The sequence below is a fragment of the Neodiprion fabricii genome, chromosome 6 (assembly GCF_021155785.1).
Source record: "Neodiprion fabricii isolate iyNeoFabr1 chromosome 6, iyNeoFabr1.1, whole genome shotgun sequence".
NCBI classification, from domain to species: domain Eukaryota; kingdom Metazoa; phylum Arthropoda; class Insecta; order Hymenoptera; family Diprionidae; genus Neodiprion; species Neodiprion fabricii.
In genome coordinates, this window is record NC_060244.1 from 21,355,992 (window position 1) to 21,469,463 (window position 113,472).

Below are 113,472 nucleotides of genomic sequence, written 5' to 3' on the forward strand. Positions count from 1 at the left end.
CGGGTCGACAACGTCAAGTGATCATATTGTGCTGGAGGTTATCGGTTGGTTATCCGTTGCGACTTCTGTGTGCGCGATCGGAAACCGCATCACCGATACCGTGTAGCAGTGTTGATTGTTTTCCTAACCTGGTTATAACCCAGGAGAAGTGTGCTTGCGCATCAGGGGGTGACATTGGACGAGCATATCATCGTTCGAGATTCTCGAAGTACAAGCATTTCGAGAAGAAGAATCCCGATTACGGATATTCGGGACGTGAATCGAGTACTCGAGTGCGGTGCGGTTTTAAATGTAATTTGGATAATCTTGGTCGAATATTTGTTTAACAAGTAACCGTGAGGAAATCAACTCTGCGATCCGAAATTTTTGCAGGAATCGGAACTTGGACGTGGCAGCGGGCGATCTCAATTTGAAAATCAGGTGATCAACCACGATAGACAGTGATCGGCAGTGCACCATGCCGAAGATACGCGTCGATTCGAGGGTGCCGCAGTACACGCTGTGGTAGCAAACAGTTTAGTGCTGGGGCTTCCGGGCGCCGTGGTGGTATTTTTACCCTGAAAGTGTGGCCGGGCGGTGGCGGGGGTGGTGGAGGGCGTGGAGGACAGTGCAGAAGGAGAGCGAGGACGACGAGGTTACAGGGGGAACAAAGTCGTAGGGATGTGTGGTCATTGGAGGAGAGGGCTGCGAACTGCTAATATTACCTTGGCGAGGAGCACGAAACCGTGCCCACCCCAAAGGACTCCGGGGGTTCGGTAGCTCACCACTGGCAATTCCTCGACGCCCGCGGGCAATGTGCCCACCCGTCGGGGACACACCGTAAGTAAAAGTCCCGTCTCACTCTTCTTTAACGCGAGCCTTTTTCCTTTTCTCCCTCTCTCTCTCTCTCTCGCTTTCTCTTTTTCTTTTCGTTTTTGTTTCCCCCCGTTTGCGTTTCCCTCGAGGAATCACTCCGGCTTTTAAAACTTGGCTTCCGATGCGAGAGACCGAAGGGCAACGTAGTGCAACCGTGCAGCTATTGCTCAGGGTATTCTAGTCGACGAGGAATCCCTCTGTCCTGTCATTGTCACCCTCCTCCCTTTGTTCGATGCTGAGTCAAGCGTTCCACAGTCTTCGTTGTTGACCCACCCTCTCCTCTTGTGTTCAAACTTCGCCACGTGAACTTCGTCGTTCAAGTTTACGGTGGGATTAATAAGTAATAATCGAAATGGTCACAAAACGAAATTGAATCGGTTGGAATAAGCGTTTCCAGGAACAAGAATACGATATCACTCGTCGTGCTGGTTGAGGAATGTTCACCGAAGGATAATGGAGGTTATGACCATTGTGTCGCGTTTAACGGGCAAGGTGGTCTCCTTTACGGAAGTGTACCTAAACTTCGCAGCTGTATGGCGGAGAGAAGTTGTTCGTTTAAAACGATTCCGTTATCTAGCTTCGTTGAGCACAAAAGATCCAAGCGCCCTTTTCCGCCTTACTTACTGTATATTCTAGCTAAACAGCCTCAACCTTTGCATCTAGTTACCAACGACCTTACTTTGCCCCTAAAGTAATTCATTATTTATGAAAAACATGTCGAGTCTCTCTCGAGCCAAGGAGACCTCGAGGCTGCGCAGCTAATCGAGAGTCAAATGGAGGCCGTTTTGTTTCAACCTTCAAATGAATGTTGTTTGTTTTTGCCATCTATTTGCATTCCCCAACGATAATAAAACTATCTCCAACCCCGATGAAGGATCCACGTCCGACAAGAAACTGTCAAAGCAAGGCCATCGAGTCACTTCATCGATTCCATTGGGGCGGGTAGTTTTTCGTCAATTGAAAGTTTGCGGCGTGCACGTTGAGAGGATAAACGTGAGTCGCTCAGCATGTGATATTTGTCATCGGTCGCAGGGACTCAGACATGATTATTTTCTCATTTGACCCTTTCACGGTCGAACGTGGGCACACGACCTCTTCGTTTTATCTTTTTACCTCTCACCGTCAGCCACTTTTCTACCACGGCAATTTGTCGAAAGTCTCGTACAGTGGCCAAGCCCAAAACCCGCGCTGTTGAATCAGATCGATCAGCGGGAAAGAGGCAAATGAATCTCCTTCTTTTTCTATCTGTACTTGAAAGTATCGAAGGAGCTTTTAATTGGACCCTCAGGGGAAAATAACGGAGCATGTTCATTTCTTTGGCGCAGTTACGTTTCAGCCGGAGGGGGAGAGATACGAACAAGTGGAAAAATGGGCCGGAGGCTGGGGCTGAATTCGGCAGAGTCGTAAGAAACTTAAAAAGGAACCAGGGCGTTAAAGCTTTTTCCCTACTCTGCGGGAGCGTTTTTTGTCGGTGTAAAAATATTGACTGCTCGAAATTCGTTAGTCTAAGAAGGAGCCAAAGAATTGCATCCCTCTTCCACCCACTGAGTCTTGAATTAATTTCTGTCAATGGTATTGTTCTCATTCGTAGCAGAAGCGTGACACGTTCTCTACTCGAAAAGATGAACCGAGGCCGTTAGGGCGCAGGTGCAGGCGATTGTTCCAGGGCGAACAAACTGCCGCTGCATTGTTTGTAAACAAAGTTCGCTGACCCCGAGAACTCGGCGATTGTGTAGGTGTCACGGAAATGCGCAGAGGTGCGGCACCGTGGTTGTTATCGCGGCTGCTGGGATATAGTGGATGCAAAATAGCAAGAAAGGTGGGTGGTGGATGCGCAGTCACCCGTTTTGCATTCAGCCGAGCCAGGGGCCGCTGAATATCCTTCGTTAAAAATACGAGCTTCGGCTTGACGCAAATTAAACCAGTCGCATACGACCAACGGGTTTGTGCGATAACTGTTCGGGATCCTGTACGTCGGAATAGACCCTGATTATGACACTTGATGTAAGGTATCCCAAAGGAAACCCGCGATACTTGGACATCTGCATTTCGATCAATAGAGTGAATTTAATGAGGTTCTTCTATCTAGTAACCTCGGTTATTTTTCAATCCACCTTTTCAATACCCCAGCCGGTGATCAAAGGCGAGCAATTATTCTCATCGGTGAAAAAGATAACTCGTATGCCAGCTATTAAAGTCGATGAGTTCCGAGCCCGTTAATCAAAGTTGGGGAATTTTATCCTCGATAAACAGCCATTCCCTTCATCCATTTACGATCAAAAGTTAAGAATTGCCGTAGAGCTGAAAACAGCGCGAAGTTAACTCGTCCCCATTATGCTCAGCAGGGCTCAGTTTAATATCGTACAATACGACGACGTATGACTTATTTATTATGGTTATGTCTTCCTTGTTTGTTCCGAGCATTTGAAGTATCGCGTCGAAAGACTGGGGACATCAAATTGTCGTCTCTGTTTAACGACTGATCCGGTTGATTATACGAGTGAGAGTGAAGCCCGCGGAGACGGATTCATGTGTGGAGGTAAAAAAATCCTACGGGTGAGACAGTGTTCGAAAAAATTTCATCCGAGCACTGATCAGGACCGATCTGCACCTGCAAGCTTCAGTAGCGCATTTCATGACTCTGACGAAACTGTATTAAACTCATCTTGTTCATATCTCGGACCCTCGGAAAAAGCCCTGGATTTAGTGCTGTTGGCCAAACTATACGTGTAGTTCCACATCTGATAAAATGTCCTCTATTGTTAGAACTTGTTTTACTTCTTGCCCCGTCTATTCAGCGTAGGGAACTGTCCAAACCATTGAACGTTACCGACATGAACGTAGCTTAGAGAAGCTAATTATCGGGAGCTTGCTGATGAGTAGAAGGGGTTGGTCAAGTTACGATGTCAACTGGGGTAGATCGCTGCCTTTGTGCTTTTGATCTTTGACCGACCCCGATTCTTGCGACACTAACATGCGTCTGGCAGCAGGGTTCATCGTCTTCGCTGTGTAATACATACTTGTTTATTCTTCCCTTCACAATTCGCTGCAGATGTTGTTTTGGTATATATGTTTTTGAATATTCATGCATTTCTGCACCGTGCAGAGTCGGTCTCGTGTCTGGGAACATCAATAATTCATAATCCGCACACATGATCTGATTTATTCTTAATCCATTTGCAAATCGTGCCCACCTACTAACGTGATAATGAAATATTTCACCAGACAATAAAAGTCCTCTCATCCATTCAACCGAAAGTCTACAGGCAAATAATTGTCAGCGATATCTTTGTCCCCTCGTTTATGTGACCTCGTGACGAATGGCCAAGCACTCTCAGTATCGCAATTCAATTTGTACTGATATCAAAAATTGATTAAATATAGTACGGTCTGTATTGTTTAAGTGAATATTACTTACGTTGGTAATACCTACGTAAAAATTTTATGACCCAATTATTTGCTCAGGTTGAAGTTTCCACATTTAAAAATTCTGTGAATATTTTTCCATGAGCCGAAAGGAGGATCGAATAAAGGTCGATACCGAAAAGTAGGTTGAAAATAATTTCCCATTATCTTCTGACAAGGGGTTTCTATTGTCGGTTTTACGACGGTGAACTTTCTGTCCGGGTGTCGCCTGCCTGGCGCGTAGCAATTGGACCAAACGAGCTTAAATAATAGAATGCGTCCCTAGAATTCGTGGGGCGGTGGCGTGGCAAACAGAAACGTTAAAGGGTGGGACCTCGAAGCGCAGGAAATTCCAAGACATCGAGTGAAATAAAAATGAAAACGTCGGCTGGAGCCAGAAGCGTTCCGTTACGGAAACACGTCGTTACGTCACGCGTTCGAGTTTCGAAGGGTATGTAATATGTATGTATAGCCTTGCGCAAGCGGCCTCCCGATCTCAAGAGTAGAATTGTCAAACTTTACCGTTCTTTGGCTCGTTAAGTAGACAGGGACATTTTTTCGCCGAATGACATGCTCAAGCAGACGTAACGAGCACATTGGATGTTAGAAAATTATGCGACACGACATTGGTACGGTAAATTACAAATTCAGCAAATGATTATCCCTTCGGTCGAGTAAACGAGAAAAAAGTTTATAACTGAGGGGACGATCGACTTTGAAACTACTTGTAATTAATGAATCATCACAATTGCTCTCCTCCATTGCAGCCTGTGTGATTTTTTTTTTTTTTTTTGTTTTTTTTCAAACAACAACTATACAGTATTCTTCTGATTCTAATTATTCCGTCAACTTTGAAGGCAAGAAAGTTGATATTCGAAAGACTGAGGGATCCCTTTACACGTGAATAAAGCACGTTTTATAAATTGAGACTGGATAACGATACTTATACCTATACGGAAAATCGCAGCGGTTAGACCGTGGGCGTTGGAAATCTAACGTTGGTAAATTCGCGAGGATAGAATTTGCCGGGCAATGTGATAGTACGAGCCGCAGCGACGCTGACTTCTGCTTACCCAGATAAGCGTTTGATTTTTCTGTTATTCACCAATTTTTCGCATTATTCCGATGTGATCGCAATGCGAATATCTCAGGGGCAAATACCGGGAACGAGCAAAGTGAATACCTTGATCTATAAAGGCGTTCGTTGTCTCAAAGTATTTCGGTCCTACAATCAAGCAGCTTATACCGCATCGATTCACCTCTCGGATTTCGTTTCAGAAGCTCAAAGCTAAGGTTCAAGGAAAAAGCTGAATAGTCTATTTGTGTACGGTAAAATATAATTCACCCCTAGTGATCCGGTTACACTTTATACCCTGCAGGTTGAACGCGTCGCTGTGTATATTCAGAGTCAACAAGTCTCGAGCTGTATAATTGGAAATGAAACACGGAGCAGGGGTAGAATTTTCCCGGTAGTCGTAATCTCCGTCCTTTTCGACGTTATTAAATCCGTGCTGCCCGTGTCACAATTTCATTGACACCGATGATTATTAATTTCTGTTGAAATTCAATTGTCCGGTGGACGGGATCGATACCAGGCACGTATCGGTCGGACTCGCGCGCTTCGCGTAAACGGCACGTACCCTGTTCTCAGTGCCCGGACCATGTCGACAAACGTCACTCATCTCAACTCCGTGCAAGCTCTTATCGGACCGGCGCAACACCAGATGCCATACACGTCGTTCCGGCTTCAACGCGGCGTACGCTTGCCGTTTTATAACCGCCTTAGGGAAGTGCAGCCCGGCACTTTCACCTTCGGGAAAAGTCTTTGTGTGTCAATGTGCAGCAAATACGGTAATTCGCAGCACAGCGCGCCTCGCGTTCGAGTAAGTTGCCGCGGTTTATGCAGCTTTTTTCCGGCGAGTTTTCAGCTTCGGGGTGAAGTACAGAGCGGATATACAGAAGGAACGTGAGCTTCGAAACGCTGCGTATTCCCCGGACGAAACCACGTCCCTCTCGAATTGATGATGCGATTTCCCTTGATCAGGGAATTTCCTGCCCTTCAATACGAGCACCGGCAACACTTTATTTCGCCGGAGGATCCAAACCGCATTGCGCCAGAGGTATGGGCACGCTTGCGAACGGATTCAAACGGCAACCCCAATCAAAACTATGCTCCGACGCTTCCGAGCCCGGAAACGTACAGCTCGTGCCAAAACGCAAGGCTGTTCAACTGGGTCACCAATACTGTATTCACGGCCGCAACCTGAACCGTCCACTAATTAATCTCACATCCGGAATTGTAACGTTTCTTCAAACCTCCGAGGCGCCGGTACAATTATTTGGCAAGAGCTATGAAAATTCGCACAACTGAAGTGAACCCGGTAAGGTCGCATAATTCTATAATTCATTATCTAACCAATCCATCGCCAATTTTCATACACAATAAATCAGTACATATTCAATAATATTACGCGGTAAGGACCGTATTTCAACTGGTATTTGAGGATTGATTGGAGAGGCGAAGGCATTATGAGAATTCCCCCCCAACTTGATATCGACGCGAGAACAGAATTTCGGCAGCTTTATATACCTAACGTGAAATTATTGCTCTCTGATACATTTTGTTCGAAATATGTATATATACGCGATGAACTGGTACATACCGTTTCAATCACTCGACCCGGGCTGTAATTGCTTGTTAAAAATATCCGCAGCACGGGTCAAACCAAAGGAGTTAATACGGGTGCAATCTATACCGGAGAAAATATATATTTCACGATTTATTGTGAATCATAAGAATATATTATAGCATATATAGGACGGAGTTATTTCCAGTGGTGTTTCGAGTTAAGTCTGGTGGCAGTGGTGGCCGCGTCCTGCGGCGAGAAGAGGCAATTTGGCGCGAGGGTTCTTCTCAACAAGGAAACACTTTCGAGTCACTATAATTCATCCAGGACTTGGGACTATGACACTCAATGAAGCGTCGTTGAATTCGCTGTCAGTTTCTTCCCGTTTCTCCACCGCGAAGAAAAAAATCTTACACAGTTTTGAAAAGATAGAAAAAATGTTCAGCCCTACCTTGCTGTTACGAACCGGGTAAAATCGATAGTTCGTCAATTAAACGTCTCCTATCTCGATAAAAAAAAATTTGATTTTTGTCCCGATTGCGAGTAATTGATTCGCGTTCACATAGTAACGCGAATGAGACTTTTGGCTTCAGAAGTTTGGAACACGCGGAGTCCTTGCACCGTGTAGATTTGCATCGACTTAAATTAGGTACGCCTATCCGAGCTAACGTAAGTTGTTCCGTATAATAGTAATAACAACAGAGTTGGAAATCATTAATCATTCTGATTGCTGCGGTAGAGATATATCACACACGTGCTGCGTAAAATCTCAACAGTCCGACACTTTAAACGCAAATCGTTTTTTATACCTGCGGTAGAACTTGACGAGCCATAAATCCTGAACGTTTAGAAAAGCAATTTAAAAGTTTAACAGCCCCGCTATACTCAGCAAGCGTGGAAAAATTAACTTTCACCTAGTTTTTGATTTATACCGAAGGTTTGACCGGCCATGCGTTACGCCTGACCGGTTTATTTGGCTTCTGTTTTATTCATTCCATTTGCAACATTGTTTGCCAACCCTTCCAGGTTGAACATTGGTTTCAATGAGTTTCTCCCTGCGGCCGGATAGCAACCGTCAGTACATGATAACACGAAAACACTGTCCCCGTTGGTGCACTTTGCACCCGCATACTTTGATCTTTGGTATCACGGCGGCGACGGACTCGAATTGGTGAGCGAACGAGGGAGTCGGGTTCGTTTACTTTTCTTTTTTAATTTCATTGAAAGGATGCTCGCCTGAACGGGTAGATATGTACCACCGCTTCGCCCCTGCGGGAAATAATGCAGGAACGGAAAAGTTGCCGAATTCGTAGGAAACTTTGCCTTCCAAGGAACTTAAAACGTGACATCGATCGGCCAACATTTCGTGTTCTGAAATTACTTGGAAAAGGGCATTGTCCTTCTCTACGTCAGGCTCGAAAGCTTGAGTACATCTGCTCGTGCCAAAGAGTGTTCCGTCTCCAACTGCCTCCGTAAACCTTCGAACGATCTACCCCGCCAAAACACAATTTCGAAAATCAATCAAAATCCCATTGCACATTTCTTTCGTCAGTGTGTCAAATGAATGTTGGTAAATCCGTGCACTGTCCTTGGGTCGCTTAGACGACGTAAACACTCTCTGGGTCGCACAGAGACTAGTGTTTCTTTTGGCCTTTATTACTGAAACCTACCCCGCCATTACGCCATTAATGGGATCAGATGGAAGATTATGAACCGCCCCGAAAGTGCGCAATGCATATTAATATTCGCGTAGGCCAGCTAGTTACCAACGCAGCCGAGCTTTACCGCCCCCACTTCTTGGTTACCCCAGCTTTTACCCCGTTCATCTTTTTTGGAATCTTCCCTCTCTCTCTCTCTCTCTCTCTCTCTCTGTCAGAGAGAGGAGGCATCCGCCACCCTCAACCGCTGCTCGGTGAGAGTTTAATCACTGAACCAACCCCCGTAATAACGGGAGGAGTGCGTTCTGCGAACCGCCCCTTGGTTTCGGGCGCCAAGAGCCAGGATCCCGCGACCCTGATCGCCGTCCTCACCCCTCGTCCGCCGCAGGATGCGGACTGGATACATGGATACAGAGGAATAACCACCCCTCAGGAAACGGAACGGAGGTGGGAAGTATCAATGTAAATTTGGTCGTCTCTGCAGGCTCCGGAGATGAGTTTTGAGGTCGAACAAAAGACACTCTGAGCTCGGAAAATCCCACCTTCACCTCTTCCGATTCGAGGACAATCTCGCATGCGTTGGCAGCGTCACGGTACAGACAGACCTCCTCCTCTAGCGGTTCAGTTTTCGCAATCCTTGGTCGGCAAATTACAATCTCCCATTGTGGTCGCCACCCGCCCACTAACCATAGAATCCCCCGCTCCTAGGATCGTTTAAGTCAACCTATGACGGCTGAATGCCCTCCGGTCAACATCTCGGGTTCGTTACGCCCGATGCTTAATAGTTTTCGGAGAACCAAGTCTTTCGCTTGTCATATGTTTCCGTAAATTATTTCGTTCGCGAGTTTTTCGCCCTTGGCTGATGCGTATTTATATCACTTGACCATTAATATCGTTTCGGGTTCGCGCAGGGGTAAAATTGAAAATATTACAGACACCGTTCTCAGAGATGCTTCCTTTTCTTCCGCGATACGGTGCGGCGTTATCCGGGCACTTTGCGATTTCATTGTTCAACTTGTCAGGAACACGGCAGCCTTGAAAGAGGAATAAGTTTGAAATTCGTAATTAACAGCCTCTGGGGGATCCTCTCTCAGAGAACCGTTAGCTTTCCGAACATTTTCTCAGTGGCGAATGGGTTATTTCCGATTCTCTGTACATCGGTGTAATCGCGATTACAAATCGCACGGATAAAACGGTACCATTTTGTAACCCCTTTCGATCATTGGCGTCTCAAAGATGGATGAGCATCCGAAGTTTAATTACCGATGGAACGGCGGTCCCTCTGGCGTTTATCCTCCGACCTCGTGTGCAGTTTAGCCACAAATGGCGTCCTTCGAATCCCATCGAGATGAACAGGTATGGAATTATTTATCGCATCACTTAGTCGGTCTCAGGCTACTTCAGTTTCTATATAGACTTATTGACCAACTTCCGATACGCACATTGTTGACCCCGAAATTATTATGCTCCCGGATTGCTTCTGCTTGAATCTGTACAAGTAGTTGAAATAAAAACATCACTATCCAGTTCCTTACTTTTTCGGTTGACGAAATGCTTAGCAACCCCCGCGACTTTACAATACAGATTTCTCCGATTTCCTAAAGATGCTACGAGCGCTCTCGACGCACTTGAGATGCACGGGTATTGTAATATCCAACACAAAGCTTTGCATAGGTATATATTGATGAAGAAGCGGTATCAATTTATTTACTTTCCCTTGGTTCTTTTATATTTTTTGCCGCACGAGAGGACGAGTTTCGTCATATCTGGGATCTCAGAGTGATTTGTCTCAATTTTTCGCTAGGTTGAATGGGAAAAAAATTCGAATGATTATATTTGAATTTTCATGGGGACAGTTGTAGCTTGCTATTTTCATTCCGAGATTGAGTTGACTGTATTTTCATATCTCAACCGCCTCTACGGAAAAATACTCCGGCTATGACGAGTCCCAATTTCCTTGTAAATGTTTTCTCTGTTTAAATTTTTCTCGTTTCGAATAATATGAAAACTTTCCCGAGTACGTGTATAAGGTGTATTGTATATAGCTTCAAAATTTTCTCTGAAAGTCGTCGAAACTTCGAATTGCGAATAGCTTCAGCACCGGGGCTGAGAAACCCTCCGTGATTTTGAATAAAGTGAGGTATGCGAATTACCGGAATGACCCTAGCGAAGCGTGACAGCGTGCGGCAGAAATTCTGACGCCCAGTGCCGCCACGTCGTTACAACGACATCCAATTACCTTGAAGCTGCAAATGACGGCCAGGAATTGTCATTGCAATATAAATACTCCAGAAGGATGATTAAATTCGTTCACTATAAGCAACCGATAACAATAATTACGATGCCAAGTTATTCTGGCCCCAAATAAACACGTGATACGTTTAAGTATAAACAAACAGAAGCGGTTAGTGCTAAAACCAATTTCCGACCAAAATAAGCTAACTGAAAAACTTATGAGCCCTTTTTTTTAGAACACTCGCCGATTAATATTATAGACGACATAAACGCAGTCTTTTTTAATGCAATTTTGTAATTAAACAAACTGGTCAAGTAGTTGCGCATACGGTTTGACGTTTCTTGATTATTTTGGCAAAATTGGATCAACTTCACAGACCACTTACATATCGCATTGTGCAGAAAAGAGGAGAAATGTTTGCTAATCACAGAGCTTAGGGTGACCGAGCAGCTAGTAAACAGCTCAGCAAAAACATTCCAAATCAAGTATCTCGTATTTTCTGAGTTCTTGGAAATTTGTAGCCATAATTGAGGATAACGACATTCCCGCCATGTCTCTTTGTTCTGACAGAAATTTCGTTACCTCTGCATCCACTCCAGGGTTAAAGCCAGTAAGAACCATAGATTTCCCTCTCTCCTAGTTTAAATCTCACCCATAAAGGCATTTCGTCAAATTTCAGTGCAGGTAGTAAGCAAAAAAATACAGACAAAGAGCACATCACGCGTATTTAAAACCTCACCGTGACATATAACATTCATTTCATAAGTGAAAGAAAAAAAAAATACATACGTAGTAATTATAGACAATTAGAGACATAATTATTTTCAACCAGCGTATGGCCATCGCGTATATTTTTACACACGAAACAAATCGTTCAGGAAGCTTGGCAGAGTCTCACGCTAGGTAGATACGAGAACAAATAATCCTTTTCCACTGGTTTATGGACCGACTAAACTTCGATTGGAGTAAAAATTTGAAGGGGGAGACGTAGGCCACGCTTCGTCGAACCTCGTAAAATATATTGACAAGCGTTTAACAGATGTCGGGTGGTGTTCTCGTCAGCGATACATCAAGAGCGTTAATCGAACACTTGACAAGCCTGTTTCCCCACTAACCAACCCTTTACCTATCCTTGTATTTTATCCGGAGTATCCAGTTTCTAACTTATAGTGACGCGGGGACGACGCTCAGCTACTCTAAGGGTTTGAGCAATTTCACTCAACGCCACTCGCAGATTTACAAACCGGTAACAATGACGCTGAAAATTCGATACTGCAAACTTACGCAGGGTTCTCAGCTCCAGACACTCGTCGACTTTTTTCTCTTCAGACGAAGTTCTCGTGCAACGTATAATCGAGTTGTTTACCAAGTAACCCAACTATCCACGAATGGTTAAATAACGTACCGTCGACCGTTAGTTAGGGTAGAAATGCTGTCAATCGATTACCAGCGACACATTTTTCCATTCGATTCAGAACTGAACAGGAGTTGAGAATCAGATTCGCAAATCATTTCATTAAATCAAAATTTGTCACTACGGAAATAGAACAGAAATTCTAGGTGTTTTCGCTGCCTATATCCGTAATGTCTCAAACACACGTTAAAGCGACTTGCAGTTTTATGATCACGCTAAAAGTTGGATAAATCGATGGCTATTTTGTGATAAAAGTTGGCGCTTAGGTAGCCCGGACGTCTGGAAGAGTATTTATGTTCGACATATCCTTAGACCGGTAACAGCTGTAACAACGGCAGTTCCGAATGAAATATCTTAAAAGTTTAATGACGCAACTTTTTTTCAACCCGAGCTCAAGAACTGCGCTGCAGAATACCTTCGGTCTGCACCGCATATTCCGTGTAAAACTTTACAACGGTTTCGTTGTTCTTGCGTGGATGAATTTTTTATGCAGTTGAAACGAACGAGCAAAATTATGCAGCCGAGGAATATTTCCCGAGGCAAATTTGTTACACCTTTAATGTTTTTCTCAGAGCAGGCAAATTTCAAGTTATGTATAGAATTCCTCAATTTTTACATAAGCAGACACACTTACATTTGGGTAACTTATACACGTTACATCTCGCGATTAGAGAATAAACTAGTTTAGTCTTCTCCGAATACGCCACCGCTCCAAGTTGCAGTTTTCTCGTATCCCCTGGCAATATGATATATGTATATATATACACCTATGCATAAGTAAACTCTCAGGACCCAGGCATAATGGCATCTGTCAAATCACGGTGTGCTCTGGACCTGACAGCCCCACAAGACTCGAGGCATCGCAAAATATTTATAAACTTGGCGAAAACCACTTTCGTGTTTTGTCCAAATTGTTGGTGCTGCGTCGGCTGAAGTACGGAATCTTTTGGTTGCTTGAAAATTTAACTCGTGCCTCCGGATTATTCCTCCTCGAATGAATTCTCACTCACGCTGATTTCCGCAAGAAGGCATCAATTTTCCCAAGTGTATTTTAACTGCGAAATGGCGGGAATGAAGTGTGTCAACGAATTGCATCGTACAGCCAGCTCAAAGCAAAACCGAATTAATAAATCAACAATATTTTAGTTATTAACGACAAGACACGTGGAATCCTGCGAAGTGTTACCGGGGTTATAATTGCGAAGGATGCTGGAGTTGAAATTTAACAGGAGATACATTTCCCCTTCGGATGAGTCCTGAAATTTCATTGAGCTTATTGAGGGTGTAATTAAAAGTCAAATTTCATATTCCAAATAAAAAAATCCGAGATTATTCGCTGACGCGCATCCATTTTCCGTCAGATCAGCAGTACCAAAGCGATATAATTTTCACCTCTAGAAATAAAAAGTCCAAAGCCGATTTGACACCATGCTCTATCTTCCACTTCGTCGAGCTGTGAAAGATCTGATATACCACAACGATACGATACAAAGTCGCAAGTCACCCAGTCTAAAGACTTATCACAACTGCACGGCGATAAATTCTGTCGAGACAGATCAGTCGTTCAAAAATACGCTGGTATACATGCCGCTTGCCAGACTTTCGCTGATCGAGTGAGTGAGATCCGCGGTTTTGAGGTGAATAAGAATAATAAGAAGGAAAACCGCACGAGGAAAATGATGTTAAGAAAAGAAAAAATGTAAAAAAAGAAAAAAAAACAACAACATGAAAGGTACGGCATCTTCGATCCTCGGGTTTTATAGACAGTTATAGGACGTCTGGAAAGCTTAAGATAAACCGCGGTGCGACAAGATGTCTCCAGCCTCCGTACTCTTCTCACCCTGCGCCACCACCCCTGTACATATGTATACAATACAAGCGAATACCTGTATCTTAGATATGGCTTGTACACTATGGAGGCTATGTACCAGCGCTAAGCGTGTTTCCCTGAAGCTGACAGATTAGCTTACCGTATTTCCTAGGTGAAGGTACGACGACACCTTCGGTTCCAATACTGGCTGTGCAGGGCGGCGCGGTTTACACAGAGATAGGATCTCACACATCGACGTGCAGCTAACGCTCTTTCGGAAAACCGGGTTACGGTTCAACGCCAATAATTGCACTTTATATTTAGATTGGTGAGTGCTCGACGTGATGTCGTGAAGAAGCAATTCTGACGTGGCCGTGTAAATCGTTTCCTAACACCGTGCACAAGGTGTTAAACTGTGAAACAAGTTTGCAATGAAATTATTCCAACCTGGATCGATAAATTGGATTTGACTCGCTCTGACCACCTTGACTTTAACCATCTTGAACCTACCGAATGGCAGAGTCTGCAACAAGGCAGACGAAGATGCGGCGCATTCTGAAATTTTCTTGACACTTTCGCTGCTTGTAGTTAATTGCGAGCCGGTCTCCCTTGTTGGGATTTAAGGAAAATTAAAATGAGTAGCCGGCGTTAGGATCGACTCGCTCTTTCACTTGCCCGTAAAGGAAACGGAAGCAATGAAAACGCAAAGATATCATCCCTTCGTTTCGTGCCGAGATCGACGGTCGGCTGACGCCGCGATCTTTCAATGTCATTTCCTATACGAAAGTCGTTAAACGGTCTGAGAGATCATCCTAAGAAGAGTTTCCCTCCCAACGAAATCATGCCAGTGACTTCTTTTTATCGCCGTCGTAATTGCAGGGTGTTAAGGTTTACAGTTCTCCATTGCGCTTTCCGCGATACGGTTTGCCGGTTTTTACGATTCTTCCTTCGCAGCATATCTTCTCCTACGGTTGAAAAATAAAACAGAGACCGGAGAGAATGCATGGAACGAAAGACACGTACGTCAGCAGTGTAAAGAGATGACGATGGCGCGCAATTAACTACTGCACACATATCCACATCTTCGCCGCATATCTTGAAATACCCACAAAATTACTTCGTTCCCCTCTATTTTTCACGATTTATTCACCGAAGAAGCATCGCGGTTTTCGTCGCTGCCGTTTCGGAATGTCGTGAACTCCGCAGTAACACGAGAAACATATATTACGTGCAATTGCGAAGATTGGAAGCGGAAAGTTTACCAACACCATCACCGTTCCAGCGGTGAATCTTAAGATTTATTTTCGTTGAAATTAATCAAGATCAACGTAGCGTGATTTCGAGAAAGACTCGAAGCGTCGGAAGATGGCTGCTTCAAGCTCGCACGTCTCTATCCGATGGATGTTCGTAATCCACCCTTCGGTCGTTCGGCTTCGGTGCGGGATTGGGTTCGGCGAGTATTGCCGGCTGGGAAAACGATACAAATTGAATCGGGTCGCGGAGGAAATTATCATTTCCATCCGGTTATTGGTTTGGCGGAAGCTGGGGGTAACTTGATCACGAGGATCCATCCGGATTGCGGTGCAGATGCAGTGGAGTCCCGCTCCGCAGTGCCTCGAAAAGCTGCAACTATCGCCCCGAGTAACGCGTCGATATCTCGCGATTACTCTGTGATCCCTTGGAATTAATTGAATTTAATAAAAAGTAACCGGACCAGCTAATCACGTCGTACGATCCCCGAGCTTTGCCCCCGGAGCTACTCGCGGATTTTCTCACCCCTGCAGCTCGGCTTCGTCGGGCAATTTAACTGGACTCCGATTGAACGCTAACCACCGTTGGGCAAGCCAGGCTTCGGAAGGTTCCGTGAAAAGACAAGGGTCTGACAGCGACCTGCACTGTACGTACAAACGTGAACGTATATATTTTAAATCAACTCGAGAAATCCCGCCCCTGAAGACCCGCCGGATGTTTGGTCATCAAACACGCGCTCCCCTTGGACACTGAATTTCTTCCACGATTTGGAACGCCAGCTTCCAGCTGTATGTATACCTTCTGTACATCGGTTGTCAAGGATAAGTGTGACTGTGTAACACAGATTGACGAAAATCATCTTGGCTCGTGATTATTGAATTGTTTCGAGATAAAACGTTAATCAAATAGAGACTGTGTGGCGAACTCCGAACATTGGTATCTCGCAAGATTCCTTGCGCAGATATATGTACAGGATTTTACTCTCTCGCATGGTCGATTCGGTGCTTCTCGGTAAAAACAAAAAAAAAAATAAAAAAAATTAGATCCAAAAGTTTGTCGAACTTTACTTTTAGAATGAAGAAAAAAATGTAAGAAAAATAAAATATCGAGGGAAAGAAACGAGCAACCAAACCACGTTCAACTGGCTCGGCGCATCTCTATCGTCGATAACCTTTCCCAATTGGCATCTTGGCGTAACAGCTATCCGTCCTGACAAATAAAAATAAATCAAGGGTGTCGGGGCGAGCCAATGAAAAAGTTGGACTGCAGCCAAACAGCTTTCATCCCCCGAGTTTGCCCCTTTTCTTTTTATACTCGAAACCTCCCCGCGTCCCGCGTTCTCACCGCACTCGCGTTAAATAATTCCAATTTTTATTGCGTCGTCAGTTGCAGGCATACCAGGCGGTAAAAAGAGTCCCCGGCAATAACCGGGAAGGGAGGAGCTTCCCTCGATTCTTCAATAACTTTGACAAGAGCAAGCAGGAAACTCAATTTCACACTAGGTATATAACACGCTTACCGCCAATGAGAAGGATAAACTTTTCACCGACGTGGGAAAGAGAAATAGTACGAGCGGCTTTTTAAAAATCAGTCGAGGAAATTACGTTTCAAGAATATCATCCTCACCTCGCGTTTCGACGTCATAGGCTTCCCGACGAAGTGGGGAAAAGCGGAGTGGCGCCACGTATCAGTGTTCGAATTGGCCCGAGAGTTGGTACGACTGCACAGTGTAGGCATCCTAGGAAGCCACTCGGCTCGTGAATATTAGAAAAGGCGCTTCCACACTAAACAGCACAAAGCCCGGACAAGCTTGGACACAAAGTGTACGGGGAGATCTGAGCGCACAACGACTCTACATTATGCAGCTAACCTACATCCTGGCTTCCGCCTGGCGCCCCTCCGAAGGTGAGAGAGCCCTGCAAGCTCTCCGGATGCTCGACGAAACATCGAGTTATGCTTGACCAAACTTCACCGCAGCGACATACCGGATCTTGGCACGCTTATGATTAAGGGTTGAGCGTCTGCAAGCTACGGTTGGCTTTAGATCTTGCCCGTATATCTTACATCGAGTTCGCACACGGCTATGTACAAGCGTTTATGGTATATATATACATATATATATATATGTATATACACACAATATACATAATATATTTACATATATATATAGAATATACGTGTATATATATATATATGCATATAGTCGAGACTCACGCAGGCCTATATCCATCAAATCATCCTCCCTCGGCTTCCTCAAGAGGGTTCCAGTCGTTCGGGGAAAAGACATTTCTCAACAAATCAGAATCCAGCTATACCTACAACCTACACCCAACCCAAGCGGTACGATAAAACTTTTGGTTAAATTGAACCGGCGATCGGTAAACGACTCGAAGAAAAAGTTGAAAGTGCTTTTAACATTTCTCACAAATTTATATCCCCCCTGACAAGTCAGGCACTTAAATATCGACGAATAATGAGGCGAAAAACACAATTAACCATCCGACGACCGTTGTCATTTTTTAATTCGATCGATCCGCATTCAGTGAGCAATTAGCGAATGGCAATTAGAGCGTTCGCGGAGGACCGGGGGTATCATGGAATACTGGGATTTAAATTGCAGGCATTTACGTTCTTTTTTTAATCTATAAATGGACGGATAGCCACACTGGATTGCACAAGATTAAAATGATTGCTGAATATATCTAGTGGCGGTTATTTTATACCTATCACCGATTCATTTCATTTAATCAGCAAACCTTTCGATACACAACACTTTCTCGATAAAAACCGATGAGAAATTAACACTCGGTGCCGCCAGCAATGGTTTTCAGCAATTTGTACTCCAGGTAACTGTTCTCCATGTTCTCGTCTTCATCGCGTATGAGAAACAGCAGAGTAGATAATTTTTACAGCTATTTGAAGTTAGGTATACGTGCCACGTGGATCTGGAGTGGAATTGGATCTTGAATCTTGTTTATTCTTCACTCCACACGATATATTTGCGGCTTTTTATAAATTGCTTCAACGCTATTGCGTCGATAACTGCAACGCGGAGTTACGGCTGAAAATAAGTGAATAGAGATTGAAAAGGACTTGTCCCTTGGTCAGTAACGGTGTGAGAGATTCGAGGTGAAACGAACTAATATCAGGACGTACACTTCACTGTACTGTCGGTGAACTACGGAAACACAATTACAGAGTTACCTTTTCAAGCTCGCGCCAATAAGGTATTAATGTTGTATTGTGTGCTTGTTGGAAAGCCACAATTCCATTACCAACTTTTTCCCGAAACATGCTCATCGTTCAATTTGATTGACTAAGACGCAAATTTAGAGTCCAAATTTAATCAGGCGTGAAATCGCTAGACGCGAATTAATTATATGAATGCAACTATCGTTTGAAAGGTTTTATTGCATTTTGAAGGAGCTGAGACATCCGTCTTTCATTTCGAGACAGTCAACGATCACTAGAACTTTTGATGGTGTCCTCGGCATGCAGTTGAATTGATCGACTGTCAAAGATCGATTTTAAGTATATTTTAAAGGTACATGTTGAAAAATAATCACATAAATGGGAGAAAAGTGATTTACAGTCTATGACCTGTAATACAATCAATTATGCAAACAACCGTACGTCTATTCCATGGTAAAAGTTACATCGTAGTATTTTAAATAAGCTCCTTTATTTGGACTTTTCGACTACCGAAGAATCTCGTTCGTAAATAATCCTGCTATTGTCGTTTTAGTTGTACACGAATCAGCGTTTCAACGACCCGATTACCTGTGTTCATGAACCAAACAGATTATAATGTATTGAAAAATCATGTTCAAAAAATTCAAATAACGAAGGTGTGCATATTGGCTTCAAAGGGTTAAACGGTCGACAAATTCTTCCCTGCGGCAAGTTTCACCCCGTTGCTGATTGTGAGAGACCGGAAGAGGGGGGGATATAGAGATGCGGTCGGTTTTATTTTCGCGAGATTTCGTGTAGAGGAATTGATAACTCCTTGCGAAATCCTGTGAAGATAAGTATGCACTGCCGGGTAGATGAGCTTGCGGCAGTTGGCTGAGAGCAAGTATAAGGGCACGCAACGAATCCCGCCTACCTGGCGTGCTGGTGCTCAAGAAGGCATCTTTGACGAGGTAAGAGCTACAAAAGACGCGGCAGAGGCAGACGTCGGGTATTTGGGGAAGGCTTCAACCCCACGCCACCAGCCCTGCCTACCCTTAATCGTTTGAACCCCGCTTCAAACAACCGCCACCAGGATCGATATCAAGACGTCCTTCGAGCCTTCTCTTTCACCGGCAAAAGGGGAGGATCCTTTCCCAGTCTCCCGACATTTGATTCTCTTTAAAAACTTGCAGCTTATCCTGTCATCGGCAGGGGATCCAAAATTAATCGAATCATTTTATAGAGTCAAAATTGCCCGATGAAATCAGTAACAATTTGCCGTGTCACGTCATGGGTCAAGTTCGCTGACGGTTCAATTAAGCTTAGTTCGTTAAACGGAAAAGTCAGCGGTGCATATTGCGTGCAGTGAAATGCAACTCGAATGGCAGCTACAAATTTAGTTACCGGTAATACTTGTTCGACTGACCAAACAATTAGATAACGACAATGTCTGACCAGCTGAAGACACATTCTCGTCCACTTGAATCTTTTTCAAATTGCACATGAGCAACGAAATATAACGATACTCGAATCGTCAATCCCAACTCTTTTTGCTAACCCCGTTTTCAACGCTAACTATTTTTCCGATTTTTTCACGAAAAGTGAGACCGCGCCGGTTGATCGTTCAAAACAATTTCATCCGTGAAGAGAAAATATATTCAGGGGCGCAGGAGCTTAGGCGTAGCAGAGTTTAGTGGCCGTGTAGATACAAGAGATCGGGGTTAATTACTCGAAGAGAATCAGAGACGGGGATAAATTGAGAGAGGTATAAAGACCGGGTTGGCCGACACAAAGAGAACGGGTGTAACGCGTATAACGGATTGTTCGGAACATCGTATCATTTGGGAGGGCAGTCCGGGAGGAAATAACATGCGAGGGGATGAAAGAGTAAAACTTGACTCGACCGAGCTCCGGGCACCCGCGCGAGCTTAACGACCGAAAGCGCAGGGGTTCGACTCGCTCCTTCTCTGCGTTTACTTAATTAAAACCAGCCCACGCTCTTTTCTTCGCGTTTCCTTTTCCCCAGCCACGGGCCACATCTCTTTCTCTCAGCTGCTCCCGACGCGAACGTTCCCATAGAGCTGACCTGGGCAGAACCCGAAACGGTTCGGACGCCGGAAAATAAGCGCGGGATCGTCCGACCCGCGGGGTAGGTTCCTCCAGTTCTTTTCACGCGCTCGTAATCCCTGGGGGGGAGGAAAAAAAAATTGGTGTGCAATGTCGAGCCGAGCCGCCATCGCCTATCTCGTCGCTGTATCGTCAGGCGAGACGACTACCTATAGGCTGCACCCTTTTCCCGAGCACGTCTCTCCGAGGGGGATGGCCATGAGCTTACTTTGACAGATGGAAGAAATATACGCTTTCGCTCACGGTGTAATTAGTTTCTGGAAGGCGAAAAAGAAAAAATAAAAAAAAGACAAATATCGTTCATCGTGTAGCTAGGATGTACCGAATGACTTCTGGACGGTAGATTCTTGGTCAGAATATAAGTATCGTTGGAGAAGTACCTGTATTCGAGTATGGGATGGCTGAAAAGGTGGTGAAAATTTGCGAATCTATACATCTGAATGGTCGATTGTGTTAATTCGAAAGGGGATACTTTTTATATTTAACCGCTTTCCATCGTTGCCTCATCCCTGCATCTTCGTACATTGAATACACCGCGTAGACTTTCCTATCATCCCCGTCTTCGTTTCCAATTCCCCGCCAAGTTCTATCGCGTGCGTGATGATCGAAATTCTCGGTCCCGTCTCGAAGTCGGGAAAGTTTAGCGAAGCTCTTATTGTTCGCGTATCCACGCGGAGAGGCCTTTCATCGGCTCGTCGGCATTATGTCGGCAGGTATACAGATGGCGAGTTAATCCTCGCAAACAGTAGGCATAAAGCGATTAATGCTGCGATCCCGTAATAGTGGTGAGCATAAGCTGTTTATTGATCGAATTCAGAGACAATCGATGATGTAATACTATATAGCTGGCACCTGATAGCTGCGAACTGATTCTGGGTTAACAACGAGGTCTGACCGGGTGACTGGAGGCCAAAGCTACGCGGCTGAAGTGGCGTTTAATTCCGTTAATATTGATCGGACAAATAATGCGGGTAGAGCGATGGCCCGCCAAAATGATGCTGACTGATTCCCGCCGCCAAATAACGTATGCGCTTTATTTATTTATTCGTTTTTGTTTTTTGTGAAATTTCGGTTACAGAGGCATAAAAATCTGCTTTCCCTGAGCCCCGGGCTATCAAAACATTTGACCGGCTAATTTGATCCGAATTATGAACCACGCACAAAGCTCTGCGGCAGTCTCATTTGTGGTTCCAATTTCACACACGACGTATTTTACATATTATACTCCATCGGATCAATGTTCACTACGATTTTCCAACCTTTATATATCGCAGCCCATCCATGCATGGTGAATTCTGACTCGCAGTCGAATATATTTTCGGAGTTTTATTATTTCTGAGAGAATTCGAGCTGGCCCCTCTCCGCCATTGGAGGAGACGAAACTTTTCAAAACTTTCTCTCGCGTAATCCGTGGCTTTTATATGTATACGTAAGTAGTACTGGTGTAGCGACTTTCCGCAGATTTCTGGAGCTCGGACCCGTTGAGAGAGAAAAAGAGCGAAAGAGGGGTTTTGGAAAAAGAAGCAAAACGCAGAGAGGAGAAAAGCAAAAGAAAAACCCGGCGAACTTCGGTCCTTTTCGGTATTGTGTTTCGTCCTGGAAACGAGGCGGACCCTGAACTCAGTAGCGGAATCTCTCGTTTAATTATCTGGCACGTCGAATGAAGCGGTGATTAACAATGGCGTTGACGGGTTCGTATGTCCGGCCCGCAGTGCCCTATTATCATCACGTCACCCAATTCAATTCCTACTTCGAAAGATTGTTCCGCCAGTGCCCGGCTGTTCGCCGTTAATTTCAATCGAGTACCGAACCATTGGCCTAGATCGACCATCGCGAGAGCCAATTTAATAATAATAAAAAGATGCGACGACGGTCTTTCGTCAAGCGTGTCACCATCGGAACTCGACAATTACCCCACGTGGCAATAGTAAACTATTACCACTGATATATGAATAAGGAGAAACCAGATTCGATAACGTTGCGATTATTTTATTTCACAGGAGAAATCAGTTGGACGAATCTCGATTTAAGTTTTCTGTAAAATACTTTTAGTTCGCTGTTTATTAATAGCTGATAATTTTTACATAGAAATTATTGATCAAAATATACTAGGTATTTATAGTGTCAATAGAAAAAATTGTTTATGAAACTGTTGCGGGGCCGAGATTTTGACGAAAAGTGAAGATATATGACAATTTTCGTGAATTCTATTTCTCACCGACGAAAATGTTTTCCATTCTTCAGATTTGATAATTATTAAATTGTGACCAACGCGGCGACGTCTCGAAGTATTTCAATATTTAACAGTTACAATCAAGCCATTCTGCTGAAAATTGTAATTCACAACAGAAAACCCGGTAACCGGTAAGCGATAACTTATTTGCTAGCGAATCTAATGAAAAGTAATTTTCTCATTGAAACCTAATCTATGTTCAGCCAATTGATCGATGTTAAAGACGATAGATCGCTGTGCAGGATTCAATTTCATTTCACAAGCATTTGTTTTCAGTTCCGAAAAAATTGTGACTTATGCATGCAGAGCAACACACAGCATTCGCGCGATTATAACAAGCCACAGAAGTGGGTATGAATGTTTCTTAGGTATTTTGGTCGTTAATTGTTTTCGACGAGAAGTCACCGGGGGTTGGAACGAGGACGAGGATGAGGGCGAGTTCTCGTCGCAGTGTACGTGGCGTATCTTAATCGCGGTCTTACGCGTTCTGTTCAAAGGTCCGTGGGGCAACGAAAAGGGGGAGTGAAGTTGTGGTAAGCCTTTGTAATTAGGTCGTGGGCTAAACATTCACCTCGCAGGTAATATCCCTCTTCCACCTCCGTAGCAAACCGCCAACATTTCATCCTGTAGTTAGAAATAGGTACATGTATAACTAATAACCGTACGGCCGTCGGTTTGAAACGTCAATTAAAATCGAAAGTCCTCCGTTTACGACGTCGATAGACGGTTGATTTCACAGTATTTAGTTGAGAGTGCAGGCGGCTTCGAATTTTCGATACATTTCGAGGTTTCGACGAACGGTTTATATACAGGAACAGCGGAAGCTGATCGTAGGGAGGATTGAAGAAGCGTCTTTACTTCCGGCTATTTATCTAAAAAGGTTTTTTGAAAAAACCAAGAGAAACAAGAAGACCAGCAAAGGGAGGGAAAAGAAGGGTGAAAGGGAAGGCAAACATTTCGACCTTCTCGAGAATAAAAAAACCGGTTGAATTCTGCGTTCACTATTCCAAGCGCAGGGCATCGAGACGAGTTGTGTTGAAGAAGTGATTTTATTTGGAGGAAGCGTCGAGGTTTATTCTTTTTTTTTTTTTTTTTCTTATACTCTCTTTCCCCGTAGCGACGGTACATACAGAGGGCGTCAGGAAAACAGTTCACTACGGGAAAATTTATACGAGGTAATAAATTCTTGGAAGCACGGCAACGTGGTCCTGCAGCAAAGGATGCGTGGAAATATCTTGCCTATATTACGGGTATATGGTAGGAAATTTTATCGATTCACGTTACATACTGGTAAGATGAAATTTTGTATTCCGTTGGTGATATGTCCGGAAATGAGAGATGAGAAATTCCCAATTCTCAATTCCATGTGAGTTACACACGCGCGGAGGCACCGAGCGTGACGTAATAAGCGTCGAGTATACATAAGCCCCGGCTTTATAAAAAGTGAATGCAAATCAGATTGAGATCAACACAAATAAATGCTATTTCTATAAACATACTACAGGCTTGATAAAAGGCGGAAAGCTTCTTTTTACCCCTCGGAGACTCGCTCGACCGTGTAAAATTCATTCACGCGATGGAAATACTTAATTTATGGAAGGCTTCTCGGCGTAAAAGCTTGCAAGGGTTCAATCTGAGAGGAAGAAGAAGAAAAAGAAAAAATACGCAGCGGCAAAAAAGTTTCATGTAATTACCTCTCTAGCGACGAGGTATAGTACTCGTTTAGTCCCTTCAGACTTTGATACTGCGGTAAATGGTACTCGTCAAAATGTATCACCTAAGATGCATGGTAAAGAATTTGTTATGGATGGAGGGATATTTTCAACACGGTGGTAATATTGAATATCAATTACTCTGCACAGGTGGATGCAAATTGTACGAAAGTTACCGCGTTACGTTATCGAAGGGACTCCGCACCCGTGGAGCTTTTTTGGCAAGCCATTGTCGTGAAAATTAATTTTAATCAGCACCTGCAGAAATTGATATTATCAAAGGGATGTGAAAATAGTCGCCGCACGATTTTGTAATTGGTTTAGTTTTTGCATTACAAAAAGCGTTGGGGAAGATACCTGTTTAATTGAGAAATTTTGCTCAACATCAAAGAACAAAGAAAAATTGTACGAACGGTGATGAACTTTAGTGTCGCGTCGTCGAGATATAAAAATTTCTATAAAACGAAACCTATGAAGTGAAATTTTGATCAAAGATTGAAATGATTAAGGCTGAAAGCGTTGCCCCAAAGAGGGTTGAAATTAGGTTACAGTCCCAAATGTCATATCTCAGAATAAGAGCTAATTAATCAGGGACGGGAATCCATTCGAGCATTCGCATCGCAAGCTCTGCAGCCGGGAACGAGGCATAGACGAAAACTGAAAGGACTAGGCGGAGTTAGCGGGATTATCGGGGCCGAGAATGAGGAGGACGGAAAACTCCCGCGGGCTCTTGAAGCTTTTTGTAAGAGAATATAGAAGCTCGGGCGGTGCCTGAATGTGGATGTATCTGTGTGGTCGGACTCCGGTGCAGCGCACCTCGCGATGTATGTACACAAGTCGAAAAATGAAACTACACGTAAAGATGCGGCGATGGTATGCGTCATGTGCCATACCAAACCACGCTGAAATATTCACTGTGTATACGTTTCAAGTTTACACTTCTCGCTGGTTATATTGTTTATATTATACCAACGTGGATTAATTGGGTTAACGCGCCTCTCTGGCGACTTTATTCAACCGAACATAATACCATTTTTTCAGGAAAAAATTTCTCGTCAAATTTACGTACGGAACTGGTTGAGAAAAGTTTACGATGACTTGTGTTTCTTCGGTTTTTTCTCCCGTGATCGCTAATTCCGATATTATTTATTCATGGTTAAACTGGGTGAGTTGACTGAGTGCGTTTTATCGGTATGCAATCGCATATCCTCCCATTATATTTTAATTAACGTTCTGTTATGGAGATTGATTTTTTTTTTTACCGATTGATAACACGAGGCAAATTTAACTACTGAACGTGAAACTGACAACGATACTAAAAATTTTAACGTAGTCGATAAGCCTGGAAATTTCCTGTCGCACACGATGTCAATTAGACAATCGTGACGATTCGTTATTCGAATTACCAGTAATTCTATTTCCAAATTTCAGACGACATTGGAACAATCAAATTACTCGGAGTAAATGTGAAAATATATAGTGAGTCTAATCGTGTGATTTACAGTTTTTGACACCCATCTTCAGTGAAATGAAAACAAATTCACTGAAATATGCAAAGCCCCTGAAAACTCTGGTGTTTCGTTTTAGTGGTCAGAGACAATTGCAACCATTTGGCCAATCGAATACTGTAACTGTAAGTTGGATCGATGGTACATCACCGTACAACGTCTTTGATCTAATTGTAGGACTGAAACATAAAAGGTTGCGCGATTTTGCCACACCCATGTAAATTGCCAGGTTATATCGGACCAAGGTTAACGGCTTTTCGTTCATCGAACGATTTGACGAGCATGTCCTGCAAGCCTGGCGTGCCTTGTACCCTGGCCGGCGAAAACGCCTGCCGACCCTGCAGACTACGTTATGGGTATATAGGTACATTATCCATGTAAGGAGGGTATACCGTGTCCTCTTAATAGGTACTCCGCAAGAGTTATACCACTGCGGCAACCCGAGCCGGCATTCCCGCCTCGGTAAAACCGTTAGCTATTTTCCCGGTGTAATTTTGAAACCCTCAACATCACCGCACCGCAGAATGTCGTCTCCGAAGCAGCGACAAGGCGAAATATTCGTAAAACTATGCATGGCCCGGGGCATTCGGGTCAGCAACGCCGCACGAACGCCAACAAGGAGTTATCCAGGTTCATCTTTACGCTATTCCTATTTCATCCCTATAGCCTCGGGGTTGAACCCGGCTTGATGACCTTGTCAGGAACGCGATTTATAGTCAAACGGGGATACCTCTCGAGTCGGGATACCTCTCGACGTTTTAAACACGAGTGGATAGATTTATACTAGACATTGTACAACGCGTCACGGCTTTTACTGGGAGTAAACGGATCACTGATGGAATAAACACGGTAAGGTTCTCAGTTTTTCGAAGGTGTGTCTGAGCTGATTCTCGATAAAACAATCTTGTCTTCCGGATTGTCTGCAGCCGTCGAATTAGGGCGAAAAGATTTCCCCGCTTCTCAGACGTCGGCACAGCGAATGACAATAAGTTGAAGAACTCGCTCATCGGTGAGCATCACTGAAAACGTGGAGCAACGCGTGATTTTTAGCTACGACGAAGGCTTCTGATTTCTAAGTAAATTTTGTTCATACCTATTCCGAGAATTCCAAACCCATTCATCGAAGCAGAATTACTCTTTCAACTCTTTGAGTAAATTTTAAACTATCATAACTCGTCAGGATCGTCGCTATGTACGTACGTTCGTAAAATCCGCAGGAATGAAAATAGGTGAAATCCTCGACGTTGGAACGGAAATGTGCAGTTGGAGAGAAAGCTGGCTAACTTGGCAAGGAATGTGCAAAATTTGAGGGATGATAAATATGAGCCCGTTCTTGCGGCTCGCCTCACAAAGCCGGAAAGTCCCTTGACGAAGCGTTGCGGGTGGTACTAGATGCAGTGCGTCTAGCACGCCGTTCAACTTCCGTCCATTTTTTGTCCCACCCCCTGAGCCGCGCTCGAAACAATCTACGAAAAATATTCCATACCCTTCCTCGCATCCCCTGAGCCTCATTTTTCTTCCGTCGTTCATCCCTCGGCTGATCCCGGCATTCGGCAAGACGACGTAACCGAGGAAGGAGAAGCTTCAAGAATGTCTTTCACGCAGCGCGAGGGGCTTGCAAGTGAAGCTCGTTCGTCTTTGATCGAGAGTCTTACGTCTTACGTTCGCAGAGTTCAAACGGCGCAAAACAAACTTTTCGCACGTCGTGATTTTTATGTTTCGCCTCGTTGGAACGGCGCGAGGTAACAACGTTTTCGAGCTTATAAACTCCGGGAGCGTTTTGCCTTAGACTCGAGCTACTTGATATTTGCCCTGCAGTTGCAAGACGCCGCTGGGTGCACTTGAGATCACTAATTCCTCGTTAGCTACTCTAGAGAGAAACTTGCGGCCGGTTCTAAATTTAACAGCCTGCCGTTGGCAGTTAACTAGCTGATTAAGTTCGGTGGCAGACAGCATGTATTAAAGCCAGTGGGTCACTTGGCTGTTGAATATTTACTTTCATGCCTTACCGTCAGGGCTTGTCTCGGCTTCATTATATCGTCAGTGATTTTATTATTCGACCAAACGCGAGGCTTAGTCTACATTGATTTCACCAAAGCTGACTCTCCGAGCCGATCGATCAGTCTCCGAATAGAATCCATCAGGATTAATCACTGACGAACTCGTTAAAATTTTATCTCAATTTTGAAGGAGACGATTCAAATGAACCGAACCATTGTCGTTTATGTTCCTCTGTCAAGCGTTGAAAGCAATTACCGGGTCTGGCACCAGTCAACAGAAAATTGATTTACCGACTAATTTCACTGATTTCTTCAAAACGGAGTTAAATAATTATTAATGTCACAACCACGCGTGCTCGCTAAATACGAATCGGTTATAAGTATACCATTGGAAAAAATCAGTGTATATGCATTGAAAATCAGTGAAAATCAGTAAATCGTCAATGCATATGTTCGGGTATACTTTCTCGTGACCGGGAATCAGTGAATTTTCACTGATTAAAATTTAAAGAATGACGAGGAAAAAGTTTGCGTCTTATCTTTCGCCGATGAAATTGTCAGGATGGAGTGTGGAGGCCATCGAGTAATTGGCAATAGTAAACTAAGATGATTCAATTAGAAATTTTCGCCAAGCTTTCCGAGAAGCCGGCACTTGGTATAACTCGGTTCTTCGCACCCTTAAGACGACTGAATTGACCCATTGATAGAGTTAACTAGTTTGTGAACGCCAGGCCAGACTTCCTCGTCTCTCACCGTACCGTGTGGTTCTCGCTTAACTCCGCTACCCGCTTCAGGTTCTCCCAGTTCATGGCTCACCTCTGATTCGTCTCATTCACTTTACCAAATCCTGCGCGATGCAGGGCAGCCTATAATTGCAGGCTGTGCTCATTTTCCAAAGGAACTCGCGTCCGTCATGAAAAGATTTCTCAAGTTTCAGCCGCCAGCTTCAGGGGTTTAAACCTTACGAGGTTATCCGCTCGACGCCTTGGCTGTAGAGAAATTATATCGACCGCTGGAAGGATATCAATTGAGCGAAAATGATAATTATTATTTACTATAATATTATTTCAATCCTGATTAACGATTATTTGCATACGGTAGATTATCGACGAGACACGAGAGAAATCTCTCCGATAAATTGTTACTTCTGTACGAGAACATGTATGTTACCACAGCATATTCGTATAAATCGATTATTGAAATACTTTGAGAACTCATTCACGTAGCCGTTAATAATAAAAAAAGGTCACATTTTTCCTGCTAACATTGCCGAAATATACCTACTGATTTACGTATATCATTGACATCAGACAGGTGTCCTGATTTACCAGTCGACAAAATTTTATTTGTCCAGATTTATCCGAACATGTTTGTACGCTTCAATTCCGCGCACGTTTTGGTCCGAAACTTTATTAAGCAACCAGAGAGCCGCGCTGGTGGGAAACCAACCGCAAAGAGTATTAACGTACGATACGCGATAACTATTTAGCGAAAACTCTGTTGTCAGTGATAAGAGAGAAAAGATAAAATCGAAATAATGTGATCTTGTACGAGATATACAGCCTATTCCATGTATATAGTCAATACGGCCTATTGTCACCTCGGAACGCTCATCAGCTGTCACCGTCAGGTATAGTCCATTCTGCCTTCTTATTGGCGTATATACCGAGTTATTCTCTTCCCACTCGTCCGGCAAGGCTTCGCAACGAAGCAAGTTGCGAGCCTCGTGCAAAGTCACATCAGCGAATGGAGTTTAGTGCCGTAATATCGTAAACCACCTTCGAAACACGAGAAGAATATCCTGTTAAACTTCATAATTTCTACTTTGTTCTTTGTTAATTTGCTAAGCTCGATTTTGAGGAATTTTATTATTGCAAATTTATTGGGCGAGTGGGCAATCAATCCGCTTTTAATCTGCGATCCAGCAATCCTTCGCGTCAAGGCTTGAAAATTACGGAACATATCGCATTTAACCCACAGATTATTACATCGTCCATTTGAATTTTATTTACTCCGATGCCACGTCCCTTTTCAAATGAGGAAACATTAAAATTAAACTCTTCTCTGCACTGGACCGCGTATCATTTGCGAGTAGCTCGAGTTTCGTCGTCTATCCTAGAATAACCGATTTCACAACCGTGCACAACACCGCATTTGCGAAAATAATATTTTCCGAACAGCACGGCGCCACGTCGCCATTCTCGAGTGGAAAAAAAACGAGGTCTTTTATACGGCGTAGAGCCCGCGAGGAGGTGAATAAAATTATTCGCGAAAAAAGCTCAGTTGTAATAGAAGAGCGGCGTGGGCGGTGTGCATGAGTGCGAACGGAATTGTCAGCGGCGCATAAATATCTTTGTTCGAATTCTTCGGCGATGGCAAAGTGAGTCAACACGGACCGCCGTGTCCGAGCCATTCAATTATCGTCCCCAGCTTCGAAACCCGCGTATAGCCGATGCGTGACCAGCCAGGATTCTCCCAGTCTTCCAGCGCTGTTTCGGCGGCTCGACGGTTAGCGGCACTCTGTTCGTAATTGCGTTGAATCAATGCGATCCGCTAGGAGCTGCATCCTTGTATAATGGTATCGAATTAATTCTCAATGCCCGTAAAATTTGAATCCAAATTAGCTTGTTTTCCCCGTCTATTTACATCCTCGAATAACTCTCTATTCCCAAAGGATCTCTACACAGTTGTTTGACGCAATGACTGGAAAATTGCACGGACAGATTGGGTCACTTTTAGTGGCTAGAACATATGCCAGTCACGATTTTTTTCCACTAAAATTTCCTGGAATTCATTCATGTGCGTACGGAATTCTGTGAGACTAGCAAGCGCTTATCGGCGGACGCGGTTGAAATTCCGAAGTTCTGAAAACGCCTAATTCCGAATTATTTGGTAGCGAAACTTGAAGTAATAAAATCAAACTTCTACGGAACAACAAAGCTTCGAATGGTCGGAAACCCGACGGCTCAAAGTTCTAAAAATTCAAGTTACGATAGAGTAAAATTCCATAAATTAAATTATACTCACACGGCGTAGTTTAGTCAACGAGCGGGTGTGAAAATTCGGAAAAAACAAAAATTCAGAATTACCAAGATTCTGAACGTAAAAATATCGAAATTCAGAAACCATGAAAGATCCAATTGGTGCAATTTCACCAAGCCAGAAGTTTACAGAACTGAAAAGGTTCGGTTATTCGGAATTTCGATGTTTAAAATTTTTAAATCTTCTCATATTCCCTTGACTTGCCGCAGTTACGCCCTTTCAGTATTTTGTCCTTTCGGAATTCTTCCTTTTTGAAACTTTGAGCGTCGGGTTTCGGACCATTCGAAACTTTCATGTTTCGTCAAAGTTTTATTTCTTTACTTTATGCTTCACCGGAAAAAAATCGGAATTCGGTGCTTTCGGAACTTTTCAAATCCGCCAATTCAACCCCGCTCCTGCTTATCGCGGCTGCCAATTGAGGAAGCGTTGCCGCGGCCGGGAACTCGGCAGCTGATTAAAGGTATTTCAGAACGCAGATGCTTGGTTCCGTACTGCAGATTTTGAAATTACAGAGTTGTTGCAAAACGCTGGCACAACTATTATTCCGCGGTTCTATTATAAGCCGGGACAAAGTTGTTACGCGTTCGTATTACTGTATCGTGGCTGCAGATCTGAGCAGATGCATGACCAGCTGAATCCCCGTGTTTTACGGCCGTTTACGTGGCCGGTTGAAGGAGATTATTTAGAGATTAATTCCGAACTTGCAGATGCTGAATGGCGGCGTCGCTGGTCATGGAATTCGTTATTTATTGCCCCGAGTTTCGGCAATTTATAACAGACTACGAACAAGGCACGAGAAGTAAGTCGCTGCATGTATGACGGATTGCGATGTTATTTGTTTTCTCGAGAAAGTGATGAAAAATAAGGAAACGCGAGGCTTCTGACTTGTGGTTGGGAAGAATTCTGGTTCTTCCTGATGCTAAAAAACAATTTCTATCCACAATGAAGCTTTTTCGATCGTAACTGCATCTAAATGGATATTATGTATACATATATTGTAACTTTGAGTTACTAGAAAATAAATTCGTTCTCCGATGACAAAATAAATGCAGCGAAACAAAGGAAAGAATCAGAACAGAATAAAATATATTTAACAACGTTCAGAAAGTTTGAGTATATTTTTTCTGATTTCCATTTTTCAATACAGTTCGATGATTAAGTTGCAAATAATGTGAGCTTGTAATAATATTTAACATCGAATAATAGAAAGAGAGAGAGATCGTTGTGAGCAGTGAAATATTTTAATTACGTATCGAGGAGCGGTTCCATCTATCTATTATTAAACAATGCGCAGCGAGAAAGAAAGGCAGCAGGCGGTTGAACTGCAGGCATCGTTATCGGTACCTGCGAGTCCGTATTTTCTTTTAATGAGCGAGAAACGAGAGAAGAAAAACTTGGCGCCGATGCGACGCGACGAAGGACGGCGACGATCTTACGCCCCGTTAATATTTCCTCTTATTTTAAAAAGTTGCAGTACGACGATATCGGTTCGCCGGTGTGACCAAAGCCCTCGAGGCTGGCTCCGTCTTCGTCCAAGAGACGATTGGATCCTTTTTTTTTTTTGTTGACATTTTCATTTATTCATCTTCTCATTTTCATTCAGATGCACATGATGGCACACCGAGTTAATTTTGAAAGAATTTACCACGCATCTATCGTATTGGTTTGTTTATTGCATTTTTTTTTGATAGCGCTTATTTTTTAACATACTTATTATACTCTCGCAATAAACTTTCTCATTGAATTGATTCGTATGATATTGATCGTGGATGCTTTCGGTAATTAATTTTCCCTACTGTTCGATAAATTCCCATAAAATTCAATGAACCTATATCTGGCCATGTTCCCGCTATTTCCATCGCCATACATAAATAAATGAATAAGTAAGTGAATGATAATAACAAAATAACTTGAATTAATTTAACAAGTCTCCCTCCCCCTCGCAGCGCCGCTTCCACCCTGCGTTGGGTCCATCGTTCCAACTGGAAGCTGTAATCGTATTCAATAAGATGCAAAAACAGCGCATCGAATCGGAGCTAAAGACATGAATTTCGCATTCAGGTTTTCCTTGTTCATTCGGCACGAGCCCAATTGACCGAGAGAAATAATCATTCTTACTGCAGCAGGATCGATGCCGGGAACAAAGATAAGGAACGATTGAAAAGCACTGATTCTCCGCATGCCAAATTTCCACCGTTGTAAACACCACGGAAACCGTACCGATCCCGCGATTATACGGCCAAACTTCTCGTACGTATACATATACGAGCATTAAATTCCATAAAATTTGATGCCCTGCGGAAAGCAGAAGCGGACACACAACGCGGGTTCGCGGTCGGAGTTTCGCCGACAAGATAGCGCGCCTCAAGATCTGCGATATTTGCAACTCGATTGCGATTTTACGGGCGTCGTTCACCCGCGACGACCTGTTTCGAATCCCGTTTTCTCCGTCGGGGTTGACGCTCGGCGATCGGCGATTCCGATTCGGGGTGTGAGGCAAATTCGAGCGGCGAACCTTTCGGGCAGCTATTAGCGGATAGGCGGTGGGTGGGTGCTAATAAAGTCGGCCGCACCCCTTGCGCCGTGCTGCAGAGCCGTTGAGCTATAACTGGTAAGAGAGAAATGAAATTGCTGGGTAAATTGTGGTTTCATGGCAGACGGTGCCGCGACGTCAGCGGCTGTCGGCTTCTAATCCGGGTAATTAGAAAGTTAGCAGCCTTCAAGGAGCTTTGGAGCGGGAGTTCCCGGGGAGAGCCGGAGAATGTTGGACTTGGAACGGGTCTCTCCGGGTCTTTTGCGGAATTTTTGTTTCATCATTCCGCGGACCCGACGCGACGCCTCCGGACAAAGCCGCGATGGAGAAGAATGCCTACCTACCGCGCTGTTATAACTCCGACTCAGCGTATTACCTTCCAACTAAACCTCCGGTACAGCGGGGGAACAGAACCATGCTGGAATAATTAGCACCGGCTCTTAATTTCAGAGCAGACGTTCCGCAGACTCGGTGGTCGGATCCGCTTCATCATCCCCCGACGCAACGTGAGGTGACCGTTGTTCGTTACCGAGGCTCAAGGTTCCTTTTCGTCTTTTATTTCGACCCTGTTCTTTTTCCTCAAATTCCTACGGGAGCTGCAGCTAGGCTGATAATTTCGCGCAGAGTTAGTTCTTTGATCTTGAAACATCGGTAATCGCACCTGTGTTTTCAACCTTTGAACGAGAGTGGAGACGACGTGGATGCTTCGGCTAATTGCTTCCGGAGTAAATAAAGGCTGAAATTTGATCTTTGACGGAGCTGTGAAAGGTGGAAATAGACAAAGCTAATCATCGCCTCTCGCGATCGCGGATCACCAACGTTTAAACACTTCCTGCCTGATCTTCACACTCGTGCGTCTGTCAAAGAATACATTTTTACCGGAACTGCACCATTTGCAAATTGGTTAAAGAATTGCTTTTTATACGTATCTTCAACAATGTAATAGAGAATAAAATTAGGGAGCAAATTTTTGACTGAAAAACGTTGAAACGGATCTCGAGATGTTCCGTTTGCGTGTACTTATTTGTGTATTGATCGCCAGCGATAGACGCATGGCGAGGCGCGTCCCGCTGTGTGAATTTACGTTTTGAATTTGGAGGGCGAAAAAATGCATGACGAAGAATGCAAATGAAAGCGTTCCACTTAGTGTTAAGAGCGACAGCAAGGAGCGCACCACCCCTCGCTTTTCAGGGAGCGAGCATTTCTCCTTTTTTTCCTGTATTTTTTTTTCTTCTTTTTCTTCTTCTTCTTCTTCATCTTCGTCTTTTGCCTCTTTCCGTTTCTCTCTTTTTTTCTCATCGTTGCCTACGTACGAATAATCGTCGTGACTCGTGTATAAATAAATAATAATTAATCTGCCTTAGGCTTTTAAATTAAACGATTTACGCCCGCATTTCAACCTTCGTATAATACAGCCGTTCACTCCTGGGATTTAACGGATTACCGATATCCATGCCGTATATATATATATATAAGTTCTCGGCTGCAATAACGAGGATTGTTCCCTTCTGCGTTGGTGATTTTCGCACTATCACGCCGCACTGCATATAGTATGACTAACGTAATTTCATAGAGATTTTGTAACACGACACTTGAACGGCCAGTTTGGTAAGTAGAACGAATCATAAAGGGTTTGTGAGATATTTTTTTTCCGTCGAAATACTCATGAATTGTTAATTGAGGATCAAGTAAGCCGTATCATCTCGTTAGCGCGAGGGTTGTATCGCTAGCTGTATGCTAAATGGGATCGAGTATAGGTACCGTCATATCCGAAGAGATAACCAACGCTAACGAAACATAATTCAAGCCTTTGTCGTAACGATCCTTGAGTTCGCCGTTTACGTGAAATGATAAGGTAAACTTATTTAGATTTTTTTTTTCTTTTCTTGCCGTGGAAAAAAAGGGGAGAAACCTCATTTCCATTTCACGTGGCAGCGGGGGCCTAACTCGCCGGTTCAAATCATTAAGGATACCCCACTTGGTCGCAGCTTCAGCCCGGAACTTGAATTTCATGGTCGTTAACCAATCCGATTAATTTACAAAACTCGAGTCTCAACGGTAACGAAGAATCGTTAAACGTTACTTTGATCCAAGACATCCGATGACCTGTCGAGAACAGATCTATCGATATGAAAAATTATTTTTCCACCTTCGGTGTTCCTTCGTCACCGACCGATTCGCTGATAAATAACAACCCTCAGTGACGCCTCACGTGGGCTATTTTCGTCCTCTCGAGCGGAGAAAAAAACGGGGAAAAGTGGCCCGATCTATTACGGAGAAAGTCACGTTCCGCCAGCTTCTTATACACAAACAACCCCGAGCCCACCTTCGGCTTCCGCTGGGCGCTTCCATATTCTATCCATACATTATCTACTTATCTCAAACGACACGAACACGAGCAATATTTTCTCGGACCATCAGTTACGTTCTCCTCGCACTATCTCGTCACTTGTTATTACCCCCAATAGAATACCGACACTTCTACTTTTCGTCACACGGAGAGTGAAGGACGGTACCTAAAACCGGGATGAAACCGCAGGGAAAAATTGTCTCATCCGCGACAAGTTACAGTGTAGGAAAGACGGGAACGAATATTGATACGGTATTCGCACCTTATTTTTTCACATATACATATATTTGTGCATTTCACTACGTTCATTGTCCGTTCGTCCACGTCGAACCGAGTGAGATACATTCAAGGAGAGAAAAGACCGTGTACAAAATGGGTCATGAACTGACGGATTTTTTTTGTTTTTTTTTTTCGTTCTCCTCTATGGGATCTACACAATCGCTGCTGGTGAACGAAAGCCTCGCACCCAGATATCTGCTGCAGAGGTTATACCTACATCGCGTCGCTATTCATGTGTGAAAATTTTTTTGCAACTATGCAACGATGAACGCGAGACGATCCCTGCAGAGCAAGTTTTGAATCGTAGAATCAATGCCGCGACGTTGACTGCACGGAGGAAGTTGAAAGTAATGAGGATGAACTTTTTTCACACTTTGCCCGCAAGTGGGTGTGCAGTTTACGTCGAATGTACGGTAATTACTTAATACATCGACTGCAACGAAATGTGACGTCGTTAATAGATATAATGTGAAAACTCCAGAACGCGATAATTTGTTCTGGTCAATTATAACTGCGACAGATAAAATGGCAGTGCATCATCGACTAATCGTGTGTAAAATCGCGCGCGATTAATCCAATTGAAAATTGTGAAAGGCGTACATAGTCGTGACGCGCGATTAAATTATTATGAGAGGGCGTTGGTAATAGTCGGGACACGGTCGTGAATTAAATTTTCGTTAAATAAAATTTAACGTTTCACTTTATTACAGCAAGCTTTTAACGATGACAATTTCCCAAAGTATATATATATATATATGTATGTATTATTGTATACGCTGTAGAAACTTCGACGAGGATGAAATGTGTCAATTAATTACAACCATTCATTAAGTCCCATCTTCGCGTCTTTTAATCCTGCCATTCCAAGGTTCGTTACATTGCTTCAATTTATAAAGCACAAAACTGGCGTTTAACCGTTTATATGGGCTAAGAATTAGGCCCGCACGTAAGAAGACTAAATTTAAAGTGTGTAAAAAACGCGAAATTAAGTAATTGACAGAAGCTTAAAACAGTCTCAAGCACACCAATGAAAGTTTCGTAAAATGCGTACTTAATGTATCCTTAATCATTTTGTTTTTTTTTTCCAATTCCCTACACTTTTCTCACGTCATCCCTTTACCGGCGCTTAAGCTTGGCCGAATAATCTTTTCGGCAGTAAAAATTTTCCAGCAACTCCTGCTGCTTGTCCCTTGAACATCACGGTGTAAATATTCAACCTGCACACGTTCCGGTCTTGGAGGCAGTAAATTAAAAAGCACTCTGTCCCATCTGCCACGATCCCAGTCCAACCCCGGGCCTCCTCCCAGCCACTAGACCGTCCTCAGGTGTTAGATGTATCACGACGCTTCCGAAACTCGTTGTAGCTTTAAGTCCGGTGCACGAAAACACTCCAAGGTACATGCACGTGGTTGAAAATCGAGCTCAAGACCGGCCCGTAAAGGAAAGGCGAAAAATCTAATCTGAGCTTTGGCCGCAGTCTGGTACTTGGTAAAAGACTATCGCAAAATCGGAGTGCTTCAGGTTTGGGTGGCCTGCGATCTCGGCGACAACGACGCCATAGGTATACAAATCCAGCGCTCGGAGTGATTGCTGGAATCACTGTGGGAACGTTGACCAGCAGCCAGACGCAGTGCAGAAAACCGCAACGCGATTTAACCAGCTGATGTCCGCGAAGTGCCGATTGGCCTAATCCCAGCAGGTCGTTGAGCGTCCGACCGTGCCATGGCTTGGGCCAACATTGATACCGCATAATCCAAATATAGGTGAAATTAACCGAGGTGCGAAAAGCCCGCTCTCGTCACGTACCGGTTGAAAACCTCGTGGTAATCGCTATTCGTTGTGTGGTTCGGGTAAACCGTGTTGCAGGTTAACTCTGCGTCAAAGACATGCGACGAGGCTGTTGCCCGGAGTTTACCACACGATGATCCGACGTCTATCGAACCTTGATTTTTGCGAGAACTCTTAGCCAAAGTTCCTAAAAATTTGGCAGCCGTGACACGCGAAAGGAGAATACAGGGTGTTGGTGGCTCTCGGCTGATGTAATCAATCATGCAAATTGATCGTAATTTTCGTATCCAGGTGACGTTTTAAGCGCGAGAGAAATTGACTGGAGGTAAGTGGCGATGGTCATTACACTGGTAGTAGCTACCCGCCGAATTTGGCACTTCCATCACCTTACACAAAGTGTAGTAACGTCAATTGATGATCTCGTGGCACTTTCTTCACGTCGCCGTTACGCTTCGGCCTACATATATCGATCCGTCCACGAGATCCTCGAGGCTCGCTGGGCATCTGGACCGTGCATTTGTTCTTCAGTTCGCGATTAAAGCCGAATCGATGATAAAAAAAATTGCAGAACCGAGCCGCAGCTGCCATGTTAAAGTTAGTTAGACTCGTTTGACAAAACGATCGATTCTCATCCAGGACTGAATTGCCTTTCACTTACAGTCGTACGATTTTCGTCGGGCGCACTCTCCGAGCTTCTGGTTTTCTGCATTCTAAATTCCCCTTTTATTTCGTTCGTTCCATTTCCATTTGCGGACTATTTTCCTCTTCCGTCCCCTGCACGATCCTTCCTCCACGAAACCGCGGATCGCGGTTTTTTGCGCTCGCAGTGTGCGCCCAGCTGTCACCTAAATTCGAGGGATCGTTTTCAGCTTAGATTATAGCAAATCTCGTATTCATAGACAAAAAGTTTGCGAACCGCACACGCTTAGGTACGCACGATGAGCACGAAACTCGAGCCTTATCGGAGGTAACCCTCCTGTGGTATGAAAAAGTAATCGATTACACAACGTTTTTTTCGCCAAATCAAATGCGAAAATAATTACACGGATCCCGTGAGGCTACCGTAAATTTCAATGTGAGTACACCGAGATAAAAATATTTTTCCACAATGTGACAGCGATTTGTTGCTCTGGGTTTATTATTTCTTTTCCTCTCATTTCGCTCTCCCCCCCCCCCCCCCCCCCCCTCTTCCCATGTGCTTCGCTCCGTTCTGCCGATTTGCAGCCTGTCAAATGATAATCTTTACATCTAAATACGCCTCTGCGCCGTTGAACGCCACTGGACAACCGATAAAACAATTCTATTGGTTAACGTGCTTTGATACATGCATTGAAATGATTATTCAATAATTTTTTGCTCATTGAACAAATCGAACTTCCCGCAGGAAAACGATGATGGAATAATTGAAAATACGATTCAATCTGTACTCAGGCAATAATTTACTTCATCCGTTTGTTTGTCCATACACCCAAGTCTTCGAGCACAAGTTTTAGAGAGTTTCAGTTTGAATTTAAAACGATGTGTAAAATAGTTATCTGTCGATGAAGTAAAATTTTAATCACTCTTCAAATGAATTCCAACTCAAAAAGGTATTATTATTATCTGAAAACAGTAAAAATCTAATAATTAAAGAAATGACAGGTTATGTCTGAATTGCGATTATTCTAGTTGTGAAATTTAGCCGATGAAGTGTGGAATTTGTGTCTCATCTTCCTTATCGATTGGCTTGAAAGAAAGAAAAAGGAAATAGAAAAACCACTTTCGGTCCCATTATTACGAATGCATCGATGCGTAGGTACTCGTTGGGATTTGCAAATTGAATCTTTTACGTATCGCGAGCCGATACGCTGGGGAAATATTTTTTTTCATCCTCTTTTCTCTCCTTCGTCGCTGTACGGTTGAGAAGCTGCGACTCGAAAAGCGCGCATACCGCTCGCGTGCAGGAAATGTGCATGTGTGAGAAGCCTGCTTTAAAAGTGCGTGGGTATCGAGTGCTGGAAGGATGCGTATAGTGACACAGATTCTGCAATAATTCTTCACCGAGAGTGTAAAATCGCGTCGGCAGGTTCCGCTCTGCTGGCACTTCGGCTGACGATGAGTCGAAAAACGTGTTTCCTACTCACGGTGAGACGCTTCTTTTTTTACCTTCGTTTTTTCTTCTTACTTTATTTGCTCTCATTTTCCCATAAAACATATCGAATACCGGAAATCTTTCCGAGTGAAATGTTTGACGAGGTGACGCTGTTGAAAGTTCCTCTTTTATTCCGGTTGTTCAAATAAAAATCCAATGTACCGCGGGGCACGAAGTTTTCTCTCAAAATTGACAATGTTACCTCTGAGTGCTAGCTCGTAGTATATAAAATCAATTTCAACCTGTTCCGCATTTCATTTTTATTCAATGCTTCCACGATTCGCAGGATTTTTAATCGCGGATTTTCAACAGCATTTACTCTGATAATCAGATGCATGTGAAGCAGGTTATGGGAAGACCTGCTTGCGCGATAATTTTTTTTTCACTACAGGTGTATAAAATGCTCAGCAAGAGAGGGAAGAATTATTCTTGTAATCCTGCAACTGTCGAATTTTTTCAACTTTATATCTCAATTGCTCGTTTAATCCGTTGCGATTGACACTCCAATTATTAAATGGAAGGCAGACAAGGCAAGGGAAAGTAATGAAAGAAAAGTATATAGAAAGTGCTTCAATGTCCGTTGTTGATATTTGAGTGTATTCAAATCCCCTCGGGCGTCTTCGTCGATTTTGTATAATATTTCTTGTCCATCTGGCATCGAAATATAAGTTGAAGTTGAAGTTGTGTAACAAACTTCGATTGTGTCGCGAAACTGCGACGAAACAGCACAATTGTGTCGCTGGACGTATTCTTTCTTACTCTTTTCCAATTCGTATTCGTATTTTATTTCGTACTGTTTGTTGTTTTTTATGTATATTTCTTTTTTACTTCACTATTCACCACCGTGGTTCATCCCAGGGAAAATGTGTGTGGGCGGAAGTTGAGTAAGTAAGTTCGCCAGTGGTTGAGGGTCAAAGTTCGCAGATCCCCACGGCAATGGGGTGACAAAGGAGACACGCGGGGCGGCAAATGACAGAAAAGAGTGAAACCGTTCCTGGAAATCGTATACTGTAATTTCTTACTTTCCTTTTTTTTTTTTTATTTCTTCTTCTCGCTCATACTTTCCCGATACCTGCGAGGATTCGATATATTTCCAGCAGGCAAGGGATATTATCGCGGACCGCGAAAGCGAGCTTTCATTCGTAAATCAGGGAGAGCAATGGCACTTTTCGGGAACATTTTTCTCCCCGAAATCGCAGATCGGCGATTCCGAAGGACAATTTCCACCGCAGCAAAGCCGGCTTGCTAGTTCGACGAAGGGGCGGCCAAGTTTTTGGTATTCAAGCTCTGAATTGAGTCGAGACGTGAGGGTCCTGCCGAGGCAACTTCGGGCCATCTCTCTTCGCCCTTCGCCGACGATCACTGCCCTACAAATTGCCACCAATCCCCATATCTGCCGGTGCTAGCTTCGATTCGTATTTCACCGTCTCACTCGATCTTCTCTCTACTTGAACTAGCGTCGAGCAATCGCTAATTTCGAAAGACCAGGAGGTACCTTCGCTCGCTCAGACCTCGTCTATATCTTAATCACGTTCCTGCCGAGACGTGTCTTCATTCCGGCTCCAACCGGATCTCGCGACTTTTACGCCCTACCAAAAGGAAAACGGTTCGACCTGCAATCGACGGACCAAGTATTGCGTGCACACCTACGTACCAGGCCGTAAATATTGGTCAGCCATAATTCGCGATCACCGCTGCACGACGATATCGCTAAAAGTCCGATAAGTATTAGATCAGCATTTTGGTAGCCGTATTTACTACTCCAGCAACGAGGTGATCCTTCTTCGTTCCGAGGTGGATTAAAAGGACGGCCATATATCGACCGACCGACAATTAATACCGCAATTCGATGGCATATATCTTCTTGCCTGATTTCAACGGAACGGCCGCCTCGGAGAAATATCATTTCAGGGTCTCCGCGCGAGCTTGCGGCTAGTGAACCGAAAATTTAGTCCAGTATTTATCGTCACAGATAAAACCACGTGGGTGAAAGATAATTGAAAGAAATGAAAAGGTTTCATGAGAAGAAAAGTGCTCGTACACCGCACGGCGGTATTTATTTAATGATAAATTGTAAGCTTTATTACAGAGAACCACAAACTATTTCGCGTCGTGTTCAAAGAGGGACTCAGTTTGCAAGTTCTAGTTTGGTGGAATGGGGTGAAAATTGAACTATTTTGATCATGGTCAGCAAGAACAATACAAGTCTAGCGATCCCGCGCTGTTTAACTTTCAACCACAAATATGTGACCCTTTCGTGGATGCTGGGCGGGCGAAAGCTCGATATATCTCTCTCTCTCCCTCCCTCCCTCTCTCTCTCTCTCTCTCTGTTCGTGCCACTTTTCGACGACGTCTAAGAAATCTGTTATCGCTGAATAGGCGGCTCGGAAGAAAAATTTTCATCAAAATCTCTCACAGTCTCATATCTAGGATGCGACGATGATAAAATATTTTCGAGTCAGTCAGCGAGAACCGGATATCACCGAGCTTTTTGGTCCGGGGAAACAAAGGGGAAACTGGCTGATACTTTTGTCCTCGACATTTCTCTCTTCTTCTTCTTCTTCTTCTTCGTCTTTCTCTTTGTCTTATCGTGGAAAATGAAATCCTGCTGACAGTGTGTCCGATTCGTCTCACTGGCTAATCTCAAAGAACTTTTGCCGCCATATGTCAAGTGCTTCTCGGTTTGGTCCCTCAGACACACACACTCGCACAATATAAAGTATATTGCTAATACGATCCCTTCTTCGCGGAAAATCCTTGGGAAACCAGGCCGAGGATATGATTCAGGAAGCAATGTCTCGATGGTTTCAAAACGCTTTAGGAATTTCATCAGCCAAGTTTTTTATTACTGCGAATGGGGATGAAAGAAAGGCGCTCCTCCTCACTCGAATCGGGTTTTTATCTCGAAAAAAATTGAACGTACCTACTTTTTTCCATACGTCCAACTCGCTGACTTTTTTCTTCGTCTATTTCTATTCCGGATATAAGGAGATGGCGAAAATTCATCTCATCGTGTAATTGAAATCCCGCAAAGTTACAGGGCCCAGTGAAAAATGCTAACGATTTCAGGGGAGGCTAAATAATCCAAAAGACAATTTTCGTCCTTTATGCTGAATGCAGTTTTAAAATGAAACGAAGCAAGTAATTTACAGGCGTTGCAAAGAGGAAGAATATTTCTCTCGTGAAACAGAGTTTCAACCGCATTTTGAATCTAGCGGGTGAGTATAATAATCGGTGAGAGAAAAAAAATTGAAGAGATAGAGCTGCAGGTGATGCTCGTTGTTGAAGAGATATTGCAGCTAAACTGACACGAACGACTTTTCCATTATATGATTTTAATAAAGGCGCGCGGTGTGGCGAAGCTTTTAATTACACAGTCTTACTCCGATTCCCTCGCAATTTCGAGATGTAACTCAAGTTTCAGAAGAAGCAGAAGAAGAAGCAAAAGCCAACAGGCGTTCAGCTATATAATGCACCAACCCAACCACGAACTGCAGGCAGCAGCAGCAGCAGCAGCAGCAGCGGTGCAGTGCACACAGTTGTAGCTTGCACTCCGCCCGTTCAAAGTTTCCAGGGAATTAAATCAAGTGCTGCAGCAGCAAGCAAACCTCTTCAGGCTCACAGTTGATTGAGAAAAAAGCCAATGCTTGGCAGGGTTTCAACCCGTTCGCCGCCGCGTCACCTGCGATATTCCGGGCTGTGTTTTGCACAATTCCTCATTTCCCTTACTTCTCTCCTTCTCTGTCTTGTTCTATCTCTTTTTAAAGTTTCCCGACTCCTTGAGCGAAAATAATAGCGAACCTCAATCTTCTCGCTGTTTGACTGAACGCAACAACGATCGTTGCCAAAGCTCAAGCCCTAAAACGAAAAAGCTCGCATTGTTTAACTTTGGGCAGTGGATATAAGTGCATATCGGTAATCAGACGGTGGCTAAACGACAAGCTGCCTAGCTGTAGCGAACCTCCCCACAGTAATTACGGAAAATTGAATACCGCTTATGAAAACAATCGCGCAGGTACCTCGTTCGCTGGATTCTCCGAATGACGGAATCATCGCTATTTTGCTGGCAGATTCTTTGTATGCTTTGCCAGGCTTTATTAGTTCCATTGAAACATCTCGGCATGCACGAGAAAACGATTCTGCGCCATTTGCCTCGTTCCTCACAACGCGAATAAAGAAATTCGTGGAAATGTTAAATGGAGTATAAGCTCCCAAAAAAAAAGTTGTTTGCATTTCGCAAAATTTTTCGTCACTTATCAAATACGTGAACGAATTTTACTTACGTGTTATAACATACCGCCGTTTGTGAGAGAATAAACGTGTTCGGTGTCACAACTCGCAATGTCCAGATCTTTATTTGAATATAATAAATACATAAAGTTTACAACGTGGTAACAATACGAGGGGACATATGAAGCCTCGGAGAACGGATATCCGGTTTCATAATCCGTGGTAAAAAACGATCGGTAAATCAAACCCACGTACTACAAAGATAAAAGCGACTCGGCCTCCGTGCATCGCGATTTCATATATTTAAAAGGTATATTAGGTTTATACGTAAAAGCGCATCACCGCAAAGGGCCGAGAAAACAAAAACGCTTGCCGCAGTTAATATTTGCCGGATAAACACTGTAGTTTGGCATTAATAAATATACCCAGATTCTGCAGTCGTATTATATGTGTATATATATATATATATATATATATATATATATATATATATATATATATATATATATATATATATATATATATATATATATATATATATATTACCCTCTTTTCGAATATAACCATCTAACCAAAACTGCAGAAACTCGCGTTACACAGATGGAAACTCTACCCAATGCTAGTTTGCGTAATAAAACGAGTTTACGTTTGTATTTTTATACAGCTTTAGGAAATCTAGTACCGCATATAACCAATTCGCATCAGAATCCAGTCCCGCCTTTTCGTCGCCGTCATTAAAGTCGCCAGTGCAGCTCTATGCAGCATATTTGAACACCGCAATTCTTTCACCGCCTCAGCGAACTCGAAAATTCCATACGGTTTCGCAGTGAACCATTTTTCTATTGGCTAAGATTTTCGTTCATTTTTTAATAATATCATATGTAATTCAGTACGAATAGGCAAAAGTATTCAAGGATTTGTGCAAAATCGTTCCGGCATATGAGATTCAAGAACTCTCGGAAGGAAGTTTTTCACAAATTTTGCCCAAACACCGTTTATTTTCAGGTTAACTTTTCCCTCCGCACAGCTGCGGTCGCGAGCCAAGAGAAGAAACTTTCGGAGAACGTCGTACGTGATTTCTACGCTCGCCAAATACCGTAACCAACTAACAAAGTTTTCACTCCTTTTGGTCTTCCCGACACCTCATACCCGCCAACGTCCATACACATGGTGTACATACCCAAGACACGGTGGTAAAAAGTCTTCTCCGCAAAACGTATCGTTCCCATGTGGGTGGTCCGTATAATCACCTGCAACGAGATGCGCGAAGCCTGTAGAAGCGTTCGAGAATAAAGCTGCCCTCAAGGTTTGCTGAAATGGTCTCAGTGAACATGAAACGAAGCTTCGATCCAGCAACAAGATAGAAAAAAAAGCAAAAACGCAACACGTCTCTCGAACGATGCCGAGCATGTTTAATCAAGGAATCTTGATATCTGTTTTGTTTCTCCTGTTTTACTCCTGCAGTTCTGTCCTGCAGTATTCGGGTAATTGATGAAGCCTGTTGGCGGTATTTATCCTTCTGTGTACATACACACTGCAAACAAGACAAGTTGGTACGCCGTAGGCTCTGGTCGGTTGGCCAACAAAGAGATTGCAGGGCCAGGACACCGAGAGGGATCAAGTTCTAGGCACGTGTGTACACAACTGTGTGGTATCGACACGGCGAATCTATGGCTGCTAAATGCCCAGAGAAATAACTTCGTGATTTATCGTCCTCCCGGCATGCCTCGTCGCCAGTTATCCGATAGGAAACCTAGGCTTCCGCCGGGCCTAACGATCTATACTGCATTATGTATTACTGCGACATCGTACGAACAAATGGCGAATCGATGTACAAGCACCTACTTTACGTACGTAGAGTCACCCTGAATTTGGTCATTCGTTTGCAGAGATGTCGAAGAAATCGAAAAAAATTATTAGAGAGTGTATAGAATTTGTTGTAGGAAAAATTTTGACGGATTACATTAGCGATAATCAAAGAATGAGAACGAAATCCAAAAGTCGAAATTAAGGCTACGAACCTCCGTTTGATAATTTTCAAGTTTTTGGAATGATATATTCATTCCGATTCGAATAAAATCGACTTCGTTACGCTCCGACAGGGTGTATAATAAATAAATGAAGGTGTAGGTACCGATGTTTTGTTGAAACCGTTTTAAGTCCATTATTTCAGTAATGTCACGGCTGTCAGACGCCGTCGTTATTCGGTGACCACGCGGTATTATCCGAAATGTATATGCGCTTTTCTATCTGCTTCAGAATTGCCTCGCCATCGAGCACGGTCAGAAATAAGAATAGTATTCGAATATCGGTAACGTTTCTCATCGAGTTATCGTCGAATGTAATAGAGAATTATATTAATTTCGGTGAAAATTTTCTCATTCGATTGCAGTGGGTACTACAAATATAGTTATAATTTATATGTATAAATATAGTTATAACTTTTGACACTGATACTGTTTCTCTGTAACGAAATGTAAGTCACATATTACTACATTTCTATTCTTTTCCTTTTCTCTTTCAATCGGTTTCATTAATAAATTGTTTCAGTTCTAATGAGCCCCCCTCCCCCCCCCCCCCCATTAGGGTTGAAACGTCAATTCATAAATAATTTCTCTCATTGATCGTTGATTTCGAAAAACATTTCTACATACATTTCACACGTTCGAGAAAAAATCCTCTTCAGAGTATAATTATAGATTTATATTCGCAGTGGCAAGACATGATTGAAATCCTCGATTGGAACTAAGAATCAAAGAGGGAGGGACAAAAGTTAGGTAAAACACAGGCCGCGAATGGACGTAGGAAAATTCCCGAGTTTGTTAAACGAGGCAGGGGACAACGATAAAGCGGCTTTGATGCAAAAATGTTGGCACGGGGTGGTATACAGTCTCTGCTGAGAGTGCGTTACAGGGGAACGAGATAAAAGGTCCGAGAATGTGAAATCCGAAAATGAAAACTCCGAGTTTTACGGTCAAACTTTTCCCCTGCTTTCAGAGCTTCGGGGGTAGAAGGAATGAGGACGTGTTTTGCCGTGGCGAATACGCGACACGCTTCGAACCCAAACAGCGCGAGAATCTTTCATTAAAATACCAGGGCAAAGAATGTATTCCATGCATACGCAAGCGTATTCTGTTTAGCCTACCTCTTCGCTCTTCGTTTTATAAAATCTCGTTGTATTTCAGGCCCCCGAAGCTTCCGCTTATTCCTGCTTATTCTCTGATCACCGAAGCCGATCTAACTCGAATAACGCCGGCGCCGTTTGGCGAGTAAACTTATCCCGAATATTTAATTCCTTCCCACCTCGTTCGGACTCCATCCGGATCGACTCCAGTGCACGGAGAGAAAAAACTTAGAATTTTTACAGGGATTTCTGGAAAGTATTACCGTGCTTTCCAATAAACGTGATGAGAACGCCAGCGTTAGAAAAATTATAAGAAGGTTTCAAAATTATTCTTCGACATACAGGATCAATATTGTTTGCATTGACCAGAGAAAAATATTCATGCACACAAAAAATTTTACCGTGCTATAGCATGATTGTTTTTCTCTGCGCGGAGAAATTTTTACCGTGCTGTAGCACGGCGCATAGCGTTTTCTTGTACTTCTATGCATTGATACTTGTATTCTTATGTACGACGCTTCTATTGAAGTAATATAAATAATCCGAATAATTGCAGATATATGTTTGTTTCTCTTATCATTTTGGAAAATGCGTTCCTTTACCCTCTTTTTCTATTCGATATATATCATAATTATCGTTCGTGAGAACTAAACTCCAGTCGTGCGTCGGAGCTGACACGCAAACTTTTTTTTTTTTAACCCAAGAAATGAAACGTTAATTTTTCAGCATAGTCAATAAAACTCAGTCACTTGGATCAGAGGAAAATATAATTAGTGACATATGTCGATAACGACAAAAATATACCTAGCTTAGATGGGTAAAAAATATATAATTAACAAAAAGAGACATATTAATTAGCTGAAATAAGCAAAAGTTTTATTACCTGAGACAACCGATGGTATGGTTAGCACGATCACGTAAGTCCATACACTGACAAAAAATGGATCGAGTCCAACATGATATGCGCTTTAATATTCGTGGCTTCGATCATTTTGTATTGATGAATGAAAAACATTCTAAATATTTTGAATCGACATCCCTTTGTGCTTTGAATTATTACAGTGAATATCCTTTTCGACTGAACATTCTATAGTTCCCATTGTCAGTGCATTTGTTAAAAAAATTGGTTTTGTTGCCCTGAAACAGAAAATAATACGATTGGTCAAACGAATGTTTCTGTATATTTCAGATTTATTTCATAAATACTTACGCCAAGATTCTTCACCATCACTACACACTCCGCGATTTTTACCCCCGTGAATTGGCCACCGGCTTGGAAACGCCGCACTTTCTCTCAGAACGAAAAACTATCAAGCCGATGCGCAACAGGCGCGGTCAAATTGAAGCTTGAAAACTCAGTTGTTGGTAAAAAAAAATTGATCGAAGAACTGCAGACTTAACACACCGAAAGTTCTTTACTTTTTCATACACCGTTTACGAAATCGCTAAGTAAAAAGCGCGATCGTTCGATTCGCATTATCAGGGTGGCGACAATTTTACTAAAGTATAATTCCTCGACTTTTCCCTCACTTTTCCCGTAAAAAAATTCCGAATTCCTTGACATTTTCCCACGAAACTTGAGTATTATTGAGCAGTTTTTACGACCTCACAGCTCCAGAGGTTGTGCACCTTGAATATATTAATTTGGATCTAAAAAACACGTAGCATTGCTTCGTATGAGACGAATGATTGGAAATTGAACGCTTCCATTTCCGATGGTCGGTTTGACTGAATTTATGAAGCATAGTTCAAGATTGATAACGATTTTTATGAAAAAAAAAGTACGTTTCTCCATTTGGTCGATCATATCTCCCTGACTTTTCCCGGTTTTAAAATTCTCTCACCACGCTGCTCGATCACTAGATCACTGGATCACTCGATTCAACTGGCTCACTCGAATCGAAACTCAGATCACTCGGGTCACCGGATCATCCATTTTTGGGCCACTGGACCACTCGATCACTCGATTAGTCCCGGAGGCAGCGTAAAAAATTTGCGGGTCATTTCCACAAGCTTCATCTTTTTTAAGTTAAATGTGTAACACATAATATTAATGCTGTAAGTCTAACGCTCGTGTAACCCACCATCGCGGGGGCACGTTGGAAGACGTTCGTGCTACTCTATTGTATGTAACACGGATAACTCGGACAAAAAAAATGAAGCTCGTGAAAATTATGCAACGAAATTTGACGTTACCTCCCGGACTAATCACTCGATCACTCGATCACTGGGATCACCTTGGACACCTTAACCACTGGATGGAGTCGATTACCGGATCCCACCGATCCCTCGACCACTGGATCGTTGGATCATTTGCAGGATGGCGCCGATTGTGCTCAAATAAAATTCCCTGACTTTTCCCGTAAAAAAATTCAGAACTCCCTGACGTTTTCCCAGGAAACTTGAATATTGTTGAGCAGCTTTTACGATCTCACAGCTCCGGAAGTTGTACAATATACATCTTGAATATATTAATTTGGATCTAAAAAACGCAAATAATATCGCTTCGTCTCACACGAATAATTAGAAATTGTACAATTCTATTTCTGGCACTTAGCTTGGCTGAATTTACAAAGCACGGCCAAAGTTTGAAAACAATTCATAGAAAAGTGCGTTCTTTCCAATGATTCGTCATGAATCCTTGACTTTTCCCGATAGACAAAATTCTCCGACTACTTCCGGTTTTCCCGGTTTGTCGCCACCCTGATTAATAATAATCGCGCAAAAGGCGCGTCCGATTCCCGTGATTAATTTACACGCGCAAAAGGGCGCGACCGATTTACCTGTTAAAATACCTTAAATATCTAGAACTTGTCGCAAAATTCTGCAGAAACCCAATCCGCATCCGCGTCTTTTCGAATCCGACACGTCGCGATGCGGATTGTTCTTCCGAGATGCGGGTCAAGTCCGGGAGGGAGGTTGGAGGGCATGCATTACCTATATTGTGTGGCGTGACGGTCGGCGTTCCTCTTCGACGCGACGTCTTCGAGCTCAGCATCTCTCCCCATCTAGCGTACCACGGAACGCGATAGATGGTCCAGAGATGCGTTTCGCCCATTCGGACGATCACAGAAATCAATCGAATGGAATAACGATCGGTAATGACTAAATAATTGAATTGAATAACGATTGAAAAATGGCTGCAGAGTGACAAGAAATGGAAAATTCAATTTCGTTTATATTCAAATGCTTTCAAATACTCGAGAGACTCGAATACGGAGTCTTTTGGGAAAATTTCTGTGATCGTTTGACGCTGTGGATTACAAAAGTTAGTAACATCACGGTACATCGCGACCTTCCTACCCTCGCCTGTTTCCCAACGAAGCCACCCAACGGAAAAGAGAGATTCACACACACACACACGCACAAACCTCGCGACGGATCCCACAACGTTCGCCTACCTACCCGGTTACCTATATTCGATCTAAACGATTCTCCATTCTTTCCAACACACGTCATTCTTCGTCATTCGCGCCGTGGTCACTGACTTACATTTTCGTTGTTTACCTGTTGGGAGCAAAATGTTTTTGTATCGTAGTCTGCCTACTCGGAACACAGTATCGCGGTTCTTTCCCGCCAGCCCTAATATCGTATGCATCATTTTAGCAAATGTTGGCAGACTTTCGGTACATCAACCTTTTGTAAAAGTGATTAAAAACATCCTGTATGCCAATTAGCATTTTTCTAAGCGAACTAAAAAAAAAGCATTTGATCGATACTTGTTGAATGTTAAAATATTGAAAATAACGTATAATATAATTTGGAATTTGATTACGTTACGTTATGCCAGACTTTAGAATTTCATTGATATAACAATAATGTGAATATATGAATACTTTCAAACCTCAGGTGAACCCACCGCTTAAAGGACATCGTCGGTAAATTCAAACGTAGATTATTACATCAGTTGCGAAACACAATTCGATCTCGCAAGTGCCGAATAAGCGATGGTTACCTGTCGCGATGCTCATTCCACTTTCAGCAACGTGTGAAATTTCTAACTTCAAGTAAGCTACGGTTAATTAAATTGAGAAGCGAAAATTATTCGACCAAAAGTCAGGCACGTTGCGATCGCGAATGAGCCTATCCATGCAGCTAAGAAATCCAAGATTTGTGTAACAATTGTTACCGCCACGCCACGTGACAGGGGAATACCAGGGAAATACCCGTAACCTAAATACGTGCAAACTCACCGACGTTGCCGAGTAATGGAGAAGTTGCTCGGATGTCTCTGCTTAAATCTGGAAAAGCAAAAAAGGAGGCCCGAATTAATTTTTATGTATAAAGCTGCATTGTCAGTTCTCCAATTAATTATCACCGTTGTTTACAGATTACGCAAGGGTTAAAATTATGCTTCAAATGTGCCACCTTGAACAATCAAACGGTTATTAAAATGAGTATTCTTACCTCCTTTAGGTTGCTCCACACTTGAAATGTAGTAGTTCGCGTAGCATCTCACAATCAGGTCGAATGGTGAAGCGTCGCACTTTTTACACTGCGATAAGAATATAACAGAATATTACTCATTGGACATACTTGGATCAGATTTCATGTCCCTATAAACTGCGTGTGTCAAAATAATAATTATTTTTTTTTTCATAATATTTCAGTGGTTTCCGATGTGTTAATAAATGAACTCCATAAATGAATGATAGAAAGCTAATTAAATAGACACAAGTATCGAATATATATGAGTAAGGCCTGTGAACAGCTACCACTATTTACGACCAAAAGCGACTATGTAATCAAGAATCATATTTATTACGTACCTTCCGGTTTTATTCACTGTAGGGGATGGTCTAGTTTGCACCTCGTCTCCTGAGATCAATCAATCGAGCCGACTCTTTCGGATCGTTGCTAAATTCGGTCAATCACGCTGAAATGTAGTCCGTCCCTGTAGTCAGATAAGAGATAACATTTTGTTAGTATTCCATGTTCCAAATAAATTCACGCTCTATTGAAAATTAGCGATCATTTTTACAAAACATAATCAAAGACCGAACACCGATAAAGTTTAACCGAAAGACAAACCTCCGAAGTGACGAACATGTAACGACACAGCTACACATGCGTGAATAATAACACACTTCCGTATTCGGTTACCGAACGGATAATTAATGCTTATACAAAAAGAATGCCGCCTAAATGAACCACTCACTGATGAACGCGTTACAATTGCATTACGAACTCATTGTCAAACGAAGCTCGCCTTCCGCAAGGCTCGTTTTTTCAGAATATCAGAAAGAAAACCGTAACGGAATATTATCGGAGTATTTTCTTGTCTGAAAACGGCAAGCTTCGGAAAGCTAAAATCTAAGAATCTGCAGTGTGATAATTAAACTCGATTCCACTTTTTGCGTCGTAGTTGCTTGCCTAAAAGGACTGATTGTGAGTTGAATTCGTCAACGATGCAGCTACGCACTCACCGAAGGTCGGCCGCACAAACAAATAACAAACAAACGACACGCGACGCGGAGAGTCGAGAATCGAATTCGCAAGGACCTGAAGTTGCACGGTAGAACGAAAAAAAAGGCCGGATTAATTTAGCAAATCGGCTTTTCATTTCTCAAATTAATTGTTACCGTTGTCTAGTTTAATATTCACGCATTGCACGCGGTAACAAAAGTTCGGCGTCAAATGTACGACATCGAATTATCAATCAATAATTAAAGTGAGTATCGTTACCTGGAATCTGGGCTGCTCCACACTTTTACATGTAGTAGTTCTCGAAGCATCTCAGGTTTACAGTTGCACAAAACAATGAAAACTCGGGACACGAAATTCACCTTCAATTACATAATACAACGTAACAGAAATCGTTGAGCTTACATACTTGGCCCGTTTTTGTACAGTCACGTAGTACGAGAATAATTTTCGGTACCTAGATGTGTCCGAAGCCAGCTTCCGTCGCACACTGATAGTACAGCACCGATTGTCGTTCAACATTTCGAGCGTGTTTACATCGCTGCGTCCTTCGAGACTCGCGTCAATGTTATGATCCGCATCAATGGATCGTAAACTTTCGTAGCGTACGCACAAATTTGTTTTGGTTTCAGTGAGGTGGTTGCGGGTTGTATTTAAACGATTTAAAGTAACCTGCATGCCTAGAAATCGAATCTTTTCTTTTCTTCTTATTTGATAATTCCGTCACCGCCGACTGGGCACCCACTCGAGCTCTTCGTTTGTTTTTCGCAGGCTGGCCAACCAGTCTTTAGTTTTAAACTGAGAAAGACCGTAAAATGATTCGCAAATCGCAAATTCCCAGAAAATGTTCACAGTTATGTTACCTTTTTGTCCAATTTTTTTGGAATTCGATACACGCATTTTTGGGCTAGATCGATCGACTTTTTTCCGCGTTTTGCGCAACATACAGAGAGTATAAATGTAGCCCAAAAATGCTTGTATCGAATTCCAAAAAATTGAACAAAAAGGTAACATAACTGTCAACATTTTCTGAAAATTTGCGATTTTTTAGCTGATAATTACGGCAGCGGTAAAAAAACGATTAAAAATCCCGAAAAACCAATGCTTTTCTTGTGGGAAAAAGTAAGGCTTCCTAGCGGTGGGTAAATATGGAGGGAAAAATTTAAAAAAATTCAGACATTTTTTTTGAATTATTACGAACCAATTTGGGGGGTAAGACCATTAAATTTTGATTTTGCCCTTCTTAAGGACATGACAAGTCTAATATATATCATAATTGTCGTTCGTAAGGAACAAACTCCAGTCGTGTGTCGGAGCTGTCACACACTTTTTTTTTCCTTTTAACATGGCTTAGCATGGCAACATTGTATCGACGGTCACCACCCGCCTCAAAGCATTTTCTAAGAGAGCACGGTAAAATTTCTCCGCTGTCTTCAATTTATTTCCGATGAGACCATAAATTTCTCTGCGGTCGCAAATGAAAAATTTGAAAGCTCGAATTTGTAATGTGCTGCATTTGAAAAATTCGCTATTACATTTAAAATTCAATGATTCTGAGAGATATTTTTTTTTAAATGCGTAGTATATTTTTTGTGAGTGCAGATGAAAAATTACAAGGTCCACATTTTTACGGTGCTGCATCAGAAAAATGCGTCGTCACATTTTAAATTTTGTGCTGCCAAAATACATAGTTTCTAAGCAAGGTAGTAATTTTTTTCATAAAAACCCATAATTTTTGTAACTCGCATCAACAAAAACTGCATTAGGTGTCTTTTACATCACGATTATAGTAACAGCAGGATAATTTTTCTCAGATTTGTCTCTCCGTGTGGCGAAACTGAGAACAAGGTTCAGTGGAGATGAGTTTTGAAAGGTGGCTACATCCATAATGGAAATACTCCAAACGTTACCGTTGTTTCGCATAAAAAGCTATACGGGGATGACTTTCTTCGAGAAACTGGCAGCGAAATGTTGAAAAACAGTGAAACATTCTCTCTCGAATGAAGATGGATTCCATTTACTAAACGAACGAGAATGGTCCTAATTCCGTAGGCTCAAGGCGGCCCCCCTCACCTTAATTAACGAATAATAGACCTCGGTGCGACGGTAATAGCCGTATCTCGTGGTAACGGTGTAGCAGCTCCCCTGTAGCGCGATTTCATCGACACCGATACCTTGCCAGTCGCCTATCCATCACTCCGGGTGCGCGATAAGCCGGAATTCTCACCGCCAGGGGAAAAGCGAGCATCCCCCGGTAACCGGGGTAACGATATCGAGTTACCCCGGGCAAGTTGAAGTTGAGCGGGACGCGTACACACACCCGTTTCAACACAGTGATATTGAAATGCAGTTTGCTCGGCTTGGAGGCCTTCGCCACTTGGCACCCGCCACGCCGTACGGATCAGCCGAGCTGCGCTTCGGGGCGCATAATTATACCAAATGTTCCGCGAATTGTTGGCGAAATTGCTGTAATCGCATTCGTGTAAGCTGATCGGGTTCGAGTGCTCCAGAATTGAAACTACGGCCCGGATATCTTACCTAGTTTTTCAGCCCACCCCCCGTGGGGGTGAAGAATTATGGTATAAGTACTGCGATTACGGAGGATACAAATGTAATGTAGAGTTTTCGGTTCGTTGATAAGGGATTGTGCAGGTGAGGGGCGTCGAAAAAAAATTTCTCCTCCATGATTTTCGACGATACAACGACAAATGTAGCTGATGAAACTTGATGAAACTTTGCAAGCTCGTTTCCAGGTAAATCTGAATTCGAAACTCGTTCTGAGCTAGTTTAAGAAGCTCTCCTCGATCCCTTAAGTATACATCCGGTGTATACTTGAAACTTTTACACCTACACGGCTTTCGAAGGAGGTTAATAAATTTCCTGAAACTATCACAGTAGCCCAACGATGCGTGGTTTCAAATATCCGCTTCGTCGTTTTCATATTCGTAATTGAAAAAAAAGAAAAAAAATATTACGTTTATTCTAGTTGCTTGTCGTTTAATAATTTTCGGCATTGAAGGCACGAACATTATTCTAGAAGTTTATATCTCATCAATTACATCGCGCGGGCCAAGCTTACTTGAATTTTTTTACTTCGGTACGATTTTCTACAACGTTTCGGGGCTAGGTACGAGTAGAAATGGGTCAATGCAGTGTTGAAAATCAGGGTAAAACAATTACTGGGGCACGAGGAATAAATCACGCCTAGTATTTCCACCCCTCGTCAATGTCAGTCTGTAAAAAAATAATATCATAAGGTCATTCCCCCACTTTTTCATCATCAAGTATAATACATAGCATCGTTGTCAACCCTCCGATGAAAACTTCAGAGGCAGCAAAATAAAATTGAAAACTCAACCAAAAACAAAAAAAAAAAAAAACGCGATAAATAAGCGGCTAATCTGAATACGCGCGAGATCGCGTACGACAAAAACGGCGAGGCTCGTTATACGTATTACATACAATCCTAAAGCTCACGTGACGATTCATCCTCCATATTTACGATGGCAGCAAAATATTTATAACATTTGACAAAGAGAGCGCTTCGTTAATTTTTTTTATCACATTTTATTCGGTTTCCTCATTATGGCTCATGATTTTAAAAGCTACCACAAAGTAATTGGGACTATTCTGAAATTACTGCATCGAAAGATTTAATCCGGTGATAATCGACTGCTGCATACGTTAATTATTAAAATCGGATTGACATAAACCCAGGATGATTACCAGAGTTGATTCGGAGCTCTTTGATCAAAATAATGAAATCTGTGTACGTGTATAAATAAGTTCGGTGTGAAATTGCAAATCTCGTTTTCAGCGCGACGCGTCCGCTGTCGGTGAATAATGTTCGCAAAGGTTGGTATAATAAGCTTGAAAATTGGTCGGGATTATACTTTCTCCACACAGTATAACGTAAAAATATATTACGTATACCGTATGAGAATGAAAGGCGAAGGTGTGGCAGATTGAAGATTTGTAAACATGAAACGTGATATGATATACTTGAAGGGTTGAAAAAAGGTGAAAAGGGAGAATTAGTGAAAAAAAAACTTCCCCTGCCCCCCCCCCCCCCCCCCCCCCTGCGATTTGCATAGGACAGAAGTGACTACCTGAGCATCCAGGCTGTGGACCGTTGCAAAAACGAAGCGTGTCAAAACCGTTATAATTAACTCGACCCAAAGCTAAGCCCCTTGATTTATATGCATACAGGTTAGGTAATCCTTCCCTTCGTGTCCTCTTTGCCTCCCCGCCCACCCCTCCCCCTCTTTTGCCGGTAATACGTTACTGTGTGTATACAGCTTGCATGCCTGTGACGATTCGGGCTGGCTGGGCCGAGGTTATTTACGGTACTGTAAGGGCTGCACCCGAATATCTCGTCGCACGACTCGCGACACCCGTTATCTTAATGAATGACGTCACGCTCAATTTGAGATAACTCACGGTATAATTGGATCTGACGGCGAGGCGCTCTGTAGCCCCTTTCGCATTTTCTGCTCGATATTTTTAATAGCCTTTTCCGATTGCGGATATTCAAGCCCGAATTTTCCCGCCTCGTGGGGCGATTAAATCGTAATAGGAGAAGCGCAAACACCGACCTCAAGCTTTCGGTTCCAAGAACTCGATATCCGCAAAGTTCACCTCAAAGAATATCAAAAATTGTATAACAGAATCAGGAGATTTCCACATTCTTCCATACAACAGACCGCAAGCGTCGTGTATTCTTGTACAATTTTCAATTACACAGCCATGATCGTAAAACGATAAGGTACCTACGTATAAAGTGGCTCTTGAGATGCTATACCAACCCCCTAACATCCCTATATATGCCAGCATAATAAAGTGCAAGTTTGATGCTGCATCCGAGAATTCCCTCTTATCGTTACTTCAGAGACGTATAAAAAGCCCGACGCTTCGTATACACGTAACTTATGATATACACCTATACGCAGGAGTTTCACGTCGACGTACAAGTACGAAAGTACGTATATGAATCTACGTTCGAGGACCAGATAGGTACCGCGGGCCGCAGTCAATTGAAGTCAAGGAACGATCACAGGACACGTCGTAGTCGTCGACGTCGTTGCAAAGTGAATTCCGTAGTGGCTAGTTTTTGCCACCCACAACGAGGACGATCGTCCATAACTGTGCGTTACACTTTTTATTCCGAGCACTTTGTCGCTGCGAAATGGGAGGAAGAAGGGACCGAGAGAGTACACAGGGTGACACTCCTCGCGACGACGCCGACGCCCCGAAAACCGCTCGACTTGAACAGGTACGCAACGGGCGGCGTTGCGATCCCCTCGAGAGCTTTCATTGAAATGCGCGCGATAAAACTTCACGTTTCAAGTCCTGCAAGCCGTCGCGTATCGTCGGCCTTCGAGACGAGGAAGAGCCTGCGGCGTGTCGTTGTATTGAATATTCAATGATTCGGGAGTTGGCGATATTTTAAGGGTAGAAGATCAACCTGAAGTTGCGATTAAAAGTAACCATCGCATCGATATAATCGGGCACTTAAGACCAACGAATCTCAAAATCTCACCTGCAATTTGTACGAGCAATAAGCACCTAATGAAAATCGGTTCTTATCGTTATTTTTGACGATGAGTTCCCGGTTGATGCGGGGTAAATTTTTTTCAGTCATCGAATGAAGTTTAATTGAAGTAAATTGAATGAGCTTAGAAAAATTTCCAACAACGTCGCAGGGCTTCTTTCTAATTAAAAGTCGTCTCTACGGCGCGCTCTGGAAACTAAGGTAGGATATCAAACTCGCCGTGAGGTAAGTCGGTCACCAAGTGGCACAGCCGAAGAACGTATAACGCCCGACGAGACGTGTGCTATACAACGTGGCTCAGAATTTGACGTATAATCTCGTGGGCGTCAGACGACGGGCTAAGCTCAGCGCAAATCCACCTTCGCTGCCCCTGGAGAGTGAGAGTCTGCCGCCCCGAGAAAAACCTGTCCGAGAATGGAATATCCCGTATTAATGACTCGGTGACACGGCCACTACCACGAGCCACGTGTACGACTGCAGCCGAATATTCACTCTCTCACCCCCTTGTTGAAGAAGACACTGCGTTTTCCGAAATGTTGTAGCCGTTACTCTCAGATTAGAAATTAGACCAATTTCTCAGCTTTCAAACTCGTGATAACCGATCGAGTCTTAGAATAACTTCCACCACGACGATCGTCGTCGATTTCCGATCAGTGACGAAGTTATATAGAACGAGTCGTAAAGGGTTCAAGCTTCTGAATGGCATGTCGCAGCGATTTGTTTCTGTTCAACGATTTGAGAAAATCGTAACTGAATTCGAATTTTATCCATTCGTCGAAGTAAGCTCGTGCCAGTTGCCTCATAATCGGGTGTTGCACATGGCACGAGCTAGCAACGTCTGTAAAGTGAATGAAGTTGCATTTTCAGAAACTGGCGTGTTCCTTTTACGCCTGTAAGCTATATTCTATCTCGGGGCTATTCCTTTCTTTTTTAATTTTTTTTTTTTGTCTTTATTTGAAAGCTCAACCCAGGTTAGTGTGTAAGATAAAGCGACTTGCGTGTCATTAAGCCACGTCGCTAATTGGGTTAATGAGGCGATGCTCTGCTCGCTGAGTCAAACCTTCACATTCACCCCGCAGTGCACCGAAGCTTTCAACCTGTGTGTGTGTGTATACATAGGAAACGTCCTGGTTGACGGTAACGTTGTAGCGATAAGATTTTAAACTTTTAACGACAATTTTTAACGCGTCAAAATTTAATCTCCATTATTTACGATCCACCGTTATAATTGATATTGTCATCCGTGAATCGTTATTACGGCTTGCGAGGCAGCGGCGAAGTGTCCTTATCGATGACGAGTAAGCTCGCGGGTACCGCTGATCCGTCGTAAGAATGCAGCGAGATAACGGAGATCAGAGAAGACGTCGCTGCAAAATTCCAAACGTTTTTCCAGACGTGACAGTAAACTCGGATAGGTAATTGGGGGAATTAACGCGTCGCCGCTACCGACATCGCATCGTATCACATCTGCCCACATACTGTGTACACGGCAAACGAACGCCGTCATTTCGCATACCTTACCCAGACGAAGTTCCGCCAAGACGATTGAGATCGAGATTTCGATCGAACCGGCGTCCTGCGAGCCGGATGGATCTCCTCCCCGCGTATCTAGACGTTGGTACGTATGTACACTCAAAGTAAGCATTGAGTTAGCAAACTTGCCTAACTCCTCCCCCCTTTCCGAACCTACGTCCTCCTCGATCTCATCTCTTTCTCTCGCTGACAGACGAACTACCAGTACCTGACTTCCGTAAGCGTTAGACGTAATTGCTCTGATCAAAGTCGTCTGTTTGAACTAGAAGCGCGGTCCCCTCCGTTTCACCCACCGATCTATACGCGGCGCCTACAGAATTCTGCGAAAACTGACTTCCCCAATTACCAGCTGAACTCCGGTTTCCTCGAGCAGTTGGTGTTGCATCGCACATTCGAAATACGGTCGTCATTGGATCACAGAAACTGTGTGTACGAACACCTCGGCGTGATAGTTCCTCGAAAACAACCCCCGTCGAGCTTTGGTGTTCGAGCTTTCGCGGATCGGCCTCGGTTTGACGGTTTGGAAGGGGGAATCTAGTCTCGGGAATGGAAACGTCGACAAGGCTCGGCCTCGGTTCACCGTATTGTGAAGCGACGTGGTCGATGCCAACGAGCGATTGGTTTGTACATGATATAGATTGCCTCGGCTGGATGGAACCGAGTAGTCTTGGCGTATCAAACGGTCCTCCATAACTCAATGGAATTAGCCACCATTGTGAACCGCGGAGCAGGGAGCAGAAGTCAGATTGCGATTCAAGGTGCACGGTTACAAATCCAATTGAACATTTCATTATGACCGCGGGTATATCGGGACAATATCTGCTGCATCGGACTTGAGTCACCCTTAGAAACCGGATATCGTTGAGACGGAATTTGTTTACACCGATGCGACGAGCCGAGTTTTCATCCACCGTAAACGCCACTCATCCTTCCGTCAATGATCCGAACGCCAGCTGGGGATATATCCACCTCGAATGACGATCCGCGAAGCCGCGTTCGTACTCTCAACCGCGTATATATATATATACAATATATATATATACGAGTGTCTGAAGCCATATGAATATTCATTGGTCTGGTAGCGAAAAAGTGGACATCCTGATGCGAAACGTGTTGAGGGAGCCTAACGCCATCGTCGCCGAACGTCAAAGAGAAATTTTATTCACACACACACACAGGCACACTCACACGTATATTATATACCGTGTGCATGCATATATTTGTTACATATATAGTATGTGGATAAGCCGTGAAGTAAGGGCGAATTTTTTCATCCCTCTTACGAGCCTATGTACGCGTGTATATGGCACACTTACATTTTCGTAGGTCAAATCCCCGACGAGGGCACGCAGGCAGCTCGCTTTGAAAGAGACACCGGTAATTTCCACTTCAAAGTTTGCATTATTCGCATAAAATACACCGGCTTTTCGGTGCACGCATGATACAGTAATATATTATTACATGTAAAGCAGGCGATACTTTTATCTTTTTTCATGCTTAATTTAAACGTTTTTTATTTATTTTTTTTCTTCACGGAAATATACAGAAATAAATTGCACCGTGACATCTGTATATAGGTTTTATTTGTGATTATGTGCTTGACGCGATAAACATTCTTCATCGGGTTAATTTCTCCCCTATATTTTTTTTACTCTCGCACCCTTGTAGCCGAAGCGTAAATCGACTTCTTAACAGATGTGCCGAGTTCATTGATTGCCTTGTTTTTTCCGACCGATCAATCGTATGATTCCGAATCGATTTTAAATTATCTATCCAGTCCAATTGAGAATTGCGTCTTAAATTATGCTGCACGATTGGCTCGGTTTGATTTTCAACTATACTTAAGGATACTGGATTCTAAAATTTAAACTTGAAGACTGAAATTTCATTCCACTTCTTCTTAAAGGTATAATAATTATAGCGAAAGAAGAAATTTTAAACTTGATCACGTTCTTGGGTAAAAAGACCATAAATTTGAAAATTTTGGTATATTTACTGAGGTCTGTTACTCGAAATTCCTACTCTAAGAAACTTTGAATACCATTGAATGATTTTCGGGGGTTGAAGTACTAGAATAGACACCCGTTGAATTCGAAAATCATCATAACCCACCATCAATGGTCTAGAGGTTTGAAAGCTTGGTATCCAATGCAACTTTAATTCAAGAAATTCGTCGGCCTTTCACCTCCGTCGGATTTTCATTCGTCTGAACGCTGTATTGATGTGATAATCATGCGAATCATCGGTGTATGGAACTATCAGATCAGACTGAATCGATAATTACGTGCCCATTATTGCGGCGCCCTGTTTGCAGATCAGTAATCCTTCATTTGTATTACACGTCCTGCAGTGGACGCCTTTTGAGAGGTAATTCAAAGCATTCAGGACACCACATAGTGATAACGTGGACCTGTAAATACGTGTACTGGATGTGCACCACCATTCCAACATAGATTATGGCACCACTGTATTAATATATGTTCATTGTACATGTAGATAATTTATAATGGTAGCAGAACGTTACAACGATCGCAGTATTTCAAAGGGCAAAGATAAGAGTGAGAAAGAAAATTGAGTCAAGCATAGTTGAAGTAAAAATGTAACAATTAATATTCATTAAATGACGAGTGATGTGGGTGGGGAAAAATTTATTTCCCGAAACAAAATTCCATGTTTTGTCTTGGGCACAATCAGAATGAATCACGTTTTCTGAACTACATTCGTTACATGATAGCAATTCGACTTGATTGCGATAGCAAGTGATCCGTGGTATCTGCAAGAATTACGAGGAGTCGGTAACTCAGGAAATCGACGATCATATCGGGGAGTAAAAAGGAACCAGTTGCGTGATACACGGAAGAACAAGCGGTTAATTCTCGAGAGAATGGGAGAGAGAGAGAGAGTGAGTGAGAGAGTACGAGAGAGAGTGAGATAGAGATAGAGAGAGAGATGAGCTTGTTCGTTGGGTTGTTGACCACTCGGTTAAGTGATGGAGGACAGCTTCTATATCCTGTCATTTGTCAGAGGATCGAACGATCCTAGGGAAGTCGGTATAATAGCGCCGATAATGAGCTGAACCGCGACCATCCATCAATCCTGCATCCGACCCGAACGACCCGTCGAATCCCGAGCCCATCCAACAGGCAACGGCACACGAGGAGCGAGGAGCGTGATTCTTTCTGCCTCAACGATCGAGATACATCGACGGCAGGAAACAATTATACTCTGACGTCGACGCCTCGCGACCGTCGACAGGACGGAAAATAATCGGTCGCTGAGGGAAAAATCCTCTGCACTCTTCGAAGGAGAATCTCAAGGGGGATAATTCTGCGTGGTCGTACACGTATATTGTGATGTATTGAATATTCCCATTAACGATGATACGCAGGGTATTTTCGAATCGATTTTTCATTATTCCACGATTCGCCGAATGGATAATGGAAACGCTTGAAATATATCATTCGCGATACTGTGTACGGAGTCATTTATTTCATATGCTATTTCTTTAACCCCGTATAACCGGCAGTAACAGAAACCAGGATTCCCTCTATTCGGTAGCGAAATAGTCAGGCAACATGCGACATATTAAAGCGACAAATTAAAATGTCGATTGAAAATGCTGGAAAATTCGAGACGGATAAGGATCACTTGTGGCTAAGAAATACACTCTAGCAATAACGCGTTCACATCAGGGTGTACAATGATAGCTAAAGAAAAAGCAACAAGGTTACAAGAATGTAAATTCATTTGCGCAAAGCGATTCGCACAAAATTGATCAGGTCAGATTTTCCACCGCACAAGCGTCGAATCCGAGTTCCGCTATTGAGAAACTATTGTGACATGCGCTGCACGAAATTCTCTCGCAATTAGCCGAAGAGGACAAAGACGCTGCTGCGGCGCGAAACTAGGCGAGGATCGAGGGTTGCTGGTAATGACCACCGTGCAAGGGGGTGAAAAAGGGGGCGGCTGTCTTATCTCCGGGAGAGAACGGTTGGCCCCATCGGCGACTCCAGAAGATAAGAAGGAAGCCCGAAACCCGGCGAGAGGACCTCGAGTCCTGGCAATGAAGCGACTCCGCGTTTCTGTGTATACCTATAATCGACACGCCGTATCCGAGAGGGATCCATTTTTCATCGGGTAACAGAGAAAGATGGTCCATTCTGACTTGAGCGATAGACCAAAGCCGGGCTTAATTTTTCCCTGGGTTATTATATTTCTTGAGCTGAAATTCAAGTGAAAGCTGATCCGCCCTGAAGAGTCTTTAAATCCCACTGTTTACTTATTCATTATTTCTATGTTATTTAAATTAAGTTAATATCCTCTTTCCACGAATACCAGGTGCTCGTCAGATTGTTTACAGCGATCCGTTTCCAAGAATGGATCCAATCATGAACCACCGCTGATTCAAAGCTGAGCTCCGCCCCCGCATCCTGCAGAGATATCCTAGAAATTTCAGCCAACCCTTACTTCCTGCCGTTATGTACCTCGAACCTCAATTTGTCCAAACCAAAGGCGAGACGAACTCGCGATAACGAACCGCATTTATATGTCCCCCAATATACGTGTAACGCACGGCGTCCTTGCCCCTTGCCAGAATTCGTTTCATCGTCACTGCAATTCAGGCTGAAGTTTCCACGAACGCACCCCTCCGACATACTTTGCGCAATGAATACCGTGACTGGTTTTTGATGCACAAAGATCCGATGTGGTTAATAATATCCCGCATTTGGTACCGCGGTCACGAGTTTGACGAAAGTTTTTTTATCGGTTGTTTCAGGGGTGGACAAGGCGTACGATGCATAGAGATGTTTGGTCGGCAGGCGGTCGGAATGGCGGTGGTGAAATCTGGGGGCGGTGGTGGACCAGGCTGGGGGGATTGCTGGCGATGGCGATGGCGATGTCGTGCCTCGTTCCGGCGATCCCGGGTGCCGAGGCGAACCCGGATGCCAAGCGACTCTACGATGACCTCCTCTCTAACTACAACCGCCTTATACGCCCCGTCGGCAACAATAGCGACCGACTCACAGTCAAGATGGGCCTCCGGCTCTCCCAACTGATCGATGTAGTAAGTAAAGATTCTCGAGTCGAGTACTCGTTCACCTCGTAATTCCGGCTATATGCTTACCGACGCAACCGCCGCCTCAAGCCCGCGTCGCTAAATCTTCAAGTCCGAGAACAACCTCGCGTCCGCCTCAAAATTATTAATACTGACTCTTGTGCAACGTGAACTCCTGCAATTCTGATAATTGTTTAATTCAGAGAAATATAACATAGAAATAAATGGCTTGCTTTGCAGAGTCACAGTTTTGGTCTTGTTGACTAGCTTCGTGTTTAGATAGACGGTTGTTAACGAGAATATAAATTTAAAAGCGTCGGATATTCTCGGAGCAAAAGATCTTTAGTTTAAGTTTCAGAACAATGTTACTAGTGTGTACTACCGAGAAGATCGTGTTAGGCAAAAGAAATGATTCAAGCGCGTAATTAGAAAGAAATTGAAAAAGAAACAAAGATGGAACAACTCGTTACTGATTCGATACTGTATTCGTCTTAAATTAGAAATGACCCATGGTGTAAAACATGCGGGTGGGATGCCAGGTTCATCGCATTGTTGTCCAGATCCCATTGTTGTGGGTCCATCGACACACGTACGCTTGTACGCTAGAGGAAGACGGGATGAATCGCGTACCCACATACACGAATCATATGTGTGAAAAGCATGAATGTGCGTCCTTGCTGTTGATGCTGCTTGCACTGCAAGAGTGACCGAGTTATATAATGGGCAAGAGATCTATTGTGTTGCTGCTTTCGTGGTAAGGTGGCATAGAAATTATCCTAGTATATGACAAAGGCGCTTACCTAGTTCTGTAGGTATTAACCGACGTGCAGACTCCCACGGGAAATAATAAACGCGCGTAAATCCCCTCGACTTTATTTTTTCTCATCAATTTATTCCAAACCTGCATAGAATTAATTTACAGTTTTGCAGCAAGGAATCGATGTTTTATTCTGTCGCCAAAGTTTTACTACCACTTCTCCTGAATTCCACAATCCTTTGGACGTCCGAGGATTATACACGACTGCGGGAAAATCCGAGGACAGCCTCCCACAGGATCGCGAAATGACAATGCAGCTTCAGAGAGAGAGAAAGAGAGAGAGAGAGAGAGATTTCAGTAATATATATATATATATAAGAGATAAGGCGGTGTTAATTCGAATCGTGTACACCCTGCAGGTATGCAATTATCGAATGCTCCGCGGGGCGAGGAGATGAAAAAGCGTCCTTCGGCTTAAACGTGACGTGCATTACATAACGCGAGCAGAGAAGCTCGCTTTACTTTTTCTATTAAAGTTAACTTCCTTTGTCAGGGAATATGTCGATATTATTAACTTTTGCAGGCTTGCCATCTCGTCGCTCGTCGTTCGCCGTTCGCACGACGTACCGTAACTCTTATATGCAAATCCGTTGTAGGAGAACAGAAGAGGGGAAACCGATCCGGCCACCCGTGGCATAATGGCGAACATCAGCCGACTGGGTTAATCAACTTTGTACTTTAATGAATTTTCATCAGATTTCCCTGAGCGCTTCGAATCCCCGTAGAAAAACCGCCATCGAAAGAATTGGATTTGATTATACTTCCCTTTCGTTTTCATAATTTTCTCAATTTACTCTCTCAAGATTTATGGATATAATAGTTAATATTTATTCAAAACATTCGCCAATTTTCTAAAGCCCCAATCGTTTCATACGGTGATGACTACTGACGACAAATAGGAACAAAAATATCAGAACGCGCGTGTGAAATGAAAATATGTCAATTCTTCGCAATCTAATACGTAAGGGTAAAACAAGAAGTTGAATTATTTATTAAACTCTGAATATTATGTAGATACGATTAAACCTACTTTTGTACTTCTGAAAATATTACACGGTTTTTTATTTCATTTCATTTCTTTGGTCATGAATTTCATTACAACGTAATCGAGTTGACTTGCAAATTTTCATTCGCACGTTACACAGATAGAATATTGAACTTATCAGCAGTAACGAGTAATCCGAGAAGGGTTTTACATACGCCATACTTGTAGAATTATAATAGTGGTTGAACGGAATCCCCCTGTTTTCTAGAAACATTTTTGTAAATCACGAGATAAAAATCGCTACAAGAGTAGAAAAATGCAGAGAAGTACAAGAATTGTCGATTTAAAAAAGAGCAATTGAAAAAGCTTACATTGGACCAAACGAACAAACTAAAGAAATGAGAGTAAATCCCCGAGAAAAGAAGCCGTAAAAAGGATTAAAAAACAAAAAATAACGAAAAAAAAACCACGTGAAATAGAAGAGATAATACAAAGAAGGATATAACACGGACTTCGCGTACAGATAAGCCTCATATTAATGGCCTTGCGAATTATATCAACGAAACAACGCCAAGGCAAACTGCTGCGGTTGTTTTCCACGCGGGGTGGCGCAGTCCCATCAAGATACCACCCCATGCCATACCGCCATGGCACAGGGGTGCCGTAGCGGTGGTCGTACAATACATTTTAAGTTGCAAATCTAGATAGCGTTTAGTCGAGGTCGAAGCAGAGTTTTTGGCGTTACACGGTCGCGAAATTCTTTCCTTCCGACTAACTTCGAGCTTGAATTGATAATGCCGTCTCAACCCCGAGGTCAATACGCATGATGAAATTTCCCCTCATCATCGGTCCTCTGAAATATCAGTGTCCACGGATGATCGAAAGGCGAAAGTTCAGAGATTTGAAATCTATATCGTTTTTCTAAAAGCGGATAAAAAATTACGTGGTCAGAAACTGAACATAATTGCTCAATACTTCCGTGCCAAAATACGTACGCGAGTTTTCCGCCGCCTAGCATTGTTTGCCCGATGATAAATCTCATCGTGCAGTGTTCAAACGCAGCGGTTATGTCCGCGGAATTGGCAAGCTAAGCGCCGCGCCAATTATATCGAGGTGAACTTTTACCCGGAATTTTTGCCAGACACGCACACACGCGTCTGCATTCACACGAGCGAATAAATTCTCGCCTTTTGTCGAACCCACCTGCAATGCATCCTCCCCACGAGTAATCAGAACCGGCGTAACGAGCTTAAAAGCACCGTAACGCACCCGAGGGCCCGCAATTTGCATCGCGGAACTCACTCGTCTGCGATAACATTTTCACCTATCGTTATTAGCTCTCCGTATTTCGCGATGGACGCGCAGCCTTCTTTGAATCTCATTCTGATTTTATCAGCTCGTACGGAGTGACAGAGAAGAGACTGAGGCGTAGACGTCCTTTCCTTGGAAATCGTGAGCTTAGCGAAGGGTTGACGATTTTCACCCCGAGAAACAGATATTTTTACTATATAAGACATCATGTTTTTCTGAGAATACTATTTCAGCACGAAAATATCGACTAAATTTAAGGACAAATAACAAAAGAGACTAGGAATAATTTCGTTCTGTGGTGTAATTTACCAAGTGACGGGTGGATTTTTATAACTGTAAAGTTTAAGTTGTACGCATAGAATTTCAAATCCGGTGAATTTGTATTTACCTTAGCTGTGTTTATTGCAGTCATAATATATAACAAAGCACGTATAGATGTTTGTTATGTATATAAAGTTTGGATATGAGTTTGCAGGAGAAATCCTGAGTGGCGTAATAAATTATCTTAGCCTCGCAAAGTTTTACGAGACAACCTGTCTCCGGTGGAAAATAGCTTTTCGAACGTTTCTCGTTTCTATTCACTCTTCGTGCCAAGCTTCAAAGCGATTCCCTGCGGAGAACAAGTTTGACCCTTCAACCCTCTCCCGGCCCTCGAAGCTGTGACGCGCCTGCCGTGTCTTTGAGTCCTGAAGGAAGGAGAAGAGAGATGCGAAGAGAACGAAAACGAAGACAATAAAAAAAAAAAAAAAACACACACATTTACGCATACACATAGTCGCGTGTATGTACGGCGGGAATGGAAGAAAAAAGAGAGACAACTTCCAGGATCGTAAAGCTATACACGTCGATTTTATAGGCGATAAAATCGCGGTATGTTCGGTTGTGCACGCAGGTATAACCTACATGTATATACGCTGTATAGAGATATTCGATTCAATTTGATGTAGGCTTGCCGAATGAAATTCTCAACGAAAGGAATTTTGTCTAATGCAATGATAATAAATTTTCTGTTATCTGGTTAGGCCATTCTGACGTATAAAACGGAATCTTCCAAAGGCGTGGAGGATTCTTTTCAATTTATGTTAAGTTCTGAAATAGAGTATATAATACGAAACGCATTCAAGCATAAGTGAGCGACTTTGAATAGTTTCAAAAGTTGAGAAGTGTATACGTTGGAAGCGTCGCTGAAAGTTCTTACTTTGAAATTAAAGATGATTTTTATGACGTTAAGCTCGGCGAAGCGGTGGATAAATTCTTTTGGAACTTAACTTTGGCAACTCGAGATAAACGGGAGGAGAATTAAAAATAATTATACGGTGAAAGGTTTTTCTTTTGTCTTCGGGCAGAGATTGTAAAAAAAATTCGAGAAAGCTCCGTGACCCAAGGTTTGAGCGTTCTCCTTGTTCTGAACGTTACATCTTATATTCGAAAAATATATGTGCACACGTACATGATTACTTACATACATACATCGCATGGATCTTAAACAGTATTTAATTATTATAATTATTTTACAATTAGTTCACCCGGCAGAGGAGACGCGCTCTTGTTTACTCTTTGAGCAATTACTTTATAACGTTGTGGTTTTAATTAGTTTCCGCATTGCGACGCCCCGTGCCGTTATCCCTTGCTTTCGTTTTTACTATAACATTATTATTTCTCATTATTTTTACCAACGAATAATCGCCGCTTCGACTTAGCGTTTTGAACCAGTTTTTTTCAACAATACCATTTCGTTATATCCACTTGGTCCTTCTGGATTCGGTTGCTCGATTCCAAGACGGCTTTCAAGGCTTAATTTTCGCCAAAATTATTCTCTACTCTTTACGCGTATTGTTGGCAAGAAAGAAGAGAAAGAAAAAAGGCACGGTATTTCGTATTTTATTCAAGCCCATATTTTCAGTGATTCATTCAATTAAGAATTTAATTCAGTGGCTCCGACGGTGAAGGCGACAAAACCGGAACAAAAATTTGTCAACCGAACGTCCGCATTCACTGAATTCAATTAAGATTTTTAATTACCACGCATGAAGTAATTTTTTTTTATCACAGCCACTCGTCAGTGGGCAACGTTCGAATCTTGAAGGCAAATATGTGCAGCTATCATATTACACGCGGAAATTCTTTTTCCCCAATCTCCATTCAATTTTTTTCATTAAAAAGTGAAAGAATGCCACAACGTCGGGGGTTCCAAAATTAAAAAAGGCAGTATAAAAGAGCGCGGGACTGAAAGTTATATGTACACGGGGCAAATACAGAAAAACACAGAGTACATGGCAAATATAAATACCCTCAAAGCGGAAGCGCCAAAAACCATTGAAATTATCAACCCTTATCAGGTGAATGATAAATACGTCGAAAATTGAAAACCCGGGTTAATTTCGGCCTGCGACGAGAAATTCTGGGTTAGGGTGGCATATGTGAGGTTCTCTCTCCATGGCTTACGGTGACCCATGAATATACATATAGGTGTCAAGTTATTAATTCTAATTAAAACGAGTGTAGAGAAATAGTTCAAAATCAAACGTCTTATCAACTCTTGCGGTGTTTCCACAGTTTTTAATTTGTTATTTCTTTTGGAGTGTTCAAGTACAACTTAGAATTCATGTTATACGCGTTGTCCTTCTGTGTAGCGAAAACGTTAGAAAAAAAGCTGTGAGATTAATTAAATTCTTGTACCTATATATACGTGCAACTAAACGAAAAATTGATCAATCTGCCGATGAATAATTCTGGTTATACCACATTATACATTTTACAGTTATTTTTCCCGACGCAATTGTTCCAGTCAGTAAAAAGCCCTGAAAGAAAAATTGCCTGTACGGAAAAAAAAAAATTTCTGTTGGATTAACTACAACTTTGGCAAAGTGTCGAGGGACTGGCGCAGTCTCCCATTGAAGTTACTACAGTTTTCTGTTAAAGTTACTGCAGCTATACTGCGCGTTACTACAGATAGACGGTCTAATTTACCACGCGTGAAGAAAAGTTGCAATTACAAAAAAATGCAGTAAAGTCAAAAACAAAAATATGTCAGTCGCAAAAGTAGTGGATGCATCGGTAATTATTGTTTCGTTTACGGTTAAAACTTGTCGCTGTCGAAATTAATATTTTGCATTATATCAGACAGCTTTAACTCTTATACATGCAATTACTTGGTAAACATCTGAAAAGATGTTGTAAGAAAAACTTTGTGACATATCTGGTTCAGTTCGAGTCCTCAGGGACTTTTTCTCCGAGTATCGTTGGGCATTGCACGGTTTCAGGTACGCGCTTCTCCGAGAAAGTGGCCGACCAACTTGTTGACGCAAAGGGAACGTCTCGACTTACCGCGCTCGTCAAGAAGCACATCAAGAAGCTCTGACAGTGCCCGGTAACTGACAAAAGTTCGCAACTTGTTTGATGAGAAATTGGATTTATACTTGTAGCTTGACGAGGACGGCGATACATTCGGTATAGAAATTTGAAACCATAAAAAAAGAAAAAAAATTAAAGAACGAGAAAAGAAATGTTAATAAAAAAAAAGTACCAAAGAACAAATTCATTTCAGGTTCCTATTATGCGATCTGCAGCTTGCGACCCGTTTTCTGCAAAGAAACACGACCTGCGTGTTCACAATGACGATGAGGATAAGAAGCGTCTTTGAGGAGTGGCGGGAAGTTTGGTCTGCTCGTTCCCCTCCTCTTCCTACTCCTCCTCTTTTTCGGCTGTGATAAAACCCGCGTGAAATAATGTATTCATCGGGTACCTTATACCGCGGTTACGCAAACCCCCATCAGGGCAATGAAAAAACTTTGCATAATGAAACTAATATTCGCTACACGGCGTCACGCGAGCCGGCTGGGAGGAAAAAAATGTGACGGTGATTTAGATTTTTTACGAGTGACACGCATACAGGTACGAAGTGTATGCAGCGGTATATTGCAAGCATGCCTTGACGTATGGGTGTGAGATTTCCAACACGATGTGCGTCGCTGTAAGCGTGTGCAATAATAAGGCCAGTGACAACGCGTCTTACCATCTTACGTCCGTCTAATCGACATTTTTCGCTGAGGAGGAAGGACGGAAAGGGGATTGACGGGGTGCTCGTAATTTTCATCCCTCGGTTTGAAAACAGATCGCTTTATTACCGCAGGGTTCGGCTGTTTGTGGGATTAGCTTTTACGGATCCGCAAATCGCGCCCTCCTAGATACAAGCAGCCTGCGTGATCTCGTCGGCACGTGATAAGCGGACGAACCATCCCGTCTGTATAATATAAGACTAAGTGGCGTACGAGTTTGAAAACTGGAGAGCTTGTTATACACGGCTTAAAGGCGTTGATTATAATATAAATTTATAGGAAGCCCAATTCCGAACGTTCTCTTACACGTATTCAACAATGATGTACTTGAGATGAAATTTCGTCGAGTTTTGCCTTCCGTTTCTTCTTTATTACGAATTTCTTCATCTTGAGTTTACATCGTCAATCCATCTTACATCTTTTCTTTCTTCTCCTTCCCTTCCTTTCCAGTCATACGTATTTGTAACGTTGTTCTTTATGTATAACTTCTTTTTCACTCCTCTGCAACCCATGCTATAGCTTGAAAGAATAAAAAGAAGTACAACAATGCTTTTTCCGACGTTAAAATGAAAAAGTTTAACGCCACGATATCCCCGCTCATATTGCATTTGGATAGGTACGTGTAGGTGAATGTATGTATGTAATATATACATCGCCTGTATAATATACACACACGTAAGTTACGGTATTTCCTACATGTACGGATGAAAATGTCTTTGAAAGAGAAAGTATCATGTGACTCCACGAAGCCAGAGAATCCTTCAAAAACCCAGAACGACCCCGGGCTTCGGAATATGTATACATACAGTATACATAGATAGCTGGACGATATATGTTTTCTCCTCCCAAAGAGGCGTCCGCGCGTCGTCCAGGAAAAACCGACCAACTTTCTACTCTCCAATTTTCCTCTGCCGTCGGGTGAATAAATTCATTTACTTTTTCGTTACTCGACCAAGTGCTTACAGGTACACTTGTACGTATATACGCATATACAGGGGATGCGACGGAAGATGTAATAAATAATTGTCGAACGAAGAAGACGTCATTTAAGAGAAGAAACAATATTAAGTTAATATAACGATAAAGAAATTGGAAATTTTTAGAAGAAATGGTCTCAAAATACGTCGCATCGTACGGCAATATTATATGTGACAAACGTGAAAATTCTTCCTTCCATTTTCAGACCGCGATTATATATCGATGTGCCGCCTGAGCTTCGTCCGTTCTGCAGGTGTACCTTCACCTACACCAGCACCTACACACAGAAGACGTTTACGAGTTTCCCGATAGCCCTAATTTCGCGAGGAATGGATTGTTGATTGATTCTGAAAAAAACGCACGGTCGTCTTCTCCTGAAACGCTGCGCACATGAACCCTCCCGATATTTCAATTCTTCGATACTTTATTTCCCTGGAATAATGCGGGAATGATTTTTTTTTTTCTCCTTGTATCAATAACGAGAACTCGATGGAATGTGGGAAAATCTCTGGCAAACGAGGTCGTCTTTATAATTGAAACGGTGAAATTGAAATAGAAATAGCAAGTCCTCCGGCTCCGGTGATTGGAATCCTCTTCTGCTTACTCGTGAAAGTAGAAAATGAATCCGATCAGAGACGATGCCTCGTATTTCCACAGACGCGTACGTCACACACGATATTTAAACGTCTGAATTCGCACGTGCCGATGTATGCATCCGCAAATTTATTCGCATTCATGCTGTACTCGATATATGACCTGTCACGCTTTTTGAGAAAGAAGATCAGAAGAATAACAAAAAGATGTAATCACCCGCCGTAGGAAGAAGCAATTACTTTTCCAATTTCGATTCATAGTGATTCGTAATAATTCTCCAAGCCCGTCGTCTCCTCGAATTAGCCGTATGTTAATATACCTCGACGTATAACTTCGTAACTGTGAATACATGCAGGGAGAAAAGCTTCGTATGTATAACGTTAATCTCGTTACCATATTCAAATTTCGTTTGAATACCGCGGAATAACATCAACAATTTCTGTTTTTCATCAATCGCGCAGTATAATTTAACAGCTAATTTCTCCCAATCTTGCCAATTGTGAATACATGTAACACTGCATCGCATCTTCTAACATTTCTTGAAAATGGTTCACCTGACAAGAAGAGGACATCTCATACTTTCATTTCACAATCCTCGAAAATCGAATCAAATTTGGCAAATATTTTCGCGAGCGACAAAACTTTCAGCCTTTTCCATCAAGAGAGCTCGGATAAAGGGGGTGAAATTTTTCAAATTTTTTGTTTTTTTCTTCCTACCCGCGAAAGAATTTTAGCCCCTCGGTATTCGCGGGGAGTTTAGGCACGGCTCGGGCTGACGGCTGACGCAATTAAAAGTTTTCTACTTCTTGCGGTTAATCTGTCTTTGTCCTGGGTTATACCCGTTATGAACGACTCCCCTTAATGTCGCGTTGTCGGCATCTCCGTCCGTTCCGCAGTCCCGGGGATGAAACCAATCCTGCATTATTCATTAGGCACACCATTTCTCACATTTTTTTCCTCTCCTCCCCTTTTTCGCCTTCTTCCTTCTCCCCCTCCTTCCCTTCCTTTTCTTTCCCACTTCTCACGCTTCGAAGCATCGCTGGATTCACGACGTGTACAAAGAATTAATTTACACTCTCATTGTCAGTTCTCGGTAAGTTCTATCTAGTATTCCCAGCTATGCATACACGCGAGAAGAGACGAGAAAATTTCGTTGATTGAAAAATGCGGATTTTCAGTTGAAATAACCTTACGTCTTTTCTGAGAGAAAGCGACGCACGAAAAAGCCTAGAAGCTGAGCCTCTTCCGCCCTGGTGAAAAGAAAAAATCACGCTCCGCAAACATAAGAACGAAGCTGCAATAACGTCACGAATAAATATCAAATTCACGACTGTGAATTTTTTTCTCCCCGCCTTTGCAGCACGGCTTCGCTTCGGTACGATTCCACACAAAAATTATGCGGTTCCAGCAGCCGGATTCACCCCCTGCGGACATACAAGTATTCGCATCGCTGCTATCTATCCCTGCGCTTCTCTTCGCCCCCAGAGTGTAGAGTTATAGCGAATCGAGAAAGGTTCGATTTACTTATCGCCTGCACTGTGGGTATCGGTATAAGCTTATTTTCTTTCATGTCCTTACGGGGATCATTGCAAAGAGCTTCTTCTTCCTCCATTTCCATACTCGGCTCCTTTTACTTGTTCGATTTGTCGCGTCTTTTTTTCAACTCATTATTATACATACGAAAATGTGTTATGCAGCATTTGATTTCGGTAATGACGTCTTTTTCAACGCGTACGTGCATGTCTGATATGTTTTTATGCCGACACCCTAGCTCTGTAGGTGGGCAAGCATATTATACACATAAGGGGTACAGCGATACGCGCACCTAACATGTAGACGTACACCGAAGGCGAGAAGGGAGCCGCTATAAATCAGAAAAATAATATCCTAGCCGCATTAAGTTACGATCTTTAATTTTGTACACCTTATTTACGACGTCCTTCGTTAAGCTTGTCCCTTCTTCATTCTCCACTGTCACTTCGCGTAAGATTAACGAACCTTGGTGAATTTAGTTCATTTAATTTTTTCTTGTATATTGTATGATATGCATTTTGAAGAAATTTTTCTTCTTTACGTTACCTTCAAAAATCTGCCCACAGTTTTCGCAAATATACAACAATTCGGTCAAATAAATAACGAGCCTGTACACTTTTGTTCAGATTGTCTTCAAGTAGCTATGATTCGAAAAGTCACGCGATTCGTTCGCTGCGATGACGTATCCGATGATTTTTCCTAAAGTCCCTTCACTGGATAAATTAACGATCAGGGATATTGAAATTACGAATAACTTGAAGCTGCGCTAAAAGGAAATCTCTTTTGTCCGTTCGTCATTTTCGCCACACATTTTCGTCATATTTGTCACATGGTCAGTTTGAACTGAGAATACGCGTTATTTCATTTTTAAACGAACAAAATTCAGAGATTAGAAATTTACGAACCTCGTTTGGCATATTTTGTAACATTCTTAATTAAGATAATCCTACACAACTACGTCATTCAACCTGCATTTTAAATCATGAAATTTTTGCGTCATCCTTGTAGTTTCTCAAACATTTTCAATGTAAAAATCCCAAACGCGACCGAGTCAAAGTGACAAACATCGCCAAAAGTAGGGCTGAATAGCTCTAAGGCTTGGAAATCTCATATACGTAGGTACGTAGTCGGGTTGAATATCGAAATTCGACGCGGATACATAGAGCTGAGACTTGAATTTCTTATCCTCCACACAATCTCGAATTCTCAACGGTTCAGCTATCTGGTATTACATCTGATACCTTCGGAAGCACAATTTCGACTCCCCCTTCCGTTCCGGCATACGGGTACGTATAGGTACGTATAGGTATGTATTCCCGCAGCGGATCGCTGGTGTAGACGTTACCTTAAAATGCATGATGGTAGGGAAACGTGTGCAGCTAGCTAGCTAATCAAAGCAGCTGTATATACACATAATATAAAGTTCGCGATGACAACATCTCTTGATTAACTCGCAATAAATGTCCCTTTTACGCGAATATCCTGACACATATCGCTCTGTATATTCTTCCCGAAAGTGTGTTGAAGTCGTCTGCGTAAAACGCATGCATTCGGCGTTACGTACCTCAGATAACCCTCGTCATTTGTCAAGCGGAGCAATCTGTGAACGGAGTAGATATTACTCAAACCGACATAATGGCAGAGCCATGCACCCGCCATAATCGTTGCAGCCAGAGTCCGTATACGCTCTCAACGTTATTGACGCACTCCAGGCAATTTGCATCAGGGGAGCAAATCGCCGGTCCATTCGGCACAAGACCTGTCGCAATAATCGTCAATTATATCTCCGATTTGAGGAGAACACGCGACGATCAGCATCTGCCGCTTTCACGTTTAGTAGAGGAAGAAGAAGAAGAAGAAGATGAGGAAGAAAAGAACATCTTTTGGTGGAACGAATTCTTACTCTTTCGTGCATTGTCTCGGCATCTGCGGGAATAAGGAAAAGCCCGGCGTTGGATAAGGGACCACGAGCTTTGAGATAAGCCGAAGGATGCGTACGATGTACGAGTCGAATCCTGAAACCCTATCGAGTGACAGCCGGCTATGATGATATTTAAAAATCGCTTAATGCCTCTAGATTTTGGATTTCGATAGTTTTCCGCACGATACGGATGACGTTGATTTTTCAGCTCCATTTATCTCTTTCGCATCCCGACGAAGACTCGCACTTTAACGGATGTAGGTTGATTGGCTCGAAATCGCTACGGAAATACGAGTATAAGAGGAGCTTTGTATCCTAGATGTAACGTCGAAGTAAACTGTCTTCCCTTGCGTACGCGTTGCGCTTCGACTTGCAAATACCAACCAAACTGGTTATCATCGAGAATGAATAGAATTTTACCTTTTATTTACCATTTATATCAGGTTCTTGGCAATAATCAATATAGTTGCTATGATTCTAGTATCTTCAGTTCCTCTAAAAAATTACCGCTGGTTTGACTGCGGTGCAATTTCAACGAATTAAAGCCAAAGTGAAATGTCGGTTACTATTCACGCCTTACGATCGAGTTGTTACAGCGCGTTGACAAGCTGCGAAAATAACAAATTCCGAAATTTGATGAAACTGGAGGAGGGAAAGTATAAGAGAGACAAACTTACAGCAGTGAAAAATATTTTACGATGAAAAGCGTGACAAATTCTCGCGCACAAGTTGAACGTGTTGGAATATACGTCATGTCTACGTATAACAATGCATACTTTCAAGATATGATTTTCACACGTTGATGTGCGTATAAAACGAGATTTACACTGGTCAATTTACTTGATAAATTTTATATTTATTTCTTTTGCGGGCTTACCTACACACAAATGTATATATGTTGGTGATTTATTCGCGTAAGCATCGATTCGCTTCTTTATCCGTACAAAAGTGACAAAAGAAACGTAGTCGATGCACAGCTTATCGATAGCGAACAAAATCTGGCAAGTAGTACAAGTCGGTAACGAACGTACATTTTTCGTGCATCTATTTCTTTCGCGCCAGATTTTTTCAGTCGACGCAAGTCGTCCACGCAGGGTGTCGCGTTTAAAATTCCACCACTGGATACAGGCAGCCTCTCAAAACCACTTGGCCGCTTTTCCTACCATTTTCATCCCCATTCCTCTACTTTATACATGTGTTCGTAATGCGTTCTTGCAGTTTTTAAATGCTGCCTACGTCTTGCGGGACATTTTACCGTAGACGTTAAAGCTGGAACCAGCTTGATATGCAATGCCTTGAAATCGTGCAATTATACCTGCGAGAAATCGGCTGATTGTGTGCCACTTCAAGAAGCGCAACGTTTATAACATTAAAGTACCGGCAATTAACAAAAATGACCAAAGTTTCAAGTTTATCGACATGAGCCGATGCATGTCAGTTCAGAAATTTGCCCCGAAATATTTTTAGACCTCTTCCGTTCAAAAAATGTCGTTAAGTTTCCGCATCTTCTTTTAATAATTTCTATCCTAGGTACTTGATAATACTTGTGAATATATAGTAACAGTGCAAAGAAGTAGCGCGACGTAATTATTCTAGATTTTTTAGCCGCGATTAGAGTTCCATTATAACAATTGCGCGATCTCAATTCATACGGATCGTGTCATTTTAAAAATGGAGATGAACAGAGTACGTACGATTGCTTTCCGCGTGCATAAATGAGACTCTCACATGCGATAAGGCGTAGTTGTGAAAACACGCCAGATCGATTATACCTGTATTATATAACATGCAGCAGTACAGATTCAGGATTTTCGGAGAGCACAAATTAATATCATCCGAACGTGTGTACACGTGATATATCATGCGAGGATCAGGCGACTCTTCACTTGCTATATTAGCATTAAACAAGCATCAATGCATCTTGGAAGTGTTTGCCACTCCTGAATATTATTCTGACGTGTAATACCCCGTCGGTAAGCATCTTGAATTATTGCTGGTACACATATCGCCGGCGATTTACTCAGGGTGCCTTTGGGTTCACCGTAATTTATACTGTGGCACCGGTAAGGAGGTCAAATACAAGACGTCGTCGATCTTCATTACTTTGACTGTAGTAACATACTAAACGGAAAATTTTTCGGTGAACGAGCTTTCGCGCAACGCCTTTTAACGGCAAGTTATTCATACACGACAAGAAAAATAAAAAATAGAAACACTTTCAATGTGGGAGCATACAATGCGAACGGGTTTCGTGGTTACGATATTTTTAACTTTACTCAGGTTGTACAATAAGTCAGTGTATTATATTTTTAGTAAAATCAGCATTGGATTATGCAAAACTCATTTCGGTAGTGCGCAATCGATCAAAGGGTGTCATCAAGTTCAGGCTTCATGCGTAACACGCGTACGTTTTAAACAAATGTTATGTATCGATAGTCTTCGTGTTTGTGCGATGAATGCATCATAATACAATACTCATTTTCAACTTTTTTGGGTAAATAAATTAATATAGTATGTCAATAAAATTGTCCTGAATTCGATGAATGTTTATTCACCTATCGAAAGGTAAAATCAGTTTCTGAGATCCCACTTGGTGGAAAAACGATTCCAGAAACGGTAAAACACTTTTTGTGACGTAGAAAATTTCAGAATTACTGAGACTGACACTTTTTGATCACTACCGAAATTTCGAGTGATTTTGAAGGGTGTCAGTATCAATCCTTTTATAAAACTGGCTGGAATTTGGAACTCATCGAGCGCGGTAGTACCATCGAGTTTTAATGACTTGTGTGTTTGTTTCTGAAATTGGGTAGGAAAATACCGTAGAATAAATACGAGATCCTCAACAACGCGTTATAGTGATACATACGGGATCTTAGGCGGTCTTCAGGACTTCCCAAGTTAAACGAAAACCGAGTCAAAAGTATACAACACAGAGAAATTCAGTGTTACTCGTCGAATGGTACGAAGGTGCAAGATGTATTAAGCTGTACAAGGTCCACAGAGAAGTTTTCTGAAAAGTCTTAAAAGCGAGACGGAAAAACAAATTAGAAATTCCGCAGGGACGTCTGAATAAGTGGCAATGCAGGAGGGCTGACGGGCTGCCTGTGGGGGTCGTAAGGGAAAGGGTGATGGGGGGATGGGGGGTTTGGAATTTGTTGCAAAAGTGCAGAGGAATGGCTGGGAATGCGCGTCGAGGTGCGGCGTGTATCTCTTATAGCTATTCGCTCGGGGTGCAGGGTGCACTCACTTGCAGCCGTCGAGTCATCCGGTCTTTCGCTTCTCGGTGCAGAGATGCAGAGAGCGGATGCAGAGACGAGAGATACGATCTCGCCATACGCGATCCATCCACCTGTCTTCTTCCAACATCCAATTTCCATAACATTAGCCTCCATACAGTCGCCACGCGGACCAGGCGACTTCGCGTCATCCGGCGCCGCGACGCTTCTTACACGGTAAATATGGGTGTGCTTATACACGCCAGCTTACACCGCTTGCGTACAACGGAGAGGCCGCAGACCGGATTGGTTATGTCCGCAGTAAGAGTCGTCGAGTTTACACTCTCTCACCCTTCGAATACGACACGTATTTTCAACACCGAGTGCAGCTTAAACAACCCGATTGCTGCTACGGTAAACGATCTTATCACGCCTTAACGATTTTGCAATGGCTTACACGGATTTCATACTTCTGCCTTTTATGTACTTACGTAAATCCTGCTGGTTGTATTCAATATGTCCGTAACATGTAACGCGGTATTCGTGCCTCCTGGAAGGGAAGAGTAAGTGAAAACGGTTTTAGCAATTGCGTGTACAACAATTTTTGAGACGCCTAGGTGAAACGGCTGAACTTTAGTATACTTTGCTACGAAGCTATTTGACGCGAATAGATCTCAACGGAAAACAATTGCAATAACAGGAACGGTTTAGTATGACATTCGCAGATCGAGCGACATGGTCGTGCTAGAGTTCACAGATGTTTTTTGTTTATTCGGAAATTTTAAATCAGATAGTGTTGGGTTGACGTCAAGTTATTCTCCATACAAGTCTATACCGCGTATTTTTTCTGTATTTTTTTTTTTCTTTACGATTAGTTGATGGAATACAATGACGTACACAGAAGTGATATGGCCCAAAGGCCATATCACCCTCAAAAAGGGACACTCCCCAGCAGTTCAAAACCAGCCATCGTACAGTCAAACTATACTTTCTTTGAGAATAAAGAAACGCACTATTTTCCCACTCAAAGTCGAGTCAAATGATTAGTACGTCGTAAAGTTTTATCCTGCATGACCACACGACATCTACGGTCGATTAAAGCTACCAAGACATGATACAGTTCCATCAAAATATTACACTTATTGCTGTTCTTCTGTTCATACTCGTACGATAAATTCACCGTGTAGGTATAAAATTATACATACGCTCGATAAATGAGTTGCCGAAAAATAAAACCAACACGAACAACGGCCTAAATCGAGCTTTGATGAAAGGTTAATCTTACAGCCGGTAAAAAACGACAATTCCAATAAGGTGGAATTTTTTTCTTTATCTCGCGAAAAGGCGACTCGGATCCAACGGCGTTCTTATTTTTCACGCGTCGGTACAAAGCCGCCTACGGCGAGGGCGTGGGATCGCGACCTCGGAACACTACCCCCGAGATGTTGACTCGCAATCAGTAGGAGTCCTGCCAAGTGACATTTTCCGCCCGAGCACTGTCGCCTCTTGGCCTTTCTTTCTTATAACATCTCCGATTGTTATTCCCGAAGAGAGTGAAAGAACCTGCCACCGTAATCACTGGCACTTTTTCACCAGGACATCGTCGAGCCTAGCCGACACGATCATCATCCCGTCCACCAGGACGGATGTAAAATATTTACATTAGTTCCTATTCTTCCTCCCCATTATTTTATCTCCTTCTTATCCTCCGTCTCTTTATCTCGTTTTTCCCGACTATCATCATTAGCCTTAATCCAACTTCGGGAGGACAAAGGTTCCAGTGATTCCTGACGCAGCGTATCCTACAGGTTGAGAGATAACAAACGTCCGGTTTTTCTTCCCGTGCTGTGTTATATTATCTTTCAGCTTACAGCTTACCCTTGATAGATTAACCTTGGAAAGACTGACCGTGAAAATGGAAAACTTGGATAAAAAATTATTGCAAAGTTTAGCGGAAAAGAAGAAAAAAATAAAAAACAATTATTTCGAGTCAAATTCAAAACCACAAACTTTTGCGAGCTATGTGGGAAAATTATTAGGGATGCAGTGTAGACGATTCGTGTTGCCATTACGCTTTGTTTAATTGCTTTTCCTTCTCTTCGCTCAACTTAAATCGGAGAATTTACTTTCCTCCCGTTGATCATGCGCATTTTTATTTTTTGTTCCATCTTCGCTAGCCTCCTACGCCGACTGGAGTTATGATCTCAAAAATATATACCGAGGTGTCAGGGTTACGAGCCCAGCGTGCAGATAATGTCTTTTCGAGAGGAATCCTTGAACTTGAAGCGTATAAGTTTCCCGATTGTATATAGTTACGCGTATATTCCATAATTCCACTTGTATTCTTACAGACTAAATGGACTTTTTCTCGCAAATACTTCTAACCCGAATTTTTCTTCTCTTTGTTTGCAGAATTTGAAGAATCAGATCATGACTACGAACGTTTGGGTGGAGCAGGTAAGCAATTGTCTATCTTTTTTCTCGATCAAGTTTAAGCGCAAAATAATATGTAATCGAATTTATCGGAACTACGTTAAAACGTCTATTTCCTTTATTATAACATCGAATCTAGTTTTAAAGCCAGAGAAAACAAATGGAACAGAAAATAATCGATTCAGTGATGCCGATCGGCAAACCTGACTGCATATTTGTCCGAGGTGTTAAGTCAACAAAAATTTCCCACCGGTAGAGTTTAGAGAAGCTATTATACCGTATTGCATTCACCACCGGAAGTCATTAAAAATGAAAAGGCTTAATGGATGGTGGAGGAGTTGGATGAAAAAATTTTCTGCTACAGATAGACATTCGCATCTGTATACACTATTACTACGACGTATCAGATGAATTTTTCATGACAAACCGATAATTGCGATGTCCAGCAGTTGTTATAACCGGGTTATTTTCAGCCGTATGCCGAGTTTATTGCCAGAACATCCATAAAATATCCTACTACTGTTTGAATTCCGTTCACTCAATCGTTATTCTCCAATGTTACCGGTCATAACGTAACCGGTAAATTTGCCTAACAACATGTATCGATGAACTCCGTCAGCGAGAGATAAATTTGACTTGTGAATACGAGGGTCACGATTAAGTGAAAGTCAACCTGCCTAATTAAGGCCGAAAAACCGCGTAGTTTGAAACCGTGACACCGTGGCGATATTCTCGTTCGAGATTCACCTCCTTCTATACATGCCAGCGATCGCTTCGAATCCACAAGTCAAGTGGGATCGGATCGACACTTTCCATTATAATGTCGAAGTGTTCCCGCGGTTTCAGAAAAGCGATTGTCCCTTAGATTCGGAGTGAGCTAGGTGGGTACGTATAATGAAAAGAAAGAAAGAAAGAAAAAAGAAAGTGAGAAGAGAAAAGAAAGGACGAGAAAAGAAGCGAGATCAGCCGGGGCGCGGAAGGCGTGACTCGCATGCCGAGGGGCAGCCCCTTTTCGGACTCCTGGATCCTTTCGAGTCTTCTTCCTCTTTTGTACGGAATCCCCGTCCAGATGCGATCCTACCTGCCCTTAGCTGTTGGGAGCCTTGAGCCTGACTATTCGCAGCCCATAACATACCTCGCCACTTTGTCTTCCACGACATTAATCCATTTTCCGACACCGCCGGGGATATCCTCGGGAAGAATTTCATCCACATTGCAACATTGCGTTCTATTTACGCATGTTACGAACCACCACCACCACCGCCTTCACCCTATCGCAAATACCCAGTAGAAACGGCGAGAGGTCAAGGCTCACGAAATGGTAAAAACTTGACAACTGAAAGAAATATTTGTCATTTCTTTGTTTCTTACATTTGAACCCATGTCCAATCCAACCTAACCTTCCCACCAGCGATCTGCAAGAAAACAACGAAAGAAAGCCTGAGGAGCTATCGTTGCATCTGTATCCAGTTTGAAAACATGGTGCAAAGTTCTACCGTTACCGAAATCCTGTCGTCGATACATCCGTAGCAGGTGGTTGAGCGCTTCGGCGGAAGTAGGTACCTGTGTCTCTGTCATCATCAGTTCCGGATGATCGTCATTAATAACGGCACTACCGTTGTTTGCCGCTCAACTGCGCCTATCAGCTGATTAGGAACACCGAGTTGGGTCGAGGCTGATGTGATTCGGTCAGTTGGTACTGGTTTCAACACTTTTGGTCAACACTATTGTCAGAATGTGTAATGACAACTGGCCTGAACTACATGGTTACCACTTTCACTCTGGTGAATTTCGGTGAGATGAAAACCAGCCACATCTACCGGAACTGTATCGGAACTGTTCCCGCCTCGACGACGCTCAACTTGGCACCTCGCCGAGCTTTCCGTCGCCCTAAAGCTTTCGACAGAGACACGGCGGAACCGCTGAGCACCGCGACGCCTTGTGCCAAGCCACCTAACGGCCATCTAGGTACTTACCGAATTGAAACACTCGAGATTTTCCGGTTTTTCATTGCATTAGTGCAACATTTATCGTGTCATTATATCCTTTGAATATTTTCCCTCTTATTATATTCCGATTAATATTTCAAAACTCGCTTATCTAGGTACACTGATGATTCAGTACAAAATATCAAGATCCTTCTTTGTTTTTGTATTATCTTGTCTGCTATCGCGCCTAGCGTATTAGACCTAAATGATACTACACAGTTTGTTATTACGACTCAAATTTCTACTTTTCTCGTCAGACTTCAATTTTTGTAAAATACCGTCATTTAATAAAATAGCAAAATCTATCGTACGTAGCTTGTATCGTGTTATTTTTCTGGTATCTTAAACTTGTTGTATTTTCCTCGCCTATCCCCACACCTTCCACTGCGTTCTTTGCCGCGGCCGACGCGGTATATTTGAAATCTGCGTTGCCGACTTTCTCGGGCTGTTTGTACAGGACAGTCTGAGAGCAGTATAGTTGAGACCAGCCCGATCAGCCTCACCAGCCCCGAATGAATCTCTGTTTCATTTACTATTTTTCTTTCGTTTGTGTCTGCATTCGACGTCTCCACATTTCCCTCTACCAACTGTTAACGGAGTAATTTTATTTCATTTCACGTTATTTTGTTGCGTCGATTAAATTTCGTATCGTTCGAACTTAGAATTTGGTGCCCAACGCATATATTCCGCGTCATTTGCTTCTGTATTTTTTCTTTTTCTGTTATTATTTATTTGGTTGTTGTTTTTTTTTTTTTTTTTTTTAATTTCAAGGTGTGTTTGCGAGCGTACCTATCATTTTCTTTCTTCAATTATCATATCAATATTTCACCGCTCTGCACTTTATGTCGATAGATTTTTCAACGAAATCTTGGCAACAATAATATACCTACCTGAAAACACAATTGAGGATAAAATAGTATCATGAAAAATTGCAAGATTGTAATTTCTCCAAAACAACAAGGTATTGGAATGTTTATTAATTTGAATTATTATGTTTAGAAGCTATTACATCTACTAAGTTGAAGCGTTACTCCTTTACTGACAGTATACTCTGCCCGCTCAGAAAGGCGGAATCAGATTAAATCAGTGTTCATCGTGGAGAAACGCGGTAAAGACAGCACCGCTCGTAGAGGCTTTACATTTTCCAAAGTCTGCTCAATTATCCGGCTAGTGAAATTTCCCGTGACTCTAGAAACAGCGTAATTGGGAAAGAAAGCAAGAATACCTTGCCAAGGATAAAAGTCAAAGAATCTCGAAAACCTCGGAATATAATTTATGAAAGTGAAAAGGAAAAAACGAAGGCTTATCCATTCACGTGTGGTGAGAATCAGCGAGTCGGTGTTCGGGGAAAAATTTTTCGCCCCGTCAGGCGATGGTCGCTTCGATAGCAATATTGATGCCGAGTGTCGGAGAAAAGGATTTACGCCGGCGAAGATAAGTTTTGGGAAAAGAAGAAGCGAGAGTGAAATAATATAATTGCAACGAAACGACGAAAAGCGTAATCTCTTACATAGGACCGGAACTTTCTTTTTTGAGTCAAGGATCGATCCCGCGCTTTTCGCAGCTTCTACAACCGTTCGCGCGACTTGGTCGAAATACTTTTTATCCCACAATGTGAAAGGTTTCAGTTCTTACGTACTCGCCTTTGGGTCGCGGCTAGAGTCGTCGGATGATGATCCACACGAGTCCGAAAGAATTACAATCAAATTTTTACCATTTGAAACAGACGAAGTATAACGCAGTTAGAGTTCGAAAGTGACGCTGAGTAGCGCTAAACGAACCTTAATGGGAGGAACTTAAGTTCACTTAGGCTGAGTAAAATTTATACACGGAGCTCTTCACCGTGTGCTTATATTAGGTTGAACTTGAGTCGAGGAGAAGAAGAGGGTAGAAAAGGAAATGAGAGAGGAGAGGAGAAGAGAAGAGAAGGAGGAGGAAAGCAGAGACAGGAACAGGAAATAGGAACGGACGGCGTTTACGAACCAACAAAGTCGACGAGAGTAATTCTATTTGTAAGAGGCAGGGTGAAAAGCAGATTTTGAAACAATAATAATCAAGATTTTGAATAGGTAGCTTGAACGAAATACAATTAAAAGATGATTGCTTCAGGACGACACTCGGCGGGAGGCGTGAGGTGGAATTGAAAGAGGTGCTAACGAATTTTCAAGCATTAAACGGACGAGGCGGAGCTTACACGTATAATACTTTGCTTCCACAGGAGCGGGGACGAGTTTATGGTTGATACGGGTTAAAACAGATGCAAATATTCGTCCGAGGCTCCGGTAACACTGCAGGATTCGGAAATAAACCGAGACAATTAGTCCGTTCTCCGCTGCTCCAACTGGAGGACATGCGGTCTGCCTATAAAATACACATTTACTCTCCAATAATTCAAGCCCCGTATTCAACCGGTCTAAAATTATACACGTTTCTGAACATGTTTGTATTTACGTCTGTGCGGACTACTCCGACGATGAAAGCATACATATTCAGCAACCAATTAACAAACTTCATCAGCATTCCGATCTAATCGAAAATTACGAGGTACGATCCATCCATGATTGGCTTCGCGTCTTCGCGAAAGCTCGCCGAATCGAACTTTACGTATCATCTCGCAGCAATGTTATATTGCGCATCGTGTCTGCATTCTTTTCATCATTTTCTAGTTGATTGTAAGATTCAGCTCTCTCCGCCTGTACTCTAAACTTTACACGCGATGCCTAACTCGTCGGCAAGGAATTCTGAAAATATCAGCTCGTAACAAGTAGCCAATTTCTACCTGCCTTCGGCGTCTCTGATTACTCGCATTACACCGCATTGCAGTAAATAAATACGTGAGAAAATGCGAGGAAAGACTATATCAGGCTGATGAGAACACCGAGAGGCTTTACGAGGATGTGCAGCCGGTAGCTGAAGCATTATCGTTAACGTCGATCAGGGGCTCGCCAATGTAGCGTGAAATAAGGTTTTGTTGTTGCCAATCAATTGTCGCCGTCGACGGCAGTCTCAGCGTGTGTACGGAGTGTAATAAATAGCATTATCTACTCTACACGTATAACAGGTAAGTATATGGGTTGTTACTCACGTATGACGAGGACGGCAGGCTTCGTTGTCAGCTCCCGCAGCGAGAGTTTCCTGCGTCTTTTCTACCTCACGAGTACGCGTCGACTCGATCCGGTGCGATGCACATCACGGGCACAAATTTTCACTGCGTTTCAAACTCAGGTGTTGCGAGTTAATTGCGAATTTATACAGTCGTCACGAAAAGTTGGCATCGATCAAATCGCCGTTAATGATCACTCTCGCGATATTTCAACATCGAGCTCAATCGCAAGCAAAACCTAACGAAGCGTTTCAGCTGATGGAAGGAAATAGAAACCGTAGAAAAAGTTCGACAAAATTCAAGAGCATAGATGTTTTATTTTCGTTAGTTTACTCTGAAGATTTGCAACAGCTACCTACTAGAGACGCAAAAAGACAAACGTAGGCTTGCGGTCAGTTCACATTTGCACGCGTACTTGAATACCGAACACGCCGCGAATAGTTATCTCAATAGCGTCGAATTGCGTACGTCCTACTAATGCGACCCAAGGGGCAAGACTGAAGCCATTGTCTTTACATACCTAAGTCTTGAAGTTGTGAAAACTGTGCAAGGTGACAACGTGTCTGTAACAGTGTTATTGATCCTTTCAAAATACAATACGTGATCCCTAACTCTAAGCGAAGATAAGATTATACGAATTAACAATTCATCGATTCAACAATTCGTATGTAATATGTTTTCGTGAATCCGTCCTCCTTGTTTTTTTCTTCTTTTACTAGAACGATTGATATTTTCATTTACTCGCACAAAATTAACAATTCACGTACGACGAGAATATCCGAAATCTGAGTGTTCCGAGGGTTGCTTTGCTCTCCGTGACGTGTCGGTTAATTCGATACGACGTGTAGGTTCTGACGTAATCAACACGCCTGCCAGGATACATTTGAATTCTAAATGAGCGAATATGTGAATATATTCTTGCCCCCGGGTAATAATATTTGTTCGATAGCGAAGACGAGAGCTTGTCTTTTATAAAACGCCTTGTTGTCGTGCCTAGAACTCGTTCGATTAATATCTTCTACCGTTTCACTCAATCCGATCTGTATACTTAATCATTTTACCAGCTTCCCTGGTCCAAATAAATACCAAACATGGAAGTAATATTCATCACGCGACAGCTCTTAATTTTGTAGAGAAAGAATGCTCGATGCGATCAGTATCGGCAGTTGGTAGTTTCAGTCTCTTCGTGCATTCGACCGACAATGAGTCGTAATCAAGGGTTGACGAAGCGGGCTGCTAAATGTGGAAAGTTTTCATCCGGGTTCACTATATGCGATAAATTAACTCTGTGTGAAAGAGTCTCGCGGTATAAACGGTAGGCGGTGATTTCACATACATATAACTCAAAAGCCGAGCGCTGATACCGCTGGTGTCGAAATTGACAGCTGGCAGCAGCTACGCCGAGACGATCTACAAGCCGCGGAGCGAGTAGCAGTTGGCGGAATAACACCCGGTCCTTCCCCTGCAGATTATCTCATCCCCCGGAATTTAACGCAGGATCTCACTTTTGGAGAGACAAGGTGTACGTAAACCGGCTGAAAACCGTATTGTCTGATACCGGGGAATTTGCCTGCGAGCATTGACGCGGAAGCGAAGCCTCTATCCGTCCTTTTTTTACGTCCGTATCACGTGACGCTCGATGCCATACTTCGCGCTGTTGTGTGATATTTTTTTTTTTTTTATTTCAAAACGTGCCAAATATCAATTACACGGATAAGTATGTAACGAAACATTGGTGGAGGTGGGATCGATGATCGATGGAAATAAAACTTCTCTCCCATCGAACGTTGTTTGCATGCAAATAACGGCAATAAAATCACGCGGTACGAACTTCGCGGATTTGTTTTCAACTCTGACATTCATGATACACGTTAACTCCAATTTAAATTCCGACGATGCGAAACGATTTTTATACGTTTACGTGATATATTTCTACTGGTTGATCGTTCGCGTTCGCTTTAGCAAGGCTCTTTCCGAACTTTTAAATTCGATCCGATTACCGATTTAATTTTTTTTTCTGCCGAACAAGAATGAAGAAATACAAAACGGTCAGAAGAAAGCTGTATATAAAACGAAAAATATTCTAGATTCATTATCACCAATATCCAGTTTCGTATTGAACATCGCGCGTAAAGCATACGTGATACTGTACGTACCGTACGATACACACGCATAGGTATAAAACGGCAAAAGGGTCGCTTATTTTCATTTATCTCGAAAGGGTGGTGGGGGAAAATTGGCGGGATTGGAAGAAACGAGGCGAGAGAAGGGATTCGAAAGCGTTTTGCGAGAGAGGGGTCGTTGTATGCCGGGCTGTCGAAAGCCAAGCCCTATAAATAAACTTTAGTTTCCTTGTTATTCCGTAAAAATTTATCGACTGTCGCAGTTACACCCGTGCATACCATACGCGTGTATAAAACACGGAGAAGCACCGCGCGATCCCCCGACCGATATAATCCGATCTGAGCTATCTCACCCCCGCAATTTCAACCCCCACGCAGCGTATAACGAACACGTCGTACCTACCGAGAAGTTTTTACGTCCGTTCCTACCTCCCGGCATGTTCTATTTCGCATTCCCCGCGAGCCTTCTTCCTCTATAACACCGGCGTGCCCCCGAATTCGTTCCCCCCGAACGACACTCGTTAGCTTCCCGAATCAGTTGGGAATGTCGTGACGGTTCCGAGGCCGATAAGAGTCAGGGAATAGACAAAAGCGTGGGTAGAGATGCCGGAATTTGGGTCTGCACGAGGAAGAATCCGCGACCATCGGGCAGGTCGATCCAGAGTCATTGATATTTTCGTTATAGAATACGTGGGAAGCGATAATTCTGACATTTGCTTACCACGCTTCTGATCTCTGAATGATTGAGTTGCGCCCATGCCGCGTTTGAGGGGAACTACGCGGAGGATACGTGGCATACGTAACCGCGACAACATCCTTGTCTCGATCAATCAAGCACAGGGTCGATTAATCACGTTTACCGTACGCGTGCGCTTAGGGCTAAGCATCTGGAGGGGTAAGTTTATTAATTAGGTAGCTTCTTCACGGTTTCTCGCGCCCCTCTGCAACAAGGGAGGACACAACGCGGATATAATTTGTCAATTAGACTCTGGCTCTGGGGACCCTGCGTTATAGGTGTACCCGTCTGAGCGACGAGACCTTGCGTCAAACTGACGTCTAAATCGCGACTGCAATACCTGTGTAATTATCGATTCAAATCGTGGTGAACGTTGCGTGGCGTTGGATTTTATCACCCTGGCTCGTCGATAATCGCGAGAGGCTTCATATCGTTATTCCAGCGCTTTGCGCAGTCGATTTTACAAACTAGCCAGCGTCCGAAGGATAAACAATTCTCGACGTGGATCATTCGGCGGAGGCGAGCGAAAGCAAACAAATAAACGAGTGGAAACAGCCTGAATCAAGAAAGACCCTGCAGGTTAAGGCGGGCGCCACTTAAACTCGGCGATCGAAAAGTCTTCGAAACAAGACCAGCCGGAGCCCCCGATCCAATCGTTAACGACCCGACAGGGTCGAGTTTGCGATTCCGCCGAAGAAGTTGGCCGGTATCTCGGAATGACTTAACCCCGATACCCTCCGGGACATTAGACATTTGGACTCAAAAGCCGAAACAGCTTGGCCGTTGCAATCAGCCTTTCTCTGGTGATTATATCGGTGTTATTTATTTATTTTCCCGTACTTTCGCTTTTGTACTTCGTGATTATGAAAAAAAATATCGGAAATACATCGACACCGTTATACAGTTACGGTTATAACAAATTTTCATTTATCACTTACTGACAATCTTTATATTCCTTTTGCCAGCAACGTCACTCTCGCTTTAGGAAATATATAACCGAGTACGGAGGGAAGTTCGCGCCGGATGAACGGAGCTTATTATTTATTCATTTTTTCTTCACTTTACGAAAGATACGCCGTATATTGCGTACGACATTGCGATGTCAGTTTTGATTTGGGGTCCCTTACGAGTTCCGGCCGACAGGTGTCAACCCCTCACTGTACGATGTTCGGTGGGAGGTGAAATGGAAAACGGTCAGAGAAATATACTCGTCAACTACCGACTAGACTTGGAGATAGTTTTGCTATTCCCGAGGCCCGTGGTCTCTGTCGAGAGTGCCTTGAACTAATAATATAAGCCAGATCGGAGGCGTGACGCTTTGAGAGATATGGAAATTTTCCCGATCACTATTACCGAGAGGTACTTAAAGCGAGAGCCACGATAAAAGTTTAATATCGCCTTTGGGTGGCCAAAGCCGGGGCGCCGCAGCAGCCGGCCTCGCTACCGGGGGTGTAAAGTGAAGTAAAATAAAACGAATAAATAACGATCGGTGAACAGGTATTAGAAAAGTGAAGCGCCATCAGCTACTGGCAATATAGTTCGTTCCGAAGCAGCCGGTAAGCTGATCTATTGTATATACAGTTTGAGTCGAATCGCTGTAACCAAGAAGTCTCAGCCATATTTGTACTTTCATTTTTCTTTCGCCGCTTGTGTACTGCTTTTGCAAAAAGAACGAAGCTGAGAGCACAGAAGGATTAGAAAATAGCGAAGGGTTACAATGTCGAATTTATTAAAAATGAGAAGACCTGTGTCGTATAATCCTTAAGTGTAGAAAATCGAAATACATAAAATTCGACACTTGGAAAGGTAAATTAGATATAGGAAACCAAGATACAAAATCGTGGAATTCGGCTAATTATTTATATCTGCGTTTTCACTTGCAATATTCTTATTCACTCTGACATTTTGCTGTTTTAGTTTCTCAACTTTCCGCGTTTCGAACTTCTATGAAATAGATTTTTGCGTCTGTGAAAATTCGTTATTGTGACCCTTCTATTCTCTCATTCTTCTACATTCTCACCCCCCACCATCGATCTGTGCATTCTCACATGAACCTAAATCTAAATACCGGATGAGTTCCAGAACAACGGTAGCCGTCTTTACGTGGGTTTCTTACGTGCAGCAGTCGCTCCTGGCGTTATTTTCTCTGTCCTGAAATTTGAATCTATTGGTAATTCGACGCGCAGTAGATATTCGAGCCGATCTAACGTTCAAAATAATTCATCACCCCGCAGGTTAAAACTGAGCGGAATTTCACCCAGGGACGACAAAAGGACGCCGAAACATCTCGTCGCGACTTGAGGAGAAAACGAGTGAGAAACGCGCTCCTCGCCGTGTGCCAATAAAGACCAACTACCCGCCGAAATTCCACCCCACAGCCCCCGGCAGCCCTCCTCGTCGCATTTCAGTCTCGGTCTCGGCTCTCTCGCCGAGTTTTCTGCGATCCGGATTTCGTCGTCAACAAGTGAGCGGGACGATATCAGTTCCTTTGAAATTCCAAACCGTCCTGCAGGCAGGGATTCGAAGCGAACCCGAGTTCTCGCCCCGCTTGTAATATACGCGGCGTCACTTCGGGCCCCGCGACTTCCGGCGGCTCTTCTTAGACTTACAAATAAATACATCTACGCCATCAAGATCTCAAATATTGGCTTCTCTCCCCCTCCTTGTTATCCGAGGTCCCCGAACTCTGCGGCCTACGCCTGCTCTTTGTCTTCTCGCTCGAGCCAAGTAGGCCACTACATCATCCGCCCGCGAATTTTCAAGGATCAACCTCCGGAGACTACCTTCGTCCTTTTCTCTTCACCCCTCAAGATTTCCCTATACTTTCACCCGAAAATTGCGAAAAGGGAGATAAGCACTGCGCCGACCGCCCCCACCTTCAATTCTTCGAATAAAATTGCCAATCCTTGCAGAATGCTCGGAACCTTTCTGTGATTCAAAATTCAAAATCATCCCTTGAAAGTCGCGGTGATCGAGAATGAATTTCACTAGGTGTGCAACGTGAGAGCTCGAAATAATCTTGCTGGACTCTCGACTGGATTAAATATATGTACACAAAAGTCTTCGCGTGTAATGACCGCAAACTTCTACCAGATCCCGTTTTCTGCATTACCAATGAACATTAATCACCAGATAGCGGAAACGACGATACGAGGAATTTGAAAAATCAATTAACGTGTGAACTGGCCGAGGATCCCCGACCGTGAAACGTTCGACGTCAACAAGACGGGCAGTCAATTAGGCTGGCATATATTAGGACGATTGACTGACGTGAATGTGGAGGCAAACGGAATCTTGCTTCGTTAAATTCACCCCTGAACCCCGTATGTTTCATTTCGTCGATCAAATTTGCGTACCAAATCAACGAAACGGAGATGTGAAAATCGATGCCTGACGGTATTTCCCCGCAAATAATGTGCTTGAAATACGATCTCTGGTTGCCTCGCCTTTTTTTCTTTCATCGCCCCTCTTGAGTATTCGAAACTGATGTGATTCGGTGATAACGTGACTCTCACTCGCGAATGTTCTGCTTTTGGCGAAACTTGCCGTCTTCGAATCGGGTGCGGATAAAATTTTCACCCCGCTATTAGAGAAAAATTTCAAGTCAGTCAAATCTTGTCGCAATTTCAATTTATGTTTGGACGAAGTTCGAAAGGAATTCGATATTGCTCAGGTTAGTGTAGGTATAACGGTGATGAAATCGACTGTCATTGAGCGCCGTCTGGTTTATATTCGTTCTCTTTCCATCCCAATGAGGATCTTGAAAAATTTTTCTTCTTATCGAGGGTAAAACTTTGAATAGAAAGTTTTTTTGCAAATGTTCAAACAAGCGCTTACTCGTTATCTTTAGGGGTGATCTTCGACCTTCCTTTTGCTTAGACCGACTAAATTGGATCCAGAGTTTTCCAATTTTCACGCAAGATTAATCAAATTAACATTATATAGTAGTAAAAGTGAAAGCGTGCGATCGAGATAGGAGTTTAGCTTCTCTAATCCAGCTCATCTGTCCCTTGCTTCTTCATCCGAACTATATCCAAAGTTTGAGGCCTAAAAACGCCAACTTTTGATCCACCGGTCTCAGAGTGTTTTGCTCAAGTTTTCCACTCGAGTAATATCTCAAAGAAATAACGATTCGAGATGAATTAACGTTATCGATATTTTTTGTTCAAGGAGTGGAATGACTACAAGCTGAAGTGGAATCCGGACGATTATGGCGGGGTGGACACTCTTCACGTTCCGTCGGAGCACATCTGGCTTCCCGACATCGTTCTTTACAACAAGTGAGTATCCAGAAAATTACTTTCAATGCATCGTTCGAATCACTCGACCGACCGATAAGACCAAGCGGGAAAAACACTCTGCTTATTTCGCAATGTCACTGATATTCAAACATCGAGTCTATACGAGGATAAAAAATTTAGGCTCGTTCTCAGACTTCTCGTATCAACATTCTGGATCTCTGGATCTCGGAACAATTGAGTAATGATGGAACGCGGAGGTGGCGATGTTATGTCAGCAATGCAAACAGCGTGTATTCGTCCTCGGAATTTACTTTGCCTCGAAGGGTTCCGACTGTTCTCGCACAGAGGCATCTTGGAACAATAACACCCAGCCAAACATGCCTATTATGTCATTCCCAGTAGCGGGAGATTAGACCCCGTTGTTGTTGCTACGAACTGCTTCTTATTCAGAAACTAGCAGACAAGATGGAGGTCAGAAGCCTCTCGGCTGTTACGAACAGAGATTCGGTACACTACCTATTCCCTTTCCGTGGTTTGTCTCAGGTCTAGACAACCGTTTACTCGCTTCTTGTTACGCATTGTGCGTGCGCGATAAGAGTTTATGAAAACGCGGCGTCCGATGCATCGAAGCACTTACGAAGGCGTTAGGGAAATTCCAGCATCTAGGGGTTTTGTTAAAACGACCTTCGAGCAACGCGTGTAAAGTGCGTCGCGATATTTTTGGACTTTCTCGACCTTCGAGTATTTGAATCGCATCGAGTCTGGGGATGTAGTCTGAGATATGAGACTGTTGGAATTTGAGGAAAGTGAGTAAATGTTTACTGCGACGGGACTACATTTATGCTCTGTACGCCGTGGCATCGCGGCATCGATACCGAGATAGTGTCTTTTATTTCTGTCAATATTCGAATCTATTTGCGAGATGTATTCCCGTATACATTTTAACGCAATAAACCTTGAGCGTCTCATCGAGCGTATATTACTCTACACGCTCCTCGATTTCGTACAACATTCGTACATGGTATATAAGTGGCTGTAATAAAACGTTAGGGTGATTAAATTTTTTCATCGCAGTTATTCTCCTGCGCACTAGCTGGTAAATTCTGGGTGAGTGAACAGAAAAACGATAGACACGTCTGCCGGGAGTTGGTTGGTTAAATTCATGCAGCCTAGTTGTGCTTGTTGAACTGCAAAACTTGACGTATACCGGGGCTTTCCATTCCGCTGGCAAACATTTCCCGCAGCTTGGATTAAATAAGTGGAGTAAATCCAACTCCGCCTAATTATTAGCCCGACACTCCTGCTCATCAGACTCTGCAAATCTTGATAATTGTTTCACTCGGAACTAGGAAACCTTAGTTCCTTAATTGTTTACGACGTCTTCCGTACCGTGAGCATATCATCAAACATGCAGCAGGTTCGCAAACATCATTAGCGCCTACACGGTACGACAAGAGAGACGTCGCGGCGAAGGAAATACAAAAATCCAAATCTCATCTTTCACTCGGTGATCCCGGGGATGCGCGTTTTTCGACCTCTTCTCAGAGTGACCGGTTCGCTCCGAGGCAAAAGTAACAAGTAAACTAATCTTAACCTACTTCACTAAGCCCCGCACTCAACTCCAACCAGTTTGACCCTCTGTCTCGCTTCTTTATCTTCTACATTCGCTTCTCTAATGCGGCCTGTGCAGTGCCTCGTTTCCCAGTTTTAGTAACGGCGCCTGACGTCGTCAGAGAATAAAATGCTGACCTCAAGAATCTCGTGCTCGATATATACATGTACGTATATATATATATATATATATACCTACAAGGCACTGCGTAGGATTTTTCAGGATTGAGCGAGTCCTCCCTTCGAAGCTTGACGCGAAATATTTTCCAGAGTATAACTTATCGATCCTCTCACTTCCTTCCCGTGCAGCCGTCGTCTGGTTTGGATAGCATATAAGACCCCGTATATTTGACTGGAAAAAGGATAAAAAATAAAAAAAATAAAAAAATCAGTCAAATACACCAACCTTTATCCGGTATAATGTCCCCTGAAACTTATCCGTTGTATCTCGACTTTTTACGCTTCGATCCGTGGACACGCCCATATTTGAATATGGATGCGTTGCAAATGGATTGTCATTGCTACAGCTTCAATTGTGATTACAATATTATTATTATACCCCGAAACGCTGAAACGTGAAGTAAATTTCAAGCTGTTTTAGAATGTCCGTGGGCCTCAGGGCTGCGCGACGCGAGCCCGGAGCTAGAAGAGCCCTGAATAAGATGAGATATTCCGTAACAAACAGCCCTGCAGACTCCGCGGCCTCGTAGCGTGTTCTCGGTTTATTATTATGGATGGATACGCAGACGCAAAACTTATTACTCCACGCGCACCGCAAGGAGAACTCCGTGCCTTATACCTGTCTTGGTACACGGCAACGGCGATACGGACAGCGTGACGGTGGCCTAATATATGCCCAAGAACCGAGTACCAAGTAGCGAATAGGGAGTCGCCCTGTTGCTGCTTGGAAGCTTTTACACCCTTCCTGACCTCCGCCCGCGTCTCGAGCCCCGCAGACGCCGCCGCCTTGCGAACGAGGCGCGTGTCCCTCTCACGCCGCTGTCTACGTGCAGTGCTTTCGCCCCCTCACGGCGTTTTTCGGTCCTCGACTTCACCGGCAGCTGTGCAGGTTACGGGTTACACGAGTACCCGAATTCCTGCAAGACTCGATAAACGGATAGCCGGACCTTGAAGTATTCTCACGTGGATGTGGAAACGGGTGCATTTCACTGGTCTTCGAACTTTGATTTCGGCGCGGTGCTCTGACTAGGCTGAAAGCTCCGCGTCACGCGAAGAAGGTTACTACGGCGATCGGTGGTTATTCGGACCCTTTGGCTCCGTTCGACCTTTCACTCCCCCCGCGAAAGGTGGATCAAAATTTATGGATAAACGGCGTGCCTCGAGTCGCGGCCTGGCGCACTTACGTATCTCTGACGAAGGTACGACGCACCCTAGACTTCGGACGTCCGAGGGGCTCGCCAATTACGAACTGTTTCGTACGTTATAGGCCGAAACCGGAGTTTGAAATAGGTTCTGCGGCAACTGACTTTTGCCACCGATTAACCTGCGTTTGGTCATCCGTGTTGCTATTCGTGTTTAAGTCCGTCCCCTGGAGAGAATAGAGAGGCGGATCGTAGCTGGCACGGTACTTTCGTTCGGACACGACCGAAGCTTTGCGAACGTGGACCGAAGCTTAAGAGACGCTGATATCGCAGAAAGTGGTGCGGCTAATCAATCGGCTCTACGGTTGAAACCTTTTTATCCGTGAAAGATATACGAACTAGGGAAGATTCTGCGAGCCATCTTTGTCTTCGGAGATGCGTGACGGCACGCCGCTCTCTTCTCTAAAATCAATAACTTCAGTTTAGGCTCACACTCCTTTTTTGCCGAGGCGAGCGACTGTCGGCGAAGGCTTTATAGGGCGGTTGGTGAAAACTCAATTTCGTTTCTCTGTTAAACTCGAGGCTTCACTCGTGTCAGGTTACCCTCGATTGCCAATTTGTACTCTTTCGGGGTAATTAACTTTATCTCTAAGCCGCGCACGTCTGCGTACCGATATTTCATTCAACCTTCATCGACCGATGAAAACTTCAAGGAGATACAAACGAGCGGTATTAATTCCAACATTGTACCATCGTCCTCCTAGAAATTTCCCTCTGCGCTTATGATTTTCACCAATTACCAATTTCCTGCGAGTAATCCAGCCGTAGCTCCGTAGATCCGACTCGGCGGTATCTTAAGAACGTGCGTCGTAGTAAAGGGGTGTAAATTTCAATGAACGTCAAATTCCTACAGCATCGCTCGGTGCCCGAAGGTGCAGGTCGTGCGTGGCTTGTCCCGGCACTGCGGTATCGCGACTGGCTACTTTATTCTTCCACGATACACGTCTCGTTCGAATTTCTTACACCGGTGCATCCAAGGCCCGTTGACTCGTACTGATTAAATCACGTCTCCATGCTGACGTCACCACGAGCCATCCCAGTTCGTTCTACCGATACGCGGATCACCCGGCGTCTTCCAATCTTCGAAGCATCGCGCACTGTCACGGTTATCCATCGACCATCGTTCCCTTTCGTTATTTCTTTGCAAAAAAAGGACGCTCAATTTCTCCGCGGCACGGAGCAGCAGCGCGGACCACGAGTCTGTGTAATTTTCGATCCGCGGCTACTTTGCGACAGCGAAATCCACCGCTTGATTTACACCAATCTGTCTATAGGTAGCTCGAGCCTTACTTAGCCGCGTAATAACTTGGTCAAATTTATGAGCATCTCAATCTTAATTGGGTTGGGTCACGTGCCGTTTCCCCTCGACTCGCTGCCCCTTTACTGCAAAAAAGGGAAAGAAAAAGCACACTTGCAGCTTTAAGGAATAGCGGGATGCGGCCCCGACTCGCAGCTGTACCCACACTCCGTATCGATCCTGGCTCGACCCCCGCGCCCCTTTCCCTTTCACCTCGTCCCCTCGGCCCCCTCCTTTTTTCCTCTGCAGCTGAACGCCATCCGCGACGAGACCCAGTCAGGCAGACCATCTGAAAGCTTAATACGTGACCCAAGATTTTATTGAATTCTTATTACCCGGCGTGCGGCTCTTGCTCGAAACTACCGTCCGCGTGGCGGTATTTCTTTATACCTCCCGAAGTTCACCCAGGGCTGATCGCGGGGGAAAACATGTACCCACCGCAGGATGCTAAAAAGACAAACGTTAAGCTACTCGTCTTACTTTCAGCGCCGACGGCAACTACGAGGTTACCATCATGACGAAGGCGATTCTTCATCACACCGGGAAGGTCGTTTGGAAGCCTCCGGCCATCTACAAGTCCTTTTGCGAGATAGACGTCGAGTACTTTCCGTTCGACGAGCAGACCTGCTTCATGAAGTTCGGCTCCTGGACGTACGACGGTTACACGGTGAGTTTATACGCACGAAAACAGACGTGGGAATGGTACGTAAAGGTACCGTGTACAATTACCGTGCGCTGTGTAGAATCAGGCAGCGTTAAGAATCTCATCGCCGTGAGCAAACATTGACAAGGGAAACTGTGCAGGAGTTAATCACAGCTGTTGCGAAAGTTTGCGACGAGGTCGTCGATTGGCGATATTTCTCTCCTAGATTTACCGCCTAGCCGTGAAGCGGGCGGGTCGGGTATATATATTCATCCTCTGCAGCCTGTGGGGAACGGCGGAAAAGAGCCGAGAAGAGTCGGACCACTTGGAATGGTTGGACGGCTGATTGGATCCGACGTTGTCGCCCTTCGGATCGGATCGAATCTGCCGGAGTAAGCCCGGTGAACTTGTTACCTGTCCCCGGGACAATAATTTGTAAATACAGCCACGTATTCCGGCTCGCAGTGGCCGCCGAGTAACCGGCTCTTGCACGTCGGTCGCGAAAAGCTTTTACTCCTGATGAAAACGAGGTTTAAAATACGCGCTGGAACTATCGCTGCAGGCTCTGCGGCTACTCGGAGGTCTGAAAAATCGCTGTGGATTTAATTAAGTTGAAACGTTTCTTTCTTTTTTCGTGATACGTTTGTACGGGGCATTTAACGTCTAATTGATCTGACTGAAACTAGCCGACTCCCGCGAGAACGATTGAAATTTTGCGAAACGTGAGATATTTGATTTTTTGGAGATTTATAAATCGAAAGCGCTTAGACGCCTAGCTACAACCGATTAGAATACGTGAAAATTGACAATGTCCGAGTTTCAATTAACTATACAACTTGAAAAATGATTCAGGTAACTTTGACGATTGTAACATGCAAAAAATATGGATGCCCTTAAAAGAGTTTTTAAAAATAAGAAAACTTTAATTTACTAACTAGTTGAACAATATTCTTACGTATTTATATAACACACGTATTCAATCTCACGAAAAATCGAGAGTGGAAGAAATTCGTAGCACAGTTTTTGACAAACCTAAGAAACTAACTTTCTGTTGATTTTCATGAACCTTCAGAGGTATCCGTATGTTTTTGCACATCATGACTTCAAAATTCAATTGACACTGAAACTTTTTTCTTCGCTGATAATCTACAGGCTACACACGTATAGACGGGCTTGAATAAGAATTTACAACGATCGCACACACTCTTATCGATCGTCAGAAGGATTTGAGAAAGTTTGAACCGGTTTTGGAAGGATCCGGATTTCGGCCAGGTCGATCACACGTGGAATGACCTATATCTCAGAGGTGTAGAACGGCATCCGTTCTTCCTTAAAACCGAATTTTCTTCGCTCACTTCAAACTTGAGAATATCTAAAACAATGAACTCACGAATCGTGATAAGAGCTTTTGACAATTACCCGGCTCCCTTTAGCCCTCCGTATGGAGCTAACCTTTTTTCTTGAAAAACAATAGCGGGTTGCGGTCGAGGACTTTGGGATCGATGCCGGTTCCCGCGGGGTCCGACTGACTGGGTCCAGCGACGTCTGGGCGGGGCTGCTGCCGGAACGTTTCGGCGCCACCCCTTCGGAGGCAAATCATTTTCAGCGTAGAGTAGATTCGTATCGCTCGAGCGATCCGTTTCTCAATTGCATCGATATAAACGTCGTTAGGTTACCCTTTGCATTTCTATTGGCTTGGGGAAATCCTTTCCGAGGCGTAAAGGACCGAAGGCTGGCGTATGTATACATGTATATGTACTCGATGACGGGCGAAGCCGAAGGCCGGATGTCGGAGCGCGAAGATTTGCAAAAGTTGTCTTTGAGCCGAAGGGTGAGGAGCTTGTTACACGAATGAAATTTAAATCGACTAAATCGGAACGTTTGTGTTCGCAGGTGGATCTCCGTCATCTTCAGCAGTCGGAAGACTCGAACGACATCGACTTGGGGATAGACCTGACGGACTATTACATCTCCGTCGAGTGGGACATAATAAAAGTGCCTGCGGTTAGAAACGAGAAGTTTTACATATGCTGCGAGGAGCCCTACCCGGACATAATGTTCTACATAACACTGAGGCGAAAGACGCTGTTTTACACGGTGAACCTGATAATACCCTGCGTGGGTATCTCGTTCCTGTCGGTGCTCGTGTTCTACCTGCCGAGTGACAGTGGTGAGAAGGTGTCGTTGTCGATATCGATCCTCCTGTCGTTGACTGTGTTTTTCTTACTACTCGCGGAGATAATACCGCCGACGTCCCTAACCGTTCCCCTATTAGGTAAATACCTCTTGTTCACTATGGTGCTAGTGACGTTCTCGGTCGTCGTGACCATAGCTGTGTTGAACGTGAACTTCCGTTCGCCGGTTACGCACAGGATGGCCAAGTGGGTGCGCGTTGTGTTTATACAAGTGTTGCCTAAGTTTTTACTCATCGAGAGGCCGAAGAAGGACGACCCGACGGAGGGCGACGACGACGGCAAACCCTCCGACGGCATTCTCACGGACGTTTTTCACCTACCGGCCGAAATGGAGAAGTACATGCCGTACGGCGCGAAAAGGTACAGCGCCGACTACGACGTGCCCTCCGTCCCAACGACGAGGTTCGACGCGGCCCCCATAGCCGTCGTCGCCACCATGGGGCCGTGCTTCGACGAGCCTCATCCCGCGCTGCCTTTACCCGGGGCCGACGACGACCTCTTCAGCCCGGCGAGTCCCGGCTGCGGCCACGACGACGTCAGTCCGACCTTCGAGAAGCCGATGATCCGGGAAATCGAGAAGACCGTCGAGGACGCCAGATTCATTGCTCAACACGCCAAGAACAAGGACAAATTCGAAAGCGTGAGTCTAGCCGACGGCTTCCCTTCCTACCTTATACGTCAACCCCTCTTGTGCTTTTAACGTTGGATCGCTTTGCCTCCATCGTCTTCCGGCTCTCGTCTCGTTTTCGAGCGGTAATCGTTTCCAGTTTCAAACGCGTACTCGTAACGGAAACGGAAATTAGGAATCCTGTCACGTATGTCCGGAAGTCCACTCTTTGCGGGACAAAAAACGAACGTAACTTTTACACCCTGTCGCGTTGTCTTGAATCCGGTAATGATATGCCTGATATCCTTCTTACTTACACTCATCAAACGCACTGCTCTATTCCTGTCGTATTACGTAAAACTTTGCCAACTCTGGTTAACTTCGTGCAGATATACAGAATTCATGGGTTACTGTTGAACTCGTTAAAGCTCGATGACCAGAAGTATGTAGACCGAGCTTTAGTTACATTTTTTTTTTTTTTTTTTTAATAGAATCAATCGATAGGAAGCATTTTTATTGACAATAACGTCCATCATTTCGCGTCAACAGAAATAATTAGACCGACTTACTTCAAATTTGTGAACAGTATTGTTAGATAGTCGATCGTTGCCACGATCCCAATTTTCATTTTTACTTTCACATCTTATATTGTTAATTGGATTTTCTTTTAAATCATGATTTTCTAACGAGTAATCGAATTTCAAATTCACCAGTCACCGAATGCCGTGAAAAAAGGAAAAATCCGAATCAAATCGATTACGCGAACAGAGCTCCGTATACGTATATACGTAAATTTTGAATAAAAGAACGATAAATTCCCAAAAATTTACCCACCACTTCGGTCCTGTGCGTGTATTTCAACCGAAGCTCGATGCAAGTGAGCAGAGCACTCGTCGTCACGACAGACTGAAATCCATCTGCGGGAATTTAATTCCTCCGGCAGGGTCTCAGGGGTACGAAACTTGGCGCCGCGAGGCGCGTTCTGAATACCATAATTCGAATTACGCGTAGAAGTTGAGATGCGATTGAAGAAGTGAGCGGGACCTCCTTCACCCTCAAAGGTGGTGTTTCAATGCGTTTTGCCGGATATTTCAAGTGTACTTCGTTGTCTGTTACCAGGTTGAAGAAGACTGGAAATACGTCGCTATGGTACTGGACAGAATATTCCTCTGGTTGTTCACCCTTGCCTGTGTCCTCGGTACCGCTCTGATTATACTCCAGGCGCCGAGCCTCTACGACACGACGAAACCCATCGACATAAAGTACAGTAAAATAGCGAAGAAGAAGATGATGCTGATGAACATGGGTCCCGAGGAGGATTAAACGTGAAAAATCCGCGCTGTCAAAGCCAGCGATGATGTATCCTGAAGAATTCGGAGAGCGATAAATTTCCTCTCGGTTTTTTGTTCGCGCTACGTAATTCCGAACCGCGGAGAGCGGTTGTATGCGGAGAATAATCGTCGTCGCGTCGACGCTCGTGTAACGAAGACGAACAACACCTGGACAACAAGAAATCTGTCAGCTGTTTAATTATTGCAAATGCAAAGTCTCTCGAGGAAATTGCGTGGTCGCGTTTCGTACTTGCGTTGGTACTTGTTCGTTAAACGATATTCTCTCGGTCATTAGCGCACACTCGCTTGAATCCGTTCACACATACCTGAATTGAAAACGTGATTATAAACGTGTAAGATTACAAGTGCCAAACTCTCGGAGGCGAGCGAATATTTTTGTAAATCTGGTTAAATTCGCGCAAAGAGATCAGACCTGGCTTCAACGGGGCTTATCTATTTAAACTGCCGTTTTATAGAAGAATTAAATCGCCTCGAGGCAACGTTAGAGCAGCATCTGTATCGATTTCTGAAACGGCCTCTACTTCCACGATACATATATAATACATATATACCTTAAACGGCGTGAAAGGGGGAAGAGGCAAAAGAGGGAGGGCTGAAAGGTGGGAAAACGAAACAGTTTTGCCAAAATTCGATTTGCAACTACAAGGTCTGGCCTCGCCGCTGCCAAACGACTCGTCAACGTTCAACGCTCAATTTTTTCAGTTCAATGAGGGGAGAATCGTGCCAAATTATTAGAAGGCCTTGATTGTACCGACCTGACGCGGACGAAAATGATTCGCCAAGACGGTATATACATATACGGTATACGTAAGAAACTAAAATTGAAAAATGAAAAACACGACTAAATCATTGAAAAAAAAATAAATAAAACAATATAAAATAACGAAAATAATGTAAAAAACACGGCACGATCAACCGGAAGTGTACGGAACATTCACGGAAATTGCCTCAGCATTGTCATCTTCTTTATCGTCAGAGGCGGAAATCACTTCGATCGGAAGGCTTTCGTAACATCGGTCAACTACCCGATACCAACGAATGAATTCCGTCGGGTAGAATGATGGAACCTTTTCATTCGCCTCAGCCTCGGGTTATGAATTCGGACTATTTTGTTTCCAATCCTTAAGGTCTTGCAACGTTGATCACCGTGCATTGATCGAATATCCCATATATTCGATAAGTGAAAACGGATTGATTGAACGACGCTGCTTCATTCTTGAAACAAAATACCACGAGATTGGATCCATGAATTTCTGCGCAAAGTGTTTTTCGTCTCTGTAACAACAATGATAATTATAACTCTAGTAATATAGTTATTAAAACTAATACTAATAACAAATAATAACGATAACACTAATAACAATAAAATTAAAATTAAAAAAAAAAAAACACGTGACGAATAACACTGATGATAATAATGATGAAACTAATAATAACGATAACGATAACCATCTTATTACTATCAGTAATAAAATAAATAATGTTAATAATATTAATAATAATAAAGTAATAAAATAAATAACGTTAATAATATTAATAATAATAAAGTAATAATAATAATAATGATAACAATAATGATAATGATAATACCAATACCATACGATTATTAATGTGTAAGCGCCGATCAAGTGGATGATGATAGGTACATGTGAGGAAGAATAGAAGAGAACGCAGGAAGGAACGTAGAGATGAAGTGGAGAGAAACTACTCGTTACGCGGACTGCAAAATTGGGAGAACAAAAGATGACAATCTATTGATGCCAGGCTTTTCAGGTTTACCCGACGAAGCGAAACGATCATGATTGAGCTAAAAACGAATCCTTCGCTGAAATATAATTGCGAAGCTTGCGATATCTGCAATATATGTCGCACGTGCAGCGTAAGAAATATTTTACCGACCTGACGATTGCCAATAAAATTATAATCAATTCTCAACGATATATTACGACGATTTAAGTATGTCGCGTTATATGATCGCATAACACAAGAAGCCGAGAAGACGCCTGGGAAATCATCGAGTTCGAGCTATCTTTGGGATAGGTGTATAATGAAAAAGTAGTGATAAAGAAAATTGATTTGCTCATATAATAAAGTATAACACTGTACGGTAATGTTTTAATAACGTATGAATAAATGGATGAATAATTACTATAGTTAAATAATACGATAATAATAAAAATAAAAAATAATAACAATAGTAGTAATGATAATAATAATAATAATAAATAACAATAATATTAATAACGGTAAAAAAAAAATAATAATATTAATGATAATAATGTTAAAAGTAGTAACAACAACAGCAACAACAACAACAACAACAACAACAACAACAACAACAACAACCAGAACAACGTTACGGATGAAAAAGTAATAATTTCTTCGAAGACAACAATGACGGGGCGTCGCAGGGGAGGAAGGAAGAAGCCGAGGACGAAATGATAGAGGAGTTGCTTTGCATACAACTTGAATAACTCCGGCGAGGAAATCGTATACCTAATACACGGTTGGGGCTGTGTAAAAGACGAATGCAGGGGACATTACATTACGTATAATATATAATGAAAAACGGACAAAGGGCGGACGGAGATGGAGACGGATATACATACATACTTTAAATGACGTATTTAATGATAATAATGAAAGGAAGTTATTATGTTAATTGAATATATTACCTATGAAGTATTAATTAAGTAATGATGATCCTAATGTAAGATGAAGAAAAAGAATAATAATGAATAAATAAATTTAAAAAAAAATTACTAATCATATTCCAGGCTGCTCAGACATGTACGAAGTTTAGGTAAGGTAATCGATAGACAGGTATAATACATATTGTGTAAAGATGGATAGCTGGGAACTCTGATTACGTTTTAACAAGTATAAATAATAATTATAGGTGTACGCGTTATGCACAAAATTGCGTTGTACGATTCAACCCTTGAATTTTAATCAATCGCTAAGTAGCCATAATTGTAGTACGTGATATAAAATTTTTTATATTAAACACACACAAACACACACACACACACGGAATACATAATAATATTATAATAATATGCGTAAATAGATAAAAATCATCTTTCCCGACGGATTATTTTCACGCGTCAACGTGACAATAATCGTTGAGTATGTACATTGTTCTATTATTCACGCATTGCATCGTTTGCATCTCATATAATGAAAGAAAATCATTTCGCGGTGGTGTATGACAAGTAAAAGAAAAAACGGTTAATCAACAATTCTTCGCAATGCTACCGCTGAATAAATATAAACGAATTGATATAACAATACATCCTATAACATTGAATATTGTTATTAATAGAAGGATTACGGAGGTAAAGTTAAATAACAACAACAACAACAACAACAACAACAACAACAACAACAACAATAATAATAATAATAATAATAATAATAATAATAATCGAATGTTAATAACAACACTGATAAGACAACTATGTATAATATTGTAATGCTAATATGAATAACAATTTTAAATACTATTTTATATGTTACTTATTGTTAGACGGTCCTCAATGAAGTTCTCGGCATTAAAAATTTATCAGCAAGTCATATACGTGATAACGATTCTATTTTTTACAATTTGAATTTCACTGCGCGTTCGCAATCATTATCGAGAAAAAGAATATTTTTTAGCGATTTTATTCCCAGTTGCGCCCCACTTATAATTACGATTTCCGGTGGTCGATACACCTGGCTCTCGTCTCCGGCTGTTTCTCGGGCCATTCCCACAACATTTTCATTCGCATTTATCCCACAACGTGTGTAACACCTTGGGGATATTCTTCTAAAAAAATTCTGTTCAGTATCACAGGTACCAGATGCCTTCTGCCGCGTCTCTCTCTTTCTCGCGCGCGCTCTCACTCTACCTTACCATAATTCCTATCTGTTGTGTGTTTTCGAGGTCATAAATTCTCCACGCTCCTTTCCTATTTTTTTTTTTTTTTTTCGCTTTTTTTCCTACCACAAGAATAAGGTGCCGCCTAGTCTCATTTCGGCAAGACAACCCGCCCCTCTTACAGCCTTCACATATTTCATAATCATTCCTCACGCTCTGGTCTCTCTCTCCCTGGTTAGTTTAAGGAGATACCTCCGACGCTAGTGAAAATTGATATTTGTACGGTTGTATTTTACCCAGTATATTGTGTAACATGACACTAAATATTAATTGCACATTATTTATTGATCATTGAAAAGTAAGAAAAGAATTTGTAAAGAAAATTATCTGTGACAAATTACATTTTTATTATTTTTATTGGAATTCTTTAAGGCCACTGTTGCGCCTTACGGTCTGAATGATTTCGTCGGTACGAGTCGATGGATATGAAAAATTCAAAAACATTCTTGTACATCAATGGTTTCTGTAAAGGAATAAAATTTTCGATGAAAATAAATCTTCAATCTTGAAAATATTGTAAAATACTTATTTTTTTGGAATGAAAAAATTTGGCACGACAAACTACAACGAAAACGTTACAGTGCAAGAATCTCCTCGAAGTTTCCATATCCAACAACCTGTACCGTCGGAATCATAGCAAAAATATTCTCATACTTTTACTCTCACCGTCCAGTTATATTCATCTTTCCCACGCTTTGTACACGGTACGCCTGCAAGGCGTTAATCTATTGCGATCGTGATTCGAAAATCTTCGTACCAAGTTACCGTTTCAATTTTCATAGCGTATTTGCATTTTTCTTTCATTCCCCTTTTTTCCCCAACTTCGTATTCTACATGCGATCACACGAAACAAATAGAACGTGAAACATTTGATGCAGTTGGCTTTTGTACGCGAGCCTAATTTTTTTTTTTCCTTTTACGACCACAAATTTACGTATCGGATACATACCCTATTTTTATACTTTTAACGTTCGTAATATGAGTTTTTTTGTAACTCTACGTGCCATTCTCCCATTTATTATCTCTCCAATATCATTTTATTTTTCGTTTGCAGCATTTTTTTGGAATTATAAGGATAACGGAAAATAAAAAATAAAAATAAAAATCATGAATATAAACGATACCATAATGTACTAGTAATGCTAATAATAATAATAGTAAATAATAATAATAACAATAACAATAACAATAATAATCATAATAATGACGATAACGGTAATTACCCTGACCGAGTAATAAAATATATATTATATATGAGGGAAACGCATTCTTGATCGATATCGGTGACCCTCAATAACGTTACGGCCGGAAAAATTCTGGGAATAAAAAGAAGAGTAAAAAATGAAAATAATAAAAGTTAACAATGATAACGATAGTGGAAACAATAATTTTAATACTGCTACTATTATACTAATAATAGTAACAACAATGCGCGACAAAATTACATTGTTGATAATGCGATATACTGTAAAATCTGCTCGAAATGAGAATTACGAGGGAACGAATTGGAGAGCGGAAATTCAATCAAATTTTGTAACTTTAGGTCTCGTGAAGTTCCGGCGGGCATCTGATTGTGTAATCACTCAAGTCCCTCATCATTTAATATCTCATCCATAAGCTCACTCATCGCTCACTCACTTACCGTACGAATATAATGCAGATAATTTGTACATAGCTAGAAAACCATTGCGTTGTTGGTCGTGCGTACACATGCGATAAAACATAAACGATTGTAATATATATATATATATAATATATATTATATATGTATATGTACATATATATATTTTACAATTAACACACGTAGACATAGGTGGACACGTAATATACGGAGGTGAATGCAGGTAATTATAAGAATCGCGCGTGCGATTTCACGTGTAACATATATTGAATCATTATACGAGTATAAATTATTACATAGTAGGTATATATGAATATGCACGCGTGTTAGGGGAGCCCGGCTCATCATTTTCACGTACGTATACGTACTTGTATATGTATACCAAACTCGGTCTTCCGCGATGCGAAATCATTTACAATTATCGCGATCACTGTGCATTTGCACACCGAGGAGAGATTTCACTTATTGTAATTAGGTGAGAGGAAATTTTTGAATATTGTCCAAGTATTCTTAGAATTACAGGAAGATATGGTCAAAGCAAATATTTAGTATAATTATATTAGCCAATACTTCGTTTTGTGATTGCTTAAAAAACATTCGATTTGTCCGTTTAGTTAACTGTACCCAAGATTTTCTAGGTCAAATGAGGTGCTAAGATCATTTTAATGTTGTACCAACTTCATGCGACCACAATAGCTGCGAGACAAACGTTCACATCCTAAAATAGCAAACCACCTTGTGTGAAACGAGTCCAGAGAAATCGGTTGAAGATCACTTGAATTAGTTAAAAATTGCTTGAAATCCTGAAAGATACGTGTAAAAAGCTGATATTATTTTGTATTCAGAAGCTACATATATTTTTCTATCGTTGGAAAGGACGAAAATATTTAAAGATCGTACGTCAGCCATAATCAGAAATTTCTCTCGGTGCATGAGTGAAAATTAAAAACATCCCTATTTCACCGCAAGGGGTAAATTACTCGTCGGATTACCCGGCGACTGTACGAGGCTGCTAAAAAGCACCCGCCGTTTTTCTCAAGCGGCCATCGTCGTCGCGTCGTGGCAAAGGGGATGGGCCGTCTCCGCCGCCGTGTCGGTCCCTCCTGTGTGAGGGTGGGAAGTTCGCGGGTAACCGGTTAATTCTTAACAGTATAATAAATCGGTAACCGATATGCGACGAGGTAAAGCTACCCGCCCGCGCACGTCTTTATAGCTGTCTCTCTAGGCTAGACGTGAATGGAAAAGCTTTGTTTTATTTATCATTCAGGAATAACCTCGAGAAGGGAGGAAACGATTAAAAAGAACAGAAATATTCAGTTTGTATTTTATATTTCTGCGCATTGTAACAGTTTAATAATATATACGTATAGGGTGGTATTTTTCTTTTTTTTTTTTTAACGTTTACTTCTCCTACGCAACCTTCGCAGAGTTGGTCTTCAGCCTGAAACGAAGCCTCCTGAAAGCGGAACTCGGTAGCAAGATTCTAAATGAATTTTTCAAACACTCTAACCAAAATATTTCGAAAACTATAGAAGTTGGGATGCTGTTTTTGAATTTTCGATGAAAAAGGTCCAGAGTACTATACACCTAAATGTTCATCTTGCATTCGTTACAAACGTTTAAAGTGCATTGAATAAATGAATGAAGATGCTTATTAGCTTGTGAATTTTATCTCACCCGTTTTCTAAACTGATGAAAATAATGTCACGCAGTAGTCACGACATTTTCTTAAAGAACATTTAATCATCCACAAAATGAAACCAAGAACAGTTTCATAACTTGTGTAGTTTTCGAGATATTTCGGTTAGAGTGTTTGAAAAATTCAAATCGGATGAGGCATCTTTTAAGATTTTTCTACCGAGTTGCGGTTTCACGGGGCTTCGTTTGAGGCTAAAAACTAACTTTTCGAAGAGTACGTGAGAGTAAAAAAACACTCCAATACACATAGTATATGTATATGTTATACGTACCGTTACTCATATGTTAAATAAACTTGCGTGCAGTATGTATGATAATATTGTGACGTATGAATGCGATTGTAAGAACGTATCAAAGAAGATCGTCTCCAATTAACGAAGCTCAGCCGTTTGCACAGGAAAAATACGAATATTCCAGAAACAAAAATTCGTGTCGGTTATAGTTTCTGCAATGTGAGGATACTTTTAAAATTCTTCGGCACCCGGAAGAATCGCTTAAACGCACATCGCATTTGAAACCCGTCCCGACGCAATTCAAGAAGGTGAAACTTGCTTCGCGTGCGAGTTATAATATTCATACGATTAGTATTTTGAAACATTTTTTAAGTTTTTGACCAGTTTTCCTCAATATTGTTTTTCTTCTTTTTATTCACATGGTGTGCATTCTTTGGATGATTTCGATATTTTTTTATTATTTGTTTATTAATTAGAATTATTTTACACAAATATATCAACTTGATTTGGTTTTACCAAAGACTGTATCTCCAAGAAATTATAATATTGTAGAAGAGACTTTTTGGGCTTTTCGGGCGATCGAAGTTTCGTTTTAAATCCTCTAAATTGTAGGAGGATGTCAAAATCTGGAGGGCTGGGCTATTTTCAAATAGAATAAATCGATTGTCTGTGGAGCGCGAATGAGATACATAGAAAGAAATATAAAATGTATAGATAGGTAAATAGATAGATAGTTAGATAGATAAATCCATAGATAGATGAGTAGGTAGATATATAGATAGATAGGTAGATATCAAACGAATGCAGCATGCGAATCAATTTAAATTTCGTGATGATGAATAACTATGATCGGCCAATCCCCTTGCCGCAAATAGGAAACGCGTAAATGCTTGAAATCTCGGGCCGAGCCTCTTTGATATGGTGACACAGCTTTAAATCGTTACTTTTAAGGGTATATCTGAGCATTTTCTGCTCACCCGAGACGAACAAGGTGCAAAACTCGCCTGCAGCGTATTTAGAAAAAATTATAACGACGCAAGATCGAGGATCATTATATCGGTAACTGCTAAAATTTGCGACAGCGATTTGCTCTTATCTCGAGCAATAGGAAAATTTCAATCTCATTGTCGTCATTTCGTAGAAGGTAGACGAAGCGTTCCACGGGATAGGTTCGGGAATGGTGGGTTTAACGTCACGAGTTCATACCGACTTTCGGCAGGATCGATATAACGACAGCACAGCGTTTCTCGGATAAGCAGGAAAATAATTTCGTACCAAACTCTTGACTTCCGAAATCTGAGCGGGGCTCGGCCCGCGTTTGCGGTATAATGCAGTCGTCGAGTCGCGGCTCCCCCCGCGAAACTATTTGCACCCCTATAAATTATTATCATCGTTGGCGCGGTGAGTGACTCGCGGACAACTTCACCTCGTCGTGCTGATTATTATTATTACATATAATATTACCGTTGAAATGCTGTTTTTTTGTTGTTTTTTTTTAGATATTACTGACAACGGAGTAAAATTCAAGTAAAGAAATTATACCCTACGCGTGTATTGTTATACCGATAACTTACATTATTATAAATTAGTTTACACGATCGCTATATAACGTATACATACGTAAGCCATAAGTTATACCTACTTGTACATCTTAAACATTAAAAAGACAGCCACCGACTTAAACTATCGAATGTCTTCCTGGGAGTTACACTATATTATGCGGCGCGAATCTTTATCCGCGTTCAATTTTTGCGTGGTTATTGACTAATTTCACTACACCGGCATGTAATTACACAACATTAATTAGCTGTTATTTTTACGCAT

General features: G+C 42.7%; 1 protein-coding gene across 1 annotated transcript; it reads left to right on the plus strand.

The window, feature by feature from the left end:
* Window positions 1-596: 596 nt before the first annotated feature.
* LOC124184733 (acetylcholine receptor subunit alpha-like 1) lies at window positions 597-105,509 on the plus strand. Its single transcript, XM_046574772.1, is given in 8 exon segments — window positions 597-819; window positions 64,770-64,878; window positions 64,881-65,057; window positions 82,876-82,920; window positions 95,017-95,126; window positions 99,864-100,044; window positions 101,914-102,855; window positions 103,942-105,509. Coding segments are annotated over 8 exon segments (1,794 nt in total). The 5' UTR covers window positions 597-793; the 3' UTR covers window positions 104,146-105,509.
* The last annotated feature ends 7,963 nt before the right edge of the window (window positions 105,510-113,472 follow it).